Consider the following 117,760-nt stretch of genomic DNA (forward strand, 5'->3'; position numbering starts at 1 on the left):
GGAAGAGAAGCTGATAGATGTGTTTGCATTCATCTTTTTCAATCTGCAGCAATATTCTTCAACCTGGTGCCAAGGGCGTACCCACCACGGGGCAAGTTAGGGCAGCTGCCCTACTCTAGAAGCAGGGCTGGTGGGCAGAGGCGGAGCACAGCCCGGCGGAGCGCGAGTTCGCCATTCCCGCCGCGCCGCGCTGCACCCTCCCTCCAGCTCCCCGCCGCGCCCTCAGGCAAGGCCAAGCGCGGCGGGGAACCAGGGAGCGCGGCGCGGTGGGCAGGAACGCCGAACTTGCGCTCCGCTGGGCTGGGCTCCGCCTCCGCCCACCAGCCCTGCTTCTAGGGAGGGGCACAGCCCGGCGGAGCGCGAGTTCGCCGTTCCCGCCCGCCGTGCTGCGCCCTCCCTCCAGCTCCCCGTCGCGCCCTCTGGCAAGGCCAAGCGCGGCGGGGATCCAGAGAGCGCGGCGCGGCGGGCGGGCGGGAACGCTGAACTCGCGCTCCGCTGGGCTGGGCTCCGCCTCCGGCCACCAGCCCTGCTTCTAGGGAGGGGCACAGCCCGGCGGAGCGCGAGTTCGCCGTTCCCGCCCACTTTGTGGCCCCTCCCCTTCCGTGCCTTGGCCCCTCCCCTTGCCCCCCCCTAGTTTTGATCCTGGGTACGCCCATGCCTGGTGCCCTTCAAATGTTTTGGACTGCAGCTTCCATCAGCCCCAGGCATGTTCGCTGGGGGTTATGGGAGTTGTAGTTAGTTGAAAACATCTGGAGATGCCAGTTTGGAGAAGGCTGGCTAGGCTCAAAACATGAAATCAGCATCCCTTGTAAAAACTGGGAACTGAGTGCCAGCGTGAGCGCACGCACACACACACACACACACAATCTCACATATGAAGGTGCAGCTGGTCCTGGAAGCCTTTTGTCTTTGTCCTTTCAACTTGCTTGGAATAGCGCTCCAAACACTTTGAAGATGGAATAATAATCATTTGGAAAGTGGGTCATCTTCTCACTTCTCTCTCCTCTCAGGAAAAGTAGAATTCCTTCTCCTTCTCTTGCAGCAGTTACTACTGTGTGGCTGTAGAAAGAGCCACCATGTGGTTTAGCCTCCCTGGGGGAGCTAGTAGAAGCATTTCCTTCCCCAGCCCAGTGGTAGACGCAATGTCGTCACAGTCTGAATCTCCCTCCAAGCAGCTACACGTGCCACACAATCCGAAACATGCTGACACATGTTGAGAAGTAAGCCCTGCCATGCTTGGTGACGGCAACAGTGCAGTCCTCTGCATGGCTGCTCAGAAGAGAAGCCGACTGTGTTCAGTTGGGACTTGCTCACAGATGTCAGTGGAGGGCAAACAAGGCCCACAGCAGTCCACCTGCTTGCTCTCTTACATCTAGTCCAGAAGGTAGCCCTGGATGTCTACTTCTTCCTCTTTAGCCTCAGGTGTGCCTTTCTAGAATGTAGCAGTGAGGAGGATAGAAGCAGTTGGCTCTGCTGCCACCTACTGTTGACCTCCCTGCCTTTCACGCTACTAGTCCAAATGGACAACAGCCACCACTGGTAAGTCGATGTGCTTAGGATTTTATTTATTTGTGTTTATTTATTACATCTATAGACCACCTTTATCTTCCAAGGAACTTGAGGTGGTGTAATTATTTTTCCTCCTCCCCATTTCACAACAACCCTGCGAGGTAAGTTAGGCTAACAGATGGGGACTTAGGTGTGCACAGGTGACGTTATCATCTACATCTTTTACCATTTTGACTGGTGTAATATACCATCTATACAGCATTTTCATGTAATTTTCCTTCAACAGAGAACACTGTAAATTTCAAATTTACCTTCCACATTTTCCCCCAGTCCTCAAATTGTATATGATGTCCTGTATCTTGCACGCATTTAATCATAACTGATTTAACCTCCTCTTTTGTTTCCCATTCTAGCAATATGCTATATGGTTTCTTCAGCAGCTTCACATCTTCTTCTATAACCTCTTTTTGGAATCTAGAAATTATATAACTAAATCCTTTTTTATTATCCTCTTTGCATGTAAATTTCTAGTGTGTCTGTTCCTTAATATACACGGGCAGTGCTTCCCCCCCAAAAAAAAATGTTTAGGGGTACTCTCATTTTCCTACTCATATTGAAATACTGCCCCTCAATGAGGCCAAACTTAGATTCACAAAATGTTTAGGGATATGTGAACCCCCACACAACCCCCCTCCCCGAAAAAAGCACTGTGCACGGGAAAAGAGCAATCATACATATGAAAAGTGACAATCCACACATCTTCTTTCTCTGCTTGTTTTGACCTACATACCCATATTTCTCAATTGGCCCAGGGAAAAGTCTCAATTAAAAGCATTGCCACACAGTTCTATTCCTGAATCAGGCCTGATCCTGTACTCTGCTTGAAAGGGTGGGGGCACCTGGAAAGCATCTTTATGTCCCACCGAGCACCTTGCAGGAATATTGTAGTACGTGTGATAATAATAAAAAAAAAACATGTCATGAAATCCTTCAGGTTGGAAACTCACACCCTATATAATCATCTTCAAAATTAAACTGCCTTTTCTCACCTCAGTCTCTTTTTCTAAAATCCTCAGCTTTCAATGCCTCGAGAAGGGTAGGGGAGGGAGAGAGAGCTTTCAGCGAGAAAGAGAGAGAGAGAGAGAGAGAGAGAGAGAGAGAGAGAGAGAAGAGAGAAGTCTTTTCAAATTATTCATGACTTATATCTAGGCCATTCCATCTTTCAATTCAACTGGCAATGTTAAAAAAAGGGAGTTTGATCTTTGTTAAAACCGTTTGTCTGAGGATCTTGTAAACTTCTTTCCAGCGGAATGACTTCCTTACAAAACTTCAGCATTCAAATGGAAGAAAGGCTTTTGTGTGAATGAGATCTGTAACAATAGCAAGGGGTTAACAAATGAGCGGCAGGTTCTACAGAAAAATTTAAGAAATCATAATAGGGGCTCAATGGAACTTAGCCATGCTTAAACGACCAAATAGATTCAGTGATGCTTTGGAAAACGAGTCACAGGCAAAAGAACCCATATGGACAAAAAAGGAAAATATTAATGTCCCCATGAGCCAATATATGAGTTAGAACAAGATCAGTCCATTTATTTTGCTGGGCTTGAGAAGTGCTTGGCTTCATGTTGGGTTCCATCCAGAAAGGACAATGCCATGGAAGACAGAGGCATTAAAATCCCAATTCATCCAAATGCAATAAATTTAAACCCATGATTAATGGCACGATCGTATATGTTTCTGGTCGAGTGTAAATCCCATTGTTCTCAATCACAGTCCAATAATAGCCTCATAAAAATTATTATCAAAAGTAAATCCCATTGTGTTCTATGGGGCTTACTCCCAGGAAACTGGGTGTAGGATTGCAGCCTAAATTTCCGATAGACTTACCCTTAGTTCCGCGGTAGCCATCTTTGAATATCTAAGAGTGGCTTGCCTGGCACCATCATTACATGTCTATTGTGCTGGCCAAAAACGTTCCTCTTAACCTAGGCCTTTGGCTGTTAAACAATCAGCTGGTGGGTGTTGGTGGGAGACTGTCATTATGATTATTTTATAATTATGCTGTCTATTTTTATGCCTTTTATTATGTTTTTGTGCTCCGTAAAAAGTGTCATTAATGTTGTCCACTGCCCTGGAATCTTGATAAAGGATGGCTAATAATAATAATAATAATAATAATAATAATAATAATAATAGACTGTCACATAGAAGATGGAGAAAACTTGTTTCTCCTGCTGTGGAGGCTAATGACTTGAAGTTACAAGAAAGGAGATTCATTCAAACTAAACATCAGGAAGAACCTCCTGGTAGCAATAGCTGTTGTGGAACTGGCTCCCTCGGAAAGTGGTGGTCTCTCCTCCCCTTGGAGGATTTTGGGCAGAGATTGGATGGCCACCTGTCAGAGATGCTTCAGTTGGGATTGCTGCATTAACATTGGAGGAGGTGCATTCTGGTTCTGTCACAGCAGAATACCATAGCTAAACAACAGCAAGCGCCCGTCCCCTATATGTACTTGTCAATACTAGGCCAAACCTTTAGTTGATTAATCTACCAACAAAATTGATTAAAGCCCCGAAGCCCTGTTATTACCACTTCTAATCGCATCTCTTTCCCTTGGAAGAAAATTTGCTCCGCTTTGTTGCAAGAAGGTGCTGCTAGTCGGCAGGTGGCAAAGGGCATACTTTTTCCAGTGTGTTTACTGTTGGGGAGGAGAGGGGGAACATCAAGTTTAATTGATTAATCAAAAGAGACATTTTCTCATAGAAGAAAACCTCTTCAGACTTTATTAAAGGCACTGAATAAACCATGAGCAATCAACGCTCGGTATCTGAATGTCATCTTGTGCGCCCAGAAAGCAGGCATAATATTTTTTCAAATAACACAAACATCTTGCTGCTCAAGTTATTAGACGAAAGTGTGGTGTGTCGGTGTTATTTTGCACACCCGGACATTGCAGGGATGCTTGGTGAGGGGAGGAGATGCAGGACATATACTGCAAGGTTTAGGCCCAGCTTTAGCTCTGTCCGGCACTGTGGTCTAAACCACTGAGCCTCTTGGGCTTGCTGATCAGAAGGTTGGCGGTTCGAATCCCCGCCACGGGGTGAGCTCCCGTTGCTCTGTCCCAGGTCCTGCCAACCTAGCAGTTCGAAAGCACACCAGTGCAAGTAGATAAATAGATAACACTGTGGCAGGAAGGTAAACAGCATTTCCATGTGCTCTGGCTTCCATTGCACCAGAAGCGTTTTAGTCATGCTGGCCACATCACCTGGAAAACTGTCTGTGGACAAACGCTGGCTCCCTTGGCCTGAAAGCAAGATGAGCGTCACAATCCCAGTCGCCTTTGACTGGACTTAACTGTCCAGGGGTCCTTTACCTTTTTTACTGTCTATAATGCAGTGGGATGCAATTAGAACACAGGAAGCCTATTTATAACGAGTCAGATATTGGTCCATCTAGTTCAGCATTGCCTACACAGCCTTCCAGGTTTCAGGAAGGGCTCTTTCCCAGACCTGCCTGGAGAAGCCAGGGACTTAAATGAGGACATGCCCCGCTACTGAGATATGTCCTTCCTCAATTATGTCACAAAGTGCATCATACCCCCCCAAATTGTCTTATGTAGCACCTCCTCCTCCTTCTTCTTTGGCGATCACTCGTAGCTGTGTAAGATTGTCTTCCATAAACACGATTTTTACAATGGGTCCGTGACTGGGGAGGCCAATTCTGGATCTACACGTCCTTCCACAGTGGGGACATTGGTTTCCAGGCGGGGGTTGATCACGGTGTGGATTTGCCAAGCGTGCCTTCCTCTTAGCACATTTCTCCCTTGCGTCCTGAGATCGAGTTTCTTCAAAGCCCATGACACCTCTGGTAAAGGCTGTTCTCCAACTGGAGCGCTCGCAGGCCAGGGTTTCCCAGTTGTCAGTGTTTATACTACATTTTTAAAGATTTGCCTTCAGACAGTCTTTAAGCCTCTTTTGTTGACCACCAGCATTACGCTCAATATGTAGCGCCTTATGCAGAGTATGTCAATACATTTAACATGTTAAAAGTGGTGATTAAAAACACCCCTGATACTCTGAGAAGTTTACTGAGTGAACAGATACACGTGTGTCCTTCTGGTGAATTCATGAGGTGGGGATGCTTTGGGGCGTGTTTTAGCTTGGATGGAGGAACGAATGGCTGTGGAAGGCACCGACTGGCTAGTGCCTGTAACATTACCACCAACAGCAGAGATTTGCAATTTTAAAAAATGTTTGCAAATCCTACTCCTTGTTATGATGAAGGAGCATAAATGTGCAGAAACATTTATCTAGTCCCAAAATATTTTTTTCTTCTGCCTGTTTCTTGAGCCTCGAGGTTGTGTACAACCATTTAGACATCACTTGTAGTTGATAGCCCAGGAGGTGTTAAAATAAGGTGAAATTAAATAACCCGCTGAAATTAAATGCCAGCAAAAAGCCTGAAAACAGAAAGGCACTTTTAAGAGGTGTCAGAATGGGGAGATGGTTCCACAGCAAGGATCACATTGGAAGCTGCCATCAGGTGAATAGTCCACCTGATAGTTGGGGTGGGTGGGGGGAACTGGTGGCTTATCCAGCACTTCTTTTGCTGCTGTTTCACTAGGTCTCTTTGATGGATTTTGGTGTGTTTTCTACTGTCATTTGTTTCCCCCCCCAAAAAAGATTTACATTTTGTTTTTAAATTTTTGCAAGTTGCTTAGAGACTTCTAATGTGGCAAGCAACTAAAGCTGAAAATAATGCTAAGAATGCAGGTTGGGAAGTCAGGTTTGTATTACAGATGAGAATCCCCTTATGACAGCTTTTACAATCTTGCGTCTACATTTGCCGTTGCATGATGTGATTCTATCACTACCCACAGAGCTAATTTCCAACACAAATGAATAGCACTCTCCTACCAAAACACTGGGCAGATTTGTTCCAGCTCTGCAATATGATTCCAAAGCCAAGGCCCGGTTTCCAAACGTGGTGCCATATGTTTAAGCTGATCTGTCAAAACTACAGTGGTTACAAGGAGATATTGCAAACAATGCTGCTCGGTATTATATTAAGGAATGCTATGCATGGTATTTTGACTGTATTCCCTGAATTATAAAAATAAGCAACCACTTCCTAGAAACAGGAATGTTTTGCAATGCAGAAACATAGTTTGCGGTAGACCTTCATTTGCAAACATCTGCCAAATCCCTCCCCCCCCAGCAGAAATGCGTTTATTATGGCGAGGATTGGGGTGGGGGGTCAATAAGGCTTGGGAAAAAATGGTTTGTATGATCCACACCATGCATTTGGCAAGGGGGAGAACTGAGAACTTTTTGCTGGAACTCAATCAAGGGACAAAATCATTCCCTGTGAGTAGTCTTGATAATTCTTGAATATTATGCTCTGGGGAAGATTATGAATCTGAGCATGAGGCAGAATGGAACATTTGGAGTTGATATCTACCAGATAGTACAAAGGAGAGGATTAGAAGGCGGAATTCTCATGTTTGCATACATAGATCTTTTCTGGCGAGTTGCACAATATAAAAGCCTTGCTCCGCAGAGATTTCATTCCAATTTTGACGGTATTGATTTTACAGCCTCTCCCATCTCAAGGAGCTCTTCCAATGGCTATCAATCATGACTTCTAAATAGAATTACCACGTATAAAGGGTGGCTTTCCCTTAAATACAACATGCTGGAGAGGCTATGCTTGCAAGCGCCCAGAGGCAACATGTTGGCAGCTACGGTAGTAGTGGAAACGGCACAGTAGATTAGACAGCGCTTTGGTCTGATTCAGCAAAACAATCCTTATGTACGGAGGGCAGCATTGTGGACCCAAAAAGTGCTGTAAAATATCCAGATGAAAATTCAAGGTAGCTGAATTGCAGCAGACGCAGCAACTCTTCAAGCTCACAACCGTCTTATTATCTTAACCTTGCTGCCTCTCTCACAAACAACAAAATGAGGTATTATAATACAGTAGTTTTATATGGTAAAGTGTTGGTGCATCAGAGTACAGATGGTGGAAATGACACATATTTGCTGTCTGTGGTTTAATGTATGATTTCCAGCGTTCTTCTTTCTGCAACCCTACCCCAAAACCCCTAGAAATAATGGGACTCATTATTGATATCTGGCGAAAAGATGTTATTGGGATGGGGTGGGGGGTGGGGGAGCATCACAAATGCACACATTTCATACTGCTTTTAGGTCTCTGGAATGGGGGGGGGGGATCTAGTGTCAGTTCCCAGTCTTGAGCTGTCCTGTCCTGCCTTGGTATGCAAATAGTAACAACAAGAGGGCACTATTGGGCAGCCATGATGGAACACTGAAAGTTGCCAGCTGTTAAAAGACAATTTGGTTTCTGGGAAAGCCAGCAGCGGCTCCTGCCTTCTCTCCCCCCACCCCAACTTAATTTAAACCCTCATTTAAAGTAAGTCTTTTTGAGAAGCCCATTCACACATTATGCTGGGCAAATGTAGGCTTGCAACTCAAAATGCTCTTGATAGGGAACTGCAGTCAAACTTGGCTCTCTGATGAATGTACCATAATTTATTTATTTTTGCTAGGGGGGGGGGGTAGTTTACAAAACCTTATGTGCACACCAAAGAAACAACATGTGTGAACTGACCATGCGCAGGCAGCAATGTGCCACAAACTATTAAAAAATATTCTAGCAACCTGAAAGCAGACTTTACTGTATGGGACATTCTTGGCAATCACTGAATTTTGGTGTTATGTGAATGCAAACTTTGCCCTGCTTTTAATATTGAAAAAAGGTATTAAAATATAATATTAACAAAGTATCTGTGTACTAGTGAGAATAAGGGGGAAATCAGGTTAGTTTGGTATACAGACATATTTTACGCTGAATGATTGGTTTACAAACAAAAAGAGCAAGTGAGGTATCTGATTCCCAATGTCACACAGGTTATTTTATGCAGTAGAAAGAAGCTGCTTTGGCAACTGTTTGTAAATGTTGGCTGGATGTAAAAAATTGTTATACTGTACACTTATATCCCTTGGAGTCTGCAATATTGTGCATGCCAGAAAGGTCACAGAGAGCTCAAAGCAACCTTTGCTTATAAACTCACTGCATTCAGTTAATAAATGATCAAAATAAAAATTATCTAAATAAGCTGATAGAACTCAAATTGGGCAAAACTGGAACAATTAGTATAATTGGGCAAATATTACCTAGATAAAAGCTCAGGCCATTGAAAAATCCATCAACTTTCACTTTTCTAGTTTCTCAGTTTTCTAGTTGTAAGTTCTGTTCTCCACATTAGCTGGTTACTTTCCCCCAAAATAATGAAAATTTGCCAATAGTAGTAGTAGTAGTAGTAGTAGTAGTAGTAGTAAGGTAAAGGTAAAGCGACCCCTGACCATTAGGTCCAGTCGTGACCGACTCTGGGGTTGCGCGCTCATCTCGCATTATTGGCCGAGGGAGCCAGCGTATAGCTTCCAGGTCATGTGGCCAGCATGACAAAGCCGCTTCTGGCAAACCAGAGCAGCACACGGAAACGTCGTTTACCTTCCCGCTGTAGCGGTTCCTATTTATCTACTTGCATTTTGACGTGCTTTCGAACTGCTAGGTTGGCAGGAGCTGGGACCAAGCAACGGGAGCTCACCCCGTCACAGGGATTCAAACCGCTGACCTTCTGATCAGCAAGCCCTAGGCTCAGTGGTTTAACCACAGCGCCACCTGGGTCCCTGCGCCACCTGGGTCCCTAGTAGTAGTAGTAGTAGTAGTAATAATAATAGTCGTCAGCCTCTCAGAAGTGTGGGCAGGAGTTTTTAAGCTTGGTCAAGACAACTTCTCCAATTCTTGGTGTGGATGCAGAAAACCTGATTAAATCCCCCCCAGATGAGTCAACTGAGCATGTTCATTCTTGGGATGGGGAAGTCATATGGGACACAAAGCAAGGCATTCAAGGAAGCATCATAAGGCTATGGAAATGGCAGGCTTCCTCCAGAGTCTCAGCCCCATCCATCTTCACACTGACCAGATTAAGGCTGCATGGGCTTGGGGTCAAACTAATGGACCAGATTGAAACACTCACAAACCATGAACTGGGAGACTATGGTTGCAAGCCTTAAAAACAAAACCAACCTTGTTCCTTTTTAGAGTAGTATGGCCTTCAAGGGAATGACAGTGGCACAAGAAGCATGGAATTTCTGTTAGCTGTATACAGGACAGTCTTTTGCATCATTAAGAAATACATATGGAATAGAGTGGAACCTTGGTTTACGCCTACCTCCGTTTACGAACGACGCAGACCCAGAAGTGTTTACATCCGGGTTCCGCGGCGTCGGATGTGCAGATGTGATCTGTGCAGTGCATGTGCGCGCAGAAGCGCTCTATCGGCGCTTCGCGCATGCGCGGAAGCGTGCCTTACCCCAGCCTCCTTAACATGGAAGAGGTAGGACATGCAGATGGGTAATTCTCTCATGTTGCCTCAGACTTTCTTGGGTGCTCCATATGAAGTCCAAATGATGGCTCTTTCAGGGTGGTGGTCCCTCACAAGCCTTGGGAACCTGGCAAATGCCTAATCTTGCTTACCAAATGAAGCTGCAGCACCAAGCGGTGACTGGCAAGTCTGAATGAGTCATCAGGCACCAACCACCCTTGACACATCACTTTCCAAAAGGGTCTCATTCGTGACGAGCTGTTAAAAGAGCAGCCAAATGGAGTCTACCTACATATCAACAAACCATTCTCTTCTGCATGTTACGTGTGCATTTATAATGCTTTCTCATTTTTTCTTTCCAGCAGGTTTTCGTCCCTTGTTTCCATTTCCCAATAAGACCCTAATCAAGTCCCAACTGTGCTTAATATAATCAACACAATTAAATTTTATTCACTTTAGTGGGCCTCTTATCATACAGGACTTGGGCTTCACTTAGCCGTTTTTTAAGTGCACAGATGTCCAGCATATGTGTGAAGTCGAACAAATCAGCATCGTTGCACACTTATATAGCACTTTTTTAATCTTCAAAGTGTTTTATAGAGCTCCGAGGGCCTCCATAAAACCTGGGAGGTGGCAGGGGGTATCAGTTGATCTTCAGAGTTCACTAAAGCAGATGAAAGTCAGGCCTAGTCCATAAAAAGACAAACATGGGCTTTGCATTATGATCTCAAGCATAGTGCATAATGGTCTGAATAGCTGGTAATATTAATTCAGGAGAGTCTGGCAATAGAAATGCTAAGAAATTTTAAGAAAAGGATCGAAAATTAAACTTGCCAACAACATAATACTATTATACAGATCTAGGATATGGCTACATTCGCAATATTGCTTCATTGCCCTAACTGGCCTTGTTTGTACCTCCCAGACTAGTACAAACATTGGACCTTAAACTATCCTTCAGAGTGCTTTGAATTTTATGATAGGGCGCTTGTCTCAAAAAGCAATGCTAAAAAAGCCTATTTTATAATAAAAATGTTTAGAAATGCACCCAATGACATAAAGTATGGCTTTAAATAACATGTTCTCATTCTTTTTAAAACAGATAAATGAGAAATGGGACAGAATGGATTTATGACTGGCTACATGCAAAACTTACACGGGCCTGAAACAGACCGCTCAATCAATCCCTAAGGGATGACGTAACTATTCTAGGTAAGAGATTGCTTGTTTATGATCCCCCGGAAGGTTACAATACTTTTAAGACCTTGGATGTTCTGAATGTCTCCCACCAACACACATATAGGGGGAAATTTCACAACGCTGATGACTCTCAGATTTAAACCAACCAACCAACAATTAAAGTTTAATTTTATTTCTTGTTTCATAGAACACTCAAATAATATAAAAATAGATGTGCTATGCTAAAGAACAGTGCTTTCTGGATGATGAAACAGCGTCCCAATTATGCTGACTGTAGGTAATAGAAACACATCACAGGGCTTGCTGTCCTGTGTTTTATATAGCAAGTGTAAGACACCACCATCCCTCTGCTGGCTCAGTTCTTTCAGGCCTTCTTCAGCTTGTCTATTCTTGCAGAATAGGCCTCTTGCTGCGTTTGTAGCCTTTCATTAATCTCAGTCTGTAAAGACAATTTTAAAGAAGAAGTAGATGTAACTGAGCTATCAGCTACTGCACATTGTCTTCATGGTTTCACTACAGCAAAGGCAGACATTATTCTTTGGACATCTTCCTGTTTTGCAGATGTTACGATGCCCCAGCCTGTACTTGCACAACAATGCAGTACTTTATCTCATTACTGTGTGCATAGTTCAATACACTATATAAGCTTGTCATGAAGAGGAAGTGACAGCCATCTCTCACTCCACCCCACCAGTAACCTTGCCTTCTCAGATGAAACAAAATTTAAAAAATTCCTTCCATTAGCACCTTAGAGACCAACTAAGTTTGTCATTGGTATGAGCTTTCATGTGCATGCACACTTCTTTTTACCAATAAATCTAAATTGGTGAGAGGAGGCAGAATCCTCTGGCATTTGAATTATTTTCCATTCTCCCCTCCCTTCACAGCAGATGTTTAATCTTTAGAGCAGATCTATTGCACTTAAGAGTGCATTACTGGAAATGTAATGAAGCAATGTGCACAACAACAAGCCAGAACTACCGGTACTTTACTAGATGTTGCTTCTCTCTCTCTCAACTAAAGCTTCATTGTAAATGAACATCATAAAGCTTCATTGTAAATGAACATCATACAAACAAGCATCAGAATGCTTGGATTTCGTTGCAGTATTCAGAACAATGTCACAAGGATGGCAACAAATATTCCTTGACAGTGATAGTATGTTTCTGCAACTTTCATTTTGTTTTGTTTCTGCAACTTTGTACAAATGCTGGCTGAATGTATCAGTGGCCTTGGAATTTATGTAACCTTTTAAATATGTGGATGTGTGTATCTCTTTTGTAGGACATGTATGCTTTTCTGCATTCTGTAATTTCCTGTTTTTGTGGAGGGAAGATGGTTGACAAAAGCAGCCCGCAAAGCGACAGAACACAACAGAAATGAAGGTTTCAGTTTTCTCTCTCTGCTACTTTAGACATAGTTTAAATGCATCTAAGAGTTGATATCAAATTCTCTGCTGAATTCAAAATGTTGTTGTTGAAGTTTTGGTGAACTGGAATGGAATTTAGCTCAAAAAACACTTTGTGAAAGATAACTAGTAGGCAATGTTTTAAATATGGCACAGGCAGAAAGATTGTGGCCCATTTTAGCCAATTTCTGGTGGAAGGCCTCATGTCTAATGGTTGCTGAGATTCTGACAAAAATGATGGAGGAAAATGGACCTTGTACTCACCCAGTTAAATACTTCTCATGTCTCTGAACATGAGTGCAAAAGAACAAAATAATTCAACACAGATTAGTTATGCCTTCACTGTTAAGAGATCCTCAGGGTGCCCTTCTGATATTTAAGTTTGAAGCCCCATTGGTGGCCCATAGGGATCCTAGTGAAAACCACACAGTATTTTTATAAACCCAATTTGAAACAATTTGTTTCAGAGACAGTGTTAATAGCGAACCTCAACAAAAGATGTAAACTGGATTGTAAAATTGTGGTTTTTGTAATGTTTGCACCCTGCTCTGGGTCCCTTTTTGGTGTCAGTAGATGAATCTTAAATAAAATGAATGCAGATTAGAATCGTATCACATTCACCATACGTGGCCCAGATAATAAAATCCTCCAGAATAAAAAAAGGAAGGACGGGAGTGGGGGAGTTAGACAGTGGAACATAAAGACAGGTGGCACAAAAGGGTACCTTGGATTTGCCCCTAAGAAGACATCCAAAATCCCAGAGGCTTGATGAGTATCCTCCTTGATTTTGACAGGAGGGTTATCTGTTCAATCGGACAAAGGCCCACTACAATGAAATGGTTTACGGCTATAGACAACAATACAGATGGTTTTCCAGAGATTTGCTTTTATAGCGATCACAGGATGAACTTCTCCTTCTCCTTATCATATGTGGGGATGCTGAGCAAGACAGCAGCTCCAGAAACAGGGCAGAAAGCAAATGGCTCATACAGAATGAAGAGAGCAGGGAGTCTTACACTTAACATTTTTAAAATACTGCAATCCTATGCATGACTAAGCCCCACTGAGTTCAATGCGACCACTCCCCTGTGAGTGGCAAACAGGATTGCAGCTTAATTATTCTAAGCCTAAAACTGGTTCCAAAAAGATATGAAGCCTTGTAAGAAACAAGGTGGGGGCGGGGGCAAGGGGGGAGAGAGAGAGTCAGTCCTTGTATTGGGATTAAACAACAAAATATTCAAGTAATGGCAGGCACTAGATAGATACACATCAAAATAACCAAATCTTATTTTGCCCACTGACACATTTTTGCAAATTGCCAACATGCAAATGCAAATACCTACATTGCTTTATTTTAAATGTAACTTTTTTGGGGCTGTCTGACTTTTCACAATAGTGCCGGGGGCAGAAGATGGGGAGGAAGGGAGAAAGAAGAGGCCCATCCTAAAAACAGGCATGTGTTTATTGTTATTTTATTAAGTACCCCTGATTTGTGTTAGAGGGAACTGTTGGTTGCAAATCCACTGAAGAGAACTGTTTCCTCTATACAATTATTGAAAAAGAAGTCAAACGTGTGAGGTTAGCTTGACTGTCCTTCAACTGCTTCCTAATGCTGCATGAGAGGGCAAGAATGCAAATGTCTTTATATGACTTACAAACAAAGGAAGTCATATGATGGTTATTCCTGAAGCTGAATATGCAGACTATTGCAGAATGGTACTATCTAGCCTAGACCTACACACCTTACAATGTATCATACTACCTGCTAGCTATGGAGGGCACTTCTCCATATATAGGCTTTTCTGCTTTTCCTGCCCAGCTAGGACAAAAGAATAGCGGTGGGTGAGCTGTTGTGTACGTGATACCGTAGGCCACAGCACATGGCTGGTGGGGTTTGTTAAAGCTTTGTAGGTCCTACTCTGCACAGTCCTGATTTGCCTTGTTCTTCTGTCCTTGCATCTGCCAAACAATAAACTAATGACTGAAACAAACCACACACCGACCTTTAGTCCTGTTTATTTTCTATATTGGAAAATTGTATGCTGCTGCATGAAACACACTTTTCACCCTATGCATTATTATCTAGCATTCCACTCCAGCCCTTTCTTCTGGAATTGCTATTCTTTGTTCACTTACGTTTTGCAGAGAATCCAGGGGACACCACTGCCAAATCCTCGCTGTTATGTATTGTCCTCTGGCATATTTTATGATTTGTAACTTTTGAAAACGTTTTTAGCAATAAAATGCAACTGCAGCACCAGCCTGCCCACTGGGGACAGACAAAGCACTATTCCAGCTTTCCTGAGTTCCTGTGCCTTTAATTAAAGGTTTCAAGTTTGTAAGACCTGCCTGTTGTGTCACTTCCTGTTGATCCAGCTAGGGATTAGTGATTAACAGGCTCTTAATGGCCCTGGGAAATGCCTATCTTTAATTGCTCCATTTTCAGTTTCTGTTTCCATGCAGAGTATATCTGAAGGCTTTAATTACTGAGTTTCTCATGTTAATTTTTTCTTTTCATGTTTAATAGTAAAATGGCATTATTGTTTTTTTTTTCAAAAATGCAGGTCAACAAATCGCTAAAACTCTGCCTATGGCATGATCAGGAACTGATATTAGAGCAATTAAGAGGCTAATCCCCAGAAGCCATCAGCATGAAACAATGAAATGGCCAAACCCTGCAGACAAACCTTTAACTAATGTTAGAAAGTGCCTTTGATGAATGTGGCTAACTTGTGTGTAAGCAAAATAAAAAAAATTCCTTCAGTAGCACCTTAAAGACCAACTAAGTTTTTATTTTGGTATGAGCTTTCGTGTGCATGCACCATAGCTGCCAAGTTTTCCCTTTTCTCGCGAGGAAGCCTATTCAGCATAAGGGAAAATCCCTTAAAAAAAGGGATAACTTGGCAGCTATGGCATGCACACGTCTTCAGATACACTTGAAACAGTGTATAACAGTGTGTGTAAGCGTTATACAAGGATCATAATACAGGACTTCTAATTTAATTCTGCTTCCAGCTAATTATGGAAAAGAAACATCCCAGCAATCCAAAAGGGCTTGAGTGCAGAAGCAATCCCAAATAATTTAGGCATTGCTTGGATTACAGAAATAGTATGATTCTAAGGTCAATGGGCAGGGACTAAATAATATGAACAAAAAAGAGAGAGCAAGTCATCAAACACTTTCTCATTTCTAGATACAGTGGTACCTTGGTTTTCAAACAACTTGGAACCCAAACACTGCAAACCCAGAAGTGTTTCAGTTTGCGAACTTTTTCCGGAAGTCAAACATGCTCCAGTTTGAGTGTTACGCTTCCAATTTGAGTGTTATGCTGAGGTCTGTCTGTTTTTGGTATTTATTTTGTGTTTTTGGTGGCTCCTTTTTTGTTTTTGTGACTGTCTGGAACCCAGTTCAGCTACTGTTTATTGCTTTCATTTTCATTTTATGGATCAATGGTCTCGTAAGATAGTAAAATTCATGTTAAACTGCTGTTTTAGGGGTTGCTTTTAAAAGTCTGAAATGGATGAATCCGTTCTGCATTACTTTCTATGGGAAAGCGCGCCTTGGTTTTGGAACGCTTTGGTTTTGGAACGGATTAAATTTGAGAACCAAGTTACCACTGTATTGTACTTGAGTCTATAATGAGCTGTGTGCAGGATCATGCATCAATGCACATTTCTATATGCATCATGCATATAGAATAAAAGCAACAAAGAATCTTGTGGCACCCTGAAGACTAACACATTTATTATGGCATAAGGTTTTCACGAACCAATGGACTGTAGTCCACAAAATTCTATGCAGTAAGAAACTTTTTAAAAGTCACAAGATCCTTTGTTGTCTTTTGCTGCAAGAGAGTGCCATCGCCACCCCTCCGGAAATACCTGAATGCCGCTGAGCATTTCACCGGTGATCTGGCCCAGTACCATCTGAACATCCTCGATGGTGTAACCTGTCAAAGGATCTACAATGGTTTCGGCTTCAGCCTCCTCTTCCAGAGGAACGCCTCCCTCCATTTCCTAACAGAAGGAAGGGTAGAAGGAAATCTTAGATGAAAGGTGTTCGTTTTGGCACCATATGCAAAAGTGGCATTGCTGTACAGTATTGGCATAAAAGAGGTAACTTGGGAGGTTGTTTTGGCCTAGCCAGTGGACGGAAGGCTGTCACGTTACTTAAGAAACTGGGCAGAAGAGCAGAGCCTCAAAGCTAGCAAGTGCCTTGCTACCAGCTGGTATAGTAGATGCAGAGGTCACCAGCTATTTTGGGCCCATGGGCATTTACAAACCAGAGAAATTGTGATGGACACCACCACAGGCCACCTTTTCTATTAGCTACCAGTTTTTGTTTTGTTTTTTTAGTGTGCAGTTGGACACAAAATGTGCAGCTGCAAAAATGTGTGCAGTTGGGAAAGTGGTTGAGGTGTGTGAAGCTAGACACATTAGATGCACTTAAATTTGACAGGAAATGCCAGGGACAGTAGTTACGCAAGGGTAAAATGTGCACAAACTTATTAAACACCTTAAATTTTTTTGGTCAGGATCTCCTTTACTTCACTTTTCTCTTTTTGTCGCAACCAGGTTTTCCTGGTTTTACAACTTAGGTCTATCTTGCACCCTAAGCTCCTCCTACAACTAACGTAAAACTTTACCAATGGTGGCATATTATAATAGATGGGAAGACATGGTTTTGTTTTGTTTTGTTTGTTTCTACAGATTGCTGGGCTCTTACAAGCCTCTTGGCACTATGGGATTGGGTAGCGTGTATCCAGGTGAGGATCTTAGCCATGTCCTTGTAAATTGGTGACCCTGCAAAGCATTTGATCTCATCCTGCAAAATCATGGTGCGCACAAACTCAACAAACTCAGTGCCCAACATTTCATAAATGAAAACAGATTTATTTGCAGTACTGCTTTCTTAGAGGAGTGCCACAAACACAACCCAAAAGCAAAATACTACTTCCAAGTCTGATTTCAGCGGGGGGGGGGGGGGGGGACGACGACAACGACAATGACTCTGTGGGTGCTGGGTTTCCATGGGAACCACGTTGGTGACCTTTGTAACAGAGGAAACAAATTCTCATCTTAAAGTGGGTGTACGTATAAACTGCATTTAATTATGTCTACTTCTGCAGAGGAAGTAAAATATATGCAACACACCAGCTCACCTTGCATTTTGGGGATAGCTCAGTTGATTAGAACATGGTGCTGGTAACACCAAGGTTGCAGGTTTGATCCCCATAAGGGACAGCTGCATATTCCTGCATTGCAGGAGGATGGACTATATCAGGCATCCTCAAACTGCGGCCCTCCAGATGTTTTGGCCTACAACTCCCATGATCCCTAGCTAACAGGACCAGTGGTCAGAGATGATTGGAATTGTAGTCCAAAACATCTGGAGGGCCGCAGTTTGGGGATGCCTGGACTATATGAAACTCAAGGTCCTTCCAATTCTATAATTCTATGCTTCTATGTTAGAAGACCAGCAAAAATTCTATGGCAGCAGTTCCCAAACTCCTCACCCTGATGGATAATTAAGGAGCATATAATTTCCTTGACCAAGATAGTTTTAATAGGAAAATTCTCCTTTACCTTAGTTGCATCCTTTTCACCTGGGGTCTGTGCTATAAATCTGGAATATATATCGTACGCCAAACCTTCTTCCAAAGGAGCAGGGAAAGGGCTATTGGCGGGCTTGACCAGTTCTACAACATTCTGTTTGGAAAACAAAACGAAGAAGCTTATACAACAAAGATGTATTTAATGTTCATAATATGCTTATGGGTTTTTCAACACATTTTAGGCTGTTAACCAAAACCACTTTTTGTTACTCTCCCAAGTATTCTGAACTGGGCAGTTTCCTGTCATCCTTTCCGGATCTGCATTTAATTTCTAGTCGTATGTTTTTTTCCAGGGGTCCTCCTCAAAGCTGAAAAAGCATTCATCTGTCAGCAGATGCTGAATTCTGTTCAATTACAGGCAGGTAGCGTGTTGGTCTGAGTCGAAGCAAAATTAAAAAATTCATTCAGTAGCACCTTAAAGACCAACTAAGTTTATATTTTGGTATGAGCTTTCGTGTGCATGCACACTTCTTCAGATACACTGTTCAATTACTTAGCATGGAATATTACACCACTAGAAGAACCTGTGATTATGGATATCACTACCATTTAATATACAGTATACTGTATATACATTATAGAAAAGGACTGTCCTCATCAGGGCATAGTTTTATTAATTTATAAAAGCGTGGCTTTCAATTCCTGGTCTGCAGGATGATGCTGAAGCCCAAACTGCTGGCCCTGCAGTACAGAAACCAACACAACCTTTTTGCTACTGTGCTGCTCTTGTAGCACAAGATAGTTGCTCTTTCATTGCCAGGCCAGTGATTTGTGGGCAACAATCTTTTCCTATACACGGAAGGAAGATTTAGAAAAAGGAAAAGGAAAAAAGAAAACCTGAAAGATTTAGGCTATAAGGGTGAAAAAACAGCCTTTCCAATCACTTGCTGTTGGGTTGGAAAAAGCTGGCTAGACTAGGGTCCCCAATATGGTGCTTTGGGGCCCTCAGGCTCCTAGCCCACCAATTCTTTTTTATATTAGGGGGTTTGAGACTGTTGGATGGGCGGGATTGCATTTTTGGTGTGTTTGTGCAACTGTCCTACTTTTTTTTGTCTTATGTTTTGTTTGGGGAGTATGTGTAGTGATTTGCCTGCTGTTTGCAGGGAGGGGGTTCTGAGCACTCCCAATTTTTCTTTTGCGAAATGGGCATTTCGTGGTGCCCATGGCAGTTTCTTAAGTTTTCAGATATGCTCCTAGGATCAAAAGGGTTGGGACTCCCAAGCTATATTACGGAATGCCATTACGACACACTACAAATGCATTACTAGCCCTTCAAAATTTCAAAATTATTCAAGCCTTAGCTATTAAGATGTTTGCATGTATACACATCTTTACAGGGCCTCTATACCTATAGTGGCTTGATTTGAATTCAGAATTTTCTAGCAATCTCTCCCTGCATTTTCTCTGCTGCTGCCGCCCTTTCATACAGCCAATTATACTGACATTATCCCAGAACTAGCTGCTTTTGTGAGTCACAATAGCCCTAACATTTAGACAATAGCTATTTTTTTTATAAATGCTATTGCAAACAGAGAATTAAAATGAAGTATTTTCTTTAGTAACAGAGGTTTTTGAGCTGAACTATGCTTTGAAGCCAGAATGTAGTGATCTAAAAAGCGTTATTTGGCTCAGTCCTTCCTAAATTTTGCATTCTTAACAAGTCCAGGGAAAAATCAGAATGAATGAATTGTGAAGAGAGCCCAGAGCCAAATGTATTTAAATGAATCCTTCTGATGCAATACTTTCCTTTAAAAAATACAATTAAGCCTTTGTGTTTCTTTTAAACAAAACCTCATGTATACGATTACCAATGATTATGCAGTAAAATCTATTTAAAAATAGAGGAGACAAGGTCAGCACTATAATCCTCTTTTTAAAGTTGCAATTTTTCCAAGAAAAAATTTACAGCTTTCTTAAGAATGTAGAATAAAGGCGTTTTGCTTCTACAGGCTTCAAGGGAATTAGGTCCACAAATGAATTTAAATTTTAAAAAACCGGATTGTTCTTTTTTTCCCTAAGTTACGAAACATTTACATTTTCTTAGAATGTTTGTCACTTCCCTATGCAACGTGTCATCTTTGAATTACAAAAAAAAAGTTTAAATAGAATAAAGTAGTGATTATGCAAACCTACAGCGCAGGGAAAAAAAGTATTCTGGGGTTTTTCCTGTTGTTATTCTGTCTCTCACTGCTACAATAATCCTACCATTAAAACTATGGACTGGTCATTTCTTCGTCAGAGGGCAAATTGGCAAATTCAGCAGGGGATCAAATACTTTTTTCCCTGCACTGTATGTCCTGTAATGAATCGGCATTCTACGAAGTCAGCTCCTCAGCAGTTTGGCTGCAGCGATGCAAAAGGATTTTGAACCACTCTGGCTACGTACATATTTATGGCTTGAAACATGGTGAGATAGCCCCCTGCAGCCTAAGTCACTTTTTTGTATTGCTATATGCACCAGAGAGGGGGCAGGCCCCAAACATGATTTGTTTCCCCATGCTGAAATTCACTCAGGCTGTTAACTGCGCATGCGCATCGGCTGCCTGAAATGTGCACACCTCTGCTTAGTTGAGGCTTCTGTTTTCTAACTAGATGGAAGCTGGTTTGAAGGAAAGTCCATCAAACAAGTGTGTTTCTCATCATCACCATCTCAATTTATTACCCACCTGTTACCTTGAGGTCCATAGGTAGGCTGTGAAAACTGCATGAAGAACGCTGTGTGTGCAACCCACCTTTTCTAGAAGTGCCCTCCCTCGCCATGTACCTGTCAACCTGCCCCTGAAATATGGGGAAACTTCTGAATAAACTTCCAAAGCAGAACAGCAGTCAAGTTGCTGCTGAGAACCCTGGCGTGTGCCTAAAGTGGGTTCTTTAGCGTGCAGCCTTTCAGTCTAAAAGTGCCTCCAAATATGCTTTCAATTTTAATGGGGGGTGGGAATAGGAAGTGGTACAACAGATCCATTTCCCACCATGTGTTTGCCATATGCTGTTTGTGGTTGACGTCCAGCAGATTTGCTTTAAAAACAAAAACAAAAGTGTGCAAGATGGCAACATTAAAAAGGCATAAATAATAACAAATATTCTGGAGAACAAATGGAAAGGGGTTGCTGAGAAGGCCTAAGGAATGAGTTGCGCAGATGTGGTAGTTATTGCAAAATTAACATTGTGCAATCTACCAGTATAAAATTCCATGTCCCCCCAGATGTTATGTTACTTAAGTTCTCTTAAAATGAAAATTATTGCACCATTTATCTATACATGATGCTACAGTTACTGAAGTATAAATGGAGAGCGGAATGGTGGAAAAACATTTAATATCATACAAATGGCTCCATAGCATTAGCCACAGCACAGAATGCCTGCTTATGTAATATTACAGAGATGAAAATCATCTATTTATTTGTGACAGTTAATTCCAACCGCAGGAAACCCCAGCAGCATTTTTCTTTACAGAAGAAGGAAAAGCTACCTATTCTACTTGAGCAATAACTGGAAATGAGGAGCGAGAGCAAGGACAGAATGTTTTACTAATATGCTTGCAGAAAATTAGAATCTACCATCTAATACTGCTTAATTTTTCATAAAAAAGAGTGGATATTTGTGGCACAAGCTCCCCTCATCCATCTCTTCTCAATTCCCCCACCCATGTTTACATCCATATTGTGAACACGTTATTAATCAAATGTTCAAACAACAGGGATGACATTAGAACCGTAGTGATAAAATTGAGCCATGCCTCTCCAAATATTTAATCACATTTTAGGAGTTATATCTTTGTCTTAGAGTTTGGACCAAACTGGAATCACACTGAATTTCTATTCCTCTTTACTTTCTTTTTTTGCTTGCCATGTCTGCAAAATTCTCTACCACGTATAGGGCACAAACATACCATAGGCATATCCAAACATGTCTCATTTCTCAGAACTGACACAGGCAAGCTTGTAAACTGAATCACTTAGCTAAGTTAAGGAAGGCTTTTCCAAAGCTCACTCAATAATCTCATCTTTAGCTGTGCAATTCAGGTTTGGAGAATAAAAAGAGCACACATTAGACGTGCCTGTGCTTGTTTAACTGAAGAGTAAAGTGCTATGACTAATAGGTTACAAAGGAGTTGTTTATATAATATTAAAATCTGCTCTTGTTCTGTAGACAGGAAGCATGTTATTCCCTGAATTGAACTGTATCTTAGATTCATGACCAAATTTTGCCTCCTATTGATTGACTCCAGATGGTACTCTTTGGCTGAGGTCCAAATAATTGCATAACTTGAGCCTTCCAAACACATCGTCATCATGTTTCGAAGCTGCTTTCAAAACAGTGAGAGCTAGAAACTTGTTAAAAGGGAAAATGAGATCTCCAGGACTTAGGTGATAGCTCGTGAGGCCACAAAAAATATGACTGAGCCGTGTTTTGTATTGATTAAAATTTTTTTATAGGGCCTTTCAAAGCAAAAGCAGTACAAAAATACTTTTAATAAGGTAGTTTTCAAGTAGAAAGCCATAAAACATCAAATACTATTAATTAAAAGAACAGGACAAAACCTTCCTATTTCAATAAAAAAAATCAGCCGAAGTTAAAACTACAGTTCATAAAACGTGGATCAGCAGCATTATTCAATTAAAAATAGAATAAAGTATCCAGGTCTTTAGGGCCCATTTAAAAACAGAGAATGAGGTACTTCTGTGGAAAGATGTTCTATAGGATGGGACCAAACTATCCAAAATGTATAAAACAAGATCTAACACTTGCTGGAGGTGTAAACAGGCAGAAGGGACACTGCTTCACATGTGGTGGGGTTGCAAAAAGATTAAGAATTTTGGGGCTATTACGGTATATATGAGGAGTTGAAAAGAATGTTTAAGCAAACCTTCATTAAAAAAAAACCCAGAAGCTTTCCTTTGGGTATTTTAGATTCGGATATCCCAAACGAAAAAGAGAGAACATTCTTGTACGCCACAACAGCATCAAGAATATTAATAGCTAGAAATTGAAAATGCGAAATAGTACCAACAAAAAAGGAATGGCACGATAAGCTATTTGAACATCTCGAGTTGGCAAAAATGACGGATGTGATTTGGAGACAACCTAACCAAAAATTCCAAAAGGAATGGGCAATTTATAGAGAATATCTTAAAAAAACAGTGTAAAAACCTGCATTTGCTTTGATTATTTTTCACAAACCACAGTATGGATTATTAGTATAGTATGTGGAAAACAGTAGAAATGAAGAAATGATAAAATGAGCAGTTTAACAAATAGATAAAACAGACCCACTTAGAGGAAGATGGAAGTCTATTAGAAAAGAAAAGGAATTGGGATTAAAGAAGACGGTGACATAAATCCGCATGTAAGAACCTATGGATTTATGGTTGTATGTATGTTTTTGATATTCTCCCCCTCTTTTTTAGTTTTCTTTTCTTTTCTATTTTGTTTTGTTTGTAGTTGTCATTTTATTATTTTGGTTAGTCTATTGTGTTTGTTTGTTTATCAAGAAAGAAAATTAATAAAAAGCATTTTTTAAAAAAAGAGATAATGAGGCATTTCTCCTGTGGAAAGATGTTTTATAGGACAGGAACCACCACAAAAAAGGCTGTGTTGCTTGTGCCTAACAATCTGACAGACTTGGAAAAGGGCAGCTGGGGCCAATCCTGAAGCCCAAACAAGTCTATGTGATCAAAAAACCCGGTTCCAAGCCACTTAGTGCTTTAACGCTTTAAATTGTGAAATATCCTTCTTAAAGTGTGGCACCCAGAACAGGACATAGTACTCCTGGTGTGGTCTGACCAAGGCAGAATAGAGTGGTACTATTACTTCCATTGGGACACTATACTTCTGTTGATGCAGCCTAGATGCAGCTTCTTCTTTCGTATGCTGTTGACTCATGTTAAGCTTGTGGACTACTAAGACCCATAGATGCTTTTCACATGCACCGCTGGCAAGCCAGGTGTCCCTCATCTTATATTTGTGCAGCTGGTTATTCCTGCCTAAGTGCATTTTGTTAGTTCGAGCCCAGTTCTCCACGGCAAAGGTCCTGTCCACATAATCAGTCCACATAAAATGAAATAAAAACTGCCACACTGGACATCTCAACTGGACTTGCAAAAACTCTAAGGCACCATGGAGCTTTACAGAGTTCACAGCCTGCGGTAGCTTCACTTCTGGTATGCTTAGTCTCTGGACTACCCAGAACCTAAGAGGGGTTTTGTCAGCGTTGGAGTGACTTTTCTGCCACCTGAGCTCCCGCCTTCTCCAAACCTGCTTCACTGTCTCTCACTCCTTGGTGTCCATGCATGCCCTGTAGCACTGGAGAGGACCCTTGGGAGCAGCTATGTTGAGAGCTCACCCCATCTTGCCATCCCACAGGGCAACCACGGCCTCAGCAGGATCACCAGCTCTACCACTGAGCTGAGACAGGTCCATGGTTGTTATGGGAGCATCCTGATCCACCCCAGACAAGGTGGCCTCGGTATGTTTACTGAAGTCCATCAAGATGAAAAGTTTTGGAGTCCTCCATACCACTTTCATCAGGGAAATTGTTAAGAAGTGGGGTGGATGAGGCACCACCACAATCCTTATCCCTGAGTCTCTTGTGCCAAATGCAGACACTGAGAGCTGGTTTGAGTCTTGGATGGGACACCTGACCAGGAAGATGCGTTCCTTATGGACATAAGCAACTGTGCCTCCTGTCCCTCAAACTGATCTCGGTGCTGTGCCTGGGAACATGATGGACCCTTCTGGAAGACACCATCCCCATCATCCAGCTGCGCGGCCTATGGGCCACCTGTTATTCCTCCTGGGATGGTGTTTTATATACAGTGCACCCTGGCTTTCTAATAAATATGAAAATATCTGCATAAAACTACTTTACAAGTATGAAGCGTATATCGGACAGCAAAACACTTTAATGACAGAATTATACTGACAATCTAGCACCACTTTAGTAGCAACTTGGCCTCAAGGACATGAGATTCATCTGAAATGCAGTAATTTATACTAATGAATATCAACATGGAATTTTTAAGTGATGTTTAGCAGCAGCACAATGCTTTATGGTTTCAGCTCCTCTACATTTAATCCTAAATTGCTGACAGAAAACACATAAATATTTTCCCTTAGATTCAAGCTATTAAACAGTTTTGAAACATTCTCCCACCGGTCAACATAGATAATTTCCTTGTTACACCAATGAATGCTGCTGATTTGTCTACTTAGACAACCAGGCAGAGTACTACTGGCAGAAAACAACCAATTCCCATCTACATAAAAGACACCTCAGTTTTTTTTTTAAAAAAAATGCATGTCACAACATAAAATGAGGTCAAAATAACTGAGATGTGCCAGTTCCCAGTTACAACCCCCATCCCATGTATATCAACACCATGGCTGCCTTATGCTAACATTTCCAAAACTTTTTCATCTCACTTTCCCCTTAAGAATACTCTACCTTCTAGGGCCTCCCAAACTAGCACCAGCCATATGTTCTATAGGTGAGCATGCAAGGGATCTTTGCAAGAGGCATACATGCTAATCTCAGCACTGGCAACTGATGTGGAATAAAGCAAAATCTCGGACCATGCACATGTAGCCATAAAAAGATTTTCCTTTAAAAAAAACAATAGGTAAAGGTAAAGGGACCCCTGACCATTAGGTCCAGTTGTGACTGACTGTGGGGTTGCGGTGCTCATCTCGCGTTTTTGGCCGAGGGAACCGGCGTATAGCTTCCAGGTCATGTGGCCAGCATGACATAGCCGCTTCTGGCGAACCAGAGGAGCACACGGAAACACCGTTTACCATCCCGCTGTAGCGGTACCTATTTATCTACTTGCACTTTGATGTGTTTTCGAACTGCTAGGTTGGCAGGAGCTGGGACTGAGCATCGGGAGCTCACCCCGTCACAGGGATTCAAAGCGAGTATACTCATTAGAGTGCCAATGACTGGCTGTCAAGCACTCCCCAAGGAGCAGAAAACAGACTGGACCCCTAAGCAGAAAAACCAGCCCCCTCCACAATGTTAGATAGGATGTTGGTGGGAGAGGGACAGACTGACAAGTTGCAGATTTTTGTTGAGGGAGAATAGAAAGGCGAACCAACTTTCTGAAAATAGGGCCACCTGCCCCTTCCCAGGGAACTCTGGGAATTGTAGCTCTGTGATGGGAATAAGGATTTCCTAAAAACTCTTGGCACCTATAACCAAGGATATTTTGCAAGGGGGGCGGACAGGGACCTATGGCTGTTTAATTGGTATCATACTGCTTTAAATGTACAGCGCTGAGGAAGCCTAAATGACTAACAGTGTGAAAAAATGCCTAGTGTTGCCCTACACCACTCTATAAAACCCATGTCTTTCTCTATCACCCTGTGTTTCAAAAGTCATTTCCAGTTACCTCATCTCTCTTTGTGGAAGAGCTGTCACAGAGTGAATGTATCAGACAAAATACTGCACAACAGCTAACAGTGTGGAGGCTATTGAAGAATGTGTATCAAAGTTCTTTTGAGTCCTTGCAGGCATATACTAAGGATGCCAAAACCCAAGTCATTTCCAGCTTATGTATGAACCACTTTTTTTTTTAAGTTCAAAGTAACTGGCATTTAAAAATAAACTTGTCTTAATCCAGAAACAGCAGGACATAAAGTTGTTCAAAGATACAAAAACCGTACTAGTTTCTTTTATAAATACTATGCATTTAGTTAAATGTGTGGGTTATAAGGAGACGTAAAGGCAGAAATGTTGTGTCCTCTGCCATTAGATACAATATACAAAGAGCTTAAGTCTTTTCCCACAAAGCGAGCAACTTTCTGTTAAAATAACCATTTATTCTTTGGACTGCAAATTCAATTACTGATTTTATTGGAATCATATTCCGCTGCGGAAACAAGCACACAGAGAACCAAGCGGAAACTCAAGCTGTTTTTAAAAACATTCCCAAACAGGCACGATTGTGTGAACAAATTGGTTGCGATTATTCCTTGCCTGTGAAAAGCAATGTGTTCCAACCTATTTCCATATTTTTAATTAACACCTACTTAAAAATAAACTCGTACCATAGCTCACTTTAATCATAAAATGGAGGAAACACTAAATTCACTTTATCAGAAAATTGACTAGAGATTGTTTGAGCGACTGTTAGTTGTCATGCCTGCATCATTAAAATTAGGTTATTAGCATGCACTTCCCCTGCTCTGGCATGTTGAAAGTGAAACAGCACCCTTCTAAATGGTCTAAATCCACACACCTTGTGCCTCAAGCTATGGAGAAGCCAAGTCAATGGCATGACCGGGACATGGATTATTTGCCCTAATATCTCCCATCCCATGTGACCTCCTTCCTGCCACTCAAGACACTGCATTCTAACGCCTTCTCCTTGTTCAAACAAACACCCAGGTGGAGGTGCTCAGGAAGTATCCACACAGCATCCACTGCAGCCTGCATTCTCATGGTTCTATCTGGGATGGGGCCATAGCTCAGAGGTACAACACACTCTCTGCATGTAGGAGGTCCCAGGTTCAATCTCTGGCATCTCCATTGATCAGGTGAGGGGGAAAGCTTCAAGGAAGCTTCTTGTCACATGAATCAGTGTTCTTCAACTCTGGGCCCCAAGTGTCCGCTGGAATCCCTGATCAATGGCTAAGCAAATCTGCCTGGGAATGTTGGCAGGAGTCCAACAACACCTGGGGACCCAAGGCTGAAGAATGTTATTCCAAACCAAGGAGCACATAAGTTGTATGCAGTTGCCCTTTCTGTCCTCTTCAACAACATTGTTGTGAGCTAGGTGGGTCTTTTTTCTTTTTCTTTTTAAAGCCATGTTCCAAATTTATACTTACTGTATTTTTGGTCCCCTGGGTTGCACAACTAAAGTACATCAACAATACGTGATAGAGGCTTAGAATATCTACCGGTATATTCATTTCAGGACTGCTGAGGCACTGAGTTGCTCCTTCGCTACCCAAATTGGTGGTTAACAATTCAAACTATAGCAAAACTATACATCCCTAAGCCATGCCAAGTTCAATTCTCCCCTCCTGCAATGGACATAGGTAGCAAGTTTTTCATGTTTCTTACAAACAGGCAATTCCTCTCTGGGACACCTGTAATTGCCACATGCCTTTTAACAGTAGCTTGGAATCTACTTTGATGATGTAGCCCATGCAAGAAATAAAATAAAATATGAAAGTTAACTGATTTCTCACTGTAGCTTTTAGGACTGAACAAGCTGCCCATGATTGATATGTTTATTCCCGCTGTGTCTCTTATCCTCTTTATATATAACATGGGATTTTGCTCATTAGTCACTTGAAGGAAAATACAGAGGACAAGCTGTTGACTTGCTCTAGTTTTTTTAAAAAAACATAATCATAGGATCATAAGGCTGACAGGGCTCGGAACATCTCCGTGGTCCAATGAATTAAGATAATGAAATAAATGGGACTTACTTCTGAATAAACATGGCTAGGCCTAGGCTGAAAAACTGTACATTTTCTGTGGCATGGTTAAAAGGTCAAGGAAACCCCTGCTACCAAAGAATAAAAATCAATACAGTAAAGGTAAATTAAATATACTCTAAGATGTGCATTCAGGCAGGATTCTCCGTTTATTCACCCGTATTTTAGAAGATTTTAATGTGCCTCAAACCAAGAGCAGGAATAGTCAAGGAACACAACATTGGAAGATAGAAGCTACATACACACCATCCATTTAAAGCACATTACTTCCACTAAATAATCCTGCAAACTGTAATCTGTTAAGGGTGTTGGGAACTGTAGGCAAAACTACAGTTCCCAAGATTCTTGGTCAGAAGTTATGTGCAATCCTGCTCATTACAGCAGATAAGGGGAAGGCAGGCAGGAGAAATCACAATGGCCTCAACCCCGATTCATCAATGAATGTGAAAGCACTGGGGGAATCTGGCAACCATAAACTCCAGGGTAAAATTACTGCAATACAGTACGGCATAAATTCACATTGCATTGTTATACCAATTATGCGTTACTTGTGTTTGTAAAAACACAGTAAGGGAAATATAAGCTCATCTGGGGCCGGGTGGGGGTTCTTTCTAAAAACCAACCAGCTCGCTAACAAAATGTTTGAAAGCCTTAGCACCATATCACATCTGAAGATCTCAAATGAACCACTTTTCTCAAGGAACTAGAGGCCTCCAATGTAACACATGAATCAAACCAGCTGTGTGTTCTATTATAAACAATTTTAGATCAAACAAGACCAACATGTGAGTTGGATGAAATTCAGTTAATCGGGTGCTAAACAAGGCAGGACAACAGAAAACTTCTCAAACTGACTCCCCAGACCAGGCGAGCCATAGAAGATGCAAAACTGGGAAAATGAGAACTGTGATATATTCAGAAGCCAGAAGTGTTGTTTTTATTAGGCCTTAGACAGCATCAGAAAGTGTTATTTCCAAGCGTTGCTGGGCTTGAAATAGTTTCTACTGTGACTTGCTTTGAAAACTGCCAGCAAATCATGTTATTAAATCAGGGTGTTTAAAATGTGTTTAACTAAGAGTGGGAAGAAACAATAACCATCTTCAACCAAATAGTTTCCCCCTGAAGTGAATTGTTACATAACACAGCCATTTTACTCCTTATCCCTCGCCATCTGTAATTTAATTTCCATTTCTTAAAAGCGTGAGAGATGACATTTGTTTAAACAAGATCCCCATAATCATGAAGGGTTTAACCTCAAGCTGAGATTCATGAGAAAAGGTTCTGTGCTGCAGAAAAACAGTATGAAGCTTCAGATGCAATTGGAAATGGGTGAGGAAACAGAGCCTTTGAATGCTTGTGTTCAACCTTCTCTGCTTTGTGGTGCTCTTTCCATTCTTCCGGAGGGAACATCAGCTGAAAGATTTTTCGGTTTGACATTCTGTTTGGAGCCAAATGTTCCCATAATTCAGACTAATCTCTGCAGGCCTGTTATGAGCCTCAATGTTTCAAGTTTTACCTCCATAGCAAATAGGATAAGGATTTAAATTTACGTTGGCCAACACCATGGATGACAATAAGCAGGAGTTGTGATTTTAATTTTTTAAAAGAGATTTTACATTCATATGGATGTGTGAATGAAAGAAAGAGAGGTCATTCTCCAGGTGCTTGCTAATCCTTATGTAGCCAAAATGGTACCAATCCAGGCACAAGGGGGAGGTTTTTGGGCAGGCCTGACGGCACCCTAAGTTTTTCAGAAGTACCAGGGGGGAAAACAGCTCTGGGGAAAAACCCTAAGGAAGAAAAAACTCCAAACATAATCAATGAGCACTAAGCATGCTCAGTAGCTAAATTTGACCGGGAGGGCAGGGAGACAAAAAAGCAGGTGAATGGGATGAGAATGGGAAAATCCAAGGAAAAGGGAATGGCTAGTTGGTTGGAGTCCTTAAACAGGGATGTTCCACACATTTAACATTTTGTTGCAGGTCTCACTTGTCCTTCAAAAAATATGTAATTCAGGAAACCAGTCCTACTATTGAGGACTATATGAACTGGATAAAGATCATGAATAGAGTGCTGTGTGCTAGCCCAACAAAAATACCGGTAGTTACTGTGTTTCACTCCCACAATCACCTTGCCCAGGAAGGGGAAATTGACAACTAGCTGATACCTAGAACGTTCATCTGAGTTCAATGAGGACTTTTAAAGGAATGGCTATACAACCATTTCCTGTGTAGCCAAAACACCCTCCCTTTTCCTAGCAAAGCACTGATTACCTGCTAGATCCACGGGCTACCTCCCTCCCATAACAGCCATTAGCTGTGATGTGCAAGGGTTATCTAAACAGAATGAAGGGAGTTTGTTAGCCCCATGACACAAGAAAGAACTAACTTTCTGGTCCACCCCCTCCATGGCTTTGAAGGAGACTTTTCTTCAGGAAGCCTGGAGCAGCAAAGACCAGTGAGGAGTTTTTGTATCTGTTGTAAGTTGCTTTGGAGGCCATTTGATCAAAAGACAGAGTATTCTAAACTAGTCCATAATTGGGAGGTACTGTAGAGATGTATTCTCAGATGGTGTAGGTCAGGGGTAGCTAGTGTGGTGCTCTCTAAACGCTCTTGGGCTACAGCTCCCACCAGCCCCAGCCAGCGTGGCCAATGGTCAGGGATGATGGGAACTGGAGTCCAGCACCACCTGGCGGGCACCATGTTGGCTATTCCTGGTGTCTGTGCTGCACCAGTTTGGTCTGTGCTGCACCAAACTGAAAGAACTGAACAGGAGAACATGCAAAAACATCAGCTTGGCAAGTACTCTGCTATGCAATTTCCACTTTACATTGGGCTGATTTATTGGATGCAACCCCAATACATGCCACATCATCACCATACAAACAATAAAACAGGAGCTTGGCTCTGCGTCTCCCTATTAGCCGCTTTGAGACTCCTTCGGGTAGTGATAAAGCGGGATATCAAATCCAAACTACTACTACTACTACTACTAACAGGAGCAAAATTTATGGGTCCCACTGTTATACGTGGTTCATGCAGAACTAAATGAGCAACAAAAATGCCTCAACTGACAGAAAGCTTTCTTTAAAGAAAAAAGAAATCTTGCCCATCCGATTGTGCAAGTATTATCTTCTCTGTTATTTACACCTATAGGTATACTCTGCCAATAAATTACCGTACTTTTCCGTGTATTAGATGAGGTTTTTTTTTACTCCAAAATAAAGTAAAAAATGGGGGTCGTCTTATACATGGGTAGTGCAGAAGGGGGACGAGCGATTGGTTGCATCCGCAAGCAGGATCTAGTGATTGGGTGGCATAGCTGTCAAGTTCTCCCTTTTTAAAGGGAAATTCCATTATGCTGAATAGGCTTCCTCACGAGAAAAGGGAAAACTTGACAGCTATGTTGGGTGGGTGAATGGTGTCGGATGCAAGGGCTGCTTTGTATTGGCTACTGCTTTGTCAATCGGGTGGGTTATTTGTGGATGTGTCAAGGGCTGCTTAGGACTGGCTGCCGCTTTGGCAATTTGCCTTGTGTTGCTTGTGATTGTTAGCGTTTGCAAGTTGGGCGAGTGAAATTTCGTTCGGCATCCCCCCCCCCAATTGCTCATTTTCTTAAATTAAAGCCCCCCAAAATAGGGGGGCATTTTATACATGGGGGCATTTTATAGATGGAAAAGTACGGTATGTTGCAAACCACACTGGATGCCATAGCTGCCAAGTTATCCCTTTTTTAAAGGGATTTTCCCTTATGCTGAATAGGCTTCCTCGCGAGAAAAGGGAAAACTTGGCAGCTATGCTGGATGCAGAGCTCCCTATGCCTGAGATCATGTCCAGTGGAACCCCTGCTCTGCTTTGTATTTAAAGATGATAAATGAGTTCCTTCCTCATGGAAATGAGTTATAGACCCCAAAGTAACGCCTTATCCTGTCCCTTAACTCCTGGAACATCACATGACTTGAATGCATGTATGTTTAAAATGAACAGCCACTCAACCACCAATATTCTAATTTACTCAGAGCTGCTGATTTCAAGAATCTTTTTCCACTGACTCTCCCAACCCTTCCTCTCCCACTCTGATTTTTCCCTCGATATTCCAGCTTTATAAGAACAGGACAAGTCAGAGCAGACTCCAACCATTGCTGATGACATTCAATGTATAATCTGGTATCTTTAAATTAGACATTTCCGACAGGAAAGCAGCAGCAACCTTTGATCATTATATGTATATTGGATCTACTTTATGATTTTTTAAAAACCGAAAAACACCCACCCAACCCAGTAACATTACAACCAAAATTTATAATAAAAATCATCACATAAGATCTCAATCAAACTGAGTCACACTATCAGCTTCCAAGTCAACATGCTGCCAGTAAAGCTGGCAAATTGCCCAGAAAAAAAAGTGGGCAGCAGCTGGTGGATATGATTACCATCTGTAAATCTTCTAATGTGTAAAGGTAAATTGTTTTGTCTCCATCTAGTGATCAATCGCATTTAGGAGAAAAGCTGAGTGGAATTTAAAAATACTAATAATTGGGGAATATCTATTGGGGAATAACCCAACATCTTGACTGAAATATGTGTTCTAGGAAAACAACAACAACAACTTTACGTATGACACGGACTTTAAAAGGATGGCTTTAAGCAAGTGTGAGCCAAGTCTTCAATATAAAGGGTATTAACCAGATTTCGTAAGCTTGCATTTATTTAAATTTCAGCACATTAGAACACAACACACAGCAAACCGTGAATGGGGAATACTTTGTTCCCAAGTTATTGGAGACCAGGACGCATCCCTATGGTCATTGGGAATGTTCTCTGCATTGAAACACAGGCATTTTAACCTTAAATTTTGTGGGAAAAGTGTAACGCTTTTTCCTTCCCCCAAGGCTTTGTCAGATTTTACTCAGATGTATCAAACAGAGAACCAAATAACCCCAGCAACTATAAGAGTGACATGCTAGATCAGGCACCCCCAAACTTCGGCCCTCCAGATGTTTTGGACTACAATTCCCATCTTCCCCGACCACTGGTCCTGATAGCTAGGGATCATGGGAGTTGTAGGCCAAAACATCTGGCGGGCCACAGTTTGGGGATGCCTGTGCTAGATTGTCTTTATTTTCTTCTCATCACAGTAGGTTTTCTTTATAGACCTCCTACTCTACTTTCAAGAAGTTTATGTGCAAACTTGTACCTAGGGCCTTGTGGGTCAGACTTGAGCTCTGAGGCATGTATGCTGTTTCCTGGCTACTCCAAACATCAAGATTCATAGGCAGGCCCATTCTTACTCACGAGACAGAATTCCTACATCCAAGTCCTAAAAGTCAGATACTGATGAGAGCTCATCACCCAAGAGTGTTTCCTCCATAACAGCTATGGACTTTGGAAGCCCACTGGGATGGAGTTACTTCACTTCAATAGCTCAGCTGATAAAGTGGGACGGGTTTCTCAGTAAAGGTGCCTTTTAATCATCAGGCATGAGGAGTTTCTGTTGGGTTGGGGTCTCTTCCTCCACTGCTTTAATCCTGGGTTGGGTGTTCCTGGCTCCAGTATCGACACTTCTACACAACATGAAGCATAATTTGCTTACAGTTGATGATGAAGGAACTGGAACATCTCTGATTATTATTTTCATAGGGCACCCAGCAGTAGTCATTCTTAGTTGGCCAAAAATATGTTGGTGAAGGACCAGGAGGATGCATGAACTGAACTTTAACATCCCTTTCCTCTACACAGCTGTCTAGGAGAAGTGTTTTACACAATAAAATGAACAAAGGTCCCAAGACGTATTTTGTTTTTATTAAATATTTAATAAAACTTAATTTTTAAATATTTTATAACCACAAAAAACACCCCTTATTGTAGAATGGCTAACCAGTTCATGGTTAGCCATTCTACAAAAAAAAAGAAGGTATGATATATGTGTTAGCTATGGTTTGCGCGCTATGGCTTATCGAACCTACCAAGGTAGAAAATGACTAAAATTCACTTTGAATGGTCAGCGACCCTTTTCTGTGGCACTTAATGCCATTTTTATACCTTATTTTGAAAGAGACCAGAACCAGCTTTATTTTGATACCCAAATAAGCCCAGTTGGTCTAAAAGTAAGCAGAACAGGAGGTTTTTTCCCCTAAACTGACGCAGAAATTGCATTAGCCTAAATTGCGTGAAAATCTGAATTTAAAAATTCTCCTGAGCCCAATTTTGGACCAAAAAAATCTTTAAAAATTAATTTGAGGTTATCTCATCGGTATGTACAAACACAAAATTTTTGAACAAAATCTGAGATGTGAGAGCACGGTCGAGTACTAAAATCAGGTGATTTGGAGTGGAATGACCCATATACAACATCTGCACTGAAGAAGAATCTAGACCAGGTTTTCCCAAACTTAGGTCTCCAGCTGTTTTTGGACTATAACTCCCATTCTCCCTAGCTTGCAGGACCAGTGGTCAGCATGATGGGAATTGTAGTCCAAAACCAGCTGGAGACCCAAGTTTGGGAAACCCTGATCTAGACCATGTAGCAAGTTATGACTGCAATCTGTGTTAAGCTTTTAATTGAAGTTTTCCCTGTCCATCTTCAAAGTAAATTGCAGACATATCATTTAAAAGAAATGTTGTGGCTGCTGAAAAAATGGAACATAATGAATGTTTTCTTATTCATGTCTCTGAGAACTCTATGATTCACGCATGCAGTAAGCCCCACCAACCCGGTATCTTTTAAATAAGACATTTATTTTACTACAAAAATAAAAATAAAAATGAATCACTGTAACTGATTTTTTTTTTAGAAAGAGAGTGGGTTTCCATATCCAATTCTTTGTTGTACTTGGAAAAAGACATTTACTACTTTGTAAGAAGTTCAGCTAAAGGGACTCTGGTGTAATTGCAATTGTTATACATGCAGTATGACCTCAACTAGTGCACCAACAAAATGTCAGATTTAATCAGAAGCAGATCTACTGCATAAAGGCTGCTTTTATGGAAAATGTGACAGCTCAGTGAGATGCTCAGCTGTGAGAACGGAAAAAAATAAGAGTTGATGTGTACCAACAGCAATTGTGCTAATTTATTATAAATTATGAATCCCTTTTTTGTGGAAGAAATAATAATGGATAAGTGTAGCTTTGGGCTAATTTTAATTCTCTCTAAATAAGGATAAGTGATGTTGAAATAACTTAGAAGAAGTAAGAATGCTCTGAAGAGACTTGCTATGATTTTGTCCTTGTTCTTAGTGTTTCAGTGCTAGCTTCCACGAAAGGGTGCTGGTGATGGAAAGCAAATCTTGCTGTATGAGGAATAGTTTTACTCTCTTTTTGCTACTTAAACATAGGAGAAAACCAAGAACTATGCTGTCATAAGATCTATCAAATGCTATGTGATAAGAGGCAAAATAGACAAGCTGAAGATGTTTGTGAATGGTAAGAAATGTTTGGGGTAGAGGGGAAAGTTGGCACAAGAAGTTTGGGATTCTATCTGGGCAAATCAGAACAATTATGCTGTTTGTTCTGTATCGTTGCGAGAATTCTGCAAAATCATGGATGCGATTATACCTAATCCTTTTAAAGTTTCAAAGATTTGATTGATGATAAGAGGATGGGAATGGGGAATGGGGAAGGCAGACTTCATTCACTGTTGGTGGATGTGCCCAGAAGCAAAGAAATACTGGCAAAGTATTGTATATAATATTTCAAAATGTTCCCTTTCCTTACAACCTAAAGTTTTATTGCCGACTTATTTGAAATATATTGTACCAAAGTGTAGAGAACTATTGTACCATATGGTTGCTAGTTTTCATTCCACGGTTAAAAATTTATTTCATGAGTTTGTTTACCACTTGATCACAGTCATCTCAAGAAGACCCAAAACAATAAGGGTAAAACGAGTTAAAACTCAAAATCGGAATTCAATTAAAAATTGCCTACTGGAATAAAAACAAGTCTTCAGTAAGTGCCAGACATTCAACAGGGAGGAGGCCTGCCTGACCTCAACTTGAAGGAAGTTACACAAAACTGGGCCCATAGTATTGAGGCTCATGTTACTTTTTGCACTGTAAAAACTACAGGATCAAGCACACATCCTTCATACAGGTCAAATGCGGACAGTCTTAAAGCCAAAGTGAGAATAAACTGGAACTTTGTGAAAAAGTTAACCATAGTTACAGCAATGAGCACAACTACTGTTTCTTGTCTCTATTTTGCTCACCAAGGACTGCAATACAGATTGAGACTTGCCACTTTACAGATATACCACTAGAGCTACACTGTGAGGGCTATCGAGTCTCACACACTGTGGTTCCTTAGCGAAAATTATGAGACACGGGAAACTGCTTTGATCCATTTGGACTGTTGCAAAGTGGGGGAACACCTGCTCTGCATACAGAAGGTTCAATCGCCCACAGGTCCAGGTAGGTAGGTAGGGCTGGGAATGTCCCCTAACTGAAACCGTGGGGGAGCAGCTGCAAGTCAGTGCAGATAGTATTGAGCTATATGGACCAATAGTCTAGCTCCATAATGCAGTTACCTAGGTTCCTCTTTGGAAAAATCCAAAAGCCACTGTAGGATAACATCGTTATTAGGACAAACTAAAATGTCACAAAATAGTGAGCAAACTTCTCCAGAACAATTCTTCAGGATGGGTGCTGAGCAAAACAGGACAGCGGAGTGGGGGAGAAAAAGCTGGAATCCACCCAAAATGAACATAACCCTTTTTAGCTTCTTTTTCACATCTTCCCCTGTACAACATATCAAAACTGTAGGGGCTTTGGAAACACTCAAAACAAAAATTTCCAGGACAGATCCCTTACCAGGAATTTATTTAAAACTCACCAATTCTATTGTTTCCTATTTTTGCAGACAGCTCACAGATTAGTGCTTATAGTTGAACTGTTCACAGAATGACCCTGCTTGGCATCTGTAGTCATTTAGCATAGCTAGCAAGCTGTCTTCTGTCTGCCACCCCCACCCCCTTGAAATCAACCAAAATAGGAGAAATCCAAAATGAGGTCCTAACAGTGAAATGAGATCATCCATAAAGCGTTATCACACACTGATAAACCACACCTCCAACCCCTTTAAACCGCACCTCCAACCCCTTGTTATATTATGCTTAGTTTTAGCTAATACCCAGTATTTTGTCACAATCTCGATACCTCCCTCATCTAAGCATCCGGAGGAGGAGAAAAGGACAGGGTGGGAAGAAAGAGTTGCAAGTGGAACAGTGGCCCTTTCCCCATCCTGTGGAGCCCATGGGAAACACAACAAACCTGCTCTACCTGGAACCGGGAGTGGAGACTGCAGCTGAATGGGACATGGCTGTGGGAAGTATGAGGAAGTACCTTCCACCTTGGGCCTGCCCATAAGACACAAATCTCGATTGAGAGATGTCTGCTGTTTCCAGGAACTCTTCTCGTTGTGAGACTTTTATGGATGAGCTAAGAGTTTGAACCCTGGGTGAGAACCCAGAGGACAAGAGGGAGGGCGTGACTCAGAAGGCAAATGGATTGATATTGATTTATATATATTAGTAACTTTGTATTGATGTAACATTTTTATATGTAATTATACATTTTTGAAATACTTTAAGTTGTCTATTGTTGCTTCAGTACACTGCTTAGAGATATTTTTAGTATATTAAGCAAGAGGGAATCAATCAATCAATCAATCAATCAATCAATGCATAATATAATTCAATGGATAACCCCAAATCCTGTGCCCTTGTACCAATTCCCCAAACAACATAATTCCCCAAGCAACATATTTCTACCACTCGTTTTGTTGAATCAGTCATTTTTTGTAATAGTTGCAAGTCAGTGACAATATTGGCTGCAATCCTATACCCACTGATCTGGGAGTAAGTCCTGTTGAACTCGAAGAGTCTTATTTCACACATGTATAATTGTACTGTTAACTGAGAAATCCAGCTGCCATCCCAATATTACATCTTCTCAATATTTTGTTTCTAAAGATCAGAAGCCCTTTCCTCTAAATGAAATCTCTTTATTGAAGAATCCAAAATACTCACACGTACGCTTCATGAATATTCACTGGGAAAACATAAAAGCATACCCTCTGAACGGAATTTTCATACTGAATCCAAAATGTAGTAAATGAATGTAGCCTAACAAAGCATTTTTTTTGGCGAGAGATTAAACTTCTTGTTAAACCTGAACAACTGAAATTGCTGATGCCCCATACGCTTTTCTGTGAAAAGCAGACAATATGCAGAGCAGGCATTAACAGGCTACTAAATAATTTTTATCCCTACACTTCGTCTTTAGAAATGTTTTTCAAGGCATCAATGTTTATCAGACAGAAGCTAGCAACCAAAACAATTCAGCTCCATCTTCAGTTCTTGACCTCGTGAGGGACTCTACCCTGTGAAACAATGTAAATACTTAAGACTGAAAGATTTTACTCTCTTCTCAAATTTAATCACAGATTACTTCCTCCCTTTTATCCAGCTTTTACAAAGGAGCAGATTTTGCATTCTCCATGAATCATGCTTCTTGGTGTACTGACATACAACCCAATGCAAAAAGGTAACATTGCATCTGGGGGGGGGGAGGTAAAAGGTAAAGGACTCCTGGACAGTTAAGTCCAGTCAAAGGCGACTCTCATCTCGCTTTTCAGGCCGAGGGAGCCAGCATTTGTCCACAGACAGCTTTCCGGGTCATGAGGACAGCATGACTAAACCGCTTCTGGCGCAACGGAACAGCATGACGGATGCCAGAGCGCACAGAAACACTGTTCACCTACTCGCCACAGTGGTACCTATTTATCTACTTGCACTCGTATGCTTTCAAATTGCTAGGTTGGCAGAAGCTGGGACAGAGCTCAGAAAAAGGCAACCATTGTTAAGCTACAGCAAGGCCAAGAAACACAATGCACTAGGAAGGAAGGACTGTTAGTATACAAAAACCACAGCATAAAAAGGTGGGAAGGGCACGTTGTTCTTTGGCCAACTGTGGTCCAGGGGTTTGGCGCAGCCAGCCCTTTATAGGTTGGGGACGGACTGGAGTGAAGCCTGCTCCACTTCAGTCCTCTCCCAAGCCCGGCCCACTCAGACTGTCCAGTTTCAAATGCCTGCATTGCAGGTGGTTGGACCAGATGACCCTCTGGGTCCCTTCCAACTCTACGATTCTATTGAATGCCCTTGGCATTTATTACCTTCATTGCATTTTGCTTTGTATCTTGCAAGTTGGGGAGGGGGGGAAGAGACATGACAACATAAATCCCTCCAGGCAATGATACTATTTTATATTGTACTGCACTTCAGATTTAAAATATTCAAAAGAAAATCAAGTTGCATTTGTCCCTTAGTGCTTATAAGCTCGCTGAATATAAACTGCCTGAAGCCGAAATTAATAAAATTTACCAATGGCTTATTATTATTATTATTATTAGTCAATGAAGCCTGTGGACCATAACTGACTGAAAGCCTATTGTTTTCAGTGTCACAAGCAACTTTAGTTGGCTTTTCCCTCACAATCTCTATGACCACAGCATTAACCCATTTCCTACCACCTCCACAACATCAACATTTCAGTATTTCTAGATTCATGGCAACAGGACTTTATGCCCAGCTTCAGCAGTGAGATAACCTGCGTCAGGGATAACCTGTGTCCCTGTTTGTATTTCTTGACAACATTCTGGTTTTTTATACTGTTGACCGTGGTATCCTTCTGGGGCGGGCTTATTTACATTGTTGCTACAGCTTCTCAATCTGGGTTTTAGTGCGTTTTTTAAAAACAGTTACTGTGCAGATACCATACACTGTATAATATGTTTTTATCATATCATCATATATAGGCTGTAAATGTCTTTTGAGACGATATTAAAGTGATCTGCAAGTCTAATAAATGAAATCAAAACAATTCCAAGCCCATTTTATTACTGAAAAATTATTTTTATTCCTGCAATCTTTACTCGCTTTATTAGTTACCTGTCTCAATGAAGATTATTCCCAAACAACAGAAATTCTTCGTTTGGAAATGCCAGGTCAAATTTAACCTGTCCTTTTTGCCACTTTAGTGCCATGAATTGTATTAAATAGTAGCTTGGAAAAGCAGATATAAGACTGAAGCATGCCTTTGATTGTTCCCCCTGTGCCATTAATTCATCCTGAGCATCTCTGAAAGGAGGACGATTTTCTGATTCAGAAGGAATTATATTACCCAGATAGAAGAGTTTTAAGAAACAGAATTATAAGCAAACGCTTTGTCTTTTTCCACTGAGTAAATTTCTAGACAAAACACAATATTCTCAAGGCATGTATCTGACAGGCACTTTGACGGAAAAGAATTTCCAGAGAGAGCAATGGGAAAGATGTTTCTGAAACTCCCACATGAGGGCACTCTAGTGCCCTCTGGTAAGAAATTTCTGAAGAGCAACTTAATCTTTATGCAATATCACTTTTTAAACCAGTTTTGACTGTACTCAAAATTTAAATGAGCACGTACATACACCTCCAGATCTCCAATAACACAGGCAGGTGAAAGAATAATTCCATTAAATATTCTCTTTGAAGAACAATCATTATGGGTTAATTTAGTCTTTCCTCTATGTAAATGCTTGAAATAGGAATCCAAAATCCTGTAGAGATTCAAAAGCTAACAAGTGGTTTTTATTAGAACAAATGAAGGACCATTAAGGGAACTGTATGAATAACATTGAAGAATTACAATGATAAATGGACACCATGAATAATGCAGTGAGGAAAACTGCGTGAAAATGTTAAACAGGAATTTGAAGAACTTTGGACAAGTGACCTCTTCACCTGCATTTCCTCCGTTTGTATAAAGGAGGAGACCTGAAGAATTTGTACAAGTGCAAAAGCAATACTTACACCACCGAATTCATTATTTTAAATTAATGCACAGCAGCAGCATTCTACCTACCTTAGGGTTCCTTGCTGCTCAGAGTCTACCTGAGAGAGCTGTAAATTACAGAAGCCCACCAGTCACAAAATGGTGGTGCAGGGGAGGAGCGCCAAAACTACTTGAATTAACTACAACATGCTCCACACTCCTGGACAGACACATTTCTCAATAACTGCTTATTATTATTTATTCAATTTCTATACAACCCTTCAACAAACAAAAACAATACCCCCCAATTAAAAAAAGTCATAGATTGTTTAATTAGCCAAAGTCCTAGGAGAAGAGGAATGTTTTTGCCTGGCAGCTAAATATATGTAATGAAGGCGCCAGGCGGGCCTCCCTGGGGAGAGAATTCCCCAAATGAGGAGGCACTTCAGAAAAGGCCCATTCTCGTGTTGCCACCTTCCAGACCTTTCATGGAAGAAGTACATGAAGAAGGGCCTCAGATGTGGATCACAGGGTCTGAGTCAGTTCCTATGGGGAGATGCAGTCCTTGAGGTGTTAACAGTCCTGAGCCCATTTAAGGCTTAATAGGTCAAAGCCTATTAAGGCCTATTAAGGCTTTGAATTGGGCCCAGAAACCATCAGTGCAGTCGGGCTAGGATTGGCATTATATGCTCAAACCATCTTGCCCTTGGTGAGCAGAGGTGGAGACAAAATAGCACAGTGTTATAAGCGTCCTTCCTGCTTCAGGCTGAGCAATGCAGCCTCCAATTCAAAACTAGGACACTGGCAATATCATGGTCTCTTGTTTCTCTCCCAGGCTGTGTCAACTACAAACACAGGAAACGTCAGCTCAGATTCTGAACTCTCTGACCTTTCTATAAAATTCATTTCTTTAATTAGAAGGAAGACAAACATGGAGGGGAGTTTTTGCTCTGGGATTTAAGAGCATGTTCAAAGCGGGTTTGAAACTCAAGGGTTTCTACATGCCACTCCTTCTCTGAGCATTGCTAAATGTTTCCATTGTCTTATGTTTTGATTATTCAGTCAGTCCAAACCATATGCCAAATGTACCCGGATTAACAAGCCACAAATATTTTAACTCTGAATATTTCTTTCGTTTCAAAGAGCAAGCTCATATTAATAGTCTGTGTTCTCACTGTATATATCTTATCTTTTTTATTGAAATATAAATAATTTCTAAGGTAGAGTTTCATAAATATACAGATGTATATTACAGGGCTAGCCATATGGTAGCAATTTAAATAGTAACACACACTCATTTCCCAGCTGTAGTTATTCAGTGGGTATGACCTCTATTTTCATATTAAATATAACTCACTGCTTGTACAATAATTTTCAGCTAATATGGGAAAATGCCCATTGACTTGCACATAATTGGATAGCACAATACCAGCTAGCTTACTATGGAATCACCCACAGTTGTAGATAAATATAGCTTAGAAGTGAGACTTTGTTATGACAACAATGCAGAGATTTCTGAGATATAAAGATAAGAAAATGTATTTTCTAGTTTGTAAAGATAATGTGTATCATAAATTTGAATATTAATACAGAACAATGTGTGTATATCAGAAGGTTTTTTGGGGGAGGGAGAATGAATTTAGGGTGATCCCAAGATGTGGCTTTATTGTAGAATTAGCACAGTTCATGCACACAAGCTTTTTTTGCACCCTGAAGATGATCTCATCATCAAAATGTCAAAATGTATTTGTTTTTACATTAAATCAGGGTTTACTCTTATCACGTATAATCATTTAATTAAAAATGAACCATTATATTTCCATAGTCTTTGCTGGTGTAGAAACCAGTTAGAATATTTTGGGGCCAGGTTGCTTATTACGTTGGTGTTCCTTGGGAGGTGTTTATCATCACACTCCAACTTTCATTTACTTCCCAACTAAACACAACCTAGCCATATTGTTTCTGTTTGCCCGAACAATGTAAGTATGCATATTTCCAGCTGCATGCTAGGCACATCAGTCAACAACCCAGTTCAGAAGATCTCAGTTCATACATTGGGATTAAAATAATAATAATGAAGAGTTCTTGCACAAGAAAAAGGTACCAAATGAAGACTTGTTGAAAGCAACACACTAGTAATACCCACAACAACCGAGCTTCAGCTTCTAATTTTTCAAACCAGCTCCATTAAGTAGGGCTTTCTAATCAGCCAATTTGGGGAATTGGGGGGAAACAACTTTTCTTGTAACAAATTCTCATGAACAAGTGATATAGTCCAAAGGAAATAAAATCAGGTTTGGAGAGAGTCCAAGAATGGTAATACTCAAGACAGAAATAAGTTAATGTAAATAGTTACTATTTTGCGAAGGTAACTCCAGTGTATGATATCGGGTGACTATAAATTTAATGACAGAGCACATGTAATATTATATATAAAAAATTACACACACCCCTTGCAATCTGACTCTATGACATCTCTAAGCCCTGGGCAGAATGCTCTGGAAACTTTTTCTGCTCTTGAGAGTTTGAAAATAAACTCATATCATTGGAACTTGTGCACAGAGGTTTCTGTGGACTGTGTCCAAGGTATGGAATTCCTTCAAAAATCCAGTCAGCTGGGCCATAAAAGGTTGTTTATTCCATCACACTGATTGAAGCAAGAAGGGATAAAACTACATTTACCAACCACATTATTTTTTATTAGGAAACGTTTCAAAGCAAACATCATTCCAATTTTTTTAAAGGGTTGTTCCATTCAAGAACAGCATGAACATGTAACCATCAAGGCTGCATTTGTAAATGTTCCCAAAACTCCCCCCCTGCCCCAGGCACGCAGTAATACATCACCTAAGTAAAATAAATTAGCTGAGCCCCCCCCCCAGCAGAATAAAAGCTTCTATGCAATTAATGTCTTAGCAATGTAAACATTTGTTATGAGATCTGACATATGTTAATGGAAATTGCTTTGCTGAATTTCTGCATTCAGCATTCCTCCATTTGTGCTCTGTGAATAAGTAGGCTAAGCCAATGTTATATTAAATAAGAAAATTCTGTACCTGAGACAGAAATGAATGGCAGGGCTCGAAGCAACTATTTCCTGGAGTAGATGCGGAACAGTTATTTCTCAACGTGCAGTGCAATCCTATGCATGTTTACTCAGAAGTAAGTCCCACTGTGTGATTAGGACTACGGTCTACATTTACAATCCATGGGCGCTTTGGATCCCCAGAGGTCTTCTGCATTTACATGCTTAAAATGTCCCAGAAAATGTGAAGCTGAACCATTTTGTTTCTGCAGTCAACCTGCCCCAACAATTTATGAGATTGTCAAATGTCAGCCCCCCCCCAATAGAATTTGGTTCAGAGACAAAAAATATCAGTAGGGTTGTTAAATTACACCTGCTTAAAAGATTGTAAGGCACTGGGAGAGAGGGATGTTAGAGAATTCCAGTGGAAATGGAAAAGGAAGTGGAAATTGCTGCAGTTGGCATGTTTGTCTGTGGTCCAAAATGGAAATCAGTCAAATCACTACAACCGGTGTTCATTTACATTGCTGTTGTCGTTTTAAATCCATAAAAGAAATGTCCTTAATGACTTTCTTTACATTGTTTAGAGGTTTCATTGCATGGAAATGAATGTCAGTCACATGTGTCACATAACTTAAGTTATGTGACTTCAGTTAAACAGCAGACAGCGAGGCAAATAACATAGTTCTGTTTGGAAACTGGAATGGAAACAGTGCTGAGTGTGACAAAAAAAACATGTCAGAACAGAAATCTCTGCTTTCTTATATCCCTACTGGGAGACCAAATAATAGCAATGCGAGGATCAGACCAACATTCTGTTTTCCATAATGATCAACCAGACGCCTATGCTAAGCCTACAAAGAGACCGTGAGCACAATAGCCCTTTCCTACTGTTATTCTGCAGCAGGGCTCAGGGCACTATATTAAAAATTCCTTATGTCACTTATCTCAAACTGCCCCTTGTTTTGGACACTTGAGGAGGAGGAGGAGGAGTCTGCAGGAGCGCTTGTTCTACCTGGGGCTCCTGACTGACTGATGCTGTGACACGATATGACCTTTTACAGCCAATATGCTGAATAGGACGGCAGTGGATAGGATAGCAGAAGGGGAGATTTTACAGTTAGGAGCAGCCAGAAAGACCACTGCAGAACCTGGGCAATCTGGAGATCAGGGGATGGATTTAATGCTTTCTGCCTGGGTTTTTTCTTATGTATCTGGATAATTCTAAAATTCTGATGAGGGATAATTATTGCCCAGTGCTTTGGGGGGGGGGTCATTGGCATTGGATTAGTCAGGTAAAGGAGAAGCACAATCAGGCTTGTGGTGCCTCTTCCCTCTCCTGGTCATTCCTTCAACTAGAAGGCTCTTGGTTGTCCCATATGGTTGCCCTCTAGTGCCAGGACAGTTCAAATTAAAAATCACCCCCAATTTGATTGTGCCTAAAGGAGCTGATCCAAGGTTGTTTTCAACTACCCTTTGCTCAGAGTACACCAAATGAAATGGACCTAAATTAATTATGTTCACTAATTTCAATGGGTGTAATCTGAGTATTTGTTAGTTGACTACAACCTGAGTTGTTATATCCCTGAGACCAGGGTGAGGGAAGTGGAAGCAGCCAGTTTTGTCTCCCTAGGTAACAAGTACAATGTCAGTATGGAGAGTCTTGGGGAGGGGAGTTGCTCTACTTTATAGAACTTCCATCTCCCTCTTCAGGTCTCCTGTTGAACAGGGTACAGTCATATATTGGATCCCGAACGGTTTGCAAATTGAACGTTTTGGTTCACGAATGCTGCAAACCTGGAAGTGTTTCAGTTTGCGAACTTTCTTTGGAACCTGAACGTCCAATGTGACTTCCACGGCTTCTGATTGGCTGCAGAAGCCACGCCTTGGTTTCCAAATGTTTGGGAAGTTGAACGGACTTCTGGAATGGATTCTGTTTGACTTTTGAGGTACCCCTGTACTAATCCAGAGTGTTTGTGCCTTGCGTTGAGCACTTGGGACAGAAACTGGGAATTCTGCCACCCCACTGCCCTGACTGATCTAATGAAGGTCATCTTGGATTTGATGCTGTAGACTCCCAGAATGCTGGTTCTGGGGACTACAAAATTCATGTTTAGGCCACCTTGTTTATGGGGTGGGGTGAGAGCTCATGACTTCACCACTACCATAACATGCCATCAGCTGAGTACCGTACATGTATCAGAACACATTCTTGAATTTGCTTTTCTCAACTGGTACAGGATGTTGGCAATTTGAAGTGGGGGCTATAGTCCCTTGTACAGCTCAGATAACTTCCAGCTGAGGATCAGTATTTTAGTGACTTTATCCATGGGTGTTGAGGCTACTGAAATGGTTTGCCATAGAGGTTAATGGAATCTGATGGATTTCTGAGGATTCTGGAGGATTTTCTGCCTGATATGGCAGGTGTTCCCCTCAAAGTCCTAGTTGCTCTCTAGTAAAATTAGCCAGATAAGAGACACTGTCCAGATTGGATTTAGGGTTGTCTTCTCCCCCCCCCACCCCCGGCGCAACCCCCCCCCCAAAAAAACCACCCAGTGGATTTATTTCAATGGCAAATTATTTCTATAAGGCATTCCCTGCTAAACCATTAAAGAGAGACTTGACTGTTACTGGACAAATGCTATCTGTTGCTAGCTAAATGCCAAGTTATACCTTCTCGCAAGAGTTTGACATTCATAGTCTGACAGTTTTCTTTTGCAATGACTTTCCCCGCCTCGTTAGACGAACTGAATTATGATGGTTAGCACTCAGCAGGGTAGTAGTGACATTTATTATTTGCTCCCTCCCTTTAAAGCTGCCTTCTCATTGGCTAAAAATAGTTCAAGCCATAATTTTTAGGAAGAGATCATTTTAAAAGTCTCGGGGGGGGGGGGAATAATGTTTCGCATATTTAAAATACATGCAGCTTTATCATTTAAAAATAGCAGTGCAGTCCAAAGGTGTGATATGTGAACAGGACAGGCCCATGTATGCAGTTGGAGCTCTCTTTGCAATTTCTGTCATATCAGTTCCCACTGCCAAAGATATTAGCTGCTCTTAAGAAATGGATTGCCTCCTCTGCAGTGGGAACATCTGTGGCAGAAAAGGCAAGCTGTGCAAATTCTACTTTCCCATTTGGATTGTGCTCAGTCTCGTGACTAACCACACTAAGGCAGTGATCAAATTGCTGAAGTGAACAGACAAAAGATGTGGGTAACTGAAAGGTATATGAACAGTCAAGAGTGGCACAGCAGGAATAGTGAGGAATTAGAAATGAACCACTATTATTATTAACCCCCTTCCACATACTGATTTATCAATGAAAACAGTCACATACATTAGCTTTAAACCTGTACAGACCAGCCCTCAGCCATGAAGTGTATCTAAAATTCCATACATCTCCCTTATTAATGATGTCAATGAAGATAATATTGACAAGACAGCAAGACGTCTAGCCAACAATGGCATATTTAGTCTTCTAAATTTCAAATTTCTGAGGAGACAGGCATTACTGCATTTCTCTTTTATTCTTTCATCTGCAATTCTATGCTGTTAACACTTGAGCTATTGCGACACAAAGTTGCTTTGAGCTATAGAAAACAGATGCCAGCGAACATGCATTAAAACATTCCACTTAATCAGTTCCAGTCATACAAATTACTTACCTCATCTCCCAACACAAGTTCTTCCCTGGGAGTGTAGAAAAGAAATTCATATAGTGTATAATGTTGGAATATGCTGGAAGACAAGAACATTGACACTTCATTATGCGGGGGGTAGGGAATCCGTTTAGAAATTTTTTGGGGGGAGGAAACTAGGGCCATTTTGATTTACAAGGAAAACATTGCCCTAGCAAGACTGTTCTAGCTAGATTTTTGGGAAGTATATCTGGTGTTTTTTCTTACTTTTCCATTGTCCCACCATATTCCTGTTTTACAGAATTTTTGTGGGGCAGGTTCTGTCTTTGATTTGTATAGATGTGTGTGGGGTTTTTTAAAAATAGATTTCTTATGGTTTTTGTAATTGGCTTTAGTGTTTATGCTGTGTTGTATGTTGCTGTGGGTCACTTCCGTAAGTAAAACAACTAAACAACAACAACAACAATGAATATCAGAACCCAAGATAGGGCATATTTCCAACTTTATTTAGATAGATTCTTCTACACAGACCTAACAAGGAGATCAAAGAATGTATCAGAGGTCATAGTCTCCAATGTGCACCGATATACTGAAATTTTGGAATGTTAGCACAAGTGTTATTTTAAATTAATTCTGATGCTGAGAGACATACCTCGCTTTCAAACATTAAAAAGATTATAGTCCTTGCTGTTTTTCTTGGTGATCAAGTGGTACAAATTGTCTTTTTCTATTATAGCCCATCTGTTTGAGGGTAGGGGACTTATTCTGGTGAGATCACAATGCTAAGAAAAGGTGACTCACGGCCATAGCAACATGAAAACATTATGACATCAGAGTGTGTGAAAATAATTGTAGCAGATGCATGGCCAGAAGACTCACTGATGGAAGCAATGCAGTCAGTAGCTGTCACAGTGCGTTTCTGCAATCCTTATCACTGCTCTCTCTCTCAGTGATATAACACAATGCCACCTGTGAATGCTTTCCCTCAAGAACGACTTAAAAGAAAAGTTTGATGGGCAAACTTTTCAATACAGGTAGGTAGCTGTGTTGGTCTGCCGTAGTCGAAACAAAATAAAATAATTCCTTCCAGTAGCACCTTAGAGACCAACTAAGTTTGTCATTGGTATGAGCTTTCGTGTGCACGCACACTTCTTCAGATACCTGTATCTGAAGTTGGTCTCTAAGGTGCTACTGGAAGGAATTCTTTTATTTTGTTTAAACTTTTCAATAGTGTGCATCAATAGCGGGCGTCAGGGACACTGCAGTGCAGTTAGAAATAGTTCGTACCTCTAAGTCAGAGAATGGAACATACAGCAGAGTTCAAAAGAGACAGAAGCCCTTTGTGAACATCACAGAGCCAAAGGGATGCAGTGGATAGACTAGGACTGGGGAGACTCCAGTTCGAATCCCCACCCAGCCATGAAGTTCATTGGGTGTTGTGAGGGGCAAGGGATTTCGCGAAGCCCCTCCCCTCCTGAGTTCCAGCCCAGACCCGAGCGAGGCTGAAAAGAAGGAAAGCTCCAGCTCAAGTGGGGAAACAGGAAGTGGGTTCCAAGGCTCTGGCAGGGAAAGAGAGCCATCGTCCCAGGTGGGACAGGAAGGGGAAAGGAAGGGGGGGCAGGCCAGTCCCCCCAACTCCGGAACTTCGCAAAAGGCGTCGGGGGAAGAGGATGGGTCTCCCCAAGTTATTATGTTGGCGCAAAATGCGCCAAAAGCCACTGGGAGGTTCTGATTCAAGCTAAACAGATGGATCTTTGTAAATAGCACTGCCATTAGCACTGTAAATACTCAGCACCAATAAAACCATAAAATGCAGAGCTGTGTAGAGTCGTTACTCTGAAGTAGCCTTCTCCAGGCACCGTGACAGCAACCTCCCAGTCTTTCTGGCTACTTTGGAGCGGCAGCGATGAGTGCGCAAGAAGCTGAGCAGTGGAGGCTGGAAGCCGAGGCCACAGCACAGGAATTGCGGAACGTACAGACCCTGGCAACGCAGGCACACCAGCAATTACTTGCAGCTCGGGAAGAAGCACAAGCAACGCGGGAGGAGCTGAACAAACTGGCAGAGCAGGTGAGAGCGAAAGATGAGACTGAGAAGCAACTCAGGGTGATGGTGGCGGAATTACAGAAAAAGCTTGATGAGGAAAAGGCTGCAAGAGGTGGGGGGGTGCCCCAGCCCCAGCTAGTCCAAGTGAGGAGGGGACAGACCCTAGTCACCAAGTTTAGCGGCGACCCGAGAGAGTACCTAGGCTTTGAGACGGAAATAAATTATGCGCTGGAACTGCATGCGGCAGAGTTCCCAGATGACGCGCACAGAGTCTCCTTCATCATAGAGCATTTGACGGGGGCTGCCAGAGAATGGGTCAGACCGCTCATCGCGCAAAAAAATAATTGCATAAAGAATGCAAAACTCTTCTTAGAAGCGTTAAAAATCATGTATGCTAGTGATTCGGAGATGGAAGCCACAAAAGAGCAGCTGCACAACTTAACACAAGGGAAATCGACAGTTCGAGACTATTGGGCGAGATTCACCATGCTAGTGCACAAACTGGGGTGGGATTTGCACAGTGAGCCAGTGAAATCAGCCTTCTACCTGGGGTTGCACTCAGACGTTAAGGATGAACTAGCGAGAGGTCCGAAACCGCGGACGATGGATGAGTTAAGCAAAGCGGCGCTAGCGGTGGGGGTGAGACAGGAATCCAGATGGAATGACAAACAAACGACGCGCGCAGCAAAGCCTTGGTTCCCACGCTCCCAGGACAGATCACATTACCAAACCCCACCCCAGGGCCCACCCCTAGTCACGCCCAGACCGAGCTCAGAGCCGGAACGGATGGAGATCGGTGGAGCGCGCGCGCGGGCTTTTCAAACCCCGGCGGCGCCAAGACGCAAGGAGGGAAGAGGCGGGAATTGCTTTCTCTGCAACTCCCCCCAGCATCGCGTCAGAGACTGCCCTCATCGCAGGGAGTGGCAAGGAAAGGCGGGAACGGTTGTGCCTTCCCCCACTGAAGCAGCACCACAGCAGGGAAACGAGACAGCCTGGCTGCAGGAGACAAGGGGCAGCAGCCAGGCACAGTTAGCACAAACCGGCACCAACCCGCCCACCCGCACAGCGAGGAGCAGCGACAGCCCACCCCCCCCCAAAGCAGGGGTGGTTCTAGAAGTGACGCTAACGCTCCCAAATGGCTATCCCCTGACGGTACTCGCGTTAATTGACAGTGGTGCCTCGGCTAACTTCTTCTCGAGAAACTTTGCAGAAGCACACCAGATCCAACTTCTGCAGCTGGATTTCCCCCTGCACGTCTCCACCATAGACGGCAGGGAGTTGCTGGGGGGGGCATCACCCACCAGACACCCCCCCCCATGAGCATGGCGGTGGGACGACACTCAGAGACACTGGCATTCAACGTCACCACCATTTCCGACCCCCCCATCGTCTTGGGCATGAGCTGGCTGGCGCGCCATGACCCCTCCATCAGTTGGCACCAGAGATGCATCACGTTTGGATCGGACTTTTGTCTGGAACATTGCATGCAGCGCCAACCAGGGGAGGGACCTCCCATCGCCACAGTGGCCACCATGCACATCAAAGGGGGTGAGGCAATACCCAAACCGTATTGGGACCTACAGGAGGTCTTCAGCGAAGCGGAGTCCGACCACCTACCCCCACACAGGTCCTTTGACTGTCAGATCAACCTGGTGCCAGGGGCCACGCTACCCCCAGCCAAGCTGTACTCCATGTCAGATCAGGAACTGGAGGATCTGAGGGAGTTCATCGACAAGAACCTCAAGCGGGGATTCATCAGAGAAAGCAAGGCAGCGGGGGGCAGCCCGGTCTTCTGGGTGGACAAGAAGGACACGCAACAGCGCCGTCTGGTGGTGGATTTTAGACGGCTCAATTCCATGACGGAACCGGTGGCTTTCCCAATGCCCAGAGTGGATGATCTGCTGACAGCGGCACGCAGGGGCAAGATCTTCACCAAGCTCGACCTGAGGGGGGCGTACAACTTGATCAGAATCCGGGAAGGCGATGAGTGGAAGACCACGATGTTCACGCCGCTGGGCTCTTTTGAATATCTGGTGATGCCCTTCGGTTTGCAAGGGGGCTCAGCATGCTTCCAGGCCTTCATGCACCACGTCCTGGGGTCCCTCCTCTTCAAGAAATGCCTGGTCTTCCTGGATGACATCCTTATATACTCCAATGACCCCGAGCAGCATGTGAAGGATGTCAGGGAGGTGTTGCAGCGCCTGAAGCAGAACCACCTGTATGTGAAGCTGGAGAAGTGCAAGTTTCACACCAGGGAGGTGGACTTCCTGGGCTACAAGCTATCAGACAAGGGGCTAGCGATGGACAAGGACAAGGTGCAGGCCATCCTGGACTGGCACAGCCCCCGGACGCGCAAAGATGCCCAACGCCTACTAGGCTTCGCCAACTTCTACAGGAAGTTCATCAAGAACTTCTCTCGCGTTACGGCTCCCATCACGGACTGCCTGAGAGGCAAGCAGAAGTTCAGGTGGACACCAGAGGCACAAGCAGTGTTCGAAAGCCTCAAGAGGGTGTTCGCTTCGGACCAGAACCTGTTCCACGTGGTGCAGGATGTGCCCCTACGCGTGGAGACAGATGCTTCAGACAGAGCTTTGGGCGCCATTTTGCTGCAACTGGATGCCAACGGAGAGTGGAGACCCTGTGCCTTCTTCTCCAGAAAGCTGACCCAGCCAGAGCGCAACTACACAGTGTTTGATAAGGAACTTCTCGCGATCCACGCTGCGTTCCAGCATTGGAGACACTTCCTGGTGGGCGCTAAGCATCCCATTCAGGTGTGCACGGACCACAAGAACTTGGAGTTCTGGAGAACAGCCAGGGTGCTCAACCAGCGGCAGATACGGTGGGCAGAGTTCTTCTCGCACTTCAACTTCTCCATCCACTACATACCGGGGGAGCAGAACGTCAGGGCGGATGCCCTATCCCGCAAACCAGAGTACATGGAGGAGGAGTTGCCACCAGCACCCCGGCACATTTTCCCCCCATCAGCATGGTCCTGCGGAGCAGCAGTGGTGAGCGAGGCAGAACTCACAGCACTGACGGCAGCAGATGAGTTTGCCACCCGCATCTTCAGAGAGCTGCGAGGGGGGAGGGAGCAGGCAAGAGACTTTGAGGAAAGGAGGGGGTTGCTTTTTTACAGGGGAGCCCTGTACCTGCCCACCAACCAGCTCAGAGGTAAGGTCCTCAAGCAGATGCACGACAACCCGACGGCGGGTCATTTCGGAAGGGACAAAACCACTCACCTAGTCATGAGACACTTCTGGTGGCCAGGGGTGCGGGAGGATGTCAGAGACTATGTAAGGGGCTGTGACACCTGCCAGCGAGCAAAGGTGGTCAGAGCACCACCAGCAGGGTTGCTGGAGCCATTAGCCACACCGCACAGGCCGTGGGAAGTAGTGTCCATGGACTTCATCACCGACCTGCCGTCGTCCAGGGGCAAGACCGCAGTGTTGGTGGTGGTGGACCTCATGTCCAAAATGTGCCATTTCATACCGTGTGCCAGGGCGGTCTCTGCAGAAGAGACGGCCAAACTGTTTGTTGACCACATATTCAGACTGCATGGATTACCTTTAAGAGTTATTTCGGATCGTGGCCGCCAATTTGTTTCCAGGTTCTGGCGGCGGCTCATGAACCTCCTGCAGGTGGAGGTCAGCTTGCCGACGGCTCGGCACCCGCAGACCAATGGACAGGCGGAGCGGGTCAACGCCATTCTGCAGCAGTACCTGAGATATTACGTCAGCCAGAGGCAAACGGACTGGGTGGATCGCCTGCCACTGGCAGAATTTGCCTACAACAATGCGGTGCACGTCTCCACAGGGGTGTCGCCCTTTAAGGCCAACTACGGGCGCGACCTCAGATCTTTCCCGGAGAGGGAGGGGGAGGAGGAGGGCTCACAGGCAGAGGATTGGGCAGAGGAACTGGAGACAGTGCACCAGCAGCTCAGAGAGCACTTGGAGAGGGCCAAGGAAGCGTACAAGAAGGGGGCAGATTGCCACAGGCGACCGGGGGAGGTCATCAGGGTGGGGGACAAGGTTTGGTTGTCCTCGGAGGGCCTGCCCACCAGAGGGAGGTGCAAAAAGCTGGCACCCAGAAGGTTGGGCCCCTTCACGGTCATGCAGCAGGTAAACCCGGTGGCGTTCAGGCTGGCACTGCCAGAGGACATGAGAGTGCACCCTGTATTTCATAGATCGCTGCTGTCTCCGTACAGGGAAAGTAGCAGGTTCCGAGACAGCGCACAGACCCCCGAGGGAGGGGGGGAGGGTGGAGGCAGGGAGCCACTCAATGAAGCAACGGCCATCCTTGATTCACGAAGGGGGGTGGGGGGCCTGGAGTACCTCATGGCATGGGAGGACGCCCCGCCATCCCAAAATGAGTGGGTGCCAGCCACTCAGATACAGGAGGAATTCTTAGTGGAAGAATTCCACGCCCTCTTCCCACACAGGCCCAAGCCCTGGCACATGGAACGGGAATGGGAGGAGGAGGAAACACAGGAGGGGGAAAGCAGTTCACCATGGAGATGGGAAGCAGAGTTTGAGGACACGGAGGAGGAGATATGGGCAGTTCCGAGGTCCACTCAGTCAGAGGACGAGGTGGACTGGCAGCAGATTTTCACCCCCACCAGTTCTGAGGCCACGGACTTTTTGGGATTTCCCTCTTCACAGGAGGAAGGAGGGAGACAGAGGGACTGGGGGGAGGTGTTCACACCAACCGGATCGGACAGCACGGAGTTTCTAGGTTTTCAGTCACCACTGACACCCGAGCAGCCTCTAGGGAGGGGAGAAGGGGGGCCTGGGAGGGGAATGGATGTGAGGGGCAAGGGATTTCACGAAGCCCCTCCCCTCCTGAGTTCCAGCCCAGACCCGAGCGAGGCTGAAAAGAAGGAAAGCTCCAGCTCAAGTGGGGAAACAGGAAGTGGGTTCCAAGGCTCTGGCAGGGAAAGAGAGCCATCGTCCCAGGTGGGACAGGAAGGGGAAAGGAAGGGGGGGCAGGCCAGTCCCCCCAACTCCGGAACTTCGCAAAAGGCGTCGGGGGAAGAGGATGGGTCTCCCCAAGTTATTATGTTGGCGCAAAACGCGCCAAAAGCCACTGGGAGGTTCTGATTCAAGCTAAACAGATGGATCTTTGTAAATAGCACTGCCATTAGCACTGTAAATACTCAGCACCAATAAAACCATAAAATGCAGAGCTGTGTAGAGTCGTTACTCTGAAGTAGCCTTCTCCAGGCACCGTGACAGGTGTCATTGCACCAATCACCATCTATGTGCAGTAATCTATCTCATAGGAATGTTGTGATTATATATATACCCATACACATGGTTCAGTCATGTACACAACCTTGATCTCCTTGGAGGAAAGATGGGATAGAATTGCTTTATTTTTATTAAGTTTTATTTCTAACAAGAACTTCTATGTATATATTAAAACCCCTCATGAACTCCTGGTCCTAGTTTTTTATTTTTTTTAAATTACCACTACAGAAATACTTTACACCTTGGCCATGTCTCTCAGACCAAAGACATGCTCATTTGTGTAACTGAATACACCCTTTTGGATTCAGGGAGGGGAGGGAAATGCATATGTGTATGCCAAATTATTACTGTCCTGGTTCTCAATGAGCTTCATTGAGCCACATTTCTATCAAATTATGTAGTTTCGATAACATACATATTTTTCCTCCGAAACAGTACAAAATTTCCTTTCCTTTCTTTTTTTAAGGGACACAATGGAATACACTTGGCATTCCTTTCTGCTGTTACTGATGGTTAGACGTTTGGCACGACAAGACAAATGATTACACATGTGAATGAAGTTACAGGGTAGGGCTTTTTATGACACCTTGCAAGGATCTGAAAGTGATTAATGCCAACATATTTCCCCAGCTTAACTGTTTCCTGAAAGAAAATGTCAAGCGATATGTTGATGCTTGCTTGCCTGCCTCCGGAGACAAGATGAAAAAAAGGGAAAAAAGAAAAACACTGTCATCTTTTAGCAGACGTGAAGGCATCACCAGAGCTTCTGTGTGGATCGTGCCTCTATATTCAGGCATTTCTCCTTGTTTTTATTACAGTTCTCAGATGTTTATAACAAAGCTTCCTCCAGGGGGAAAAAATGTTTTAAGAGCTGAAACACCAAATACTCATTTTGAGGAAGGAAAAATACCTTAGCTCCATCACTGAAAATATATACAGAAGAAGTACAGCCTTTGCATCCAGCATCCCTGGCAGATGTTGATGACTTAAGTGTCCTGGCAGAACCCACTGCTGACCTTAAACTCATTTCGTTTCTGACATTCTGTTCAGCATTAGGGACTCCATTCTAACAGCACATTATTACCCTAATGCAGCAGCAGGCTAGGCCACTGTAGGAAATTAAAATGATGGCCCCCAAACTAGGAATTCTGTGCTTCTATGCCACCTCTGCAGCTCTAACAGTAAGGTGGCTATGTCCTGTTTTAACCTTCCTGAGCCCAAATGCAATGAGAAGGTTAAAACAGGTCATAGCCACCTTACTGTTAGAGCTGCAGAGGTGGCATAGAAGCACAGAATTGTAGAGTTGGAAGGGGGCAGAGGGTCACCTAGTCCAACCCCCTGCAGTACAGGACTCTCCACTAAAGCATCCATGTCAGGCCCAGAACAGGTGTTACTCCACTGCCCTGGTGATCCAGATCAAACATCTAGTGAAGGAAGGCGTGCTGTCTTTCCAGAGACATCCAGTCCCAAGCCAGTTCAGGGACTGGCCTGGGATAATTTTCCTGCAGTTTTTTTGTTTGTTAATTTTTTTTAATTGATTTTGCATTTTCAAAACAAATTTCCAATATCAATACTAAACATTCATTTTTCAATTCCCCCCCTCCCTGTTGACTTCCTCAGCTTTCATTTCTGGTTTATTACATCAAATGATACATTCTGCTATTTGTATATGGGATCATTTTCCTGCAGTTTGGCCAGCAAACAAGCAGCAAATAAGCAACAAATGGAAGGATGCAAAGTGAGGGAGCCGGTGGGAGTGGTCCAACCCTTTTCTCTCTCAGCAATTAGCTCTTGACCAGTTTTCCTGAGTGGAAAAATGCATCTATCAAGTCTGCTGTTGTACGCAGTTCCCCGTTTCATTGTTCTTTTACAACTCAAACAGCTTTCGCCCTGTTATTTATGTTAGGCATTTATGTTCTGTTTGTTTGTTTTTCAAATTGCTAGTTTCGATGTCCGTTTACATCAAACACATTTATTCTGCCAGTATTGTTGTGGCAATGTGTGATTATGTTTCATGTTATGTTTTCATTTTTTTATGGCTTGTAATATGGCAGAAATTGTGCTTTAACAGGTTGTGAGGGAAACTGTGAAAGGTAGCCTATATATAAATAAAATGTGGCAGCTGATTGGAAGCTTTGTGCTCAAAAGCAGCATACCTCCAAATACCTGGGAAGAGTTGTTGCCTTTGCATGTGACCTTCCTGGGAGCATTTGTCTTTCAGAGAATGACAGAACTGTTGTGTTGGAAGGGACCCAGAGGATCATCTAGTCCAACCCCCTGCAATGCAGGGATCTTAACTAAAGCATACATGACAGAGGGCCACCCAACCTCTGCTTAAAAACCTCCAAGGAAGGAGAGTTCACCATGAGAAGTCTGTTCCACTGTTGAACAACTCTTACTATCAAAAGGTTCATCCTGATATTTAGTCAGAATCTACTTTCTCGTAACATTGGTTTGGGTCATAGCTTCCAGAGCAGAAGAAAACAAGGTTGCTCCATCCTACATGTGACAGCCCTTTAGAGATTTGAAGATGGCTATAATATCTCCCTCTCAGTCTCCTCTTTACCAGGCTAAACATAATTTTATCAACCATTCCTCATAAAATTTGGTTTCCAGATCCTGTATCATCTTGGTTGCCCTCCTCTGCACACATTCCAGCTTGTCAATATCCTTTTTAGTGGTGCCCAGAACCAGACAAAGTACTCTAGTTGCGGTTTGACCGAGGCAGAATGGAGCAGGACTATTACAGTTGTGATCCAGCCAGACATTTATTTTGTATTTGTATTAGTTGCCCTGCACCAATGCTAGTATACCTCTGAATAGATGCTTTTGGGAGAAACTGAACACTTTGTTCTATGCAAATATTAATGACATTTGATTTCACAAAAGAGGACTGCAACCCCAAGTGGGCAGTTAAGTAAAAAATAAAAAGGGACACAAGGAGCTGCCCCCACTCCTCCCATTGCTGGACTCCTTCAGAGAGTGGGGCAGCACTCTCCCGCCTAGAAATATACAGTGGTACCTCGGTTTGCAAACGCAATCCATTCCGCGGAGGCATTCGCTCACCAAAGGCACGCTTCTGCGCGTGAGCGAAGTGCCGATAGAGCGCTTTTGCGCACGCTGCGGAAACCGGATGTAAACACTTCCGGGTCCGCAGCGTTCGTATACGGAGGCGTTCATAAACAGAGGTAGACGTAAACCGAGGTTCCACTGTACTTTGCCCCTTCTGTGCCCTTCCAAAGGAAAAAAAATGATGCTGCCACTGTTTGTACTATAAGAGTTAATGCCACTATCTGAGTTCCCAATCTTTACTCTTTAGTTGTGAACCTCCCAGAAGCTCAGAGTTGATTCAGGAAGGTTTACTACTACAAAGGTTGGGTATCTCCATCTAATCCAATGCACAGACTCTTGTCTCCTTGTCCCTTTCTCCTCTTCTTTGTCACTCTTAAACATAGACTGAATTTAAAATGTGTAAAGTCCCCCCATGTTTTATTGGCCAGAAACTGTGGCAAGAATCTGCGTGAGAGATATTAACTAGATGGTGATCCCAGAAGTCTCTCAATATATTTCATTGAGTTTAAGATGAACTTTACAAATAGCTCGCTTATTGACTTTTGCCTTCTGGTTAGATTGCTGTCTATTATCTCACAAAAATATTGAGGGGGGGGGGAAGTGTTATATTCACTGTAATTTTAACCTTGATACAGCTAACTTGAATTTTTTACTTTCTCCACTCTGCCCTCTTCAGGTAGTTATTTCCTCTTAGCTCAGTAATTTCCAACCAGTATCTGCCAGTGTGGTTAGATATTTGTTCACCAACTTATTCCTATCTCTGGAGGAGCAAAGAAAGACTTTGAAGGAACTTTGGTCAAACTAATATTGCTAATACTGCTTACTAGTGTGGCAAGATGAACATACAGTGGATATATTTTTGAAGCTTCAAACATTTATATTGGGGTCCACAGGCAGGGAACTCATGCCTGACCTAAAGTCAAGCATTTTGTTTTGAGCTGTAGTGGGAACTCAACATCTGGGAAATGCTGAAATGTAGACGCCAAAACTGAGCCTCAGACAGCTCACAATAAAGAAGACTTTTTTTAAAAAAAATTGGACATTGCTACTGATCAATGTAAGGATATAAATATCAGAGAGAAATTGTATGTGAGGTTCTTCCCACCAAGACCTCCTTGACTTTGTGCTTTTTTGCCACTGTTATATGCTCCCATATCGTATTTTGTTATCCTATGAATTTGGTATTTTGAAGTAAATTAGTTTTTATTTTTAAAAGGACCGCTTTTTCTCATGTTGGTTTTATATTTTAATGGCTGTATGATGCCTATCGGGACCCTCAGAAAATACAGGTGTATGCCATACAAGTAACCCAAAACATGGTTGATTAGCTGCAGTGGTGTGAGGGCTTATTCTTATAAATTACTATTATTTTTACTACATTTCTTGTCTATCCAATCTTTCCTCTAAGGAGCTGAAGATGGCATGGATGGCTCTCCCCCTCCCCATTTTATTACCACAACAATCCTGTGGTGTAGGTTATGCTGCCACAACCCTGTGAGGTAGGTTGGGCTGTGAGACTAACTGGCCCAAGGTTGCTCACTGAACTACATGGTTGAGCGGCTATTTGAACCCTGGTCACCCAAGTCCTAAACCAACACCGCTCTGTTTCTCTTATCCATAAGAAGCTATACTTATTCATAAGAGGCATATATAACACCTGAACATTGCGTGCATTTGGTACGGCGCATCACAGAGTGCTTCGTAACAATGAACATGTAAGATAAATACCTGATCTTCAAATAATTGATTATGGCTTTGGCTTGGTCTACCGTGAAGAACTCAAAGCCACCGCTTTTCTCCGAGTTACGTCGCCCAATTCCAGCCATTGCATTTCTGAGTTCTTGGATGTTCTCTTCCAGTGTCAAATTCCGAGCTGCAATGCATACCAGAAAAAACACACAACCCACCCTCATTTTTAACACTTTGAAGGTTTTAAATCGAGTATGGAAAATAAGATCTGACAACTAGTTATTAGCTGGAAAGGCATTATGTCACAAATCTTTTACATACAAACTGGATAATGCAGCTAGATTTCACCCGGGTCTCCTGGCTTTCAATGCTCAATGTATTTGCCACATTAAGAAATAAATTGCACAAGCAATTCTCCAGGCATAATCACTCCTAAATTCACTTGATTGGTGTTCAAGAGATGAATCAGATACTGAACTAAGAGAGGATAAAAAGAAAACCAAGGCAAAATCAGATAATGGCCATTTTCTTCAGGATATTAAAGTGGGGATGAGTGAATTGCCCTGTAAGAATGCACTCTAGCTGCGAACTACCAAAGACAGTGAACAATACTGCTATCCCAGAGCATAGTCTTTGATGAAGGTCATATACATTAATAAATAAATAAATAACTATTCCAGCCCCAAATAGTGTGGAATTCCTTGTTAATGTTAACAAGGTGGTTGATTCAGAAAAACAATTATGAGGCAGCCACCTCTGGAAGAACATTAGGAAAAACCAACTGGGCAAATATTCCCACAAAAGAGCAGATTGTACCTTTGGACCGAATCTACTGAAAAGAATGTCAAGCTCTTTTTCAGAGAACTGCTTCATATTGCAAACAGATCTGCAAAGCTTTGGCTTTCAAATACTCCCATGTCAAGATTAGTCTTTATGCACAAAGGTGGCTATAGGAGGGAGGAGGAAGCAAAGAAATGTGGGGTGGGGGATGTTTCTGTGTGCAAGGCAAAGTTGAAAAAAAATGAAGGAGGTGGTAGGGAAAAGGAGGCAAAGGTAATCATGCAAGTTCAGAATGAAAGGAGAAGGTATGGAAATGGGGGATAATCTGTGTGCAAAGGAGAATTGAGGAAAATAAGAAGAGTGGTGGAGGAAAAAAGGGATTAAAGGTGAAAATTAGGGTGCAAAGGGGGTTCCCAAAAAAGTAGGGAGTAGGTGGCATGGGAATGGGGTTGAGCTTGAACACTGGGACATGAAAAGGTCTGAAGAATAGGAGAGGATGGTGACTTCATAACTGGGCAGAACATGGAAAGGATGCTTTGTAGTTACACTGTGTGGCAGGAGGAAGATGCAGAAGGTCATCATGGGAATGGTTTGTGCTCAAGGTGGATTACACAAAAGCATGGGTGAAAGTGAAAATGCGTGCAAAGCAGGGCTGAAGAGTAGGCGAAATTGGGTTGGGAGGGTGAAAAGTGAACGTAATAGCTGCATGGGGTGGGAAGGGGAAGCTCCAGGGGTTAACGTGAACAGAATGACAGAAGAGTTGGTGAGCGGAGCGAGTAGGGACACAGTCACTACACCACACACACACACACACACACAAGCTTACAATATGATGATCATGGTCGTTATTTGGTTTGCATATAAAGTAAATTAATTCTATTTTCAGATCCTTTCAAAGAAATTAATTACGAAATTAAGTGCAGAAGGCTTCAAACAACATGAAACCAAGGCCAGGCCTACACGGTATGTCACTGCCTTTAAAGCTGCAATTTCTGGCTTCCAGGCATCTTTTCAATTTACTAAGCAAAATAACAATGACTAGTGAGTTGTATCAAAAATAAACATACCTGCTGAAACTTAGGATGCTCAAAAACCATGCTTTTGCATATCATTCTCGCTCAAAATGCTCAAAAACTAAACAGGGTTGAGAAAACAACTACTGTACTTCTACCAAAAAGTAAATTAATTTATTAAAATGCTGAAATGGAAAACTCAAAAATGCAAAATACAACAAAACTTACTCTCAATGTTATTCATCAGCATATTTAACAGAGTCAGGAGTCCTCCAAGTTGCACGGGTGTGAACTCTAATGATTTAGCCCACCAAAATCCAGAGACATAATAATCCAGTAATGCAGCTTGTTTCAAAGATGTCAAAGGTTCTCTCATATTTAGGAACATTTCCATATACCTGCATTTAAAAATTGTGATTATCTGAAACTGGATCATTAAGACCAAGCTAGGACATGTAGCTACAACAATCTTGCTTCCCATACCCTCCTTTTAAAAGAGTAGGTTAACCAGACTTTAGTAATCTGTGTAAATCCTGTTGACCTGATAGAAAACCATTATCATGTGATTCCTCACTGTAAGCACTGTACCATGAGCTCAGGCCTAATTATTGCAAATAAGCGTTAATTAATTACAATAACATTTTCATGTTGTCAGCTATCCAGAGTTTTGGAAAGACAGGGCATAAATTAATAAATGTAATTAACACACTTTGATAATGTACTCACTTTAAATAAACCCACAAGTGGAGTAACACCAGATAAATTCCCTTACAATGGCAATCAAACACAAGAAGGCATGAGTGTGTGGATGACTACTAGTCAGAAGATCCTAAAGAAGTATAGGATTCCATTACTCTGTCCTTTGGAAAGAATCCGGCAAAAAATGGTATAAGCTGTTCAACCCATTAACTCAACAGAGGATAGTATTAAGAACAATATCAATCTATACTTATGGGTAAGTTCAACAGACTTACCTTTGAACTCCTGCTATATCTTGTTCCAACAAAATATTAATCTGCGTAAGGGTAAACAATTTCCAAGCCATTGCCTCTTCTTCTTTAACAACATCCTCATCCTGTAGAAAGCAAATTACATTGCATTGCATTACATTACAATAGCAGCCACGCACACAACTTATTTTATCTCAAGGATCTCTCTTCATCAGAGCATACAAAGAAACAATGTCAGCTGCCAATGCTAACTTAGCTGATTTGGGAATAGACAGATAAGTGGAAATTAATTTGTCTTACATTTGTAAATGAAACACTTTTGTTGGAACGCAACATTGCAAAGCAGAAATTCAAGTTCTTACTAGATAACAAGCTAAATTTGAATGAAACTCCAAAATGACTCCCAGGCTGCGCACCTGGTCCTTCAGGGGCACAGTTACCCCATTCAGGACCAGGGAATCCTCCACACCTGACCACCTCCTGTTCCCCACAAACAGTACTTCTGTCTTGTCGGGATTCAATCTCAATCTGTTATCCGCCATCCATCCTCCAACCGCCTCCAGGCACTCACATAGGACCTTTGCCGCCTTCACTGGTTCTGATTTGAAAGAGAGGTAGAGCTGGGTATCATCAGCATACTGATGAACACCCAGCCCAAACCCCCTGATGATCTCTCCCAGCGGCTGCATGTAGATGTTAAAAAGCATGGGGGAGAGGACAGAACCCTGAGGCACCCCACAAGTGAGAGCCCAGGGATCTGAACACTCATCCCCCCCACCACTTTCTGAACACGGCCCAGGAGGAAGGAGCGGAACCACTGTATGACAGTGCCCTCCCAAATGAATAAAAAATAAGGGGGAGTGGCCTGGGAATTGGCTTGGGCAAAGTCCTGAGGAGTGGATAGAGTGGCTTGGATGACCACATTTGGCCCCCAGGCCTGAGCTTCTCCACCCCTGCTATAAAGGAAAAACAGGCATATTATTCATTATAAATCAGTGATCAAGATAATTGGTTATATCCAATGCAATCACCCCGTTAGTGCAAAGACGTCTGCTTCCATGGTGGAACTTCTACTCTCTATGCCCTCCCAAATCTGCTCAAGGAGGAGGAACCCCCAGAACCGATGGGGGGCATGAGGAGAGGAAGAGGAAGTTTCACTGTACAAGCAAATGTCTTCCCAAGGAGGAAGCAGACTGCCTTTCAAAATAAAGCAATGGCTGGGGAAGAGTAAGTACTTCTGTAGCGGGACAATCTTTATGTACCAGATACATCAGGCTGGGGGGGGGCGGCGGTTTACATAACATTCACTGGTAGAGAAGCTAGCCAATGTCTTAGAAGACCTCCAAACTCGTCCTGCACATAACTGACATAGTCTAATAGCACACAGACTCACTGTTTCTAAATATACATTAATTTCTGAAAGTCTCAAATTATCCATGCTATCACCAGGCAGGTAAAGTGCAATAGCATCTATTTTTGAGCTGTTCTATTTCTTAAGCAAGGAAGCACACCAAAAATAACCATGTTGATTTACAATCCCACTCAAAATAGAAGCAAGTCATGTCCTAGAAGACAAAGTCAATGCGAGGGAGCCCCCTCCCCCACCCCACTAGTGCTTACAATTAAAAGCAATTTTAAAAAAAGGAAAGGGAAAATAAACCATGGCTTGTAAATCACACTGTAGTACTATAGGAATTATTAGCAACTTATGAAATGTGCACATACTGTAACCTAAATTTACTGTTTACTTGTACCGAACACCAAATACAGTGGTGCCTTCCTAGACGAATTTAATTCGTTCCAGGACTCAATTCGTCCTACGAAAAATTCGTCTAGCGAGTCGCGGTTTCCCATGAAACTTAATCAATGCGTTCCTATGGGCTCCGGGGGACTGGCGGTGGGGAAGGCAGGCAGGCAGGTGGTTGTTCTCTTGCCTGCCTGCCTTCCCCAGCCAAGAGAGCTGTGTGCCAGGCGGCGGGGGTGGGAAGCGGGGGAACGGATCGTTCCTCCGTTTCCCCCCCACCCGACAGAGCCGGCGGGCGCTGCTTGCCTGGGCTTCAAGCAGCGCCCGCCACTCTTTGGCTCCGGGGGATGGAGTCGAACATCGGCGGGCGCTGCTTGCCTGGGCTTGTCAACCCCGTCAAGCAGCGCCCGCCGCTCTTCGGCTCCGGGGGATCCCCGCTGTGTGACAGGCGGGGTGGGGGGAATCGGACAGGCGGCGGGGGAAGCGGAGGAAGGAACGGATCAGTTCCTCCGCTTTCTCCCCCCCTCTTCCCGCACTAGTTCCCCTTTGTGTTCCGCTGGTCTCTGCCGGTTGCCCCTCACTGCTCGCGGCAACTGGCAGAGACCAGTGGAACACAAAGGGGAACCAGCTGCAGTGCGGGAAGAAGGCAAATAGATTAGCTGAGGGGCACTGACAGCTCATCTTCCTTTGCCTTCTTCCCACTCTACAGCTGGGTCCCCGTTCTCTAGAGGAATACCCTGTAGGTTTTGTGATCTGAGGTTTTTAAGGCCACGCTTTGCAAGACGAAGCAGCGGCCATAGAAAACCTCGTCGTTTTGCGAGGCAACCTCCGATCGCAAAACCCATTCATCTAGCGAAAAATTCGTCTAGCAGGGCATTCGTCTAGCGAGGCACCACTGTACCACTATTTACCAATTCATATCTTACTAGTGGTTTTCAGCCCGTTTAATAACGGGCGCTAGAATCCTGGGGTTCGGAGAAGCGCTTGCGCAGCGCTTATCCGAACCCTGGGACCTGTCCTTGCTGTCGGCGGCAGGGGGACAGGAACGGAGGAGGAGAAAGCGCTGCTTTCTCTTCCTCCGTTCCTCTCCCGCAGCCGCCGACAGGAAGCAGACATTCCAGAGTTCGGAGAAGCACTTGTACAGCGCTTCTCTGAACCCTGGGACCTGTCCTTGCTGTCGGCGGCAGGGGGACAGGAACGAAGGAGGAGAAAGCGCTGCTTTCTCCTCCTCCGTTCCTCTCCCGCAGCCGCCGACAGGAAGCAGACATCCCAGGGTTCGGAGAAGCGCTTGCGCAGTGCTTCTCCGAACCCTGGGACCTGTCCTTGCTGTCAGCGGCAAGGGGACAGGAACGAAGGAGGAGAAAGCGCTGCTTTCTCCTCCTCCGTTCCTCTCCCGCAGCCGCCGACAGGAAGCAGACATCCCAGGGTTCGGAGAAGCGCTTGTTCAGCGCTTCTCCGAACCCTGGGACCCGTCCTTGCTGTCGGCGGCAGGGGGACAGGAACGGAGGAGCGCTTTCTCCTTCCTTCCTCTCCCCCAGCCGCCGACAGGAAGGACGCGCGCACTCTCCCCCCCGCCTCCTCCAACCGCCGCTCCTCACGGGCCAGGGAGGGTTGTGAGGAGGCCTTCGCCGGCCTCCACCCTCGCTTCCCTGACGTGCCCTGCAGTGAGGCGGTGTCCGGCGGGAGCGGCGGTTGGAGGAGGCAGAAGGGGGGGGAGAGTGCGCGCGGGCAGTCTCTGCTGTCCAATCCCTGTGTCTCTGGGGTACATGCGCAGTACCTCAGGGACACACGGGACAACTGGACGCAGGGACATCTTGGACATTATTATATAGGATTACCAACAAGAAGTGAAAAGCCCCTCTGCCCCCTTGCTTTGGCTGTACATGTATAAGAAAATAATGGCCTGCTGGATCAGGCCAAAGGCCCATCTAATCCAATCCTCTTTCTGTGGCAGAGGGTTCAATAGTTTTATTGCTGGTTCATCAACTGCAGTGGTTTGCCCACAACATTGAAATGTGTGATCTGGCATCTTCCTTACCTAGAGATTCCCAATTATCTCATTGGGGGATATGTTCATAAGCAATCACTGTACAGTGGACCTTCGGGTTGCGAACGTGATCCATGCGGGAGACACATTCGCAACCTGCAGTGCCACATCTGCGCATGCGTTGAAACCCAGAAGTAACCCGTTCTGGGACTTCTGGGTTTGGCACAGTGCGCAACTCGAAAACATGCAACCTGAAGCGGCTGTAACCCGAGGTATGACTGTATTGGGAGAAATTGCTGCCGTATTTTGACCTTCTGAGGTTTTAGTATCATCTGGCAGCAACTTCTGAAGCAGCAACTACAATTAACCTAATATCCCTCAGCAAATTGGTGGAAAGCAATGTGAGGTTCTGCTGGGGAAGACTTAGTTCCTATAAAAGCCAACATTTTATATCCAATAGCAACAAACCAAATCTTTGGGGAACCTCACTTCTTACTGCTCTTCATTGTGAGAAATGTCTGCATACTCCTAATCTCTGTTTCTTATTCTTTAATCAGCTACCAATCCACAACAGCGAAGTTTACTCAAGAGCCTTTGATGAGGATCTTTGCCAAAAGCTTTGTGGAAACTCAAATATATAATGCCTACACCCATATTTTGGTGTTTGTTGACACTTCTAAAGAACTCCTAGAGGTTGGCAAGACATAACTTCTTTTTTCAGAAGCTACATTGATTCTTCCTCAGCAGAGTTTGTTATTTCATATGTTTAATTCTGCTTCCCATCAATTTACCTGGAATAGACAGCAGGATACAAGACCTCTTCTTAAAAACTGGTATTAGATTAGCAGCATTCAAATCCTCCAACATGAAGGCCAATTTCAGTGCAAATATCCCTCAAGGGCTGAGTAAAGTACGAGCCGCTCATCCCCATTCCCTTGTCCCAGAAGACACAGTGGGAACTGCTGCATGGCAACTACCCACGAAGACTTAACTCTACTGTGAGACGAGCAAGACCCAGCTGCTTAGACCCTTGCCTACTGTAAGCTGTTGCCTGCCAACTGTTATCAAGGGAACACTTGCCTCCATCATGCCTGCCTCCATCATCACCTGGACAAGACCCAGCTCCTCAGTCTCATTCCTTTGTCTCAAAGATCTCAGTAGGAACTGTTGCTTGGCAACTACCAACAAGCAACAAAGGAAGATTCTCTCCATCATGGTCTGAGTGAGAGCCAGCGAGGAGGAGAGGACATCAGTGGGTTCTGCTGCCCAGTAGGCAGCAGATGAAGTGCAACACCACAAACAACTAGGGATGAGGGTAGGAAATACCTCCTGAATAATCCTGGTGCCATAGGGCCAACCATAATAATAATAATAATAATAATAATAATTATATCCCACCCTCCCCAGCCATAACCGGGCACAGGGCGGCTAACATCAAAATATAAATACATTAAAACATAAAATACAGCTTAAAATTGGATTAACCATGTGCTCTCTTGTCCTAGTAACAGGCTTGAATCTTCGTAGGTCACTTTGATTGCCTTTTGAGACTATAAAGCAGGATATAAGTATTAATAAAGTATATTTTTTTAAATAAAGTATCAGAAATTTCACTTTTAAGAACTCTTATTCCTAACCCATGTGGACCCAGCCATGCATTTATTTTTTATTTGTTGATTACCTCAGATATTTAAACTTGTCACCTTTATTTGACTTAGTTTTCAAAGTAGTATCCTCGGCAGTGCTCTATGAAAATCTACCAATCCTCCTTCGGTCATCCATCCTTTTGTACGTACTGTATATTCCTGCATATAAGACTACTTATTAATCCAGGAAAATCTTCTCAAAAGTCGGGGGTTGTCTTATACGCCCAGTCGTCTTATACGCCGGAATATATGGTAGGTCATTTAACAATTCAACCACCTCCAGGGCTGGTTTCTGGATTCTGATATATTTAGACTATTTAATTTTGTCTTAATGCTTTCAGCAACAAACTCCCCAAGTTCCTTTTCCCTTGCCTTATTGCCAAAGTATTCACTCCTTTTTATTTCCCCCATTTCAACAAAACTCCCACTTTTTAAATGAAAACTTCTTGCCTTTTATAGCTTCCTTGACTCTGCTCGTTAAGCAGACTATTGGTGCTTAACATCAAAAAGGCCGCAGAGCAGCTTTCAAACCTATTTCTGGGGGAAAGCTGACAGGAGCTGTGGAACATTGGGTTCAGGACAATTCATCCTTTAGGAATGATGGTGTAAATATTTCTAGTTCATCAAAGTGGCAATAGGGTAAAACTTGACAATGAGCATACAGGGGAGGGGGGAGAAATGACAGCTGTTTGAAGAGGCCCAAGAGAACTTGCACACAAAAAGACAATTTTGAGAGGGACACAGAGTAAAGGTACTTACAGGCTAGTACTAGAACAATTCAAGATAGAGACATGGGATTGCACGCTGTTAAGAGAGAACATAGGTATAATGGGCATATCACAAATCCAGGAAAAATAGACCTGTCATTTAGGTACAGTCACAATACTGCTTTCCTACTTTGAGGTGATTTTCTGAGGCCAACTTTTGAAAAATATTGTGTTTCATTAAAAAAAAAAGCAAATCCATCTCAGAAGTAAAGAAAATATGGTAAAGATTTTGCCCCAGTTTTTAAGTTTACAGATGTCTATAGACAGAGCCAGTCTTAGTATTATGGGTGAGATCCAATGTTGCACCAGCAGACCCCGTGGTCCTTTTCCGCCTGCCCCTTGCAGCCACCTATGGCCCCAACCTGCTTCCAAGGGATCCCCAAACCCCCTAGACCTGATTTTGGGGGTACACAGGAGGGAGCTGCAGGGAGAGGAGAAAGGGGAAGTCCTGCAAGAGGAAGTCCGCTGCACAAGTGGACGCCACATCTGGATATTGACCTGTAAATGCAACTGACCTTTTTCTACAACACTGCTCCCAAAATGATGGAAACCCAGGTAACAATAAATGGACCGATCTTTCCCATCATTGACAAAAGAGAGCATTTGAATGCAAGAAAATGCAAACCTAATCTTTACCTGACCATAATCCAATGAATTACAATTTTAATTCTTACGCAATCTGAATTAATGCATGTCACCATCTCACAACCTTTGGTCTGGTTCAAACATTATAAACCATAGTTAAAAACAAACTATGGTTTAATGTGAATGGGCAGCATGCTGGTGCCTTGCTACTTCTCTGCTCCTGCCACACTGCCAGAAAACAAGTCAAAGTTTGTTTTGTTTTAATGTTCAAATCCTAGCTTGCGATTCATTTCTCTCCCAACAAACCTTGGAGGATAACAAATCAGAAGCCAAGGTTTGGATATCACGACAAGTCAGATTCTGAACTCTTTCCCAAATGTACTTATCCATTTATTCGTAAAATAATTTCTATACCACACTTTGGTCCTCATTAAAGTGCCAATTTAAAAAGTTATAAAACCAGAGAGCATTAAAACAAACCAACAAATTCATGCCACAGGCAGGAATGAACTAAAATTAACCGAAAGCCTGGCAGAATAAAAATGCCATTTCTGTACCACTAGATGCATTGTATTTTTATGTTGTGAGCCTCCCCAAGATCTACAAATAATGGGTGGTGTACAAATTTAATAAAATAAAATAAAATAAAAGAAATAAAAGAAATCATTAGTGAAAGGTGCAATTGAACTTCTAGATGAAACACAGACTATTAAAATCTATCTCTCACACATACATCTTTATGGTTTAATCCCAGCTACCAGCAGCAACAGAAAAGGGATTTCCTTTATATCTCATGCCCTTCTATTTTCTGAATTAAAGCTCTTCCTTCATACACTTGATTCACACAGGCCTCTCCTGACTGACCTTCCTTACCTTTTAGTTTTCTCCCCAATGTGCTCTAACTTTAGATTGTAAGCCTTTGGGCACTGCCTATTTTCTTCTTGATTTTTGTGCAATGCCAAATAAATTATATTAAAAAGCAAGCCAACTTTACTTAGTCTTCAGTCCTATGCATGCTTACTTAAGAGTAAAACCCTACTGAACTGTCTCAAATTCCAATATTAACATGCATAGGATCAGGCTGTTAGATTTCCAAGTCATGGCCCAAACAGAAAACTTTGCTTCAAAACACTGACATCAATGTTTTTGGTTTTTTTTAAAAAAACGTTTGTGTCACTTATTTATTTATTTACCACCCTCTCATAAAATATCAGGTTGGTGTACATTATGTATACTATATAAAATATAAACATTATTAAAAACAAAACAGAGTGATCCTTAAAGTGAATGGCTGGTCAAAAGGTTTTTAAAAGCTGCACAGGTCTCTTGGCATTTATACCATTAAAATATGTCAATTTCCATTCTACAGGAACATAGGAAGTTGCCTTATACCAAGTTAGATCACCTGTCCATCTAGGTTGCCATTGTCTCTAAGCTGATTGGAAGAACGTCTCCCATGTTTTCAGACAGTTATCCCAAGGTATGAGTCTGGGAACTTCCATATTTGACACATGTTTAGCTAAAGCTCTTTGGCATTGCATGTACACTATTTTTAGCAACTAAGTTGGCACTCCACAACTCTTCTTCTTCCTCTTCCTCTTCCTCTTCCTCTTCTTCTTTCTCCTCACAATTAAAGCTTACTTCTAACACTTCCACTCCGTTAATGCTGCCCTTTTCACTCATTTCACATGATCTGCTTGAAGCGCTTTTGAGTTTCTTTCCCATTCTTGGTATGCACGCATAAAACATAAAGATGCAATACTGAATGTGCTTGCATCAGTTTTTATAGTCACCTAGTGATATGTATTTATAACTACATTCAATCTTTCTGCATTTTTGCATCAGCTGTACACAAATGCTTTCAATCCGGAGGGAATCTTTAAGTCTCAACACACCATCTCCCCCCCCCCCCCAAAAAAATCATTCCAATTTGGGAATGGCGTTGTCACATTTTCACAGTCTTTGTCTATGTAAATCTCTCTGATCACAACTAGTGTAGGATGGACCCCAGATTCCTCCTCTTTTACTATGGCAGAAGACACCTGCCACACAGCCATTTTCTTTACTGTTCCCATCCCATGGCCTCTGATGAAATTAACAAAGAGATAGGGAAATCATTAGCAATTTTGTAGATGTGAATTTCCTTTTCTCCCCTCCACTGCCTCTGAAGTTCAGGGAAATTAACAAGGTGGGAGAAAAGCATGGTTATTTGTTTTAATCTAAAAACCACTATGTAAACCAGTGCTAATGCAAACATATATATACTGACAAAATTTATGGTTTCCCTACTGGAATCCAGAGGGGGGCATCTTGGTGAAAATGAAAGGGTTTTCTCATGTTTGTGTAGAGTGGAGAGGTAGTACAGTGAAGGAAATAACAGTGTGGAAGGCTGGAGGAGAGCTACTGTATGTCATCAGCTATGTCATAATGGAGCTACGTCCCCTTATGACATAGCTGGTGCCACTGTCATCAGCTATGTCACAATGTGAATCATATCTGAATCTTAGTTGCCATTCTTTTGCTAGCAGGGCTCCTTTAGCAGCAGCAGGACAAGCCACAACTCTGAAGGGCCATATGAATGCTAACCATTATTATTCCTCACCAACCCGCCCATGTACTCAGATCATCTTCTGGGTACCTCTGCCATCTCAGGTAAAGCAGGTAAATAACATCTATTTACCTCAAGATATTTTCTTTTAGTTTTTTGCCATCTGAAGGAGTTTCAAATCATGCCGTTTTTACCCTGCTGTTCTAGAGATTTTGCTGAAATTATTGTATTTTCATTCTGTTTTAATTCCTTTTATGCTTTAAGAAATATTCGTTTATATAACAAAAAACACAGAACACAGCATCCCATAATGAACAAAAGGCTCATTTACATGTCATATGTACCTAAGACTGCAGTGCTATGCACACTTACAAGGGAGTAAGCCCCAATGAACTTAGTGGGACTTACTTCTGAGTAGACATGCATAGGGCTGCACTGTAAGCAAAACAGAAGAAAGCGGGTTGGATGCTGGAGTCAGATACATAACACATATGTAAGGATTTTTACACATGCGCTGGGTAGAAGTCCCACTGCAGGACTTACTCCCAGGTAAGTGTGCATGACTGTAGTCTAACAATACCTTTAGCTTTAATCAATGGCTACTAGCCATGATGGCTTTGCCCCATGATTGGGGGTGGTAATGCTTTTGAATACCAATTGCTGGAAGCCACAGGAGGGGATAGTAGTCTTGTGTTTGGATTCTGCTCCCACGGACATCTGTGTGACAACTGCGAGAACAAGTTGCTGGACTACCGTAGGTGGGTCACTGGCCTGATCCAGCAGGCTCTTTTTATTTTTAATGTGCCCTGATATGTACAATTTTAAGGGCGATAATAATAACAATTTCAAACAGTTATAATGTATGTGTATGTTTTCTCCTGCTCTGGGGGGTGGGACACGAACCAATGACTTGAAGTTACAAGAAAGAAGATTCTGACTAAACATTTGGAAAAAACCTTTTCGACTGCAAGTGCTGTTCAACAGTGGAATGGTCTCCCTTGGGAGGTTGCGGACTCTCCTTCCGCGGAGGTTTTTAAGCAGAGGTTGGATGGCCACCAGTGCTTTAGCTGAGTTTCCTGTGTTGCAGGGGGTTGCCTAGATGACCTTCGGGACCCCTTCAAACTCTACAATTCTACGATATATTCCTACAAAACAATTTGGTAGTCATTGGGTTGTTGTAGTGGTTTTATATTTTGATTTTGTTCTGTGTTAACCGGCCCAAGACCTCCAGGTATAGGACAGCAGGTACTGTATATAAATTCAATAAAAAATAAATAAAACAATAATTAGATATGTTGTTGTTGTTGTTATTATTATTATTTCAAAAGGCAAATGTAACATATGACCACCCTTCTGAACAACACTAATAAAATTATTATTAATAAGAGCCATAAGTGTTGGAAGCCATCCTGAGTGCCGGGGCATAAATAATAAAATACAACAACAACAACAACAACAACAACAACAACAACTGACCATTACAATAAATATAAGGATTTGAGCCTTACCACAGCCCATCAATACACTCGAAGGGTAGAGAATATTTTAGGGAATGGGGAGAACAGAGCATTTCACCCTTAGGTGGAAAAAGAGGGGAGAGGGACCAGACTGGGGAGGAGGAATGAACTAAGGAGGGCGGCTGAGCGAAGGCTGGCGAGGCCTCCGGGCGGCGGCGGGGCTCGAGTAGGGGAGCCAGGCCGGGGCCCTGGAGCGGAGAGGCAGGCTTGCTTTTTTTTTTTTTTTTTGCCTCTTCCTACCTGCCGGCTGATTCCCTTCTCTTTCTCCTTCTGCTTATTTTTCTTGGCCGCCATAACAACCGCCCTGAGCATATCGGCGCTGCCCATGGAAGACTTCCGGGAGGGGCCATGGTGAGGCCTGGGCGACAAGGCGGGATGCGCCTTGGGGTGCGAGGGGCGGGCCGAGCCCGACATGTCTCCGTCCCGCCCGCCGCCTCCTCCTCCTCCTCCTCCTCCTCCAGGCCGGCCGCGTTCCAAGCGGAGCGCGCCGGGTTCCGAGGATGACGGAGGAGGCGGCGACCCTTCATCTGCGGCGCGAGGGGGTCTTTTTCCTTTACCTCTTGGGGCTACGCCTCCGCTTCGCGAAGGGGAAAGCGAACTCCAGTTTCAGTTCGACCCGGGGGAGAATCAGATCCGAAGTTGGGGCGCAAGCCCGTGGTGGTGGGTTTAGACGAGGCTGCCCCAACCTGCCTTTCCCCAACGTGGCGCACTCCGGATGTTTTTGCGCTCCAGTTCACAGGTGGCAACAGCAGCGCTCATCCTATAGCCGGTCTCGCTTGTCATAAAGGGGCAGCCACGTTTCTAGGTGGGGCAGTGGCCAGTGCCGGATTTAGGTATAATAAGCTAAGCAAGCAATAGTTTAGGGCCCCACGGGGGGGGGAGCACAAAAATTTAAAGGAAAAAACCCACTGGATGTACATTTCCAAAATATAAGATAAAAAAACAAACTAAAACCTACATACAGCAACATTGTTTTGTGTTGCGTAGGCTCCTATGATGTAAGTAATGGGCCACGCCTGGTAGCCTGCTCTCTAAAATATCACATATAAAAGGGCCCCATTACCTTCAGTAGCTAGAGCCTCATCAAACCTAAATCCAGCCCTGGGAGTGGGGTGTGTCGCTCCAGGTGACCCCTCTCACCCTGGTGGAGAGGATGCGAAGGCCAGGCTTTAGGAGCCAATTCCTAACGGGTCAGGTCCCTTCACAGCCTGCTTTCCCCCAATAAAATATTTGCAGGATTGCCTCCTAAAGTTGAGGGGAATTCCCATTCAAATGGTGATCAATTATGTGGGGGTGGGGCTTACCTGCCCCCAATATTTTATTCAAGTTGGCAGTCCTTGGTATTGTCATTCAAATGATGTGTATGTGCCGTGTTTTGTGATCGATTATGCAGAGTGTGCAAATTGAAAAGGCAGGGCAAAGAGAATAAGAAAAAACCCCCACGGTGGTTAACGTGTAAATAATTTTATGCAACAGTTGTGATTTCTGTTTTTGTTTGGATGGCATGGCTGTGTTTTGAAACAGCTGTACTTCTGGCAAGCCCTTCCTAGCCAGGCTCTTCCACCTTATTCAAAAGTAAATCCAAATTAGACAATATTTTGAAGAGTAGAGCCTTCTTCCTGTGATAATCATGTGGCTCCAGTGGTGCAACATAAAATTAGTCTGATGCTGATCAGAATAACTATCACTCTTGGTTCCATACACACAGTAATGGTCAAGGGTAAAATGGGAGCAAAAGGAAAATGAACCACTCATTAAACATCCTCTTTGTGACTATGAGGGTGGCTCAAGAAGGGAAAGTATGTTATCTATGTCATGCGTGTTAAATGTGTCCCCCAGGTGTCTTTAACCAACCCACCTCCCATTGCTCTATCATGTAATATCAATCTTTTGTACATGATCACACACTTTTAACTAATGTAAAATAACTACCATTTCTTTGTGTTATAAATTACCTTTAATTATCTTGGTTGTATGAATGGGTGGTGAGAAAATTACTCAAGGACAATTTAAATTTACTAGTAATCACACAGTTTATCCCCACAGGACTGTTTGATAATCAGCTCGACCATATGCTCTCAAATTCACACAATGCACGTCAAGAATATTTTGCTGAAATCTACAACCATCTCCAGATATACTCAACTATATTCATACATAGTTAGCAGCAGAAGGATACAGAGAATGTTGGGAGAGCCTCCAACAGTTACATCTAATTCCTCACATGCTTTTTCCGCCTTACAGCTAGCTGTGTCTGCAGCTCAAAATAGTAGCTTTAATTGACAATAAAATATGTGTATTTAGTAGAAGAGGAAATAACTGCAGCTTTGCCAGCATCAGCTGTAAAAGCATTGCAGGGAATTTATATAAAAATTCACAGGGGTTTCATCTGCACCGTCTAAACAGTTCTTGAAAATGCTACAACTAATTCTACAAAACACCACAGGATCTGGTACCCTGTGTCCTGTTCTAATGGACAAACCTAGTTTGGGGAAATCTGATTGGTGGTTAGGGATGCAGAGAGGTCAAAGAAGCTCTGGAGCAGCAAAAGAAGAGATGATACAACACACACAGTGATTCTCAAACCTTAAATCACAGCCTTTACTAGTAAGGAAATGGGCTTTTGCTCATTTGTTGTGACAAGGATTTGAGGGGATGGAGGGCTCTGCGTACAGTTCTTGCATTTTGCACAGGATGGAGCCTCTGATGACAACCTTCAGAAAGTGGCCCACTGTTCAGAAACAATGGCAGCTATTGAAGGAGTTGCAGAGATCCTGAGAAGTCTATCCAGTGTGGCTGCGGGATATATTTTTTGTTAGACAAAATTGCAGACGATGACTCTCACCTTTGAGAAGAAAAAAAAGGTAGTCTTTCTTAGTTAAAAATTGCATGGCTGAGGGCTGAATTGTTCCAGAAGTGTGAGGCATTCTTTTATGGACTCTGTTCAGCACTCCTGGCCTGATGCCTTCTTCTTCTGCTACTCCCCATTCGCTTATATAGGTGATTTATCCCCTCTGGCTTCTTTAATTCCCATACACAATCCCAATGCCTGTCATGTGGGAAAAATCAGCCTCCAGGGGCCAAATCCAGGCCTACCTATCCAGCCCTTGGGTCCCTACCCAACCCACATTTTTCATTGGCCCTGCTCTGCACGTGGTTTACCTGCTTTAGAGTAGGGATGACCCAACTTTTTCTTGGCTAAGGGCTTTGTTTGCCCTTCGTTTGCACATAGGTCCGTACTGATCAGTTGAAGAGACTGGATTTGTGTCCTGTTTCCACTCAAATGATTGATCTGATGACCGGGGAGAAGCCAATTTGCATCTCCATCAGGGTGCTGGGCTCCATCGATCTGAACATTGTTTCTACTTTGATTTCTCCCCTTCCCCTTTTTGTTGCTTCCGCCAAAATCTGTGTGGTGGGGGTAGAAAGAGTCTTTGGTGCTGGTGGGAATATTAGGCCCCCAAACAGGGGGTTATCCACTCCTGCTTTAGAGGCTCCCTGTAGCCTCTTCAATGGTCACCCATGATCTGCCTGCCATTGAAAATTTCCCACAATTCCCCAGAGTGATGCTACATCATAGCATTGTGGGAAATTTCAAATGATGCTCACTAATAGTAATAACTGAACTGGAAGAATAGGTGGCAGGTTAAGTCCAATCTGGAGCAGGCATGAGCCCTTGGTAGTTGACTGAGGATCCTGGGGCTGTTTTACCAACATATTCTGCATCCCATCCCATGACTCTGGAAGGGCAGAAGGCATCCCAATGACACATGTTTAGGGAGGCTTTTAATTTTTAATTGTTTTATTTCATTTTTCTGTTGTAAGCCGCCCAGAGTGGCTGGGGAAACCCAGCCAGATGGGCGGGGTATAAATAATAATAATAATAATAATAATAATAATAATAATAATAATAATAATACTGGTACTCCCGAGGTAAAGGGCGTGTAATTCTTTCTGTGTTAAGCAGCTATGTGAAGCTAATGGAATGGAAAATGTTTAACAATATTACATTATGCTGACAATATTTGGCTGCTTTGCAACACAGATCTGCTCTTCATGATACATAGGCATCAGTTTCGAAGAAGCACATATGGAATCAAGTTTTCATCTCTGTCCTCATTGTTAACAGATGTAAGAGACAACACTTCCCAGGTATGCAGTGTTTGCATTTGACACCTTAGGCCTGGCACTGACAGCATCCCAGCTGTTGCATTGGCAACACTGACAAGGGTGGGGTGAGAATCCCCGTGTCACATTGAAGGAGACGGTGCTGAAGCTGTTCCCCACAATAGCACTAATCCGCTTGCCAGAAGGGGGATGAAGTTTTGCAGTTGGCTAATGTTAGCCTCTGGACTTAATGGGCCTACAGAGTCCCCTTTCTCACACCACTTATTTCAAAACATGGCAAGCCAGTCTACCTATGTTTAAGTATCTCCTGCTCGTTCTGCTCCGAAGCTCCAGACTTCTGCTATGGCAGGAGGGACACATTTGATTCCTGAGTGGACCTGAGGCTATCAAAATCCAGCCCAGCTCTGCTCAGTTCAATTTTTGGAAATCGAGTTTTAAACTTTTGTCAAAAGTTTTGTATAATCGTTGTATTTTAACATTTTCATTATTTTTATTGTTTATTTTCACTTTGCTGCTTCTATATCTTTCGAGTGTGTTTAAGTTATCAAGGCCAGTGGCTCCTCAAGAGGCATCTGATTGGCTGGAAATGGGCACTTCTGCTCATTGAATTAATTAAGACACTCCCACAAATGTGTAGAATTGCAGCTACAGCTGGATGCTATTGCTTGCTGTGTTGTGAACCAGCTTGAATCTTCTAAACCCACACCCAACTCTTCTGGTTCTCAGAGCAGGATACAGCCTAGAGTCCTCTCAGAACTTTATTGGCTGAAAAGTGACAAGTCTCAGGACGCAAGTGCAGAGGCTCGTGCAAATGCCTTTAAAATGTATGTTTAACAGTAAACAAAACAAAAAAAACACAGCTACAAATGGTGCAACTATGGGGGAAAAGAGCAGCAGTTGCCAAACTGAAAAGCAAAGTCCTATTAAAACTTCCTTTGATGGTTTGTAAACGATGGAGATAGTTCATAAAGAAGCAATAGTGATGCCTGGGGAAAGGAAACTGGCTGTAAAGTGGATCTAGAAGCCATAATTTTGATTCAGAGCGGGGTGATGTCATTGTCAATTAGTGCACTTTTCTTCTTCTTCCAAGAGTCATCTGTTTAGTACGGAATCTGATTTAGTACATTTGCTGTCATAGGATCAAATTCATATCTGGGTTAGAAACACTGAGGCCAATTGAGATATTCCAGGGATATTATTCTTAGCATGCCACATTTCAGTGCCGTAGAAGCTTGTATGCGACAAAAATACTTAGAGAAAGTCTTGTCAGAAAGGGTTGCATGGAGAAATTCATAGCTGCTGTAAATATCTTCAACGTCACCTTAGTATTATTTATTTGATGGAAGGAAGTAGATAGGAGACCGTTATATATACCCATTGCTGAATGCAGGGTATTGTGTCTCTGAGGTAAACTGTTGATCACTGAAAAAAGCAAAACATTTTCATTATCAGAGTCATTACTTAAAAGTTTTTCTCCTAGCTCCTTGACATTCCTTCTCACAAAGTGAACGTCTTGTTCTTTTTCTACACTGCATACCAATCATGTCATTCTAGAGTCACATTCACATGAACAGTTGTGTCAGCTTAACAAATGCTCTTTAAGCCCTTCATGTCCTTTAACTGTGGTAGTCGGCATGAAGAAGACAAACTGAAAGAGTACAAACTGCCAAAAGTGGCTTCCATGCCTATGGGGTGGGGTGGAGACTCATCATCAATGCCATTGCTTCTCTGCCATTATGAGCTTTTATTTAATAACCATTAAATAATTATTAAAATGTACACAAACCATGGCCTGTACAGTCAGTGGTACACTGTTTGCTTTACATAGAAAAGGTGCCAGGTTCAATTCCTGGTGTCTCCAGGTAAGACTTCTGCCTGAAACCCTGGAAAGCTGCTGCCAGTCAGTGTTGGCAATACTGAGCTAGATGGGCCAATTTGTCTGACTTGGTATATACCAGTTTTGCAGGAAGGTAAATGACATTTCCGTGTGCTCTGGCTTCCTTCATGGTGTCCCGTTGTGCCAGAAGCGGTTTAGTCATGCTGGCCACATGACCTGGAAAGCTGTCTGTGAACAAATGCCAGCTCTCTTGGCCTGAAGCAAGATAAGCGTCACACACCACAGTCACCTTTGACTGGACTTAACTGTCCAGGAATCCTTTACCTTTACCTTACCTATACCAGCTTCCCATGTTCCTAATTTTATTGTAATACATAGTTTGGTGATGCTGAACATGGAACACTTTTGTGGAACATGACTTGTCATCCTTCCAGTCTTACAGCAACCCATTCGAAGATTCAGCCTTTCAACGACAGCCCTGTTGGCTACACTTTATTCTGTTTTTAACTAAGAGAACTTGCTTGCCTTGTGCGATTAAAATGCAGTTTAAACAATGCTGTGATAGCCAATTGTTTTCAGCATGGTTACTATTATTGTGTGTCAAGCAAATGCTTCTCCAACAATAACTCACCATTATGTGGCCAAAGGTAAAAATTGTATGCCATTGTAATCTTTCCAGGCCATTAAGCAGTGTGATACAGATCTGCCTATCTCTTGATAGGATAAGTAAATAAATTTCTAAAAGTGTGCGTATGAGACACCCTCCTTCGTTTTTTATTGGTATCTATGTATGTAAGATCAGCAGAGAATGATTTACCCCAAACGTAAATAGGAAACTGTTCAGTCATGACGAGATATTTCCTAAAGGAGTATTTTTTCTAGCTCATCTTCTATTTGCGAGTATAATTCAGGAACGGAATTTCACAGCCTATCTTCCATAATGGATTATATCATTAGTTTTGCAGCGAGACCTGTTGATTCTGATGGGATATATGTGGCATCATTCCAATGATTTTTAATAACAATATTGAAAAGGATGTCATTTCTCAACATGCAAATATAATTTAGCTATATAGGTACAGGAGTCATATTAAGTTTTACATTATTCAGATATTTTTAGTAGGTGCTCCTGAATGTAGCTGGTCAATATTCTCCCTCCCTCCCTCCCTCCCTCCCCCCCCCTCTCATACACACACACACTTTTGCATTTTAGACAGGAGCAACAACCCAGTACTTCATGCATTTAGTTAACTGAGGTCATGTACATAACATACATTTAAAGCTCCACCTCCCACAAAATATCCTGGGAATTGTAGTTGAAAAACTGGGAATTGTAGCTCTGTGACAATTGTGACATGCAAACTGTGGTTCAAAGGATTTTGGGGCAGGGAGCAATGTGCTTTAAATGTACATTGTGTACACAGCCTTAGTTTCTCACTTTTCCTGTCTTCAGAACACTTTGCTAAACTGAACTTGCGTTGATGTCCCAGGACAAAATAGATTTTTCATGTCTCAGCCCCCGTTGATGCTTACAGACAAGTTCCAGCTACAAATAGACAAAGGATGGTGACTGTTTTGTTTTGTTAACTTTGTCAGTGGTGAAGTTTAGTGGTTTATGTTATGATTGATTGATTGATTGATTGTCCTTATCATTTGTTCTTGTTTTAATTGTGACATTTTTGTACAAGGTGAGACTGCAGCATCCCTAACTTGGGTATCACTTGACGGCATTGCTTCTCAAATTAAGGAAGAAGCATGCCATGCATCTCCTTCAATGTTGCCACTGTGGCACTGTCTGTTTTATACAAGGAGACATATACTTCTCTACAGCAAGAAAAATGGCATCAGGCATGTTTCCTGAAATTCCAATTAAACTGAGTACATGAAGTATTTCATCCATTGATGAAACTGGTGTAGCGTAGCAGCTAAGAGACTATGAAGTCAAGAAGTCTTTGATTTGAATCTCACCTCTGCCAGGAACTCATTACCTCTCTAGCTCTATTTAGAACCACACAGTACTAATTATGTGAGGGAGGAAAGCAGGAGCACTCCACCCCACATCTTCCCTAACATTGTCTATGCTGCTGGTTCTCAAATGTTCCTCTCCACAGACGACTTAAAAATGGTGCACCACATGGCGATTTCTCTGCCTGTTAGCGGTGCTAGATGTTGATGATTTTAAATTGTATTTCCATTGCTGCTTTCATTTCTTATATATTGGGTTTTATTCTAGGCCACACAATCTAATGCCAAGCGTTCCTATTTTCCACGGACAGTCCCGGATTTACAGAAGCCATCCCGGTTTCTGATTCAATCCCGGAATGTCCTGCTTTTCCTTAGGGAAGTTTTTAATGTTTGATGCTGTACTGTTTAGGGAAGTTTTTAATGTTTGATGCTGTACTGTTTTTAATATTCAGTTGGAAGCCGCCCAGAGTGGCTGGGGAAACCCAGCCAGATGGGCAGGGTATAAATAATATATTATTATTATTATTATTATTATTATTATTATTATTATTATTATTAGGACATCCCTATTTTGATCAGAGAAATGTTGGCCCCCAAGCCAAGGAGGTAAGTAACTATACAACCTTCAGAAGACATCTGAAGGCAGCCCTGTATAGGAAAGGAGACACTTGGAGGGTCTGAGGTGATGGGCAGCTAAAGAGCTGGTTTCTAAGTGAATAACAAATACTGGAGATTTGTAATTATTTATTGAATTTATATACAGCCCTATACCCTGAGGTCTCAGGGCGGTTCACATAAAAGATCAACATAAAAACCACAATGTGTCATTGAGGGAACTTCTCTGACATCATTGTGTGATTATATACACACAATGTATATAATCAAAATAAAAACAACAACCCAATAACAACACCCTCCACCCAAAAAAGAGCCACATTTTAAAAGGGCATAGGATGTCAAACAGATCAACCAAAGGCCTGGTTAAAAAGGAACATTTTTGCCTAGCGCCTAAAGGTGTATAATGAAGGCGCCAGGCAAACATCCCTGGGGAGAGCATTCCACAGACGGGGAGCCACTGCAGAGAAGGCCCGTTCTCGTGCTGCCACCCTCCGGACCTCTCAAGGAGGTTTTTGTGGGAACTGTGCTGGCAGGGCAAATAGGTTCTAATAATAATTTATAATAATAACAATAATTTATTACTTATACCCCACCCATCTGGCTGGGCCTCCCTTGCCACTCTGGGTGGCTCCCAACAGAATATTAAAAACACGACAAAACATCAAGCATTAAAAACTTCCCTAAACAGGGCTGCCTTCAGATGTTTTCTAAAAGTCAGGTAGTTGTTTATTTCCTTGATATCTGATGCGAGGGCATTCCACAGGGCGGGTGCCACTACCAAGAAGGCCCTCTGCCTGGTTTTGCCAAAAGCAGCATCTGACCTCCCCCGTCCAACAACAACACATGCCTGACAGCTCTCTGGGAATGCTATGGGGATGGGCGATAGCTCAATGGTAAAGGTTCAGTTCCTGGTATCTCCAGGTAGGGCTTGGATAAACCCGTGTGAAACCTTGGAGAGCCATTGCCAATCTGGGTAAACCAGGCACGGGAAAGCTTTGGAATCCCAGATGTTGCTGAACTACAGCTCCCATCAGCCTCTGCAAGCATGGCCAATGGCCAGGGATGATGGAAGTTATAGTTCAGGATTCACTGTTAGTTGCCAAAGCTTATGGGTAAATTTGAACAGCAGAGCAGGATTGCCACAATCTCTCAGCTTATTTCCCCATTTGTAACATACAGAAAGTGTTTCATGTGTTGAAAACTGCTTCACAGGCATGAAACTTCATAAATTTCCACGGAATCAGGAGTATCTGAGTCATTACAGAATGAATCAGAACTACTTACCAAGATCGTGTGACCAAATCTGCTTAAAAATCAGAACTGCTAGCACTGTGTGCTTTTTGAAACAAAAAGAGAAAGGAGACTGTGGAAATGCGGATGGAAGAGAATTTAATCATGGCGAGTTGTTCCTACAAATGAGGCAGCGTACTAAAACTATTATTTAATGACCTCTCTCCTTAAGAAAAATGTTGTATTAAAATTTTTACAGGAACTTAATAAACCTAATTGCAATTGATTTCAGTGGTCTTTGTATGCTCGACTATGCAGTATTGCAGCCATTGTGGTTAAAAAAATACAGCGCCAGCTAGGAAGAAAACATCAGTCACGTTGAATCGTAAATGCTACTCAAAAGTCAATGAATTCTGAAACATTAAAGTGAAATATTTATGCCCGTATAAACTTCTGAGGGGGAACAATACACTTGCTGTGAGAAGAGCAACCAAAGGCTGATGGAGGATTAATTTTTCCTCCCAATTACCTGCTTCCTATAGATTTTTAATGTATTCTGCGTCAGACACCAGGTTCAATACAATATAATTCTCGACAGACTGTTAATAGGCTCTCATTTCTGTGCCAGAACCTTCTCATCAGGATTAACTGCCACAGAAGGAAAGCAATAGCACCCAACACCAGAATCACCTATGAGGGCACAAATCTATTTTAAAATGTTGCATAGGCTTAGCAACAAGTATATGGTGTGCATTTTTTATTAAAAAATAGCTTTGCTCAAATATATCTTATTTACTTATTTATATTACATTAGAATGAAAATTTTTAAAAAACATCCTTTGGTAAGATCAGACTAAAACCAAAGCTCAGTGCCGTGTAAAACACAGTCAGCTAATTAGAGTCCGACAAAAATCTTGGGCTGAAAACTAGGAAAGGAGAGACCCAGTCAGATTTCCTAGGGTTAGGAGTTCTGCAGGATGGGGGCTACAACAAAGAAGAATCTGATGTATATTTTATTGATTCCATCCAAGGGACAAGACTTTAATATGAGAAGGCAAATACAGAACGAAGTACAGGCATTGTGTCTGATATGGGGACAACCACACACACGTGCATCGTGCCAAACCTGGTCACAAAAATATCACAAAGGAGTGGGATGGGGGATGGGGCAGGAGATGGAATGGGGTGTTTGCAGGGCAGGCTTTTTCAATGGTTGTTCCAGTTATGCATGATTTCACGCAGGTGCACAATGACCCAGAATGCAACCCCCGGACATACGGGGGTTGCCTGTATTCATAAAGGCAGATGGCCTTAGGTACCTTACCCATTCTGCTTGTAGCATCTCCTCCTCACTCTGCCCCTGATCAGGTGCTGAAAGGATCTGTCCCTTAAGGGAGTGTTGATCTGATGGGATCAGCCTCACTTACAGCTAGGTCCTTGTTCTGAAAAAGTACAAGAACTTCCACCTGTCAGGCTTACAGTAGCTATGTGTCTACCTTCTGGAATACCATTCTCTATGTGAAGGACTGCCTGGTCCAAGTTTAGTTTAAAGATAAAGACTCATAAGCAGGGAGGTTAGGAGCCTTAAAGTGGCTTATCAACATTTAGCAGTTGGACTGCAGACTGAGCAAGCACACAGGTCACCTGGTCACAGTCTTCCCCACTATGGCGAGATGTGTTGTATTTCTCTCTAAATTGCGGCAGATATTTCTAAACTTGGAAATTTTGAGCAATTGTGTCCTCTTTTGGGGTGATGTGCAAGTGGCCAGGAACCCGGCACTCAGCTACATTAGTCAAAATGCAGTGTTATAAATGTGTTATAACACTCTGACACCAGGTGGCACTATAGAGCTGAAATTGCAACTCAATGATATTTTCAATTGTGAACTTCACAGTGGTTTTTTTGCAGGGCGTTTTTCAGAGCATATTTAATAGCTGTGTAGATCTAGCCCTGGAGTCCTTGGTTCTGTATGTAGCTACCACGTGTGATGAGTCCCACAGTTGCCATCTGGCGTATTTTCCAGGGCAGTGAAGCATTCCTCAGCGATGCACTGGATTCACCCCCCAGGCTGGTCACTTGGAGCTTCCAAGTCTTCCTATTCGGCCTGGGGATCTGCCTGAGTGACAAAGTTTTTCTGGCTTCTGATGTGTTTTGGTGTCAAGGCTTTGCTCCTTAGCCCTGACACCCTGGTACTACTCCTGACTGCCGGCCTCCTGCTCCTCCCCTGACACCAGAGACAGCGTTGTTTGTTTATTTGTGTACTGCAAAAGCCAAATTAAGCTTCCAGGCAGTTTACAAAATATAAAAACCTGTTACACAGATATATAAGCATTAACACGACATATTTCCCATTAAAACGCAAGCACCCGTAATTACAACACACAATAAAGTAATCCCATTAAAATGGCACAGCAATTAAAACTGGAGACTCAAGTCAAGAGATAAAAGGAATGTCCCTTTGGTAGTAGTAAAATAACAATGTTATGTATTAATTAATTTATATACAGCTTAACACAAAAACAGGCTTCTAAGTGGTTTACAAAGCATAAAAAACCTGTTACATAGACATTGAAATATGAACACCCATAACTAAAACACAAACACACAATCCAATTAAAGCATTGAACTGTAAGCACCCATAATTAAAGTGCACAATAAAAGAATCCTATAAAACTAAAAGAGCTATTCAAAGAGGAGAGTCGGGTTGAGAATTTAAGGGAATGCCTGTGCAAACAGGTGCATCTTCAAAAACCAGTAGGCACCTTGCTTCAGCTTTGCTCTTGGCAAATGGACCCCCCACGCAGCATGGACATGCATTTCAAATATGAGGGAAGCTTCAAAAGCAGTTTGCAATGTGGCATCAGGGATCTGCCATTCAAAAGGGTCAGAGGAAGATTGCAAGCCTTTGAATAGCTCTTTGGATCCATTGAAGGCATCTGAAGGCAGCCCTGTATAGGGAAGCTTTTTAAGGTTTGTTGTTTTATTATGTTTTTATATATGTTGGAAGCTGCCCAGAGTGGCTGGGGCAACCCAGTCAGATGGGTGGGGTACAAATTATTATTATTATTATTATTATTATTATTATTATTATTATTATTATTATTATTATTATTACTACTGAGCTGCAAGCCCATTTTTTGCAAGTTTATTAAAACTTTCAAAATGGAAAGCCCAGCTTATGAATTGGACATGCAATTATACTCTCCAGATCTTATGGAGACCGTTTGTATTCTCTTTGTTTAAATTTGGACAGGAAACATTACACCACCAAAACAATTTTATATACAGTACTCAGAAGAGGCTGATTTCCTGAGTGATTCACCAACACACGAAATCTTAAAGTGAATCATGGCCCACTGTGTTAGAAGAATAGAAACTGCTGAGGGACATACTTTCACCCTGTTTAGATTTTGAATTTTCCAAAAAAGAAAAAGAAAAGAAAAAAGAGCCATTCTCCTCTCGTCTCCTGAAATTTTCCAGAGCAAGTTATCTTTGGGATCAAAAGAAGTTGGCCAACGGAATTACAGGAGAATTTTGTATTAAACAGAACTAACAGACTTCATTTCTCTTGCAATAAACTGAGCAAGAGACAGCGTTCATAATCGAACTGCATTTTTGGGTACTCTACTTTTCCTATAAAAGGCAAAATAGTATCGTGTCCAAGGCAAGGGTTTTGAAAACTATTTAGTGTCTGCTGTTCTGGCTTGGAATATTATGTGGGAGGGGGAACCCGATAAATTAACATGACGATCCCAGAATAGCCAGTTCTTAATAGGCAAGTGCATATTTTGAAAAACGTATCACTGATGTTTTTCAAAAGATTCTGTTTGGACATGCAGGACTTCGGTGCAATAGGGAGCTCTAGGCAAATACCGGCTGCATTATGCCATTCAAAGCTGGGGGAAGCTCTTAAGATACAATGGTGGTGCCCACATAGGACATTGCATGACACATGACTGAACAGGGTTCCATGTGCACATTGTGACCCCGCAGAACTTTGGAATGGGCGGACCATTTCTGGATCAGAAGATGGATCTCTGAAAATGTCTGGGATTGCACCAACAAATTAATGTTTTCTCATTTTCATTGGTGGCACCCTAATGCCCTTTTCAGAATCTGAGTCAGGATTCAAGGCCACAGTCAAACTAATGAAACACCCCAAGTTTGAAAACCAGTAGAGTGATATAGAAATATTCAGTATCAACAAACCCAGCTCAGGTGATACAAATGGGCAACTCAAATGGTCCCTGCCCAGTGAAAAAAGTTCATGCTTGGCAACAGGTGAGCTTCCTGAAAAGGGCATTCTACAGGTAAAATTCTACATGTGGGAGTAACTTCAGAGTTTGCTATTAGTTTATAGTATTAGAACATAAGAAAAGCCTCGTGGATCAGGCCCATCTAGTCCAGCATCTTGTTCTCACAGAGACCAACCAGATGCCTATAGGAGCCAAGCGCAAGAGAATGCTCCCCACCTGGGGTTTCCAGCTATTCATAAGCACACTGCCCCCAACTGTCCAGGCTGAGCATCACAGGGGTTGCTAACCCATTGGCCTCCATATGCCGCCAACTAAAACGATCAGAGGTTATGGGAACTGTAGTTCAGCAACAGCTAGAAAACCACAGGTTAGCCACCCTGGTAAATCGGTTCCCTTGAAGATGCTGTAACAATCAAGCAGGGTTGTTTTTTAAATCTCATTTGGTGAGATGTGTTCATGTTTATCGGACTGAAGTTGTAGGGCTATCATTTCGAAAAGCAGGTATAAGGCTAACCTCTGATGTGGCGATGTTCCTCCTGAGTTATTTGGAAGAGGACTTTCAAGGGGCTATTATTGTTGCCAAATCTTTTAGCTGCTGTGAAAAATTGTATTATCTCACCCTGGGGAAGATGGTTCAGTTCAGTTCTAGATATCGCTGAGATGGATAAAGCAACAGATGGAGTGTGATGAAGGAATGGCTTAGGAGGAACCATGAAACTTGCTGGAAAATGCCTTCCATTTATTCTGTAGTGGAATATTCAATGTAATAACGCAAGACCAGAATGTGTTTTGTGGGGGCAAATGCATTATGATAATAAAATACTTTTCTCCATTTTTTAAAGAACTGGTTGTCTGAGCACAAATCACAGCCATAAAATTTAGTAAACCACCACCCTCAAGTGAAAAAGAGATTTAATAGTAATTGCAGAGGATTTAAAAGAAGCTGAAGCTAATAGTTAATTTATATTACACATGGTTTCTTTGCTGTTTGATTGTATCCTGAAGTGAGGAATAAAACACATAGCTCAGAATCTATAATTAAGAACTACATCTGACAAGATTATTTCTCCTACTGACAAATAAATGTCATTTTTAAAAGGAGTGTTAGAGGGAAAAATGATAAAAACAGGCACAGGGGCAAAAAAAAATTGGTTCTCTGAAGAACACAGAGAGGTCTTTATAAGTACTTACAATAAGCGTTTACACTGTTGAGCTGGCATGCAGATCAAAAGACTGACAGTTTTAATTCATGTTTCCATGCTGCACACACAATGGCATGTACAAGCCAATCTGGATGGCTTTCAGCAAATAATTGATGGTAGGGAAAACTGAGATGTTAAAAATCATTAGCACACAACTCAACTCTTAGGAGAACGCACAGCACGACAAATATTCCAATTCGGCTGACATTCTTTCACTCCATGTCTTTTCACATCCACATATTGGTTTACCCCCCAAAAACAATATTGTCACGAATATTTAACTGTATCATAAGATTAGGCACTTCAATTTGTATGTGAAATGGCAAACAGCGTTCAAAGAATGGGAAAGGACAACACGAAAGAAGCCAGATGCTGGGAAATGCTTCTGCTACTGGCAATGCACATGTTGATGGAGAATCGTTGGCATTGTAAATGCAGTATTTGATTCTAGAATCATTAGAGATGACTTGTTTTTTATGTGTAGTCCACATCCAATCTAGATCAAGTGCATTTGGGGCGGGGGGCAAATTTTCAGGGGCTGCATTTTCAGCTGGTTGAATTTTTGAAATACCCTACATTACCCTGCCGTACATCCATTTGATAACAGATAGAAACAGCTGCAGGCCATCCTGGCAATGGTGTGGTGTGTGTGTGTGTGTGTGTGTGACTCAGACTCATGATGTTGTGGGTGGGTGAATACTGAGATCGCAATCACCACTTCCTTCTTCATTCACCTGGGGCACGTGCAAGCCCAATATATTTTCCTGACTGAGATACAGGACAAGAAAGCATCATCACCCCCTTATACAGAAGCCGACTGGACCGGCAGATGAAGCTTACATCACTCCTGGTGACAGGCAGAATCTTTCCTCAGGCCAAGTGGCACGATGGGTCAGTGTGCCTAGCTGTTAACCAGAAGATTGGTGGTCCGAGCCCACTCAGGGACAACTGTGGGCAGGATTCCTGCATTGCAGGGCATTGGACTAGATGACCCCCAGAGTCCCTCCCAAATCCCACAATTCTATGAAAGGCAGCAGGGGAATTTGGGGGAGTCAGGGCAGACCACATGGGCATACGCAGCTCTGTTCTCCAACCCCTTGCCACTACTTCCAAGCCCACCCCTCAGCATCAGATGCCTGGGGCAAATGCCTCACTGCTTTGATGTGCAAAGGTGGTCCTAAATACAGGACCTGATGGGTGCCGTGCAAAGATTTAGCCTGTGCGCCGCAGCCAAGCTTTATATTATATTATAATATATCCATTATACTATTTTATCTCTCTTCTTCTTCCCAAAGAAAACCAAGGGAGCAAACAGCAAAACTGTGAAAACAGTACAAGGACTTTGGAAACATTTAAAGAAAATCAAATAAACCCACAGCTTAGTAATTTCAAGGTTTTCAGGAGAAATATATTTTAGCCATTATCAAATGCCCAGGTGAACAGGAAGGCTTTCGAATTCCAACTCAGCGTTAACAAGGAGAAGAACAGATGCATTCTACCATAGTTCTAATCCACACTAACACAATCAGTTTAGGATAGGGTTATGTGGCAACCCCACCCCTCAGAAAGTTTACTGGTCTTCTTGATATTCTTCTTGATCCATTTGAAAGTTCTCAGGGGTTTTGCCTGACGGGAACCTCCACATTCACTTTCAACTATTATTTTTAGATACAATTTGGTGACAGGGTTTTGGAGAAGGCCATGAGGAGTCATGCTTACAATATTTATTTGGGGTTTCATCTGCAGTCCCCACATGTGCTGGGGGAGATTTCGGTCCATAGTGATTATCTATCCCTACATACACACAAGTGATGGAGATGACACTCAACATAGCCAGATATAGTTACTTACCTGATGCTGATGTGCTGGTATTATTAAAGGAAAAGGGAAAAAAAACTTTGCCAGGAATGCATCCTACAGTTCTGAACTCGGACCACTATGTGTGGTTTTGTCTCAAAAAGAACTGAAAATCTTCCTGAATTTCTGTCCTGGCTCGAAAGTTGCAAGATCCAACTGCAGCTCCCATTTTTTTGCCATTCCTCCTCTCAGCTTCCCAACTTCCTTTATTTACTTTCTTTGCTTTTCTTCCTTTGCTGCAGTAAACCCATTCCCTCCTCTGCTGCTGGATCTCGCTGGAGGAATTCCCCGACCGTGACTGTGGCTGGGGAGTCCCCTGCTGGCCGTGACTGCTTCTGTGCTCTGCTGCAGGTTGCCATTTTTGTGTGTGCACGAAAACACTCTGGAATGAGGGGATCTGCCTTCCCCTCTTTTTTAAAATCATTTTATTTTGTTCAGTGCAGCCATCTTAGGTTGCTAGCGAAGAATAAAACACAGGAAGTCCTTTCCTGGTTTGTTAAGGACCACCTTTCTGTTCAGAGGCACACACGAATGCACCCAGACAAATCAGGGTGTTCATCTTTCCTTAAAGAGATATTCACCTCCCTCTTTACACCTCACTTTATTCTTTACTTATTTTCACTATTTTAATTTCTGGCCAGTTTTGAAGGTTGTCTACAATAAACACATTTCATTTTGGCAGCAACTTTGGTGATGATGAGTTGCTGCTCTCTTGAGCTGAGCCGAGCCAAAATTTGAATCTGAACCTTCTACATCTCAACCTCAGCATACTGGGCTGTTGTCAGACTCCAAGTCCCATCAGCCCCAGGCAGTGTGGCCAATGGTCAGGAATGATGGGAGATGTAGTGGAGCATCTGGAGAGTCACAGGTTACCCCATCATGAACATAACATGTGAGTGAAAGCAAAGGTACACTGAGCTACTGCAGGGCTCTGTCCTTGGCCCATTGTTGTTCAGCGTCTTCACACGGGTGAAGGAATTGAGGGAATACTCATTCAGTTTGCAGAGGACACCAAACTTGGAGGGATGGCTAATGCCACTGGAGGAGGGGGCAGAGCATGAGGTGGGCAGTCTGTTTTATGCCACAGAGAGGGTCAGAAACAATGTTTGGAGTTGCTTGGAATCTGAGAAGAAGAAGAAGAAGAAGAAGAAGAAGAAGAAGAAGAAGAAGAAGAAGAAGAAGAAGAAGAAGAGGAGTTTGGATTTGATACCCTGCTTTATCACTACCCGAAGAAGAAGAAGAAGAAGAAGAGGAGGAGGAGGAGGAGGAGGAGGAGGAGGAGTAGTTTGGATTTGATACCCTGCTTTATCACTACCCAAAAGAGTCTCAAAGTGGCTAACATTCTCCTTTCCCTTCCTCCCCCAGAACAAACACTCTGTGACGTGAGTGGGGCTGAGACTGCAGCAGTGGAAGGAACAGGACTTTTTGGGCTGTGAATGCTCTGCACTCTCTCAATCTAGGCACAGATTGTATCAATGCATAGATAAACCATATATCATAAAGACACAACAGTCTCTACAATGCCTCACTGTTCCAAAAGGAAACACAGACCATGGTAAACACACCTGGTACCCCTGGAATCTCACACCCTCGGAGACAGGGATGGCCTGTAGCAGAGGCGACTTCTGGCCACAATACAGTATGTAATGGCACAATTTTACAACATTGCTGTTATGTACTGAGCTGAATCCTAGAACAATAGGATTCAGAATCAGCGGGAGCTACCCAATCCAACTCCAGGTGGAAGTGAATCCGCAACCTGATTGGCCTGCTGGAGCAGCCAATCAGGCGGCTGGCAGAAGTGAATCTGCTACCTGATTGGCCTGTAGGAGCAGCCAATCAGGCTGCAGGCAGAAGTCAATCCACAATAATAATTGGCCCACAGGTGTAGCCCTGAAGTAGCCAATCACGCAAGGCCCATTGTGTAAATAATGTATATAAGCAGATGGTTTTGGGAAAAGAGCCATTCGTCTTCTCTTCTCCTCCTTGATGACTATGAGCTGAATAAAGAGCATGAAATTCACTCTCGACTCCGAGTATATTTCACTGGCGACGAGGGTGGGATCCTGCTGAGCTGACCGCCACCACGCACTGCACCGCAGCACCGCCACCTGCTGCACCGCTGCATCGCACCGTGCATCCAGGCTTCAGCTCCAGGACCCAAGGAACCCAGAATGGCAACCGACAGCAGCTTCTTGCCATTCAAACCAGCATCAGGAGACTGGGAAGGGTACGCCGCCCGTTTCAACTTCCTCCTGCAAGCGAAAGAAGTCACCAACGATGCCATGAAGAGGGCGACATTCTTCAGCGTCTGTGGAGAGGAGACGTTTGAAATCGCCCGGGCTCTCCTTGCACCTAGAGATGTCGCTACCGTCTCTTACAAAACAATAATGGAACGGCTGAAGGAGCACTTCTCACCACAGCCCTCGGTGGTAGCTTGCCGAAATGCCTTCTACGCAAAGCGGCAAGCCCCGGGGGAAACCATAACTGGGTTTGTGACCTCCCTCCGCCAAGCCGCCCGGTTATGCAACTTCTCAGAATTGGAGAACATGCTTCGTGACCGCCTCGTCGGTGGCCTGAGGGACGAGATGTTGCAACGACGCCTCTACGCCAAAAAAGACCTCACGTTCCAGATTGCTCTGGAGGAAGCCCTGGCAACCGAAGCCGCCAAGAGGTCAACGCAAGAGGCACGACCGGCCCCGCCATCCCAACCGAGGGTCTACCACGAAGACCTCACCGACGAATCCGAATCTGACAGGGAGGAAGTACACAGAGTACAGCGGCGCACTCAAGCAGCACACACACCACAGCAGCCTCGACGAGAAGGAGGGAACTGTGCAAGCTGCGGGGAGAACCACGAGAGGAGGACCTGTCGTTTCCGCAACGCAGAGTGCAGGCAGTGCAGAAAATTAGGACACATCGCCCGGGTGTGTCGGGCTCGACTCACACGTCGACAAGCATCAGATGACCAACCCAGGAGCCCCAGCTCACACGGCACCATGCACCAAGGCAACTCGACGGAGATCACGGACTACCAGGTATTCCAGTTGCCCCATCCCAGCACAGAGAAAATTTATATAGAGGTACAGATAGAGGGAGCCCCATGCCGCATGGAGCTGGACACGGGTTCAACTCTATCCATAATCTCGGCCCGAACATTAAGGGAACTGTGCCCTAATGGGGGTCCCAAACTAAGGCCGGCCCCATTCACCCTCCGGGACTTCCAGAAGCGTAAGGTCCCTACTATGGGGGTGGGGACCTTCAGGGTGCAATATCGAGGGCGAAAGCAACAATTGGACTTGCTGGTAGTTAAGGGCCCCTACGTTAGCTTACTGGGACTGGCATGGTTTGGACCTCTGGGGCTAGCCGTTACCGGGGTGAACCGCACTAGCTTACAAGTGGACGTGGACGCCATATGCAAAGAGTTTCCAGGGGTTTTCGATGGGGCATTGGGACGATATACAGGACCCCCCATTGCCCTACAGCTAGACCCCGCTGTACGACCCATCAGGCACAAGGCCCGCCGGGTCCCGTTCGCCCTGAAACCCCGCATAGACGAGGAATTGGACCGGCTCGTGGAGCAAGGAGTGCTGGAGCCGGTGCCCAACGCCCCCTGGGAAACTCCAATTGTCACACCCGTCAAGCCTAACGGTTCGGTCCGCATCTGTGCAGACTACAAATGCACCATAAACAAGGCTCTCACGGCCCATGCATACCCAGTGCCAGTGGTCAGCCATGTCCTCGCCACCCTGGCTGGGTCAAAAATCTTTGGCAAACTGGACTTGGCCCAAGCGTATCAACAGTTGCCTGTGGACGAAGCCACAGCAGAGGCTCAGACGATTGTGACGCACAGAGGGGCATTCAGAGTAAAGCGGCTGCAATTTGGCGTTAGCGTGGCACCAGGCATATTCCAGAATCTAATGGACTCTCTCCTTAAAGGGATTCCTGGCGTCACCCCCTTCTTCGATGATGTACTGATCGCCGGGCCCACACCAGAGGAATTTGAGGACCGCCTCCGCTCCGTCCTGCACCGTTTCCAGACGGCGGGCCTCAAGGTGAAGCGGGAAAAGTGTTTACTGGGAGTGCCGCAGGTGGACTTTCTGGGATTTAAGGTGGATGCAGAAGGGGTCCATCCAACCGGTGACAAGGTACGGGCCATTTGTGAGGCCCCAGCGCCCAAGAGCAAGCCCGAACTTCAGTCATTCTTGGGACTATTGAACTTTTACCATGCCTTCCTTCCCCATAAGGCAGCGGTAGCGGAGCCCCTACACAGACTCCTAGATAAAAGGGCCCCTTGGGTGTGGGGCCAGCGACAAAGGGCCGCATTCCAGGCAGTCAAGGACTTGCTCGTCTCGAACTCGGTCTTAGCACACTTCGACGAGAGGCTGCCAGTGGTGCTGGCATGCGACGCCTCTCCCTATGGCATCGGCGCTGTCCTGGGACACCAACTCCCGGATGGAAGAGAGGTGCCGGTGGCATACTTCTCCCAGACGCTTGCTGCAGCTGAACGAAACTACTCACAGATTGACAAGGAGGGTCTGGCAATCGTGAAGGGCGTAAAAAAATTCCATGATTTCTTGTACGGGCGGCCCTTTACCATAGTGACTGACCACAAGCCGTTGCTTGGCCTGTTTGCCCCTGAGAAGCAGACCCCCCAAGTGTTGTCTCCACGTGTCCTCAGGTGGTCAATTTTCCTTGCCGGCTACCAGTATGCACTAATCCACCGCCCTGGGAAGGCGATGGGCCACGCAGACGCCCTCAGCAGGCTACCACTACCAGAAACAGGCCCCGACCCAGCGCCTGCGCAAGAGGTTATGACCCTGGAGCTGCTTCCCGACCGACCCATTCAGGCACAAGAAGTTGCGCACCATTCCACAAAAGATAGGGTCATCTCCCGGGTCCTGGACTGGGTGTGGCGAGGATGGCCCAGCAGCAGCCCCGGGCCAGAATTCGCTGGCTACACAAACCGCAAACATGAACTGTCGGCCCACAAGGGGTGCCTGTTATGGGAAAGCAGGGTTGTTGTTCCCCAGCCCCTCCGCAAAAGGGTCCTCACAGCCCTACATGAGACACACCCAGGGGTAGTGAGGATGAAGGCCCTTGCCAGGAGTTATGTGTGGTGGCCGGGGATTGACAGAGAGATAGAGGCCTGGGTCCAACACTGCCAGACCTGCCAAGAATCCCGCCCGGATCCCCCAAGGGCCCCAGTCCAGCCCTGGGAGTCCGCCCGACATCCATGGTCACGCTTGCACGTGGACTTCGCTGGCCCCTTCCAGGGAAAAACATTCTTCATAGTGGTGGATTCCTACACCAAATGGCTGGAGGTCGCACTGGTACCATCCACTTCTACGGCGGCAGCCATCCGGGTACTACGTAAGCTGTTTGCGACCCACGGGCTCCCTGACACCCTCGTCTCGGACAATGGAACCGCATTCACGTCGGAGGAGTTCCAGACCTTCACAGCGCAGAACGCCATCCGCCACATCCGCTCAGCACCATTCCACCCTGCCACCAATGGCCAAGCGGAGCGCATGGTGCGGACCACCAAGGACAGCCTCCGCCGCATGACACAAGGGGACTGGGAATACCGCCTTGCCGCATTTCTTCTAGCACAGCACAGCACCCCAAGCACAACGACGGGCCGGAGCCCAGCTGAATTACTAATGGGCCGGCGCCTTGCAACTAGACTGGACCGACTTCACCCCGACAGAGCTCAGGATGAGGTAGTGGTGGGGAAAGGCAGGAACCCCCGGACATTTGTGGCCCAGGACCCAGTGTATGCAAAGAATTTTGGGGCAGGCCCAGCATGGGTACCCGCCACAGTCACCAAGGTGACCGGTCCCGTGTCGTACGAGGTACTAACGGAAGGGGGGCAATGTTGGCGCCGCCACTGCGACCAGCTACGGCGACGATTCCCAGGAGGAACCCGGGAGGAGAGCGGGACAGAGGGGTCCCAAGGGGACAGCAGGGCAGTGAGGCCTGTAGAGCGAGAGGGGTGGGCAGGGGAAGCAGAAGCAGTAGGCACAGAGGGGCGCCCCGAGGCTGGAAGGACACCGGAACCAGAGCTACAACCTAGTGGTTCAGTGGCGCCAGACCAGACAGCCCCGGCACAGCCGGCAGCCTCGGAACATGAGCCAGAACCAGAACCCCTGACCAAGGAACACCCCAGGCCACAACGCACACGGAGGCGGCCAGCAGACCTTGGGGACTACGAATGCAACTTCCCGGGCAGGACTGGAACTTAGAGGGGAGGGGTGTTATGTACTGAGCTGAATCCTAGAACAATAGGATTCAGAATCAGCGGGAGCTACCCAATCCAACTCCAGGTGGAAGTGAATCCGCAACCTGATTGGCCTGCTGGAGCAGCCAATCAGGCGGCTGGCAGAAGTGAATCTGCTACCTGATTGGCCTGTAGGAGCAGCCAATCAGGCTGCAGGCAGAAGTCAATCCACAATAATAATTGGCCCACAGGTGTAGCCCTGAAGTAGCCAATCACGCAAGGCCCATTGTGTAAATAATGTATATAAGCAGATGGTTTTGGGAAAAGAGCCATTCGTCTTCTCTTCTCCTCCTTGATGACTATGAGCTGAATAAAGAGCATGAAATTCACTCTCGACTCCGAGTATATTTCAATTGCCTTCACAACAATCTGGGTTGTTGTGCTGAGTAGCGCTAGCCCTACTCAGAGCAGACGGATTGAAAATAATGTAGATGACTAATTTGAATCCAATAATGTTAACATTGTGAGTGAATCATGGCTGGATACAACCCCGTTTCCTCTGCACCTCCACCCCCCCTCTTTCTTTAATGGTTTTATGTAAACTTCCGGAAGACTCTGTCAGCTGAGATTATGATTCACTACCACATAGCTCAAAAGTTCATTCTTTAGTCCTGAGGTGCCACACTGAATCTATTCCGTCATGTCTGCTCTTCACTCGCTCTGTCTCAGTCAGAATCATCCCATTGTTCTCCACAGCTCTCATCTGGTAGCCAGTGAGAAATGGACAGAATAATTTCCTCTTTTGGCTTGTCTAAACAGTGCTCAGAGCCCACAGTCTGGCCTGAAAGGAAGTTTACAGAAGTGTTGGTGACGCATTTGAGAGATGGCAAAAGGGAAAGGGCTGCACGCAGCATCCTGTTGATCTGCGACCCTCGCTCATAGTGATGGAAACATTTCAATTCCAGCTTCTGTTTTTATTGATCCAATGTGAAATTATAATGCCGTTGTAATTTGTGGATTGGCCCAAAGTGAAGATTTGAATTTGGGTTTCCCTACACAGACACCAGGATTTTACCCAATGCATCACACTGGCACTCCTGTCAAGATTCCAAATCTATTTCACCCTAATGGTACTATCTCACAAGCACAGTGTCACCTTGGAATTTCTCATTATTGTGTTCTTGTCACTTTCTTTTCCTGTTTCTATACACTGTTTCTTTTAGAACCAATCAGGCCTGCCCAGTGTCCTCTGTGCTATTTAGATAATGTTGGGCATATGAAGTAGAGAAATTATAATGATTACTGGGCTTAGTAGGTTGATGAAAATGGATCAGTTTCAGCATCTGAACTTTAAAAGGATTGCTTGATCCAATCCCTTCAGACGTTCATCATAGATGCAGAAATGCTTCAGTCGGAAATTCTCTACATCTTTTGCAGACATCCCTTTCTTTCTCAAGGAACTCGATGTATCATTTTAAAAAATGTGATACAATACAGACAATTCTGAGGGAATGTTTCTACAGGGGATGTGAACTGAAATTGTGCAAAAATCAACAGCAAATACAGTATTTTTCTTGCTCAGGGACACATATTCTAGCTCTACAGTTATGTTGGTGGGTGATAAATTAATCATATTCACAGAGAAAAAAAGAGGTCAGACCTTTTCCTGTTAGAAAGAGTCCCAAGCTAGTTCACTGTAAAAAGGAAAGATGAAAAAATGTACCTATGTGATGCTGCAGGCTGTGTGATATTCTCTCTTTTTAAAAAGTGGTCCGTGTTTTTTTAATTTTACCCTATGAAATGAGGAATGGTGACCAGACACAGCTGGTTTTGTTATTACTGTTATTGATGGTTTATTGTGTAAAAACCATTCTTTCCCTGCACCCTTTTCTCTGGCTCATATAACTGACACTTAGTTTAACACAATAAATATCAACTCATGAAAAGAGGTTTCAAAGCAAATCCACTAGCGATGAGTTTGGTGGCCTGAAACACCCATTTATTAATTAATTTGCAAAAAGGGTGGGGTGGGGGAACCAGATTAGCCAAGGCCAAAGGAATCATAACTGATTTAATGAGCCATTTGGAGTTTTGCTGTAATGCTTGTGTATATTTAGACACGCATGACTTAATATTTGAGACAAACATATGCTGCTGGCAGGATCAACCAGGTAGAAGGTACTAAGAGATTACCTAAGATGATGGCTGCAAGATGTTCAAAATACCATCTCTTTGCGGATAAGCTAAACATTTGTAGCAGCACCTAGGCTTGCCAATGATGATATCTTAAGAAGATAAGAAGAGCTTCCTGGACCAGGCCAAGAGGGCATCACATCCGGCATCCTGGTCTCTCTCTCTCTCTTTTGTTTTTATGAAATATTTTTTATTTTATAAGCTTAAAAATACAAAAAGGGGAAAAAAACAAACACCAAAAACACACACCTGAAAATGAATACAATACAAGCATACAAAAAAGAGTATAGAAAACCAAAACAACAACAATAAAAAAGAGAGGGGAAAAGAGAAGGAAAAAAGAAAAGAAAAAGACTTTAATTATCTATCATATATTCTTACATTATTGACTTCCTCCAGTACTTCCCAACTGCGTTACAATGTATATCATCTTTAGTGTTTTCTACATCTTGTTTTCAATCTTATTTATAGGTTATATAAACATATCCTTCTCTGCTTAACTTCACTGTGAAATAATATCTCTTATTACTTCCTTAACATACCAATCAATTTTACCTTGACATTTATATCTAATGCTAACTCAACAATATAATTATGACACATCTTAGAATTTTAATATCTGTAAATTCTCGACCAATCCTCCTCTACAACCTCCATATACTTCCAAATCTTATATTAATTATTTCCAATCTTACATTTATTTTTAAAATAAACTTTACATTTCTTCCAGTCTTCTTCCACCGACTCTCCCCTCTGGTCACGAAGTCTCCCGGTCAGCTCAGCCAGCTCCATGAATTCTATCATCTTCAACTGCCAACCGTCCACAGTAGGCAAATCTTCAGTCTTCTAATTTTTTGCTAATAAAATTCTCGCTGCCGTTGTGGCATACAGAAAAAAAGTAATATCTTTTTTGGGTATTTCATCTCTAACTATCCCCAGTAAAAAAAAAAAGCCTCTGGTTTCTTCATAAATGTGTTTTTCAACACTTTTTTCATTTCATTATAAATCTTATCCCAGAAGCTCTTCACTTGGGGACAGGTCCACCACATATGGTAAAAGGTTCCTTCAACATTCTTAGATTTCCAACACTTATTATCTTGTTTATGATAAATCTTGGCTAGTTTTACTGGTGTAAGATACCATCTCTACATCATTTTCATAATGTTTTCTCTTAGAGCATTACACGCAGTAAACTTCACATTTTTCGAGCATCCTGGTCTCACAGTGGCCATCCAGATGCCTATAGGGAGCCTGAAAGCAGGGCCTGGGGGGGGGGGGGAAGAGCACTCTTCCTGACCTGCCATTCCCAGCATTGGACATTCAGAGACATACGGCCTCTGACAGTGGAAGCAGAACCTAGTCATATGATGGCTAGTAGCCACTGAGAGCATCTACCCCAATTAATTTCCCTAATCCTCTTTAAAAGCCACCCAAGCTGGTAGCAACCACTTTCTCTTGTGCGAGCGAACACCATAGCTTACCTGTGTGCTGTGTGAAGAAGTACTTCCCCCCCTTTTTTTCCTTTTGGTAAAAAGTACATAACTATAGAAAGTGAGAGATTTTACGTTCTTGGGTTCCATGATCACTGCAGACGGTGACAGCAGTCACGAAATTAAAAGACGCCTGCTTCTTGGGAGAAAAGCAACGACAAACCTAGACAGCATCTTAAAAAGCAGAGACATCACCTTGCCGAAAAAGGTCCGTATAGTTAAAAGCTATGGTTTTCCCAGTAGTGATGTATGGAAGTGAGAGCTGGACCATAAAGAAGGCTGTGGTGAGCATTTTGGCAAAGCAGTCATCCCGCTCCAGTAGAGTCTCTGCCCTCTCGTGCACCTTTGTGCTACGGTGCCTCAGATTTAACATTGTTTTTTCTGCCCGTTTTATTCCTGGCGCTCATCCTGATATCGCTGGTGCCCTATCCCGTTTTCAGATGGAGCGCTTCAGATCCCTGGCTCCAGATGCTCAGCAACTTCCGGAATTTTTCCCAGCCCAACTTTGGAACCTTGGAAGCAGCTAGTTTGGCAGGGAGTAGTAGCATCTATTTTTCCTTCCACTTTGAGGTCTTATAAGAAGGCCTGGATGAACTTTTTACCCTTCAGGGTGCAGCTCACGACCAGCCTTTCTACTGAGTATCCATCCACACAGCAGGTGTTGCAGTATTTGGCACACTTGCGTTTTAGGGGTTGTGCTATAAAATCCATTCTAATTCAGTCGTCTGCCATTTACTTCTTCTGTAAGTCCCTTTATTCTAGAGATCCTTGCGCGAAATTCATCCCAGATTGCCATATTGCATCCCACCCAGGGCGCCAGGTAGGAGGCCAGTCACATTTGACCTTTTAAGTGCTATGCGTAGCAAGCTGAGGCTTATTTGCTGGTCTGCTTATGAGGTGAGACTCTTTTCAGCAGCGTTTTCAATTGCTTTCTTTGGTGCACTGCGTGTGGGTGAAGTGGTGCTGGAGTCAGCACGGGATGAGGTTTCCAGGGGCTTACTTCTGCAGGACGTTCACGGGTCTGATGCTGAGCTGGTATTCACTATTCGACTTGGAAGAGTTGAAGGCAGCTCTTCCTGGACTCAAAATATTATGGTTGCAACTGCTGCCACAACACGAATGGAGAGGAAGTTGTTGCCCAGCTGCTACTGAGAGGGCCAAGAGGCACGTCCAGAGTGTAGTGGCCAGGAAGGTTTACAGGCTTGATGGGGTTCATCTGTCTGTGGCTGGGAATGATTTTTGGCTGACCTCCGTGTCAGCGGTGTTAAGGGATTGGTTACAGGTGTGAGTGGTTGATGGCGAGTGCGGGGCTCGTGTGGTGGATAGGCTCTGGTTCAGGTGATAGGGATGGGGGAATGGTCTTGCCATCCCTATGTGAAGGGGTATTCCGTTAAAGAAATCCAGGGACTCAATGGTTTGGTCAACCCTGTGAGGGGTTGTGCCCGTGCCTAAGTCTAGGGGGACATCTGGGTGGTGGACATAGCATGTTCCCGGCTTTCCACCATTCCGGGTGTTCACCCTAGGCTGACCTAGGCTGGGGCCCTGGGTCAGTGCTACCTGCAAGGGTGCAGGGAGCTAGTCGAACCAGAGCCTATGCAACCACTCACTTGCTGTAATCAATAAAGTTGTGGCCTAAATTCTGCCAAAAACCAAACCAAAAATTTGAGTCTTGTGTGAATTTATTTAAGAGGGAGGTTTAAAGGTCTGAACACGCAACCAACAACAGAAGAACAGCCTGGACCTGAATGGATATGCACACCTCCTGATTCACCCCATTGTTGTGGCATTGCCAAACTGACCTCTTTTCCCCGCCCTTTCCTCTGCACTCCCTTTCCTCCTTGTAAGTCTGGTCTTTGTATCCTGTAAGCCTGAGGGCAGGACCCCTTTGATGGGAGATTTTGGAAACATTATTTGTCTGAAAAGATGGATTAAAACCCTTAAAAAAACCACCCACCACCCTCATATCTTTTCTTTATATAAAAGGTTTTGATCGTATTGAATTCACCGCTCCCAGGTCTTTGCTACCGTGCACTATACTTCACAGAAAATGGGGAGTTCCATTCTGTGAGGGAAGGCCTTGGGCACTGTGATAAAGTGGATTGAAGATGACAGGTAAACAATTTCCTTTTTATATATACAGTACTGTATATAAAAGTTTTGTTAATGAAGGGCCTGCTTCATTCCCTGTTTCAGTTAACAGGATGGTGGTTGTATTCGGCAGAGAATTATATCAGACATTTAATGAAAGGCTCAAATACGGCACTAAAGAAAGTAATATGATAAAGTTCTGTGGGAATACCTGTGGGATGACTCGGTTTGAAACTCTCCTTCTCGTTTGGAGAATTGGTCCCGGGGCACATATGTGAGTGTTCCTTTCACACCAGGGAGGAAAATGCTCCAACATTTTCCCTGTCCCTTGACCAATTGCCAGAACTGCTTGTGCCAAAGTTAGAAATTTGGACACTTGGTGCATCTTTCAAAATGAGATGTTGTTGGATTCCAACTTCCATCAACCCAAGCCAGCAAGGACAATTGCCAAGGATGATGGAAGAGGGAGTTTAGCAATATTTGGAGGACCACAGGGTTTCCCACCCTTATTAGAAAGTATGAGCAGATGTTGGTGTAGGAGAGAAACTGTGTGTGTGTGTGAGAGAGAGAGAGAGAGAGAGAGAGAGAGAGAGAGAGAGAGAAACCACCAGTTTGAGACCAGGTTGGTGTAGTAAGGAATGAGGGTGTGCTGAGCATCTCTCAGTACACCATTTCACATTCTGAGTGCAGCACCTAAGTGTGTAGTTCCTCTGTAGTTTGGCCACACAGGCTCTGTAGAGTTTGTAGCTAAGCTCCAGAAGAATTATACGGTTGGGAGCAGAGCAAGCTGCTTTCCTGCACAGCTCCTTCATTCTGACCCAGAGCTTCGGCCCTGCTGGGCTCTGTCCAGGTAGCAGAACGTTCAGAATCAAAAGCTGGTAACTGTTCATTTTCTGGTGATTGTTGAATGCTCAGCCAAGCACTGTTTTGTATCAGAGAGTGCCTGGAAGCCCCACCTAGAGCACTCTGCTCTTGCCAGACCTCTAGGACTGCTCTGAAGTACCGTACATGCTCCTTGGATTGATTTGTAAATAGGGAAAAAAATAGTACAGGCACCCCCAAACTCGGCCCTCCAGATGTTTTGGGAATACAATTCCCATCATCCCTGACCACTGGTCCTGTTAGCTAGGGATGATGGGAGTTGTAGTTCCAAAACATCTGGAGGGCTGAGTTTGGGGATGCCTGAAATAATAGAACAATCCATTTTCTATTATTTCAGCCTTATAATCTCCTGAACCTGCCAAATATAGGCAATGCTTGCATTCCAGAGTGATATGTCATAATCATCATCATAATCATCATCATCATCATTAACAGCAGTTAAGGGATACAGACAGGACCTGAGGAACACCAACAGCCCAATCCTGTGCAGGCTTAGATGCACTTACTTCCATTGTTTTCCATAGTCCTAGACCTCCATAACTTTGCAGGCCTTTGGCAAGTGTCTGAAGTTATTCCAACTAGGCTTGGTGGCTGTGTATGCTTAAATACAGTGGCTTTTGTCCTGGAAAAGTATAGCCAGTGTTGGTTAAACTGTGCTCATTGGAAACTAGCCATAAAAAACAAATACAATCTGCAGGCTACCTTTTTAGGCTACTGTTCATAGACTGTCTTTGTTGTTTTTGCTGCTCTATTTTGATGATGAAGTGAGGCAAAGTCTCAAAGGCTAAAATTGTCAAATTATTCAATGGCTACCCTCTCATGAAATGTTCAAGGCAGTTTAAACACATGAAACTGACCAGCTTTCCCCATGAACAGTCTCTCACAGAGTATTGCACCATACCGGAGAACACCATTTTCCAGGGCCGCTCTTCTTGAGCCTACAGAACAGCCCAAACTTTTTACAATAGGATCTCAAGAGCCAGTTCACTCCCCAAATGCCCTTCCCATGTTCACAAAGGCCTTATCAAGATGAACTCTGTGTATACCTGGCCCCCAGCCAAGCATTTCAGTGGTTAGCCGCTTGCAGAATGCAGCAGTTCATTAGCCTGGTCAGGAGCCAGTGATATGCATTAGTCATCCAGAAACATCTGCTCAGCTTTGCAGATGCATCATAATCCCCCTCTGTCTCTAAAACATGTTGCAAGGAGCATCACAACCCCAGTTCTGAGCTCTTGCTTAGCCTAAGGCTGAGGACTGAAGCAAGCAAATTTGTCCAATGCATCAGACCGTATTTTAGTGAGCCTTCTGGATTTCTCAGTGTCTGTGTCTGCCACCACTATGAATGAAAGGATGCCCCTTCTCTTGTTGTGTGGATGAAAATGGCCCTCAACGCATCAAGTTCCACCCTTCCTTAGCTCTATACCCAGCTCCATTGAGGGGACCTTACAAAAACCTGAGGGAAAAAGGCCCACATGCCCCTCCCTCCAACTGTAAACATGCAATAATAGTACATTAAATAAGTAGAAGATTGCTGCCATTTCATAACCCCCCCAAAAAACCAGCTGCCTGAGTCCGGTGGCTGCCTCACTTTGCCTAATGTTATGGCCTGGCCTTAAGGAGATGGAGCATTAGACTATTCCAAGAAACAAAGCAGCTAAGAGAACAGTCCAAAGTTTCAATTGCACTAATGCTTAGCATTTATATATACACCACTTAACAGTGTTCAGAACACTTTGTGGGGGGGAAAACCAAAACCTGGCTTTACAGAGTTGTTGAGCTTGCATTACTCTCATGTTTGAATCAGGGACTGCCTCTTTAGGCCTCTTTGTGAAGTGCAAATGTGAAAGTCGTAAAATAATTTCTGTCCCGGTTTGCTGAAAGTACACATTTCTTCGCTTTATCAAATCCTCTGATTCACATTCCATTTCATTAAGCAGACATTCTGTACTTGATGTGTTACTTGAGGAAGCTATTAATGGCTCTCTCACTGCTCGGTGTTACACAAGCTACCTCTTCTTTAAAGATTGCTGAGCTTCTCCCGGTCCTGAGCATTAACTGGTCCATGCTTCATTTGTATGAGGTTCACCTGCCTCCAGTCTAAGCTTCTGATGAAATAATAGAATTTCAATGAAACGTCTTGTAATTGTCTTATGTGCTGCAATTTGAAGGCATGTGTACTGTAATGGAAAGGGCCATGTGTTGTACATAAGCACTCAATGAATCATTTGAAAAATCAATTTGTGTGTGTGTGTGTGTGTGTGTAGGAAGAAACTCTTTAGCACGGTGGCTACCCTTTGAGGTATTTTCAGGTACTGGAGTGCATCACGGATGGCAATAAAATGTCTGTTTTTATATCACACCACAATAGAAGAACAGAGCTGAGGAAGTAGGTTAGGCAGAAATAATGTTATCTGTGGGAACGGGTTTAGTTCAAGCTTTCGTTTGGCTCACATGGGGTTAAGTTAAAAGCAGGGATCCTTGTCCAAATGAAATGAAATAAAAATAGCAGCAGTTTGTGAAAACCATCCCCTTCCTTTGTGGGTGTGAGCAAGTTTGAAACAGGGGTGAAAACATCCACACATTCTGAGAGGGCAGAAAGCAAAATGAAATGAAATAAATTGACACAGTTTAGCCAGGGCGAAATGAGAACACCCTCAAACTTAGTGTGGGGACAGGGTTAAGCAGGAGGGGAATTTGAAATAGGTAGGCCAATGACAATGCAAAAGGCAAAGCATGTGAGTTTGGTTGGAATTCGCTGGAATACTGTGATGACAACCTAACTGACTTAAATAATTACATAAATTGCATAAGATACATAATTTCACCACAAGACAAATGACACTGTTTTTGGTGTAAGATATACTGTAGTGGAATAGAAGTGGTGCTACATACAAAGAGAAAAGGGCAGAACAGAAAACGATGCCTTCTTACATTCCTCCTCAGAAGTATCATTTATTGTATATATGTTGCATACAACATATTCAGCACTTCCCTTGGTTCGAAAAGAAATTGCAAATGTTAAAGTTCTTACGATAATGCAATGGGGATATTAGTTTCAACATAATAACTTTTCCAAACAATGACATCATTGGTAACGTTTCCAGAAAGTATGGAGACACCTGGCCTCCTGTCTCCGCCTTTCATGGCAGTTTTCAAACTTCCCCCTCTTTCATTATGTTGCCTCAGAAACATTCATTTTTCTTGGGTATATTGCCGTCATTCCATATGTGTTTGTTTCTGGAGTGGATAAGAGAGAGAGAGAGAGAGAGAGAGAGAGAGAGAGAGAGAGAGAGAGAGAGAGAGAGAGAGAGAGAGAGAGAGAGAGAGAGACTTTGGGCAATTTAACTGCTGAAGAAATTTGACTTCCTGATGGAATCCTTTGGGGGAAACCTGAGGCTGTGAAGCTGCACTCAGAGGCACACTTATCTGAGAGCTGAGCATTTAGTTCAGGTGGGGCTTGCTTGCAAGTAAATGAAGGAGAGGTTGGTGCTATGGAGGCGCATAGGCAGGGGCTCCAGATTGGCTGCTCTGAGATTGCTGCAGAAATGTGAAGAGCCACATTTGAGATTGGAAAAACGAGAAACCGAGAAAAAGGAAACGAACCACATTTGAGATTGGAAAAATGAGAAACTGAGAAAAAGGAAACCATCCACACCGCCTGACAGTACGAACTGCTTCGCAGTGGAATAGATTGCCAAAACCACTGGTGGTTGGTTTTTAAGCTGGTTCAAAGCGCTCACACTGCACATCACTGCCAGCCTGCCTGGACTGCTGCAAATACCAAAAGCAAATAAGCAGATTCTTTTGGGTGTTTTTTTTTTTTAACATCTTCATAAAATGATATTCACTTCCGATTAGTTCATACATTGTCTGGCTTCCTACGTAACTGAAGTCTGAAGAAAGGAATCCTTCAATAGGGTATAATAGCCATTGACAGCCAGTGCATTAGTATAATTTATGCATTCATAAAAACTTATAATAGACACTTATTTCTAAAAAGTAATGGTAATAATGGAGCAAGTCAGCTCTTTGTCATTCCTAATAAATCACTCTTCTCAGATTCACAACATTCAATTTTTGTTCTGGCTATTTGAGGCATAGTGATTCTTTGGCAGAAGTTTCACAAGTCCACTAATCACGGGCATCTCCTAATTGCAAAGTCCTAGAAATCATTCTATCTCCACTACTTTATGGTAATTTGTAAAGCATTAGTCATAATGCTTCGATTTTATTTCTAAAAGCTACTTTCCCCTGCAGTGACCACGATCTAATTAAGAATTTTAACTAGAGATGAAGAATGCCAGGAAGCTGCTAAATTGTTACTCTAAGGTTGAGAATCATATTACCACTTCCCAGGAAGTTCTGTTGGACTCAATTACTTGCTTCTGAGTAGACATGTATAAGACTGCACTGTGACAGTGCAATCCTACTTAGAAGTCTCTTTCTTCTAATGGGCTAAGGCTGCAATCCTAGACACACATACCTAAAGAATTAAGCCCATTTGGACTCAATGGGACCTACTTCTGAGTAGACATGCACTGAGCTGGAACATTATCTAATATTTGTGTTTAGGATTGCATAATCCTTTGCAATCCTTACTTGCATAGAAGTCCCCCCCCCCGCTTAATGGCATTTAAAAGCACATTTTAGCTCATTAAAAGTATCCATCTCATATGGATGGCTTGTTAACTGATTCTGGGTATATCACTACGACAGATGCAGATTATTGCCTTGAAGAATTATAAAAGCTTCATTGGTTCTCAGACCCATTCCATTAATACTGTATTTCCTTCAGCTATTTCTTGTAACTATTAAGCTTTCATTTACAATTAAATAGTAAGCTCATGCCTAATTTTAGGACGTTCTCCAAACAGTACAGAGATGAGGATCAACATTGTAGGCTGAATCAACGAGAACACATTATTTTCATGCTCTTTTCCTCAGTTTGTGGTCTCTGGAGCCTCTCCACTCCATGCATCCTTTGCAGCGCATGAAATTAGCTGAAGCTGAGTCCCTGTCGTGAAAGAAGGCTAATGGAGAAATCTTGTCTGCCAATTAGAACTGGCAAAGAAGATGCACATTATCTGAACCATTTAAAAGGAAACACTACCAAATGCCATTGGTTTAATTTGTTCGATTAATCAACTTAAGCTTAGTTTAGTTCTGTTGCATGGGGAGGCAATTTTAATAAGTGAGGCTGAGAGCTAAGGGCATGCTTATTTATTGTGGGGAAACACTTTTGTCCTGGTAGGTGGGTGTCACAGGGACCAACTACACACGGCACTTTTATTTTGGAGATGAATCAGCCATGGGCCCCTGATTCAGATCATGCTCCCAATCCTGGTTGGGACCCTGTGCCGGTTTTCAGCTGAAGATTGCCCCTTGCTGGCCCAGCATAGCTGCCAAGTTTTCGCTTTTCTCGCGAGGAAGCCTATTCAGCATAAGGGAAAATCCCTGTAAAAAAGGGATAACTTGGCAGCTATGGCATTGCTGGCTCCTGTTTGGCCCTCAATGTGTGTTTCTACGTTTAGGGGGCAAATGAAAGACAGGAAGGGGGCTATTTTCAGCAGAAAGCAGGCACATGCTCCTGCTAGAGAAGGGAAGCGTATTTCTGATCAGGGCTCCAAGACTGTTTTTTCTTGAGAATAAAAGCAGCCAAGCTAAGCATGCTTTTTAAGAAGCACGAATAATGCCACATATAGTTGGACATGCTAAAAAATAAAAATTGAGAGATGGCATTTCGTTTGAACAGTCGAAACTGGCAAAGCCCTCTGCAGGTATGCTCAGAAGACCAACGTGTTCAATGGGGCCTCTAATAAGTATTGGGGTCCAACAGAGCACCCCTAAGGGAGGCTGCAGAGGAGCTGAGCGGTGAATCTACTGCAGCATCTCAAGCCCTGTTGGCTCTGGTTGGCCAGGGCAGAAAAGGAGGTGGGTTATGAGCCCCTTCCACTATGCCAGCTATAAGCTGGTATAACAGAGGACTCTGAGGATCAAGACCCATGGAGGATATGCTGGGCTTTGGAACCAGTGGGTCTGAACCCTCCAGCACCCCATCTCTACTACACCTTCTTTGGGTTTCCCCCCATCTGCTACTGCCTAGGAAGAGTTGGGGTCTCTCTGGCGTGGTGGAGCCCCCTTTACCAGCAGTGCTTCCCTCTGCCATTGGGGGCACCAAAACACCATCAGAACCTCCACCAGTCATCAACATTGGGTGGGTTGTGCTCCACGTTACCTCGTTTTTAAACATTTTTTTTAAGCAAAAAGGGACAGCGAGGTTTTCATAATATATATAAAATCAGTAGCATAGTGGGTCACAGGTTTGAGGCAGGGCACCTCTGCTTTAAATGTCACCCGAAGCCTCTATCTCTAACATGGCAATAATGTTGAGCTACCCTTACTCATTTCAGAGATACTATGATCCCAGCACTTGGAACATAAAAAAATGTGCTATATTCTAAGTCCTAAGCATTGTTGTTGTTATAAGAATAGTAATGGCTCGAGGGAGGAATTGGTGGGGAGGAGAGACACCTAAACTGAGTCTCTGGTTGAAGACGTTTGCCAATGCTGTAGCTATTTTCTCCCTGTCCTAGAGGATGGAGATAAGGGCTATTGTGTATACAATTGCAGGAAGAAGGCTCAAACATTAAGCATGTCGTGTTTGGATTATTTATCATGACCTTTCTGGCTATGAATCCTGAATAGCCTCATCCCAGCCTCTTTGATTTGTAATCCTTTCACCGACATTTAGAAAGTGGTGTCAGATCAGATCCAAAACGCTGTGTACCCCAAAATAGTGCTGTGCATCCCACACTTCCCTGAGCAGGGAGATATAACAGGGGAAGTGTGAGCTGGGTTTGGTTTCCTTTTCAGGAGGGAGAGCACTGGAGCACTTGTCACGTTTTTTGGAACATGTGCTATATGTACACATATATAAGTCAAATCTAAGATGTGTGCCTCCCAGGCAGTAGATCTGCTACCCAACATTAAATCCTCAGCCCCACTGCCACAAGGTCCTCCAGCCTCATCCGGCTCTCAGTGTCGCATTTCTTACACCCCCTTGCTCATAAGGTTCCAGGGTGGGTTGCAACAATTTCAAATTTTGTCTCTGTTGGCACCTGTCTGTCTCAAGAGACAATGGAGTATGCCTCAAACCACAGCTCCCCCCCATGTTGTTTTTTCTGCTTTTTCTGCATTGGCAGCACTGAAGTGACCTCTCTCTGGGGTGCAAGCCAGGGCAGTGGGTAAAACAAATCACAAAACCTCCCCAGAGATCCAGCAGCTAAGTAAGCCATATTTCAGATTCCTTTAGAGGACAAAGTGGGCTCCACAAGAAACAGGGCCTTCTTAGTTGCTGCCCCAGATCTGTGCAATGCCTGTTTCTTTGGCCGGTCATACATTTTTCGCAAGAGAGGAAGGCCATTAATAAGGATTTTACTAGCCTGTAACCACTGTGCTTTCTGTTTTTACAAATAGTTCTGTCGCTAATGAAACTTCCCCATAATGCAGTATTAATGTATAATTTTACAGACAGAAAGGCATTTGTGAAATGTGCTAATACGTCGCTCCAAAAATCTGTGCTCATTTATTGTATCTATCCACCCGCAAAGCAGAAAGCCCATCAACTGTGGAAATGCCAGCATAATCTTTAACTCTGACATATAAATGGAGCAACATAAACAAATGATAAATAATAGATAAATGTTATAATCGCTTATAATACAGTTTCTTTCAGTTCCCTCACTCTAATCATTGCCATTCTGGGAAGCTGGCAGGTTTTATACTCTGCCCTTTCATTTTGTACATGACATCTACCGAATTACTATTTTATCTCAGGCAAAATACGTAGAAGACAAATAAAGGCAGGAGGAAAGGTTACAGGGAATCAAGGCAAGATTGAAATACATGGGCAAACAAGCTACAGAGATACAAATCAGATTCAAAAACTGTTTCCCCGACACCATCCACCAAAATAGCAATAGCAATTTTTTTTTTGGTACCCAATATTTCTCACAGTATCAAATTTGTTTTGTTGGGTAAGTTAGATGCCAGGTTTCATTTCTCTTTTTTTCACACCTAGTCCTTTCGATGGCATTGATTTATATCTCCAGTTCCTTAAAGAGTTCATTCTGCACTCAAAAATAGGCAGCTAATGTTTCCAGCATTATGCATATGCAGGACTGATATTGGAGGAAAAACCCTTGCCCACTGGGACATAGCATTTATTTTTATTGATATGCATGCTGTGTCTACCGATCATATTATTTTTAAAGGGACACACCTCTCTCAAGGAATTGGAAATTATGCAGCAAAATGAATTCATTTCTCTCTTCCTCCTTTCTTTTCCCATAACTGTACCAATCTCCTTGGTAACAAAGCAAATATTCTTGTAGTAAACGTTTTTTGGGTTGTTGTTTTTTTTGTAAAAAAACAAAACAAAACGTTTTTGGGTTGTTGTTGTTTTGTAAAAAAACAAAACACACACACACAACCCATGGAAGTAATTTTGATGTTATCATTCCATCAAATTCTAGTATTCGTCTATCTCAGAGGAAATTGGATGCTTCCTGAAATGACACATAATTCAACAATGGTAATTAGGCACCTCTTTCCTTACCTCAGAATTAGCAATCGCTTTAGATAATAAATTGTTTCATGATTTGCTTTACCTTATGCCTCTTTTTACCCACCATCGAGGAAGTGCAATTTATTTGCTCATCACAAGAACATTTGGATCCCACTCTTCCCTCAAGGAGCTTAGGGGTTGTTGAAGGACAAAGGAGGGTCCCATCAGTCTTCACTTGGTGTTCCTTCAAAAGGAAAAGCTGAAAGTGAGACTGAAACAATATGTAAACTGGAACACAAAAAAACATTCCAAATTTGCACTTGTCTCGAGTTTTGTAATGCAAAAACTGAAATTCACTTGATTCACCCACCCCTTTGTGGGAGGCGGTGATGTAATATGCTTCTGCATTTATTTATTTATTTGAAACAAACTTCCCCCACATATAAGGAGCAAGCATGTTACCGGAAAGGCTGAACTGCAATCCTTCTCCCCAATATGGTAGCTTTCTACACTGAGGGGAAATTGCTTGTATGGACGAGCTTTCACCTATAATATTCCCATATGGTGCGGTCCAGAAACAGGTTTATCACCGTATCTTTGTGTGTATGAATGAGGCAATAATCATGACTAACCTTGTCTGGTTTGCTCCCATGATATTTAAGAATACAACTTCCAAAGGTGTTTTTCTCCTTAATGTGATGCATAACTAACTGCCAGTAACAGGGGAAAACTAGTGGGCCACATTAATACATTTGTTAAAATATTTTCAATATGCTGGTGTTGGGGGCTGTCTTTTTTTTTTTTTTTTTAAATGCACACAGTTATTTCCATTGTATTCAGTCACTGGAAGCAAAGTGAACCAAAGGTCAGTTCCAAGGAGTATCCTGTATCCCAGATGTCCTGTGTGAGGAAGTGCATAGGATACAGGATTTGTGGGCTGTAGGAGTTGCAACTGATTATTTACAGCTCACAATGGAGAGTTCAAAAGTAATCGGCATATATAATGGTCTTGGACAGACCCATAGCATTTGTGGCATCTGCGATTAGCATGGATAATAAGAGACATGGCCTTATCAGTACTGATCATACTGAGCTCAAAGTGAACCAATTCGACATTGTATCTCAACATGAGCAGCAATAAGCTGCAGAATCATGCATTTGTCTTTTGCCACAACTACATTTGCTTGTCCTTGACTCTTAGAATCACAGGGCCCTGATGAATTGAACAAGTAGTAAATTGTGCTGGAAATGTAAAGATAAAGATGGTGAATTTTATCATATGTGGTGGACATGCGAAAAAGTTAAAAGATTTTGGGAAATGATATATAATGAACTGAAAAAGATGTTTAGGTATACCTTTCCCAAAAAACCGGAAGCTTTTCTACTGGGACTAATAGGAGAGGAAATAGCAAAAAGAGATCAGAGACTATTTATGTATGCTACAACTGCAGCAAGGACTTTATTAGCCCAAAAATGGAAATCACAAGAGATAACGATGATTGAGGAGTGGCAGATGAAAATGATTGACTATGCAGAGTTAGCAAAGTTGACCTGCGGGATCCATGACCAGGGAGAGACAAAGTACCTAAGGGAATGGAGTAAATTCATTGACTATATGGAGAAGAATTGTAGAAGTTTAAAGACAACTTGCAGGACTGAAATAAATCCTATGAACTGGTCTAAAATGTGGGTAAAAAGGAACTGCGAGATAAGAGTGAGAAATAAAGCCAAATGACGGGAGGGAGGGAAGTCAGAACTCGGCCGAGCGAAATGAAATGAGATGGGTGAACATAAGATGAATTGTATTAAAAAAATTGTTTTTGTTCTTATTTTGTTCATTTATTTGGAAAATTGAATAAAAATTATTATTATTTTTTAAAAATAGAATCACAGGACCCTGAGGATCATTGAGTCCAACCCCCTGCATTGCAGGACTATGCGGTTGTCCCATAAGCGGGTTGAACCTGCAGCCTTGGCATTATCAGCACCATGCTCTAACCAGCTGAGCTATCCAGGCTGTCATGCTCACTGTTGGTTTTCATGCAAGACTGCAAGGGGCAGGCTGGTGGCTCCAGGTGCCACTGAGAGGCCTAAGTGGCAGTGTGTGCTGTGGATGAGGTTGTGTCATGATTTGGGTCCTGCTGTCTATCTGGCCCATTTCCACGTGGCCTGGAAGAGAAGGACTGCCACTGTCATTGACTCCAGCTGCTCCTGCTGCTTCAAGCTTTCAGAATCTATTTCCTATGTAGCGTTGGGACGAATGCTTTTGTTTCTCTAAAATACTATGGGTGGGATTCAACTGAGTTGCTGCACATGCAGAATGAGGTCTGCTCATGCAGCAAGATTCTCCCCCTCGCCGCCGCCACTTCCACCCACCCTCAAGAGGTGTCTCTCCAGATTTCACGGGAAGCTCGTTTAAAGGCTCTTCATCAAATTGTATTTGCAACCATGTGTATCACAGGTTTATGAATTCAATCACATTCTGATGTGAGTTGCACTTTGAGAGAAAGCATCTTAGCACTGTCAGGTTACATGCTGTGCACCCCTCTAAAAAAAGCACTATTGGCCTTTTTAAAACATCATGGCAGTAGCTATAAGCCACAAAGTTCTTCTGTCTGGATGCACAAAAAATAACTGAATCCAAACTCCTAATTTTAAGCATTAACATATCACATCTTGACAAATCTTTGCAAAGAGCTATTCAACAGTTACTTTCAAAACACACACACATACCCCTTTGGTATGAGCCATATGCCCGGGGTTTATGCATCTAGTGTTAAATCAGGCACTTTTCTGTCCAGCCCAAGTTGGTAGATGCAGATAGACAGGCATCTGTTAAGCACAGAGATAATCTGGCATAGTTTGAGGGCTGCCCTCAGAGACGCGTTCCCCAGAGTATCAGGGGTCCAGCAGATCCAGAAGCTTTATAGTAGGCAGTGATAAGGGGATGTCTTGTCACTGTTGCCGGATTCACAGTGTGGGGATTTTGCAATGTGGTGTTGGCATCACATTTTCTCATAAATTAGTTACAGGTGGGTAGCCGTGTTGGTCTGAGTCGAAGCAAAATAAAAAAATTCCTTCAGTAGCACCTTAAAGACCAACTAAGTTTATATTTTGGTATGAGCTTTCGTGTGCATGCACACTTCTTCAGATACACTAGAAACAGAAGTGTCAGACCCTATATATATACAGAGGGTGGTGGGGGTGGGTGGGAATGGGAGATGGGCTGATGGGAGTGGTAAACCTGTAGATGGGTGTTAATGGCTGCTGATGGCTGCAATTAGTCCTGGGCTGAGGTGCTAAAGAAAGCTTGATCATGCATAATGAGATAAGAATCCGATATCTCTATTCATCCCAGGTGCTTCCATGGTTTTAAGCTTGGTAATGATTTCCAATTCAGCAACTTCCCTTTCCAGTCTGTTCCTGAAATTTCTCTGTAATAAAACAGCTGCTTTGAGATCTTGTATAGAATGTCCTGGGAGATTGAAGTGTTCTCCTACTGGTTTTTCAGTCTTATGGTTCCTGATGTCAGATTTATGTCCATTTATCCTTTGGCGTAGGGTTTGGCCTGTTTGTCCAATATAGAGAGCTTACCATAGCTAACTGGAACTAGATAACTGGAAGCTCAGCGGTGACCTTTGGTGTTCCTGAGTAACTCACCGGAGGACTGTTGAAATGCCTAGAACAAGCCAAACATATATATGCACAGTCGTTAACATTTGTTCCACTTGCATTCTATGGGGAAGAAATCGGAGAGAGAAAAAGAAGTTAGTGGACTGACAAACGAACGGCGTGTTCTAGCGGTCATGGAAAACGAGGCCACAATTAAAGGAGATTAGAGGCGAAGGAAACAGAGCAGCAGCGTCTTATTGCAATAAGTGTTTGCTGCAAAATTCCTCTCAAGTGGCTTATGACATATTGAGCATCGGGAATGGGAACAGCCCCCCGACTTATAATGCGGAGGCTCCTTCATCAGATAGTTCATGTTGAGCCAATCGAGTTGATGAACGTGCCTCTCAAACTAGCAAATATAAATGACTTATGGGGATAATATTTCAATATGTAATGACACAATTACTGTGAGGATTCTTTGAAGAACCAGCTTATTAAATATTAAATATCAAAGCTGTAAATTATTGTAGCAGCTTTATATAACTAAATTAAATTCAAACAAAACCTAATTTTCTTAATCATTGACTGTAATCCTCCAGGAACATATGTTATTAACTCGGCTGCAAATGGCAGAGAAACGGTAGGACTTCAAACAAGTTATTTGATATTAAAATTTAATTCTCAGGAAAAAAACCTTCCAACACTGATGTCCCCCTCCACCACCTGCAGTGGGTACTTAAAGCCAGCATTTCTCAAACTTTATACAGCCATGGTACACACCCCAAAATTAAATCTAGAGGCACATGGGAGAGGTTTGCTTTGGAGTCTGAAAGAGGAAGGATTCTCTGTCCTACACCCTGTGTTTCTGTATGAATCCCTCCCAAGGATGGCCCCAAATAATTTGTGGCATACACAGACCATTTCATATACAAAAGCTTATCGGCCTGGCAGCTGAATCTGACTGGAGCTGTGGCAACAGAACAGCATCCAGAATGTGGCAGCTAGACTGGTGACTGGGAGTGGCTACCAAGACCATATAACACCGGTCCTGAAAGACCTACATTGGCTCCCAGTACATTTCCGAGCACAATTCAAAGTGTTGGTGCTGACCTTTAAAGCCCTAAACAGCCTCGGTCCAGTATACCTGAAGGAGCGTCTCCGCCCCCATCACTTAGCCCGGACACTGAGGTCCCGCGTCAAGGGCCTTCTGGCGGTTCCCTCACTGCGAGAAGCAAGGTTACAGGGAACCAGGCAGAAGGCCTACTTGGTGATGGCGCCCACCCTGTACAATGCCCTCCCATCAGATGTCAAGGAAATAAACAATTATCTGACTTTTAGAAGACATCTAAAGGCCGCCCTGTTTAGGGACTGTTGGAAGCCAACAAAACTTTTATTGTTATGTTATTGTTTATTGTTATTGTATTTCAATGTGTTTTATTGTCTTGTATACTTTTTTCCTTTGTTCTTTCTATAAAATCAATAAAAATCATTATAAAAAGAAGAAGAAGAAGCTTAAGCCACAGTAGTGGTTTAAAAAACAACAACACTCCAGTTGCCCAAGAGATAAAATTGCTCATTGCTCATCTTAGGTTCAAAGGTTCTAATGCTCCGGAATTGTCAGCAACCAGCTCTAATCGCTCGCCATTGCAATGCTTTTGATTGTGCTAGCTCTATACTATGGTCTGGTTTCCACATATATGCACAGATCACATGGGCATAGCTGCCAAGTCTCCCGTATTCCCCAGGAAACACCCGTTTTTCCTGCTGTCCCCAGCCGAAAAAACAGATTTTTTTGTTTCCCCCCAGTTTATTCTGGCGCGGTGGCCATTTTGGAACTGGGCGGAGCATGCTCAGAAGCGACTTTTGATGCTGCTTTGCCCAGTTCCAAAATGGCTGCAGCGTGACTTCTGGTGCGGCGGCCATTTTGGAACAGGGCAGAGCAGCATCAAAAGTAGCTTCTGAGCATGCT

At 43.3% G+C, this 117,760-nt stretch overlaps 1 protein-coding gene across 6 annotated transcripts; it reads right to left on the reverse strand.

Annotated features, from left to right (window-relative positions):
• Positions 1-647: 647 nt before the first annotated feature.
• On the reverse strand, positions 648-91,121 carry CABCOCO1 (ciliary associated calcium binding coiled-coil 1). 6 transcript variants are annotated; one of them, XR_009557630.1, is made up of 9 exons: positions 73,887-74,104; positions 62,877-62,977; positions 62,131-62,300; positions 60,149-60,293; positions 48,086-48,158; positions 18,117-18,239; positions 16,413-16,547; positions 13,255-13,356; positions 11,525-11,561 (listed from the first exon to the last, which is right to left on the reverse strand). XR_009557630.1 is itself a non-coding variant. In XM_060274951.1 (8 exons), the coding sequence occupies exons 1-8, from the start codon at positions 74,058-74,060 to the stop codon at positions 2,829-2,831; spliced, it is 972 nt and encodes a 323-aa protein (XP_060130934.1). In that variant the 5' UTR covers positions 74,061-74,104; the 3' UTR covers positions 648-2,828. The 6 variants fall into 6 exon arrangements, 5 of the variants coding, with proteins under 5 accessions (XP_060130934.1, XP_060130936.1, XP_034993994.1 ...); XM_060274951.1 differs by lacking the exons at positions 11,525-11,561; positions 13,255-13,356 and adding an exon at positions 648-2,879; XM_060274953.1 differs by lacking the exons at positions 13,255-13,356; positions 73,887-74,104 and adding an exon at positions 90,735-91,121 and having other exon boundaries at positions 4,301-11,561.
• Between the last annotated feature and the right edge of the window lie 26,639 nt (positions 91,122-117,760).

The sequence above is a fragment of the Zootoca vivipara genome, chromosome 5 (genome assembly GCF_963506605.1).
Source record: "Zootoca vivipara chromosome 5, rZooViv1.1, whole genome shotgun sequence".
NCBI classification, from domain to species: Eukaryota; Metazoa; Chordata; class Lepidosauria; order Squamata; family Lacertidae; genus Zootoca; species Zootoca vivipara.

Coding starts and splice junctions, on each gene's coding strand:
- CABCOCO1 (XM_035138101.2), bottom strand. CDS start 74,060: ATGTCGGGCTCGGCCCGCCCCTCGCACCCCAAGGCGCATCCCGCCTTG. Junction 62,978..73,886: donor AGAAGGGAATCAGCCGGCAG/GTAGGAAGAGGC, acceptor TGCTTTCTACAG/GATGAGGATGTTGTTAAAGA. Junction 60,294..62,130: donor GCTGATGAATAACATTGAGA/GTAAGTTTTGTT, acceptor TATGCATTGCAG/CTCGGAATTTGACACTGGAA.